At 41.9% G+C, this 123291-nt stretch overlaps 2 protein-coding genes across 9 annotated transcripts; both read left to right on the top strand.

Annotated features, from left to right (window-relative positions):
• Positions 1 to 27779: 27779 nt before the first annotated feature.
• On the top strand, positions 27780 to 107097 carry plch1 (phospholipase C, eta 1). 8 transcript variants are annotated; one of them, XM_034293548.1, is made up of 24 exons: positions 38724 to 39168; positions 60961 to 61107; positions 65729 to 65972; positions 66758 to 66887; positions 71539 to 71709; positions 72594 to 72687; positions 77999 to 78202; positions 78387 to 78507; positions 86147 to 86318; positions 89403 to 89510; positions 91190 to 91345; positions 92040 to 92102; positions 93810 to 93904; positions 95588 to 95685; positions 95910 to 96146; positions 96546 to 96653; positions 96897 to 97021; positions 97178 to 97262; positions 97829 to 97975; positions 99457 to 99536; positions 100124 to 100183; positions 100999 to 101527; positions 102909 to 102933; positions 103293 to 103383. In XM_034293548.1, exons 1-23 carry the CDS (start codon positions 38997 to 38999, stop codon positions 102914 to 102916), a joined length of 3354 nt encoding a protein of 1117 aa, XP_034149439.1. In that variant the 5' UTR covers positions 38724 to 38996; the 3' UTR covers positions 102917 to 102933; positions 103293 to 103383. The 8 variants fall into 8 exon arrangements, with proteins under 8 accessions (XP_019906054.2, XP_019906043.2, XP_034149439.1 ...); XM_034293543.1 differs by having other exon boundaries at positions 102906 to 102933; XM_020050495.3 differs by lacking the exons at positions 38724 to 39168; positions 102909 to 102933 and adding an exon at positions 27780 to 27822 and having other exon boundaries at positions 103293 to 107097.
• Positions 107098 to 108077: 980 nt separating this feature from the next.
• LOC105028725 (extracellular calcium-sensing receptor-like) lies at positions 108078 to 117365 on the top strand. Its single transcript, XM_010901657.3, has 11 exons — positions 108078 to 108319; positions 109512 to 109690; positions 111871 to 111971; positions 112718 to 112897; positions 113038 to 113438; positions 113514 to 113724; positions 113899 to 114108; positions 114319 to 114442; positions 115026 to 115219; positions 116197 to 116478; positions 116585 to 117365. The coding sequence occupies exons 1-11, from the start codon at positions 108078 to 108080 to the stop codon at positions 117005 to 117007; spliced, it is 2547 nt and encodes an 848-aa protein (XP_010899959.2). The 3' UTR covers positions 117008 to 117365.
• Positions 117366 to 123291: the final 5926 nt, after the last annotated feature.

Here is a 123291-nt window from a genome sequence, read left to right as displayed (position 1 = left end):
CACTGGGAGAGCTGGTGGCCACTGGGAGGCAGCGGGGGGAGCTGGCGGCCACTGGGAGGCAGCGGGGGGAGCTGGCGGCTGCGGCCCCTGGGCAGCGGGGGGAGCTGGAGGCGGCGGCGGCCCCTGGGCAACTGGAGGAGCTGGGCGGCGGCGGCCCCTGGGCAGCGGGAGGAGCTGGGCGGCGGCGGCCCCTGGGCAGCGGGAGGAGCTGGGCGGCGGCGGCCCCTGGGCAGCGGGAGGAGCTGGGCGGCGGCGGCCCCTGGGCAGCGGGAGGAGCAGGGCGGCGGCTGCAACTCTTGGGCAGCGGGAGGAGCTGGCTGGCGGCTGCAACTCTTGGGCAGTGGGAGGAGCTGGCTGGCGGCTGCAACTCTTGGGCAGCGGGAGGAGCTGGCTGGCGGCTGCAACTCTAGGGCAGCGGGAGGAGCTGGCCGCAACTCTTGGGCAGCGGGAGGAGCTGGCCGCAACCACTGGGCAGCGGGAGGAGCTGGCCGCAACCACTGGGCAGCGGGAGGAGCTGGCCGCAACCACTGGGCAGCGGGAGGAGCTGGCCGCAACCACTGGGCAGCGGGAGGAGCTGGCCGCAACCACTGGGCAGCGGGAGGAGCTGGCCGCAACCACTGGGCAGCGGGAGGAGCTGGCCGCAACCACTGGGCAGCGGGAGGACGACTGCGGAGCTGCAGCTGGGGGAGCAGGGTGCCGCGGGGTAGGCCTCAGGGCGGCAGCAGGCCGCAAAGCAGGAAGTGGAGCATGCCGAATGGCCAGGGGACTCCTCTTCCCATCCATCCAATGGCAGGTAGGAGGCTCGGGCTGCCGCTTCCTCCTACGGCCTCCTCTCCTACGTCCCGTCCTCTCCGCCTCCTGCATCTCCTGTAGGAGTCCCTTAAACATTTCCTCCTCCTGCCGTGTGATGGGCTTGACCTCTCCCCATTGGTCTACGCCCCATAGCCCCCCCAAAAAAAAGTTATTGGGGCGACCTCCATTCTTGCTCCCCTAGGGGTTCTTTCTCCACTCTCCCATAGTCCACCTCCTCACCGTCCGAGGAGAGGGTGTCAGATTCCCAATCGCTCTTCCAAGAATGCTCCCCTCTCTTCGGACGAATTGGAGGGGAGTAGCCAGAATAAGCGCAGAGACGCAGAGCTTCCTCCTCTGGCGTCTCTGGCTTCTCCCAAGGCCACAGGGAGTTATCCCTGTGACCATGGCAGGTTTTTCCTGTACGCCTGCGGGTTCCTTTTTGATCGATCATTCTGTAACGAGGTGGCGGTAGTGGAGGAACCAGGCGCAGGCGAATATACTCGATGTAGTTGAGGGTTAATGGAAAAACAAACACCGAGCACACAAATAAACTGAAGGAAAACAAAGGCGCTGAACAGTAAACGAAACCACTCACCGGTTACAAGCAGACAGCAACAATAATGATCAACATATATGGGGAGCAGAGGGGAAACATTTAAACACACACTAACAAGATGATTGGGACCTGGTGTGAGTAGTTGTAGACATGTGACACGAAGACAAGTCCGGGATTTGTTTGTGGAGTGATGGGAACTGGAGGTGTACGGGACGGTGGCACTGATCCTCACAGCACCGTGACAGTAGAAGCATTTTGGAAAAAGATCTTATGGTTTACCGTGTACTTAATGTTTTGTCTTTACTTAAAATAGTTAAGTAGTAGTCAAACATTTATTTGAGTATGCAGTTTATCTATGTTCTATTCATTCAAAATTATATAAATACTTTATTGTGCCATTAGCCTCAGTTAGGGCATTGTGGGTAATACATTTTTGGACCTTTTGATACTTTTACACAATACTTAATACATTTTTTAAATACAAAATACATTTATTTCTGAAATATTATTACGCAGTTTGTATTCCTATGAGATTTAATTGGCACAATGGAATTATATCATAACTCTATGGCAAATTCATGTTTTACAATAAAAACAGACAAGTATTTCTACAACTTATCCTCCCACTACTGTTAGAGGAAGGAGCTCTGTATATGCTAGATAAGCCTGTTATAGTGGGTAAAAGTGACAGATTTTTCATATGGAGCCAATCAAAAATGACTTTTCAACAAAATACATTCCGAATAAGGGCTAATAATTTTAATGTTATAGGTCATAACACACAAGTTAAGTGTTAGATTCTTATAAATGATCATTTTATAAGGTATGTGAAGTATTATCACCAGAATACTTCGAATTGGGTTACTCAAATGGTTTGTGGTAATGGATTTTTACAAATCAACTGAGCTCAACTTATGACTTTTTACGGTGCATCTATCAAATTATTTCTTGTTTGAATTTGGTTTTAAAGTGTTTAATCTCAAGACCTTGACAACCAAAGATTTGTTTCCATCCATACTGCTGGCCTCAAATAAACAAAAGATTAACTGGGTCTCTTTGATAGGATAATGTTGCAAGAAACATACACTCTCTTCCATCAGCATGGGGCCTATGGATACAACTGTGTCATCACTTTTTTACCAGGCATAACTGACCCCAATCCCAGCTCATCAGGGGTAGAATAAAAATACCCCAGAAAAGCAGCTCAGGGCAGAGGAAAAAGATTAAGAACGTGATTTTGTACAACTCGAAATCGAAGTTTTCAGAATGGGGGACAAAGAGGAATGTAGAGGCCGCCAAGACAAGTACCGCTAGCACCTATACCTTCTGAACTACCACTGTGAGGCCAGCTAGAGAGAGAGAAAAGCTGCCTCGCCATGGCACTGTCATCGCGTGTCCTTTCCCTGTGCTTTTCCCATGTTACAGTATGTTGAAACGTTACCACTGCTGGTCTGAAGCCTTGATGATAATCCCTTGGCTTTCACTTCCCTTTTAAAGAAACCAACCACAAATCCCTCTGTTACCCTTTCCCCAAAGCCGTGTGGATGTGCGTGTGCATATGGTTAGAGAGAGGGGGCTTGCTGTTGGATTGCCACAGCTATTGAAATGTGGGTGTTTTCTGGTCTCCCCCGCCGAGATTGCCATAGCAACACCAAATCCATTAGACAAAGCGTATGAAGAGGTGAAACCCTATTTGTCCCCCCAAAACACCACAGGAGGTGTTTAAGAGTATGTGTGCGTGAGGCAGAAGGGGGAGTTGAGGAGCTCATGAAAGGATTCTGTGCAGTTAACATGACTCAGGCATTAGAGCACTTGGTCACTCTTAAGTATGAAGAGGGTCCATAAATCAGGCAATAGCAGAGCAGTCTCAAACGGATTGACAAATTGTATAGAGAACTAAGAGATGCTGAAATGATACACATCAAACAATTACATTGTATCCTGTATTTTCTAGTGCCTGTGCCTCAAATCCTTATGTGATTTACTGTGTCCTCCCATGTGTTTGATAGAATCGGTTGACAAACCGTGCACTTGGGGTGACACTGTTAACCGTGTGTTGATGGGTTGTCCAGGAGGTTATGTGTGTCAGTCTGTGTTTTGACTACCGACAGTGAAAGGCAACGGTTTATCAACTGGTTCTAAAATGGTTCTTGTAAAGGGGGAACAACAGAGGCTGGGAGAGAGGCAGCAGGGGATTTTGGAGCAAGGGGGAGGGAGGAAAAATGGGTAGGTGTGAGTGAGTGTGGTGGGCTATCAGCCTGTATGTCTTTTGTTGTGTAACGTGCTAGCGATTGTGGCTGTATCTGTGGCTTCTCATTGGCTGTCTGGTTTAAATTGTAATTGCGCACTGGACACCGATGACTGGTGCTGGCAGACTTTGAACTGCTACAGGAGGAATTGTGGGAAGGAAACCACGGAAAGAATCACTCCGTCATCTTGTCCACATCTTAATGGTAGACTATTAAACAAGAAACGTTCTGAAATTAAAAGTATTTTTAAAAACATCAACACAATTAGATTATTTCAGTACGTTTTTTTACAAAGGAAATGCAGAAAAAACGTTTCCTTTGTAAATGAATAAATGATGGCCAAAATAAATAGATGGATTAATTTAATGGGAAAATATAAATAACTAATGAGTATGTGAGTGAGTTAGTCAAGAAGAGAGGAAAGGATGTCAAAAGGAAGGGGAATGGTAGGCCTATGCCTTGGCAGAAGATATCTTCTAAAAACCCGCTCCAAAGAAATCCGTTCCGAGTTTTTCTCGCTCCCGGGTCCCTATGTTGAATTCGAATATAATGGGGTCTCAGCTGGTGGCGGTACAGGCTCCTCCACTCTACTGAGGACAGTTGAACACTTTTGGAAAAAACACTACACGGGATATTTGTGTCATTTATGAAGAAAGTAACAACACAATGTATTGGTGAATATATTTTATTGGGAGTTGACTCCAGATAGAAGAAATAAAGTAAGTATTTGTTTTCTTTGTTAGACTAGCAGGTGCATTTTATGAAAAATCGATGTGGAATGATGTTGCATGTTGTGTTCTTGTGCGTTCAATTAAAATGCTTGGCTTTCTCTCAAACTAGTCAAACTAACTAGTGCAGATTGAGAATATTGCCTGTGCCATCGTAACCGAGATGCCTGATTGTTTCCAAAAGTAGCCTAAACTTGTTGACACCAATGCACCTGCCCTTATCTTCAAGTTAGGCTATTGCAGTTACATAAAACCATAGCAATGTATCTTTTAAATAGTCTTATAGACATACCTCCCCAATAATTAATAGGCTAACTGTCAAACAAAGGCATACAAACATTGAGAAGTTGCAGTTTAAAAATATTCTGCAATATACTATTTGTTACAGTTGTTTTTAAGCTCTATATTTTGATTACAATTTCATTTAAACTAAAGTTTATAGTGTTATAAGAAAGTCACAATCACGCATTATTTAAACCAGGATTACGTTGATTGAGGAAAACAAAGGCCTTTACACTCTGCCAGTAGCCGTCCCAAAAAGAAAAGCATGGTCCTTGGGGATTTTCGGAAAGAGGGAGTGTGTTGGTGTGTCTGGGCTGGGGGGTGCCTAGCCCTTCCCCTCAATCGCAATGTGGAGTAACCGCAATCACCAATAAGGCAAACCTTTGTTGGACCTAGCCTGGTAAAGCTCATTTGTAAACCGATAAAGCTGCGATAGCCCGCCTCCAATGGGTCAGCTACTTATTAGGCTATGCATTTATTTAACGAAAACAAACTTAAGTCTTTAGTTGTTAATCACTTAAACCGCAGTCCGCGTTAGTCTCAGGAATCATTCTCTTTACTTTCACTCTTAAGTTACTCGGTTGGTGCAGCCTCCAAATGTGTCACATGAGGAGTCATAATGAGCAGGGTCCAATAATAACAAAAAAACAAACAAGAAACACGGTAAAGCAGCGTAGCCCAGTTTCATATCCACTCGCAACCTGGAACAGCGCGGTGTACCCTGCACAGCTTATCAACGTGGTCTCAGGGGAATACGTAATATATTATACGTACATCTGTTACGCGATGTGGTATAACACTACTAAATATATCATTCCTAATGAATTTACGCAAATGTACGATGTGTTAGTAATGAAATCACAGTAGTAGTGTTTAGGTGTAGGTTATGGTAAAAACATTGCCCTTGGTTGGACTTGAACTTGTGACCATTGGGGTAAGGTAAAAGAAGATTCCTCCAAGTGTGGTACGGGTCAGATTTTTTTTCACCCACACCTGCTCACAAATCCTAATGACTGATTTGCAACAGCCAGACTACAGCCAGACTATATGGACAGTGTAATTCTGAAACATGCACCCAACCTTACACACAAAGTATTGAATATACTGTTGTAACATACAGTTAATGCATGCATTGCCCTATATGCTTACGTTCCAGATTAAATTATTTACTCTTTACATGTAGACCTTAGGCTTTATTACATAATATGTGTATATTTGTCATTTTATCTTAACTTCATATGCATGCCTGAGATAAATACAGTGCTCAAAAAAATAAGGGAACACAATCATCACAGTACAACACCAAGTCAGTTTAACTTCAGGGATATCTATGCTTCCTATCTGCCCAGTTAGCATAAGCGATTGTGAATCAATGTCAATTGTTTTGGTGCAAATGAATGTGGTAACATGTGCAGTGGAGAGGCAACAGCAAGACAACCTCCAGGGAATGGTTTTGCAGGTGGTGGCCACAGACAATTGCTCTCTCCTTATCCTTCCTGACTGATTCATCTCTAGTTTTGCATTTTGTTAGTGTCCTTGTCACTACTGGTAGCATGAGGCAGTACCTGCAGCCCATTCAGATTGCACAGATAGTGCAGCTCCTCCAGGATGGCACATCCATAGGTGCCGTCATAAGAAGGTTTGCTGTGGAGAGCTGGACAGGGCTGTATAAGGGCATCAACCCGGCAGCAGGACGAATATCTGCTCCTTTGTGCGAGGAGGGACAGGAAGAGCACTGCCAGAGCCCTACAAAATGACCTCCAGCATGCTACTGGTGTGAACAAACTGTCAGAAACAGACTCCATGAGGGTGGCATGAAGGCCCAACGTCCTCTAACGGGGTCTGTGCTCACAGCCCAGCACCATGCAGCTTGATTGGCATTCCCTATAGAACACCAGAGTTTGTCTTTGGCACCCTGTTCTCTTAAACAGATGAGAGCAAGTTCACACTGAGCACATGTGACAAATGTGAAAGAGTCTGGAGACACCATGATGAACATTTTGCTGCCTGCAACATCATCCAGCATGGTCTGGGGAGGCATATCCTTGGAGAGTCGCACAGACCTCCACATGCTAGCCAACGGTACCCTGACAGCTGTTAGGTACCAGGATGAAATCCTCAGACCCTTTGTCAGACCTTACGCTGGTGCAGTGGGCCATGGGTTCCTCCTGTTGCAGGACAATGCCTGGCCCCACGTTGTGAGAGTGTGTAGGCAGTTCCTGGATGACAAAGGCATTGATGCCATTGCCTAGCCCTCTTGTTCCCCAGACCTGAATCCAATTGAGAACCTCTGGGACATTATGTATCGGTGCATCCAATGCTGCCAAACAGAGTTACAGACTGTCCAGGAGCTCACTGATGCCCTGGTCTAGGTCTGGGAGGAGATCCCCCAGGTCACCATCTGCCATCTCATCAGGGGCATGCCCAGACATTGTTACGAGTGCATACAGGCATGTGAGGGCCATACACACTACTGAGTCACATTATGAGTTGCCGTGATGAAATTCACACAAGTTGGAACAGCCTGTGATTTCAATAGTTTTTTTTGATTTTCTGAGTTTCAATCCGGCCCTCAATCATTTGATGATTTTGGTTTCCATTGACCGTTGTTAAGTCATTTTGTTCTCAACAAATTAAACAATGTACAGTAAATATTTTGATCTTTAATATATTTCATTTATTGACACCCATTGTGTGATTTAAGTGTTTCCTTTATTTCTTTGAGCAGTGTAATAACAGGCTTAGCTCATGGCATAAATGACAAGTTGAAGGTAGACGTTAACGCACACCTTAGTTGACGAAATAAAATTAATGAAAAAGCTGCACACTCTAAACTTTTTTTTATAAGACCAACGTTTCGACAGACAAACTGTCTTCATCAGGGTACTAGGGTAAATGACAAGTTGGACAATAAACTATGTATTTTTGAAAAAGTTATACATTTAAATATAAATAGCTAAATATATAGCTTACCTAGTCTAATAGAATGACCTAAGACAGTATATCACAAATTATGTTTGGGTCTGTTGAGAAAGAATTAGCCTATGCTTTGTGATAAGTGAATGATACAGAGAGAACCAAGCATTATCGGTTTGGGGAATTTAAAGGGTAGGAAGTTGCATTGTTTTTAGATCAAGTTCTTCACACTGAGTGAAAAAGATGTGCATTCTGGCTTCTGAAATGTAGCCTACTTCGAGTGGCATAGTATTGCTTAGCTCTCTCAGTAGTAACAGATCATGACCAATAAAATTGTTGGGCCTTGCAATGTCATTTAATATTCAACCTGTCCACAACTTACCCAAACATATTTGATGACCCTAAAGAAGTCAGCACTTTTCCTTTCTGACGCATGAACAACCGTGTGTCATGTTGGTTATGAGTCATCCAGCGTATCACTACCATGCCCATCCACCATCCCAACCAATAATTGAGCTCACCACTGCCCCAAGCAGCCAGTCAGTACTCTAATATTACCTACAAATGTACATAAAATAATCTATGCATAACCCCTGAGACTATTCTGAGCATATACAGGGATTTAGATGTCCAAGTCCCCTTGCATGACTGTCAGGTTCTGTTGTGAACATACTCCACTCCTGGACATTCTTGGAAAAGCAGTTATCAAGTTGTATTGATGTATTTAGGCCTATTTATTCATACCAGCCATGATAATTAAGAACACGTTGCAATTTGTTGTTTAAATCTTAAGTGATGCTCTGTTTCTAATATAGGCACAGTTTTGCAGTTTTACTGACTGCGTACAGAAAATTGCAGATACACACAAACACGCTCAATCACTGTCATTGTCAGTGACATTTGTATCAGTGGGCAGCCCCCTACACACATCCACTCAAAGAAGGAAAATCCAACTAGCACAAAATGACCCTTGTAAATAAGTAAATAATCTTCTTGTTGTCACAAGGATCTGTTGCAAGAGTATGGTAATGTACGGGGGTAAATTGACTCCAGTGTTATGCAAGTGAACGAAGTACCTACTCAAAGAACTATCAGATTTGGGACGGGGTGGAAACTATTTTCTTTGTTGTCTCAGGGAGTCCTAATGAATAATTTAACATTTTCTCTCTAAGGAGTGGAGTAGAGGAATTTAGTTATTGTGGGAAATGGGAGGACTGGAATTTGAGGCAAAGCTCTGCAAGTTTCATTTGAACTACAAATGTTTTATTATAATTATATATATCTGGTCTGTGAGAGCCATAATTATTACTGGTTGGTAGGTGATCAAATACTTATGTCATGCAATAAAATGCTAATTAATTATTTAAAAATCATACAATGTGATTTTCTGGATTTTTTTAGATTCCGTCACTAACAGCTGAAGTGTACCTGTGATAAAAATTACAGACCTCTACATGCTTTGTAAGTAGGAAAACCTGCAAAATCGGCAGTGTATCAAATACTAGTTCTCCCCACTGTATATATACATTATGACCACTGACAGGTGAAGTAAATAACACTGATAATCTCATTGTCATGGCACCTGTCACAGTGGGTGGGATATATTAGGCGGCAAGTGAACATTCTGTCCACTAAGTTGATGTGTTAGAAGCAGGAAAGATGGGCAAGCGTAAGGATCTGAGTGACTTTGACAAGGGCCAAATTGTGATGGCTAGACGACTGTGTCAGAGCATCTCCAAAACTGCAGCCCTTGTGGAGTGTTCCAGGTCTGCATTGGTCAGTACCTATCAAAAGTGGTCCAAGGAAGGAAAAGCAGTGAACCGGTGACAGGGTTATGGGCGGCCAATGCTCACTGATGCACATGGGGAGTGAAGGCTGGCCCGTGTGGTCCGATCCAACAGACGAGCTACTGTAACTCAAATTGCTGAAAAAGTTAATGCTGGTAACTGATAGAAAGGTGTCAGAACATACAGTGCATTGCAGTTTGTTGCATATGGGTCTGCGTAGTCGCATATGGGCCACTGCCGAAAGCGCCTACAATGGGCATGTGAGCATCAGAACTGGACCATGGAGCAATGGAAGAAAATGGCCTGGTCTGCCATTCATGTGGATGTTACTTTGACATGTATCACCTAACTGAGCATTATTGCAGACCATGTGCACCCTTTCATGGCAACGGTATTCCCTGATGGCATTGGCCTCTTTCAGCAGGATAATGTGCCCTGCCACAATGCAAAAATGGTTCAGGGATGGTTTGAGGAACACAACAATGAGTTCAGGGTCTTGGCTTGGCCTCCAAATTCCCCAGATCTCAATCCAATCAAGCATCTGTTGGATGGAACAAACAGGTCCGATCAATGGAGGCCCAACCTTGCAACTTATAGGACTTAAAGCAGGGGTGTCAAACCGGTTCCACAGAGGGCCGAGTGTCTGCAGGTTTTTGGTTTTTCCCATAAATTGGTTCCCAGTTCAGACCTACACAACCAGGTGAGTGTAGAAACTAACCAATCAGTGACCTAATTAACCAATCAAGTACAAGGTGAGAGTGAAAACCTGCAGACACTCGGCCCTCCGTGGAACCGGTTTGACACCTGTGACTTAAAGGATCTTCTGCTAATGTCTTGACAGGTGGTCATAATGTTATGGCTGATCAATATATGTACAGCTCTGGAGAAAATTCAAAGATCACTGCACCTTTTTCTTTCTTTTCCACAAAAGTTGAAAAGGAAAGTTTTGAGTGAGGAACAGAAGCATTCAATTTGCAGTGGTCTTTTAATTTTAACCCTTCTGTTCCTCACTCAAAACCATCCTTTTCAACTTTTTTGTAAAGGAAAGAAAAAGGTGCAGTTGTCTCTTAATTTTTTCCGGAGCTGTATATATAAACTGCCTAGACTAGGCAAAGTGATGACTATCTTTACAGAGTGAACTACTTTGATGCAGTGTAACATACATATCATCTGATTAGCAGAAGGACTGCAGGATGTTGATAATTAGTATACCTGTCATATTCATGAGTCATTCTAATGAACAGGCAGCAGCACCCCCAGCATCTCTATCTCTCCCTCCTACGGTTATGGCTGGCGGTCAGTCACTGTGTGAAAATATTTAATAGCGACAACATTTCGGGAGAATGACCTTCATCAGTTTATTTTAGAAAACAGAATAAAACACCCTGTTCAATAGGTAGGTTGGCTAGGGGGGACCAGTTAGATCTCACTCTCACGACAGACGTCACTTATTGAATCAAGAGACATATAATCACATAATGGTCATATAAACGATAAAGGATGTGTATTACACTTGGCCAAAATTCCAAATAGTCATAATAACACATTTTTGTGAGTAAGATTCAACTGGTCAACCCTAGCCAACCTACCTATTGAAGATGGTCTTTTCTTCTGTTTTGTAAAATAACCTGACGAAGGTCCTTGTTCTACTTTAATCGACCCTAGGTCTTCTCAGACACACCGGTCAATCTGCAGGTGTGCAAAAAGTTTGGTTTCTTTACTCTTCTATTTATGCCAGCACTTTTGAGGAAGTTCTGGAATCCAAGCATTTCATTGCCATAATGCTTTTACTGTGTAATGGCAATCAAAACTTTCATTTTCTTAGGATTGATATGAATTAATGTGACTATTGTCACTTGTTTTTCTGTTGTGATGAAACTCCAGTTCATGAAAATGAAGGAAATATTTAACAAATCATATAAGCAGGGGAGCCTGTTGCCCTTAAAGCAACAGATAATAATTTGACAGGCAAATGTTATTTAAGATATTCTTGGTTACTAATAAACGTTTTTAAGGTGCAGTGTTATTTAAATATATTTTTGTAGTCATAACAGGCCTATAGTTAACTGTATTTATGTTGTTTTTACACTACAATTGTATTATTTGGATGTACAAGACTTGATGCCAGATTTGCGTCAGATAACCATTTTTATATATTGTAAAGGGGTGAAAATGTCACTTGTCGCATGCCACCTTCCGAGGTAACATGGGACACCTTTATGACCAATACTCCGAATGGCTACTGAGGTCTAAAGACGATGCAAATGTTATTTGCATATTATGTTATTGTTATTTTAAAGATATTGTGTTCACAGTTAATGTAGATTAGATGGGCCCTTAGCCATTGGTTGTTTTTTGCCAAAGTGGATTGTCGTGAGGCCAGAGCATAATTATTATATTTGTGTAATTATAGAAAGTAATTTGTACACTGAACATTTACCACAACTAAGCAATCTCAATATTTTTTTATACGTGGGAAGAGATTTCATAGATTAGACTACATTTTCAGAATATCTGCCCATTTTATAGTTTTTTCAGCTAAGGACTGAAGAGGTCATGGCCACAATGTCACCCTCAGATCGATTTCAAAGTTTGACCTCTCCCTCCCCCCTCTCCTCACCGCACCATCTCTCTCAACCTCCTTCTCTGTCTCCATCCTCATGTTACTTTCCCCAATGCTCTGCATTGTTTTCTGGTAGAAGTGAAGTGTAGCCGGTGCAGTCAAAGGTGAAAAGGGAGGGGCACATCCCTTAAGCATATCACAACTACAGTATCACAGTCAGAGAACAAGCAGCAGTGGGGGCCCTGACAACTTCATATGAACTTCACTGGAAACGTAAACCTCTATAACTGATAACAAATGGTGGGCAAACCAGTCCTTTCTCAGCGTGTATGTCTGCTGATAAGAAGGGACACCAGGAACATTCTGACTGGAGGGTTGAATGAGGTGGCGTTACAGAGCAGAGACAGGGCAGAGGCTGCTGCCCAGAACAGATGACGTGAATCTCCGCCCGCCCTGTCGCCAACAGGACTTTAGCGAAGGCTATGCTCCTCAGTGCTACCGAATAATAAATAATAGATGCGCTGGACTTCGACTTCAGGCTCCGTGACGGATATGTGTCAGAATTACTTCCAACTACAAGGGCTAAAATACTCCTTACCACCTAATCAAATATTCAGGGTGAGCGAGGGAGCAAGTGTGTGTGTGTGTGTGTGTGTGTGTGTGTGTGTGTGTGTATATATGCGTGTTTGCAGCTAGATGGGTGGTCTGCTGTGGCCCTGGGCGATGATTTCACCTGATAAGAGCCAGCAGGGATGGTGTATTACACCTGCTGTAAATGTGGGGTTCTCATCAGTATGACAGTGACGCGTCGACCGACTGAGGATAGAGGATATACAAACATGGACAGGATACGTTGAATGGATCCTCTCCGGGTGTGGCCTTTCACCTATTAAAAGATGACTTACCTAGTCAACGGTTATTCATTCATAATGTGTGTTAAGAGTTACTCCCGGAGGTGAAGCATAATTCCAGGGTGGGTTTTTCCAGACCGGTAGAATTCTGACAGGTGAAGGTGGTGACAGTTCTCCCTGAGGGCATGAGAGTGTTTGGCGCGTGTGTGACCGGGTATGTGAGAGTGTTTGGCGCGTGTGTGACCGGGTATGTGAGAGTGTTTGGCGCGTGTGTGACCGGGTATGTGAGAGTGTGTCAATGAGGGAGTGAGTAAGATCAAACATGTTTGGTGAGGGGACTTAAAGGGAAGTTCCCTTTATATTACTGGAGAGAGGGCCAAGATGTCATCCATAAATCATATGACTTCATTAGGCCTACTCCTGGGGTATATTTTATAGATACTGACTGAGACAGTCTGGTGGCAGTTCTGTGCGTCAGTTAAGACACACAAACACTCTACATACTTGGAATGACAGAGGCCCTCAAAGGGTGGTGCCATCATTTATTAAACAGTGTCTCTGTTGATTAATGTTGGCTTAAATTTTGTACAGTGCCTTCAGAAAGTATTGAGACCCCTTAATTTTTCCCACACTTTGTTGTGTTATATACTTATATATTCATCATTTATTAAAGTGTTTGCCATCAATATATACACAACGTTACAGTAACAAAGCAAAACGTATTTTAGAAATGTTTTTTAAGTATTCAGACCCTTAAACTCCCAATGAGATCAGATGCATCCTGTGTCCTTTGATTATCCCTGAGGTGTTTCTTGAACTTGAATGGAGTCCGTCTGTAGCAAATTCAATTTCTTGGACATGTTTTAGAATGGCATACCTGTCTAAAAAGGTCCCACACTTCAAAGTCAATGGCAGAGCAAAAACCAAGCCATGACATCCAAGGAACTCTGCAGACCTCTGTGTCAAATTGTGTCAAAGCTAAATCTAGGAAGGTTAGTCTCCACTGTAAAGGCGTGAGACAAAACTGTGCACATGCGCAAATGTTGTGTCTGACCATGTCAGACCAATGTCTTGCACCTCGTACATCTCAAACTCTGCATTGTTGCTCCTGACAGCATTATTTTGTTCAATCTGCCTTTAAAATAAAAGGATAAAATACTATATAAATATACTGTTCCAAAACATCAAGCCTATTTGCAATACTGCAGAAAAACATTAAAAGGGAATAAATGTTTCATAAAAAGAAAATGGTTGCAGATAAGCACAGGCAAAATCCTAGAAAATACCTGCTTCAGTCCAGTTCACTCCAGACAATGAGAGGAGAATTCAACTTCCAGCAGGACAGTAACAACACAGGCAAATCTACACTGGAGTTGCTTACCAAGAATGCAGTTAATGTTTCTGAGTGGCCAAATCTGAGGAATTTAGTACAAAACTTGACTATTGCAGCAACGATCCATTAACACTTTGATGGAGCTTGAAGAGTGTTTGAAGGTATAATGGAAAAATTGTTGGACAATCCAAATGTGCAAAGCTTTTAGAGACTTACATAAAAACCAATAATCAAACGTGTTTTTGGAGAGGCGACTTTACCTCTGGGGTGGCCTCTCAATGGGGGTTTGGGCGGAATAGGTACAGGTGGTCGTAGCGTTCAATTTGCAGTGGTCTCTTAATTTTAAGTCTTCTGTTCCTCATTCAAAACCTTCCTTTTCAACTTTTTTGGAAAGGAAAGAAAAAGGTGCAGTGGTCTCTTAATTGTTTCTGGAGTTGTATATTCATATAATTTTTTCCACTGATATTTACAGAAAAAAACTCACCACCTTGACATTAGAAAATATTTTTGGGGACTAGGAAATCCCAATAAAGCTTTCAATCACAATTTGTAATGGATAAAATATGTATATAGTCAAAAGTCGCTGACAACCATAGTTAAGGTAAATCTTATATGGGGGGGTTCTTTTGTATTTTTTATTTGAATGGGCATGTATGTGATATTTATGTGCACTCACTCAGGGGAGACAGCTCCCTTTATCTGCTTTCAATCTGATGGCAAATACCATTTAGAAACTCATGTAAACACGCGCACACACACACACACACACACACACACACACACACACACACACGCACACAGACACTTAACAAGGCTGGACTGAGGCCTGGCAAATACGATCAATCACTTTTTGAGTTATTGAGTTATCTCCAAAAACCACAGCTGGTGTTTCTGTTTTCGATGAGAGAAGAAGCTCTTCATTTTTCACTGTGTGGATCCACTGTGTGGATGTGTGAAACAGAGAGGGAAAGGGAGGTGAGTGACAGAGGAGGAAATGACACAGGGCAAAACATGGAATAGAAAAAAAATCTAGAGAAATGCAGTAGATGTCATTACAAAGAGAAATGATATCCAATAAGCTTTTAAAGAAAAATGAATGAACTCCTCAACAGATGGTATGATACCCCGTCAGTCACTGACCAGTGTAACCCTATGAAAGCTTATTGATGTTTCAAAGTGCTTATACTGCTTGCCAGTCACTGATTGACAGTTACAATGGATGTCCTGCTGCAGGCATTTTTCTAACTCTAAGCCACAAAAGATCTAAAGTAACCTCTTTCTGGGGCAAGGTTTGGGCCTGGTCAATTTCACTTGCAGTCAGTTCAATTCGAATTGGGCCTAATTCAAAATCATTGAAGAGATTTGGGATGTCAGCGTGCTTCTTGAATTAGCAGAAAGTAAAGGTTGGCCCACCCAGCCCTGCTGAGTTTAAACAGATGTCCGCCTTGCACCCATTCTCCAGCCCCATCATCCCTCTCTCCTTAGCCTCCCCCCACACACACCCACACACACACCCCTCTGTGTGGGCCCTGATGTTCCCTGCTTGAGTCAGTGTGCCTCATGCTATTTGTCATTTAGTTTGTGTCATTATTTTTATTAACGAGATATCTACAACACACACCGGCTTACACACACACACAAACACACTCCTCACATCCTATTACCCAAGAGGCTGTTAAACCCACATCGAACACTCCCCTTACTACCAGTTATGCTTTGCATGTAAAAATCCTTCTGGGGTGCTAATCTAATATGACATACAGTACATTAGATAGGAAATGCAAAACAAGTAAGGGCAACTTCATCCAATACGATATAAGAGGATGACACTTTCAGATATACACTACCCACATACTCACACATACTTACACTTCAACACACACACGCTTAACAGACAAACACATGCATGGATATTGATGCCACACACATGCATATTGATAGCACACACAAAAATGCACATTACATACACCAACCCAAATGTAACACACACATACATGCAGTAGACACACATCAAATATGTTGCTGCTACGCAGTTTATTATCTGTTCCCCATTGACCTTTCCCTATCTATATTAAACAGGTGACTTTAATGACCTTGTACCCCTACATACCATCCGGTTGCTGGTGCTTACTGTTTATTGCCTTATCTTTATTATGTCTTGTGTTTCCATTGTACATTATACACTGGGTAATTCAAATTCGAACCTGAGTGCTGATTGGCTGAACCTTGTGAGCTATAAGTCTATACATTTTGTGGTAAATGGACACTATTTAGTTTTTCTGATCAACACAAAAAAAGGTAAAAAATAAATTCTACAAATTGCTCTAATTTCGTTACAGTTATAAAAGTCAATATTTAGGAGAGACACTTTTGGCAGGACTTACAGCAAAGAGTCTATTTGAAAACATCTCTGCTTGCTTTGAACATCTGGACACAGCAATTTAAGCCAATTCTTCAATTCTTCTTTGTAAAATAACTCCATGAAGTTGGATGGGGACCTTTGGTGAACATAAATTTTCAACTCTTTCCACGCTTTCTCAATTTGATTGAGGTCTGGGATTTGACTTGGCTGCACTATTGCTTAGTGTTCAGATCATTGAATCGTCTTCTACTTGGTCTCAAAATTTCCAACATTCTTTCCGGCAAACTCCAGCTGAGATTGAATGTGAGTTTTCTTCCTTTAACCCAGGCAATTGTTGCAGTATACAGTGTCTCCTAGCTCAGCTGTGGAAAACTATAACTTCTTTAAAGTTGCCATAGGCCTCTTGGTGGTCTCCCCGACTAGTGCCCTTCCCACCTGGATGCACTCTGTTCTAAGCTTGGAGATGGTCTGTTCTATGCCTGGAGACGGTCTCTTCTACGCCTGGATACACTCTGTTCTAAGCCTGGAGACGGTCTCTTCTACGCCTGGATACACTCTGTTCTACGCCTGGAGACGGTCTCTTCTACGCCTGGATACACTCTGTTCTACGCCTGGAGACGGTCTGTTCTACGCCTGGATACACTCTGTTCTACGCCTGGAGACGGCCTCTTCTACGCCTGGATACACTCTGTTCTACGCCTGGAGACGGTCTCTTCTACGCCTGGAGACGGTCTCTTCTACGCCTGGAGACGGTCTCTTCTACGCCTGGATACACTCTGTTCTACGCCTGGAGACGGCCTCTTCTACGCCTGGATACACTCTGTTCTACGCCTGGAGAAGGCCTCTTCTACGCCTGGATACACTCTGTTCTACGCCTGGAGACGGTCTCTTCTACGCCTGGAGACGGTCTCTTCTACGCCTGGATAGACTCTGTTCTACGCCTGGAGACGGCCTCTTCTACGCCTGGATACACTCTGTTCTACGCCTGGAGAAGGCCTCTTCTACGCCTGGATACACTCTGTTCTACGCCTGGAGAAGGCCTCTTCTACGCCTGGATACACTCTGTTCTACGCCTGGAGACGGTCTCTTCTACGCCTGGATACACTGTTCTACGCCTGGAGACGGTCTCTTCTACGCCTGGAGACGGTCTCTTCTACGCCTGGAGACGGTCTCTTCTACGCCTGGAGACGGTCTCTTCTACGCCTGGAGACGGCCTGTTCTACGCCTGGAGACGGTCTCTGCTACGCCTGGATACACTCTGTTCTACGCCTGGAGACGGTCTGTTCTACGCCTGGATACACTCTGTTCTAAGCCTGGAGACGGTCTCTTCTACGCCTGGATACACTCTGTTCTACGCCTGGAGACGGCCTCTTCTACGCCTGGATACACTCTGTTCTACGCCTGGAGACGGTCTCTTCTACGCCTGGAGACGGTCTCTTCTACGCCTGGATGCACTCTGTTCTACGCCTGGAGACGGTCTCTTCTACGCCTGGAGACGGTCTCTTCTACGCCTGGAGACGGTCTCTTCTACGCCTGGATACACTCTGTTCTACGCCTGGAGACGGCCTCTTCTACGCCTGGATACACTCTGTTCTACGCCTGGAGACGGTCTCTTCTACGCCTCGAGACGGTCTCTTCTACGCCTGGAGACGGTCTCTTCTACGCCTGGATACACTCTGTTCTACGCCTGGAGACGGCCTCTTCTACGCCTGGATACACTCTGTTCTACGCCTGGAGAAGGCCTCTTCTATGCCTGGATACACTCTGTTCTACGCCTGGAGACGGTCTCTTCTACGCCTGGATACACTGTTCTACGCCTGGAGACGGTCTCTTCTACGCCTGGATGCACTCTGTTCTACGCCTGGAGACGGTCTCTTCTACGCCTGGAGACGGTCTCTTCTACGCCTGGAGACGGTCTCTTCTACGCCTGGAGACGGTCTCTTCTACGCCTGGAGACGGCCTCTTCTACGCCTGGATACACTCTGTTCTACGCCTGGAGACGGTCTCTTCTACGCCTGGAGACGGCCTCTTCTACGCCTGGATACACTCTGTTCTACGCCTGGAGACGGTCTCTTCTACGCCTGGAGACGGTCTGTTCTACGCCTGGAGACGGCCTCTTCTACGCCTGGATACACTCTGTTCTACGCCTGGAGACGGTCTCTTCTACGCCTGGAGACGGCCTCTTCTACGCCTGGATACACTCTGTTCTACGCCTGGAGACGGTCTGTTCTACGCCTGGAGACGGTCTGTTCTACGCCTGGATACACTCTGTTCTAAGCCTGGAGACGGTCTGTTCTATGCCTGGATACACTCTGTTCTACGCCTGGAGACGGCCTCTTCTACGCCTGGATACACTCTGTTCTACGCCTGGAGACGGTCTCTTCTACGCCTGGAGACGGTCTCTTCTACGCCTGGAGACGGTCTCTTCTACGCCTGGAGACGGTCTCTTCTACGCCTGGATACACTGTTCTACGCCTGGAGACGGTCTGTTCTATGCCTGGAGACTGTCTGTTCTACACAGATTCACAGTTGTGCCATATTCTCTAAACTTTTCAATGCCTTAGAAATGCTCTTATAACCTACCCCTAATTGGTACTTTTGAAGAACCATATTTTGGATTTGCTTTGGAATGTTCCTTTGTTTTTCGGAGTAGTTTTTGTTAGGAAATGTATTAACAAACTGTGAGACTTTTATCTTGCCGATCAGTGGCAAAAAACCCCATATTTAATCCATTTGGAAATCATGTTTTTAAAACAATCTTTTTTATTTAATCTGATGTAATTTCTAGCCTATGATTCCAGGGGGGGCAGAGAGTTTCATGTAATCATGGCTCTATTTAGCACTGTGTGCCTCCCTGCGTCTGTCCTGGATGTGGTGTCCATACATCATGTGTAACAGGCCCTGGCTGTTGTATGTCAGCCATGCACCACACCGCCTTGTTTGTTGTGCATCTTAAAAAATCGCCATCTTAGTACCTATACTGCTTATCCGTACTGCCATCCATTGTCTTTGTATTCATTTCAGTATGGTTGTATTCTCGGGCGTGTTGTTAGCGTTTTACGGTAAAGCCTGCACTCGGCGGATTCGGTGCATGGAGCGGGACTTTGACGTGACAAATACATTCTGACTGGAAGGGGTGCATTTTTTTACGAGGGGTAGGTTTTCACACTCCCCCGTTGGACAGGAAGAAGCAGATTGGGTTCCCTTGGGCGAGGGGCCCTCCCTTGTCAGAGTGGGTGGCTTGGGTTACAGAGAGGAGAGGAGAGGCATGCTCCCATTACCAGAGCATGACAACACATTCACGCCCATTACTTCCATGACCCTCTGGGCCTGGCCACATGGAACCCTACTAAGTGTGTACGGCAGATTCATATTCAGTTCCTTTATGAGAACTGCTATGCTATTTGTTGTTATAAAAGAGAGGGGAGTGAGAGCGGCAGGCAATATTTTCACTGTTTCAATATGCTCATACTCATGTTTCTTTCACATTCGATCACCTCTGGATCTTGCAGTTTTACAGTTCACATGGATGGATATTACGGTTTGGTATGGGCTATAATATTCAGTACATTACAATACACGGAATTGCAAGCAAACCCATGTTTTCAACTTAAAAACAACTCTTCTTCATTTTTCTTTTGATATGCAACCTGTAAAAGGTAAACGTGTCTGGGAGTAATTTTTTATATCCTCTCAGTGGAGTTCAGGGCCATGACCTGTCACCTCCGACCCCAGGCCAGACCATCCCTCATCTCATGCTACTTAAGAGTGGCTCCCTTATGTAGTGCCCCCATTCCTCATCATTTGTTTGCTTTTACTTTTTCACTTTTCTCAACACTCTGGGAAACAAATTTCATAAAAAACAAAGATCATAAAAACAACATTGTAGCATTTTTTCCAGGAGTCGCCCATAGAACCCGTTTTGTGTCCAGAGTCGGCCCACAGTCCGGCTGTTGACAATGGCTGCTCTAGTTTATTCCATGTCTCTCACCTTTTTTTCGGCTCTCTGTGCCCTGTTGCCTTTCCACTCTTTAGTTCGTTCCTTCACCTCCTCATCTTTCACATATCCCATTCTCCCTGTAACAGTCCCTATCCTCTCGCCTCCTTACCACTCGGTTTTGACATCACTCCTCTTAAGCCTTTCCTTTCTCCTCTCAACTTTCATCTTCTCCTTGTCTCTGTTCTCCCACCTGTTCCTCACCCCATACCTCTGTGATTTACACCCTCCTTCTGGAGAGTTCCGGAATGGCTCCTGTCAGGCTGGGGTGTCTGGTGTCAGCTGACCAGAAGGGAACCGCCAGTCTAGACCAGTCGTTCCAGACACCGATTCTTGAGTTTCACCAAGCATGCCTTTTGGTTGTTGTCCCGGACAAACCTACCGAATTTAACTCACGGGCGATTATTTGACAACCAGCCTCAGGAGGCGTGACAAGATTTTTAGGTACACTGTGAGACTAGTAAGGCCTTGTGAGACTAGTTGACAAGTAATTTAGATTTATGCGCTCACTGATGTATGTCACTTTGGATAGAAGTGTCTATTAAATTACTGCAAATTTTTTTTTAAATGTAAGTTGAATCAGGTGTTCCTGTATGAGGCTTCAATAAAACATTTTACTGTTGGGTCTTCCGTCATAGGGAACCACTGATCCAGATCAAGGTTCACAGGTTATACAGGTCCCTTATAGCTCAGTTGGTGGAGCACAACACTTGGAGTGGGTTTATTTCTCATTGTTTCAGGAGGTAAAAGTATGGAAATGTAGGAATATGTATGGAAATGTATGCACTCACTACCGTAAGTACCTGGATAAGAGCTTCTGCTAAATTGCATAAATGACTTGAGCATGACTTTTGAGCACGACATTTGAACCTCTGAGCCTGTGTTGTACAGATTACCCAAGGCTGGACAACACAAAGGGAGAGAACTGTCTGTTGGTCACTGATCAGCTGGATGTGCTTATAGTTACCATGTTTTGCATGAAATGTCACGTTTATGTTTCTAGACAATTGACCTGAACATTCATATTGTCTAATCTCAAATTGCACTTTTGTTGCATATTATCATATTAAGTTCAAATATAATTGTGTGATCTCAATCAAATGTGTGGAACACTATGAGTTGTTTTTTTCCATAAGGAAGAGCATTGCCACTTTGAATACACACTTAAAAAACATGTCAATGTGAAAAACTGATTAGCAACATTGCATGTCAGTTAAAAGTGCACTACATTGAATAATTGCATTTAGATACATATGAGGATAATATACAGATTCTATCCCCACACCCAAAACTGATTAGTGAATGCACTAGAGGATAAAACGAAAAATGGCTCTGCAAATTTCCAGTCCGACACACATTCATCTTAGTAGCGCTTTCAGTCAATCGACCTTCATCAGAGTGTGATGATAAATATGAAAACCGTACTGAAATAAATATTCTCACCTCGAGATTTCTATTTGGGGACTGCTTCAAAAACAGAACAGACACTTGGATATGTGACAGATAGATCCATTCCAACTCCATGATGGATCAAGCATCCAGTGCTTGTGCTGTCACATCTCCAGACAGACAGAGAACCTGCGGCAGAGACAGACACCCGTCCTCAGGGCCACGACACACCACATCAGTTGGGTGTGTTTGTGTGTGTTCTGAATACATTATTTTCTTTATGCTAGAGATGGACGGACCAGCAGTGGAGGGAGAAGAGATAGGAGAACCATACTATACCCAGGCTGGTCCTTTTCTCCACTTTCATCCTTCTGTCCTCCCTCCTCCTGTGCTTATATTCCCTTCCTCCTCCTCGTCTCCTTTGGTTTTCTCTTTCTCCTCTTTTCTTTTTTCCGGTTTTCTAATCCTGTCCATTTCCTCTTTCTCTCTGCTCTTCTCCCTCTTTGTTCACAGCTCATTCTGTCGTCTTGTCCTCTCATTTCTCCAGAATCCCTCCAATATCCCCACAATCTTTTCCCTCCCTCAGTCTGCCCTTGCACAAGGCATTTAAACCTAACGGCCCCAGGGTTGCTCTCAATAAAGGTTGACTTGTTGGCCGTGACCCCACTCTCAACTTGTAAAGTTGTGATCTAAAAAAACATGTGAAATATAATTATAAGCATGTTCCTTCCATATATTCCTCCTTTTCTTACTTCCTTATATCCATCTTTCCTACCCTTTGTCCTTCCTTGCTACCTTCCTGTTGTCTGTAGAGGGCTGGGATTGTAAACGGCTGTAAGGTATTAATTTAAGGGGTAGATGCTGGAAAGGACAAATAAGGGCATGATGAAAGCTCCTGTCATCAGGCTTGTGGAGACGGGTAGCATTTGACTTCTAAATCAGTGTCGTCAACAAAGCACTAACTCTGTCATGCCTGCAAGACACACATGCGCACACACACACACACACACACACACACGCACACACAAATTGTAGATGGGAAGGTACCATGTCATTAAATGAGAGTGATGGCTGTTACATTGGGACAATACAGACCCTGGGGTGTGTGTGTTTGTGTACTGGGGTGACTATCAATAAGTGCATACTCCAATCAAAGAGCAATCTGCTTTAATCTGGACCATCAGATGCTATTTGGATATGGCGGTGATTTTGTGTACCAGACCAACGTTTCATTAGGGAAATGACATAGTCGCTGAGTCAGACAGACACACTCCCACCCACACGCTACAAATCTTTCAAAATCACAAAACAATTTAAAGTTCTTTCACATAGCTGCTATGAACTTTTGTCCTAAAACGTTCCACTGTAGTTGCATTTTATTTTACTACATTCACACATGTGCATAAACACACACTTGATAAATATTAATAAATATACAAGATCCTTAAATCCTCTAAGGATGTTAAAAGGAAATACAGACTCAAGCAGAAACTATTATCAACCACTCATTTGCGACAACAATCCCAGACTTCAATGATAAATCCAGATGCATGGTTCCAACCAATGCCTCTATCCCAGAAAAGATCAAAACATTTAATGATCAATTCGAGGTGGACAACTGTGAGCAAATTTGGAAAGCGTCTTGCTGCTCTGGACAACAAGGTGCTCTTGAGAGGGACACTCTTGAAACAATAAACACTCACAAAGCTGCCGATCCAGATGGCATCCCCGGTCGCATCCGCAGAGTGTGTGTCAACCAGCTGGCCGTCTTCTTTACAAACATCTTCATCCTGTCCCAGACTCAGGATCCCACTTGCTAAATAGAGACCCGCATCAGCCTGGTGCCCAAGAAAACCAAGGTGACATGTATTATTGACTATCACTCAGACTCATTCATCTCTGTCTTCATGAACTGCTTTGAGAGCCTGTCTTGGCCCATATCAAATGCAGATTCCCAGTATCATTGGACCCACTCCAATTTGCCTGCTGGCACAACAGAACCACAGAGGATGCCATTTCCTATTCACGCAGCTGAAACATACCTGAAGAAGAGGAACACCTGTGATTGTTCTGTTAACTGACAGCCCTGTAATTTAGCATTTAACTATTTTTCCTTCCAAAGCCATCACAATGCTGTGAGCATTTGCTCTGGACACAACCCTGTGTGGTTGGAATCTAAACTTCCTGATATGTGGATTGGCAGTAACACCTATACACTGAATCATACACTGGGAACCCTAAGGGGTTTGTCCTTTTTCCTCTGCTTTACTCCTCGTTCAACAACTGCTTGGCTAGGTGTGCCACCAACTCCAAGTTTGTCAATGACACCATAGTTGTAGGCCTGATAACCACAACCTACAAATAAAGTAGGTAAATAAACTGGCATTAGGGTGCCAAGATAACCTTTTCTTCAGTGTCAGCAAAACTAAGGAGACAACTGTTGACTTGGAAGCAGAGTTCCTCTGTGTTTGAGTAGAGCCACCAGCCTACTCAACTGGGCTGCAGTAGAGAGTCAGCCGTTTGACGTTTCTCTGTTTGTGTAGCCAGGAGCCTTGTCAACAGGGTGCAACATCTACTCTTTTCTCTAAGGCAACCCAAGAAATGTGCTTGCCACCCTGGGGCCTATCCAGGAACAATCGCACCCCCATCAAACTGTCAATGGCATCAGTGCCTTTGTCATCCAGGAATTGGCTACACACTCTGGCCACATAAGGCCGGGCATTGCCCACTGCACCTGCGTAATGTCTGATGATGGGTTAGAGGATTTTTTCCTGGTACCTAACAGTAGTCATAGTACCGTTGGCTAGCATGTGGAGGTCTGTGTGACCCTCCCAGGATATTCCTTCCCAGACCATCACTGACCCAGCCCTAAACCGGTTATGCTGGATGATGTTGCAGGCAGCATAACGTTCACCAGATTCTTTCACATCTGTTACATGTGCACAGTGTGAGCCTGCTCTCATCTGTGAAGAGAACGGGGCGCCAGTGGCGGAACTACCAATTCTGGTGTTTGGGGAATGCCAATTGAGCTGCATGGTGCTAGGCTGTGAGCACAGGTCCTACTAGAGGACATTGGGCCCTCATGCCACTCTCGTGGAGTCTGTTTCTGACATTTTGGTCAGAAACATGCACACCAGTAGCCCGCTGGAGGTCATTTTGTAGGGCTCTGGTAGTGCTCCTCCTGTTCCTCCTCGCACAAAGGAGCAGAGGAGGAACAGCTGGATTGATGCCCTTCTGCCAGTCATGCTGCTGAATTGATGTCCTTCTACGGCGCTGTCCCGCACTCCTCGTGTAACGGCCCATCTCCTGGTATCTCCTCCATTCTCTTGAGATTGTACTGGGAGACACAGCAAATCTTCTTGCAACAGCACATATGGATGTGCCTTCCTGGTGGAGCTGGACTACCTGTGCAACCTGAATGGGCTGCACGTACCACCTCGTGCTACCAGTAGTGACAAGGACACTAGCAAAATGCAAAGCTAGAGAAGAATCAGTCAGGAAGGTTTAGGACAGAGCAATTGTCTGTGGCCATCACCTGAAAAAACATTCCCTTTTTTGGGGTTTTCTTGCTGTCGCCTCTCCAGTGTCCCTTTTGTCACTTTCATTTGCACCAAAACAGGTGACATTGATTCATAATCACTTATGCTTCCTAACTGGATGGATTGATATCCCTGAAGTTTAGTTATACTCTGATGATTACGTGTTCCCCTATTTTTCTGGAGCAGTGTATGTATATACAGTAACTCACGAAAGTGAGGACACCCCTCACATTTTTGTAAATATTTGATTATATCTGTTCATGTGACAACACTGAAGATATGACACTTTGCTACAATGTAAAGTAGTGAGTGTACAGCTTGTATAGCAGTGTACATTTGCTGTCCCCTCAAAATAACACAACCCACAGCCATTAATGTCTAAACCGATGGCAACAAAAGTGAGTACACCCCTCAGTGAAAATGTCCAAATTGGGCCTAATTGGGCATTTTCGTCTATTGTTTCGTACCACACGGGCCGGCCTTTGCTGCCCATGTGCATCAATGAGCCTTGGCCGCCCATGTCCCTGTCATCAGTTCGCTGCTTTTCCTTCCTTGGACCACTTTTGATAGGTACTGACCACTGCAGACCGGGAACACCCCACAAGGGATGCAGTTTTGGATGCTCTGACCCACTTGCTGCCTAATATATCCCACCCACTGACAGGTGCCATGATAACGAGATTATCAGTGTTATTCACTTCACTTTTCATTGGTCATAGTGCTATGGCTGATCGGTGTATACAGTTCTGGAAAGAATTAAGAGACTACTGCATCTTTTTCTTTCCTTTCCAAAAGAGTTGAAAGCTTAAAAAACACCACTTTTTTGGGAAGGAAAGAAAAAGATGCAGTGGTCTCTTAATTTTATCCAGAGCTGTATATATATTGTCATGGAATTTCTTGAACTGATGTATTCTTAATTATATATGTGTATAAAGAAGTTACTGATTAAAGTACTGAGTCCCCATGTTTAGATACAAAAAGGAATGTGGGAGAAGGGGATCTGGTATTTGTTTATAGTGGTTTCAGTGGATGATTGGGTCCCCGTCAATCTGTTTAAACCATTTGTGTATCTGTTCTTTGTCCAGATGGTGTGTGTCCCTTCTGAGTGGAAAAGGTTACCTACAGTGTCCTTAGGTCCTTGGGGTAAGGCGAGATGACAGCCTGCCCCTTTGGGTAAAACCTAGGTGTTGATGGAACCAAAGGGAATGTGTATATGTTGACATAGGAAAGCTGTGTAGCATCTTACCACACCCCTTTTCCTGTATAAGTACTGATGATTGTCCTGTATTCATTTAGAGACTCTCCATAGTTACTTCATCACTGTGTACTCTCTCTCTCCTTGGAAGTAATAAAGCTGTTGTTTGTGCAATAATTTTCCTCTGTCTTACCTACCATTTTCTTAAACTGTATGGACTTTTGAAACTGCCAACACAATATACAGTATATAGTGGACACCGTTCATGAGGCTTTATTTCCTCTTATGTCACTACTGATAAAATGATATTTTCTTTTAGGTTACACAAGTGATGGATACCTGAATCATATAAGCCACTTGAAATCAATACCAGCCAATGCCAGCCTAACATGAGAAATTCTGTGATGAATGCGGAAAATTCTGTTTCTTTTCTCCCTTTTACTCAGAAATACTTGCAGTGGTTTGAGTGTTAATTTTGTCAGTGTCTTTACAGATTTGCTTTTCAAGGGGTTTATTTAAAAGAAGTATATGCTACTGATGTATGTAGTGTACCAAGCTGTTGAAAGGTAAATGGAAAATACTTTAAAAAAAGGTAAGAATACTACTATGACATTTAAAGTAGTTGTGAACGCACCCCAGTGTACTGAATCACCATTTCACCAACCACCCCCCTAAAAGGAGAAATTTGGTAGGTTCCAGAACATTCTGCAAGGACAGCAACATCACAACAGTTACCTCCCATTCAACAGTTATGGTAGTGCATTGTGCTTGTTTCTGCAACTCAATGCACCTGTTTCTTCAACGTGACTTATAAGATCAGTAAGGCACCCCAGGTTTTGTGTTATAATGCCAATATACCATGGGTAATAGCTGTGTTCAGGTATTCCGGGACAAGCCATGTCTAAGAACAGCTCTTAGCCATGGTATATTAGTCATATACCACAACCCCTCCAGCCTTATTGCTTACTTATTCCACCAATCAGCATTCCTCAATTTTCAGCCAATCAGAATTTGGGCTTTGCACCAGCCAGTTTCTAATTAATACTAAGCCTTAGTTAATACAGAGGGGTGTAGGATATAGCCTGGATACTACATACCATGGGGGGGGGGGGGGGGGGGGGGGGGGGAGGAGAGAGAGAGAGAGAGAGAGAGAGAGAAAAATAAAGAAGTAGGTCAAATTATAAACCTTCTCCCTTCGCGGGAACTCATGTTCCCGCAAAAACTCCCCAGAGCCCCACCGTCTTGCGCGCTCTCCATTTCAGTCAGAAATAGTGAGATGAAAGGTAATATAATGTCTGTCAACATAAAAGTTTACGTTTTTAACTCCTGATTCCACAACAACAAAATTGTAAGGCTTCAGTGCAACTGTGACCGCGCTGTGGTCAATTTGCTTACATTGGAAACCTGAATTGTAGCTATGCTATTTTAAGTGCCTAACGAGGAAGTAGACTTTCTTAGTTTCTCTCCTGTTTTGCTGTAATCTTACTTTCATTGGCAGAGCCCACTCATCCTCTCGGCAGTCTATCGGGTAAATTTGTGAAGATAATCGGATTATCGCATTTTCCTCTCAGTGAGACTGGTGTGAGAATTGTCACACCTCCATCACCTTACATCTGTTTCTCTGCGCAGAGAGCAGGCTAAAGCTGAGACGTTGAGTGTGTGTGGTGAGGGAGAAAAGCGTGCCTTACGCAGCAGAGCCACCAGGTCTTGAGGAGCAATTAGAGTTCAGTACCGCAAAATAAAAAAGCGTTTCATTTGGACTATAGGAGAAACATGGGAACATAACGAGATTTCAGACATATCGACGATATTTAACGTTTTTCCCAAATAGGATAACCTGCTGAAGACTACCAATTCGTAAAGAATGTTATAAGTGGATGGAAGGACTCCGTGAGAGCACTACTCCAAAACAGCATCACTTGCCTTTCCCTGGAGAGGAAATAGCCTACCTATCCAAAGCTATGCAAAGACATAATCAATCTTAAATGGCAGAACTTGAAGTCTCCAAAAATATCAGTTTTGAGAGGGGTAAGGATTTTGCTGAATTTTGATTGTATGTTTCATGGTATCCTTGGTGGTAAGGGCGTATAATCCAGAAGCCTAAAACTGTGCGGTCTTTTGCGTGCTTCATTCATTGTCCTCATGAATGGTTTGATTCAGTACTGTTATTTTTATGGTGATATTCCTTGTATTTTGTTTTTGTTCCTGTGTCATTCATTCAATAAGAATTGTTTTATACGTAGCCTATGTGTTGAAAATAATTCACTATAATGGAGTGAGCACAATTTCACATCCCATATGTTTTTTCACTTTAATGGCCCTTTTTGCTTGTTTAGCTAGGATCCAGTGTAGCTTTGTATTTGACTCAGTCATTGAAGTATTTTTATATTGGCAGGAAATCTGTTTGTCTCGGTAGAACAGTATGGTACCTCAGTAGGGCGCACGCCCACTCCTCGCCTCTGTGGGTTGCACGCGGCGCAAGTGAGAGCGCAGGGAGGGAGCTATCCGTGGTGCTGCAGCGGAATGCCGAACTATTCATGGCTGACTGTCGCGAGGGGGCAGAAAATCCGCTTTTCCCGCCCTTATCTGACAAGAGTTGTATGTGCGCTTGTTGTTATACAGATAGCCTACACGTTCATGCTGCCAAAGTGAATCGAAAAGGTTGTGTAGGCAAACCATTATCAATTTTAATCCAATCCTCTCCAGTATTCGATTTGATTTCAAAAGGAAATGGAAAAAATCTCTCAGTGGGGGAACTTATTCGATTTCAAAAGCCTCAGAACATTGGTCCGTCGAACAATGCAACCCTCGGGGAAGATTTGTGCACTGGCCAAGAACATTGCGTGATGTGTAGGCTTATTGAAGAAAGACCACAACCTGATGTTCGTTTACAACATAAGCTTTTCAATATATTTCCCAAATAAGCCTATATGGAACAATAAAGTACCGATAGTGATACATAGGTTATTTATACGTGACTGTGCGTTCCTAGTTAGCGTCAAGTTATTTCGGGACTAGATTACCAGTAGCTGGTCAAAAGGATAAATGTGCTTGATTTTGATTCAGGCCCAGTATCTTTTAATTATACTTTCATGCAAGCCTTGGCTTTACTGACCTAATGTGGTTGACCCAAAGTATAGCTATAAAACGGGGGGGGGGGGGGTGGGGGGGTGCAGGATCTGGCCTTGACATGCGTTTTCAACGCCTGTTTTGCTGTATAGCTGTTATATGGCTAGTGGGTAACCATGGCCCAGATTGTTGAAGAATGTCTGCCTCTGCGCTGCTTCACAGGCTGTCAACAGATTGGTGCAACCCTGCTCCTAGACAGCAGCATTAGTGTCAAACTGTCGCGCCTCCTCCATGCTGTTTGTGTGTGTGTCTGCGTGCGTTTGACACACACACACACACACACACACACACACACACACACAGAGGGAGAGAGAGAGAGAGAGGGAGATGTACACTGTTGCTAATCCCCTCCACATGGAGGAAATGGATTTTTTCATCTCAAATGAGTTTTTCTTCCCGCCTTTACTTTCCCGATGATGATGAATCACAGCATGCAGGCTCTCTGTTTCTTTCTTTATAAATCTCTCTTTCCCCTTGTCTCTCTGTCACCCATTCCTCCAGGATGAAGTAGCCAATGGAGCTAAGTTCTTCACCGTAGCTTATATTGTCCTGTTCTATTAAATCTCCAAATAGTGTTCTCTCCATATCAATTGCGTTGGAGCTGGGCAAATATAGGAACCCTTAAATATCAAATGTATTCTCTCCAATATCAAACTCACTCCTATGTCCCGGCTCTTACCCTTTTCCCTCTTTCTCTTCCATCCTCCTCTCCCTTCTTTTCTCCTCCCTTCACCTTTCCAGTCTTCTAATCTAAGCCTGTTGTGTTAATGTTTATTGATTCCATGTGATATTGTGTTAGTTTCTTTAGCATGTATTTTTGCTGTGTGTGTCTACACACATACTGTATGTCCCCTTACAGTTACTTAAGTAAATCAACCCTTCTTAATTGAAGCCACCCAAGAGCCTGATCCAGTCAATCACAATCCTTTTACCAGTCTTTCCAGACAGAAATCTGTGCTAAAGTAACAGGCTGCTAAGGTCTTCTCTACTTCCTGTGAAGTCTGGGTAATCAGATGGTTAGCATGTAAGCCGGTCTCTGCTCCTAGAGGTATCTCCGTCTACACATATTCATCCATCTTTGGCAAGAGGGGAGAAAGGAAAGGCGTGCTCTGGGAGTATTGGAGTGCTACAGTAATTCACACAATTACAAACTCTCTTTCTGTCTGACTGTCTCTTTTTCCACCTCCCCCACCCCTCTTTCTTTGATGTGAAGGCTGGTATATTCCTCTTGGGGAGCTCCCTGTACCACATAGACTGGCGAATACATTAAGAGGCTGCGGTAGTGTCATGTTTATTTTTACTCTTGTGCCTCTCTTCATTCCCAGCCCTAGGGGGACCTGGGAATCCATTTGTTGCGCGACACTGAGGGACGCCATCAACAGTAGTAATTAGGCAATAGTGTGCGAAGATAAGTGTGCGTCTTGCTTTTTTTCTTTCTGTAAGATTTGTTGCTTTTCCCACCTGTCTCATAACCTCTGGCCTTCCGCTGCTCTGTTTGCTCTACTTAATTTCTTAACTGTTGAACACCTTTTCCCTTCTTTATCAATTTAACTTCTTTTTAACCTCCTTTTATTTTTTCATTTGCTCTTTGCATGTTGCTATATGTTTTCTGTCTGATTCTATTAAATCCATGGAGAGATGTATGGCTTTATGTGGCCCACGGGTTCCCTCCTTCACTGTTTCTTCAAATGTTGTTTGCGTTTTCTATGTTGTAACCCAATTGGGTAAGATCTGTTGGGGTATTGAGTACCATCAGCCAAGGGCATAGGTTTGTATAAAATTTTGGGGGGTTCAGGGTCAATGGATCCCAGGATTTTTCACTCTTTTCCAGTTGGGTCACATTGACCTGTCTGTAATATTAAGGGGTTCATGTCTGGGTACAAAACCGTGACTTTGTGGAGAACTACATTTGACCGTGTTCCAATGGTCCCTGATCAAAAGTAGAGTACTACATAGTGAACAGGGCGCTCTTTTGGATTAAGACCACGTCGATTTTTGCACTGAGCCTAAATGAATCAGAAAATGTCATGTCTTCGCTGTAGGCCTTTTCCGTCCGCCATGACAGAGACCGGGTTCATCATGTATTTAACCAGCCGTTAACAACCATCATAGGTCATGCTGCACAGCAGTGGACTAATTGAATTTCATAAGTCGATGAATTTCCTCTTGGAATTTGCGGTCCTGAACGGGAGAAGGGGAGAGATGAAGCATGAACGAGTGAGGATGAAGAAAAGGAGAGGGGTGGGTGGGAAAGGAAACCTCTCAAATGTTAGTGAGATAATAAGCCACAATGGAGAAAGTACATTAGAGAGAGATGGGTGAATGCTAAAGGATTCAAGAATGAGATTGAGTGGTTAAAAGTGCACAGTTCACATTGATTAAGGGGGTAGAGAGAGACAGCGAGGGAGAGAGAGAGATTGCGAGTTTGTTGTTCCTCTGTTGGTTATAACCTAGCACTTGCAATGCTTAGTGTTATAAGTTTGATTCCCACTGGTGCTCAGTAAAGAAGTATTGGACTACAGATTATTTTATGCTAAACATATGGGACAACTATATATATAAGTAATTCAATTGCTTGGACAAAACATTTTGTAATATATTTATATTCAAATAAAATAACAATGCTTTCCAGAAAGTATTGGCACCCAAAAGAATATATACAATTTTGCTAAATTAAGTTTTTACTTTTCAGCACATATGTCTTTGCATGGTATTCTGTTTCACTCGGGGAAAAAAAAATCAGTTACCAAGCAAGTAAATATGGAGAGATTTTTTATCAAAATGTTGTAAGCAAGTCACAAATATATACTATGAGTCTCAAATAAATAATACAACTTTCAAATAAAAACAATAGTCAACAAAAATGTTCATACAGTTTCACAAACATATTTAAACATGTTAAGATCCCAAAATAAATAATTTATTGTTAACAAAAACAAAGGATTATTATCAAATAAATGTAAGACAATTTTTTATACTCAAACATTTATGTGAATGTCACAGAATTTGTCATCTGCATTTAACAGATTTGTGACTTGTATTACATTTGTAAGAAAATTGTAAAGAAAATTCCCTGTGCTTTGGGTCATTGTGCTCTGCAAGATTAATCTTCACTCCAGTCTGAGATCCTATGCACTCTGCATCAGGTTTTCTTTAAGTATCTTGCAATATTTTGAGATATTCGTCCTCCATCAATTTTGACAATCTCCATAGCATGATGATGCCACATTCGCTTTGCCATAGAGGTGGTATAGATCATGCGATGAGCAGTACCTTATTTTCGGCAGATGTAGCACTTGGCATTCAGGCATAAAAGTTACATTTTTGACCAGATGCCTTTTCCTCCAGCTCTCAGAGTCTTTCTGGTTCAGGGTTGGGTAGGTTACTTTTTAAATGTAATCCATTTCAGTGACAAGTAACCTGTCCACATTTGTAATCAGTAATGTAACTTTTTGATTACTCAAACTCAAAGATTACTTTCATATTAAGAGGCATTGGAACAAATAGGAATAGCCTATAACTAACTGAACATCTTTTGTGGGATCAGTCAATGTTAGAGTTTACATAACGGAATTCACATTTTACCTTATGGGTTGTGTAGGCTACAGTGCCTTTGGAAATGGGTTTCTAAACCATTGCTTTTTACTTCAATATAATTGGGCTACATTTCTACAATACACGCTAAAGGTCTGTCAGATATTCAGTCATGACCATTAATCCAATACATTTTGATCTTCCAGAATCTGATTTTGTATCTGAACATTACCCAAAATCTAATGATGCTTAAGCCTGTTCTGTTATTTGTGTTTCATTCATGTTTTTAATTGCTTCAAAACATTGTTGAAAAGGTTATTGACATTGACATTGTTGTATATAAAAATGTTGATATCAGTAGCTTTTTGCGCATAAAGTAAATCTTCAGTACTCTGATGATTTGCTCCACATCCAACATTGTCAAAATGTTGCAGAAACCCCTGGCACGCAAATGCACTTTTGTAATCGTGAACATCTGCATAGAAATACGATTTACCCGCACAAATGTAACCTGCGATTATTATGGCCACCTGTGATGGATTTTCAAAACGTAAATGAAAGAAATATACTGTGATTATAAACCTGCACTCTCAGTTTAATTGACGTCAGCAGCCAATGACAACCAATGAACACAATTTTCAGAGATGTAAAGCAAGCAGAATCACATGGCCTACCTGTATGGACGGAGTTGATGTGGCCGCGTCAAATGCAAATAATCATTCTTTGGCAGAGTGCTTCCCAACACACCCTTTTCTCCTCAAATGACATGGTAAATTCCATGTTATCTTGAAGGCAGCACCATTTTATAGCTAACAACTAGTTGCCTAATCTATTAAACAATTCCTGTAAAAGTTATTCGGTGCAACTCATCCTGGCTGTGTTGTTCGGTGCATTTAACAAATTAACCTTGAAACTTGAAAAAAATATAACACCAGGTAGGCCTTGTTGCCTATCATTGTTGTAAGAATTATGCGTTGAGTAGATTACTAAATAACGTTTTACACGACTCTGCTAATATTATCGAAGATATACTCTGTTTTTACCAGCCATCCAACCAACCAAAACCGGAGTAATTTAAACTAGCGCTTCCTCCATCACTAAACAAGTTATGCGCGTCCACCTTTGGGCGCATGATGATCATACACACAACTGAGGCGCACAATTCATATTTTGGTTCAAATATGATATGTTTTAATAACATTAAATAATAAACTCAAACAAACAACGTGTCATAATTATTGCGCGCACCTATTATTTTTCAACTGAAGTAATCCAAAAGTAATCATAATCCGATTACATTATTTCTGTTGGTAAAATATGCATGTCATTTACTCATGATCCCAATGATCTCTTCCATCCCTTCCATGCATCTATGTTTAGGATTATATCTCTGTGAAGCCATAGATGCATCATTAATAATGGGGAAATTGTACACCGCAATAATATGTTTCTCATCACAGTGGCGTGTCCAGGATTTGACGTGGGGTGGCAAGAGCACAATATGGGGTGGCGCCATCTAATTTAGAAATAGGACAAAGTTCCATTTGCAGAAGATCTTAGTCGTATCTTTGTAACCACTTGAATGGCCAAATATTGATATTGTACTGGCTTTATATTAGCTCTATAGTTTGTAATACTTGTGAAATCTGTCACCATACCTAGAATGTAAAATATTATTAGCTAAATATGATTCATTAATCCTACATGAAATGTCATAGGTGATTTAAAATCTACATGAGATACAGTGTAAAATGTACCTACTTTGTAAATTCAAACATTGTTCAAACAATAATCACAATACAACAGACAATTAATCTGTACATATAAACATATATTTTTATATTACATCATTTGGATAGCCTACTATTGGCAAAAATGTGTTAAATTCACTTGCATAACTAAAAAGGCAAAGTAAGAAAATATAGATGGGCCAATACACAATTACCTATTAATTACCTTAACAATTAGCAGGTACTAATTCTAAATTAGCTCAAAATTAGCTTATTCAATATTTAATAAATTAAGTATTAAAGAACAGCAGGCTCACCCAATATCTGGAAGAAAGGTAAGCTTGCTTTACAAAAATAACACTCTCAGAAAATAAAGTCTAATTTATAAGCAGTTCAAAAAGGAGAACTTAAAACATGAGCCTATTCAATACACTATTCAACATGCAGCTCATGATAATTAATGGGTTTTGTGTATATAAATACAAGAAAACAGATTGGATTCAATATGTATGAAATACTAGCCAGCAACCTGAGCACCAAAAGAAATAACAAAAACAAATATATTATGTAAAATATCCTCCCCAGAACCACACAGAATCCTGCTCTGCATTTCCCTCCCTCACTTTTCTTAACAAAAACTGCTTTTCTCTTCATTCTGTGGCACACAAAACACAGGAAACCACAACACAATAAATACTTGATCATCAAATATATTGTAGCAAATACAATGAATGTGTTTTCATGTGAAATAAGTAGCCTGCGTTATCAGTTTAGCAATGATTGTTACCGCATGAGGACAGCTAGCTAATAAGGACAGCTAGCTTTTATGAAACGTGTATTGATATACAAATGCATATCTAGAGAATGGATGTCATCCTACTTTTCCTGCATCAGATTCAGCACTTCTGTATTACTCATCTGCGTCCAAGTCTGAATAATGATGAATAGACTCACTTCGTTCAACAGACAACACGTCCATGCATGAGCCAGATGAGCATCTGTCATGGTGCTTTTCCACTGCATGGTATCGGCTTCCATTCGCCTCTACTTGCTTTGGGAGCTTTTCCACCACATAGTAGCAGCTCGACTTGGCACTACATGCCTCGCCTTAGTTTGTTTTCCACGGTAGTTAGTACCCTGTACCCACCCAATGTGACATCACAGTAAAACTGCCGTGACGCCACCTCCAACGCGACACACAAGAACAATAATGGAGATATCGTACACCTGATACTGGTGAAAAGCCAGCATTTGCCAACTAACGTAAACTCTGCAGTGAACAGAAAAATCTCCATCAATGTTCTTTTAAATTGACAAGCTTTCAACGTAATGTGGCAAATCAAAAGTAAACAAAATCTGGATAAAATGGTCACAGATCCAGTTTGAAAAACTGTGAAAAAGTAGAATGGAATTATCACCCTGCCATATAAAAGAAGACGTAACTGCAATGTTCTGTTAGATTTAAGTGTATACACTTAATACATTGCAGACTGCAAAAATTGTTAGAAAGCTTGGTAGGCTGCTTCTGTTTGGCATGACATTATTACTTTGACCAGTGCAATGTTATTATATTTTATTTTCTGGTCCACTTTGGGGGTCAACATTTGTCAACTCTCAGCTGTCACTACCGCTGGGAGATTTTGTCTCAGAGTTTAGCTCCACCCACTGCCATTGAGATTCGCTGGCTGTCGTTGGAAATAAATGGGAGCGTGCCTCTTTGTTGCGCTAGTGAGCAGGCAGTGTGCATTTAGGGTTAGGCGGAATGTCATAAGCCTTTTGCTCAGAAATGTGTTGACACTCTACCATAAAGCCCTGATTGATAGTGTTGCAGAGATGATTGTACTTCTGGCGGATTCGGACATCTTTGAAGAGAATCTCTGTTAGAGTAACCATTGGGTTCTTGGCCAACTCCCTGAGCAATGACTTTCTTGACTAGTTATTTCGTTTAGGCTTTAGGGGGAGCTCTAGGAAGTCTTTGTAGTCCCAAACCATGGCTTGGTTTTTAGTTTGACATGCACTCTAAAATGTGGGACCATATATGCACAGTTGTGTGCCTTTCTAAATCATGTCCAGTCAATTTAATTTGCCCCAGGTGGACTCCAGTGAAGACCTTTCAAGGAAGGTCATGTTTAGAGTCAATATATCTGAGGTCAATCTGGAGTGTGATGGCAAAGGGTCTGAATACTTATGTAGATGAGAAAAAAAATATCTCCTTGCACGTAGTACATGAGGGTGGACTCAATGATATTAAAGATAGTGGTAGAGAACAAAATATTTGAATATGCAACCAGTCATAATCAAAACCACACAAACCCTAACATGCAAACTAACCTGGCCACCCTGTGTGTGTGAAAATTGCGCAATAAATTTACACATAGTGTGCACATGGTTCAATAACCTTATAAACTGCTTGCGTGAATCACCGCGCATCCACGCTGCCCGGTGCTCAAGTAGAACCTGGTTCTGGTTCTAACTTGATTCTACATGAGACACAAAACATGCTGCGAGACCCAGTCTCATTGGTTGATGCAAGAATTCTACCCAATATGGCTCACTGAAAGATGCAGATATTTAATATAAAAAAAACATTATTTTGAATGACTCCTGAGGGGTATACTACGAAGCGAGGTAACTAGCTTACCGCGGTTATTTCAGGAGTAACTTGGTGACGTCGAGTGTAACTTCCTGATTAACCCGTACTACGAAAGGTGAATACATTTTACCCCAGGTATGCTGTTATGGCAACCTACGCTGCATCTCTAAACTGCTCCGAGCAGGTTATCTTCATGGTTAACTCTGTTACCTGACATAAGCACCACCGTTCTTCCCACAAAAAGGCAGGCACATTTGGAAGACCCAATCGACATTGTCGCACAGATTGTGAGAGGCTTACTCTTAGGGGGAGGGTGTTTACAGGCTGTGTAACTCTAGTTTACCCCGATTATGTTTTCTAATAAAGATATCGATCCTCATCCGACGGAATTCTGTAAATGTATTTCAGGTTAAAAAAAAGCAGCAATGTTTATCTCCAAGTCAAATGTGCTAGGAACAGCAAGCAATCTCATTATGTGTGAATGTTTCATGTATGTTTTGACCTGTCCCTAATTGTATGGTTAATTAACATTGGATTTAGCCATTTTGCCTCAAATTAATCATCGTGTCTCGTGGGGATAGACACAATGAATTTGCGCTTGTTGATGCATGCGGAAGCACGTGTGCAGCCAGTTTAGTTTGCATGTAAGCCTCAACTCAGAAAACAACATGCATATCGGCGTATTGTCCCCCTCACTAACTTGTTTCCACTAAGCTCGAAACTGGGACCCATTCCATCCCAGTAACTGTTTCTCTGTGGGATTTAAAATGGATGCAAACGGCTTAAGGACTCCGCAGGCAAAAACAATGTGTTGTTTTCTCTGCAGTGTCAGTAGATGCACTATAATAATGACTGTTACATCATCGCTTACCTTAACCCGACTGAACTCCCAAGAGGGCCTGATTGACCCAGCCTAGCCTAGTGCACGCACCAGGGTGTATGGATACATCTGGCCTATTCCCCTGTGTGTCCATTTTAACTTTTCTACCCCCCACCCAAAAACAATAAAAAAAAACAAGGCATTAAGGGGTTCTTTCCTGTAAATCCCTGTGCGGAGCGGCATTTGAGCAGCCACGCGCACAGCTGCACATGTTCAAAGGCCTTCCGAGCTTCAGATTGGCGGTTGGGAGGGGTGAGGTTGGGGGTGGGGGGGTAGGGAGAGAGGGAGGACCCGGGATTGACAGATGGATGGCAGGGGGCTGCTGTGGCAGACGGCGTGAGAACGACTGATTTAGAGTTCACAGAGATAGAGAGAGAAACTGGAAGGATGTGACAGGGTCGGACGGATAGTTGTTGACTAGGTGACGCTCGACTGATTCTACCCACCGGACTGGCAATCTGGATGAGATCAAAAGTCTACGCCAGAGACAGTCCCATTTATTTTACGTCTCGGAGCCCAGTTTGTCTCCCCGCTCGTGGCTTTGCGAGTAACGACGTCGGACCCTCGGACCGCGTTCGTCCTCCGAGCTAAATGGACATGGAGGCGCTAGGTGGTCCAGTGGCTCCGTCAACCGTTTCCCGTAATCAGCGTAGGCGGTCAAACGGCTCGGCTGTCGTAACCGCTGGGACACTGCTGGCCCGCAGGGTCTACCATGTGGGCGGCTTCATGGCTGTGCCAACGACATGCCGAATGGCTCATATGGGTGAGTGACGGACGCATGTACCCGCTCGCACGGATGCCTTCAAGGCACATCCAGGTGCTTTGTGTATGACAAGTGTGGAGGAGTGTGTGTCACAAAGCGGTGTGTGGATGTGTGTCTTTGTTTGTGTCAGATATGTCCGGTATGTTCTCAGGGATAATGTGTAGGAGCAGAAGGTTTTAAAAGCCCTCAAATTTAAACTGGGACCTCAGAGCCAGTTCCACTGGTTTTTTATTGATCAGGAATATAAACCCACGACACCAGGTGGCGGGTCTATGGGGCAACCAGGACAGCAGGTATAACCTAGTGATTAAAAGGGTTTGAACAGTTTGCTAGATTAAATCCCAGGTAAAAGACTGTTTTGCGCTTGAGCAAGGCAGTTAACTCAATGTTTCAGGTTTGTTGTTAACAATGGCTGAATCCCCAGGCTGTTTCCCGACTATCAGAGGGTCCCTCAGTGAGAGCCGGATATGCTAAAAACAGATTTCATATTTAATTCCGTGCAGACCTTTCAAATAGGACAAATACAGTATAACAACCCACCTTAATATTACAGGTAGGTGCTTTAAATGATCAGATACAAGACAAAACCATAGGGTAAGATTTGAATACCTTTGGTATGTGGTGTTCCTCAGGTACAGAGCTTGACAGATGTCCATGCTTAGATCTAACGGAAGCATTCTGCTGCAGACATTGTAAGGGTTGCTGGTGTGGCTGTGCCTTCAGTGATTCACATCATTAATACTGTATGCAATGGATGTTGCTGAATATGGATATTTGTTGTAATGAATTAGATATGATTATGGAGAGGAGGATTTTCAATTGAGCTTAGTATTAGACAGCTATCGTGATCCTCATGTAATTTTTTAAATAATAATCATGCATTGATTCTCAACGTCTCAGTTGGATTTCAGTTCTGAATCACAAAAGCAATTGGTCCCAAGCTTGGAGATGACAACGGAGGTGAACAACATTTTGTATTTGGGCCAGGTGCATGCTTTCCGTTAAGTCCTTCCTGGCCTGTCATGTTCGGTCAGTACTAAGAGCGGGTGGGGGTGGGTGGGAGTGGGGGGGGCACAAAGAGCCCTCACTCACTTACTCTATTATACAGTGTTTGAATGCTAGCCTCGGTCTCGTGGACAACATAGCTTTGATCTGAACCCTCTGGTATATGCCGACATAGATGACACGCACTGCTCCTCTCTCTCTTTCTCTCTTTTTTTTTTATCTGGGCAGGGTCAGGAAAGGTGAAACGGTGAACCAAGGAAAACAGAGGATGTTTTATTTAGTGTTTCTTTATTTGTATTATTTTTGTCCACTCAAGTGGAGTTGTCAGTTTTTCCTTGGATGAATTAGTCAGTTGTTAATATTCCTCCCCCGCGTTCTCTTTCACTGAGGAGCTAGTAGTAACAGTGTATGAGTCATAAGGAAAGGGTCTGGGGGACAAGGATGTTTAGGCCCTGGGGTCTTAGGGCAAATAAAGGGAAAGTACATCCTGAGAGTAATATAGTGAAGAGGGAGAGGGGGGAGAGAGTGGGAGAGAGAGAGAGAGAGAGAGAGAGGGAGAGAGAGAGGATGTCATGCAGGTATAGTAACCTCATCACCAGCACTCTGACGGCCCAGCCATGACCTTTTAGTGGATTGTTGGGTGAAACTCAACATAATTGTTTTTGAACGCAAACCAGCAAATCCACACATTATCAAACTATACAGCAATACAGCATAGCTTTCCTTCAGCGACTTGGAGTTACCACAACAACAACTGGCCATTAATGGAGCCACATCAGGCAAGAAAACCTAATTTACTACATTTACTAAATATATAGATACCTGAATCACCTGTATTTGCCATGATTATTTTACTGAATGCAATGTCTTGCCAGTCCCGCTAGTGGTATGAAGCAAGCTAACCACCCATTTTCTTAATAAATGTACGTCAACTTTGTGTACATTTAGTGTATCCTGTCCCTATATTTCCTGCCAATATAGCAGTTTCCTTTGGAATGTATGTACATTTCAAATAAAAAAGGAAATAAGAGCATTGTAAGATGAGACTCATCATTTATCCTCAATATTGATCCCCCCTCCCTGAAAAAATATCACATTAACACCTAATTCTACGCAAAGCAATTAACTGCATTATTCTTTCAGTTCCTATTTATATTGTAATGGTCTGGGGTGGTCCAGTGTTCCAACCCGCTGCCTCTGATTTAGAATCCAACCTACTGCTCCTTCAGGAAAAACCCTCTCCTTTTCACTTTCAAATAATGGATGTAATACTAACAAGACACACCCAAATAAGCAACATAATATGGTAAATAGACTCCAAACTGTGGTTTAATTGTGACTGATGGGAATGATGCCATTAAGCCAGTGCCAACTAAAATGAGCGTGCTGAGAGACAGGGATGCATGCACATTCTTTCAGAGGTTCTGAAGTAGACAGTGACCGAATTCAGATGGGCCGTTCCTACAGTATTAATGTCTGCCTGTAGACAAGACAATGAAAGCTCTCACAATATTCTATGATGGCATTTTATCTAAAACAGGCTATAGCTGCAACACTGCAACACAGGGAGATTCTGAATGATACACATCGGGCTACAACCTATTTCAGTTATAAAGGCTCTCATCCACATCAACAGAGCTGCTGTAGAGCTTGCAGTTTTAAATTCCTTCACATAGCTGCGGTCTTGTCATTGACCCTCAACACCACCAATGTTTTCAAAAGGGCAAACAGCAACTATACTCCCTAAGGCGGCGCAATTTTGTTTTGGTATGCCGTCCTGAGTCCTCTCCAAATAATATTGCTGCACCCTCGACAGCGTCTTGACTGGCTGCACCACTGACCTGGTGTTATGGGATATACTCCACAACCTCCAGTGGTCATCTATTCGAAACGATGCTTGACAAAAGCCTGTATAATTTTTAAGTACACTATGCTGGTCGATTAGACGTGGACTGTATCAAAGCTGATAGGGTCTCAGACAGAAGATTCTTGAAGAAAGTTCTGCAAGCCTATAGACGGTTGAACCTGCCTGGCCACATACATACACTGACTCAGAGCATACTGTAAAAACAGTTGTTGGTATTGTGTTCTGTTGTTTATTTTATCATATTAACAATTTTAAAAAATCTATTCTAAATTGGGCATGTTTTGCAGTGCTAGCTTTTAGCCATTGCTTCCTTCGAAAACACACCTGCAAATTTGGTATTTGTCCCACACATTGGAACTAATGCTGCTTGTTATCTTACACAACCATTGTTTCATGATGGATCTTTTCCATTTATATATACATCTCTATTCAGAGTAACCTGACTGCTTGTTCTATGTTTAAGTCCATTGACGGATGACGGTCGAGATGTTTTTATCTTAGCTTCTCTTGATAATGACACATTTTGAAAAGTGGATTGATAACTTGATTCACAATGACAGCTTAGCTAACTAGTGTAGGTTTGAAAGTATGATGGTGACTTGACACAATCAGTCCGATCAAAGCTGGGGGACATATAACATGATAAAATTTTCCAATAAACTTTGAGCCCTCTTTGGCAACACTTCTCTATGACAGCACCCAAGGGGCTACCTCTGCTAGCGCTCCCAGTATGTGGGGTGATGACATAACAGCACCCTGAGCAAATCACACTCAACTAAATACATTGAGCAACACCTAAAAGTTATCCTCCAACAGCCCCTCCGTCACAGAAAGCATTAAGCATGGATGAAACAGCTGCACTCTGGAGCTGTGTTACTCAAATACAATAATACCAGTGGGAGAACACACGTTTTACCCAAGCAAAAATGCAATTGTTAGCTATACCTAACAATATTAAGTAATATTTGACACAAATGAATGACAGAATTACATCCAATACATGGGGCACAGCTCGATTTGCCACTGGGGAAAACGAGCCAAGGACCGTAATCAATCTGAATCAATATCAACTCTCTGCTGCGACTGTTTGAATCAAATATTCAGATGACTTTCTGTGTTACATATATCCCGCTGTTTTATTTTACCACATTAATAAACCAAACAGTTAGAACAAGAGGGATTAGCAGCCTGAGTAATCTTGAACTCAGCACTAAAACTTGAACTCAGGACCAAATCTGTCCTCCCCTGACGCTCACACCTGCGAATTTGAGATTTGTCCAACACACCAGAAGTAATGCTGCTCATTATCTCATGCAAACTGTTCTTTCATGCCAGATTCAATGTTCTGTTTATGTGTACGTAGTCTGTTTTCAAGAGGTTAGTACTTAACTGGAGTTAGTCAGCAGTTACCTCCAGAGTAACCTACCTCTCTTTGGCCTAAATAACATCTCGTCTTCCCGGCCACTGGGTGCTGCCCTGAACCAGGGACCAGGATGAGAGTCAAGACAGTTGAAGGAGGCACTTTCTGTAGCCTTGAAAGTGTTAATGGGGAGAGTTGGACTAGTAATGTGGGAGGAAAGGAAAGAGAGTCAGAAGACTTGCTACCACATTATAAAGTCTTGTGTTGACAGTCTGAGGACTTTTTGATAACCACCTGTTGTTTTAGAGGTTGAAAGAATAATGTGTACCTCTTTTCTGTCTCTCACTGTCTCTCCGTCGGCTTTCTCTGTCTTGCTCTCACTCCTTTTCCCCATTCGTTCTCACTCTGTGTCTTTCTCTATGTCTATCTCTCTCTTCTCTCTTTGTCTCTCTGTCTCGCTGACTCACTCATGGAGGGGACGCTTGTTAAGAACAGACTCTTACCACAGTGCCCTGGTATATTTTCCACTCTTTGTTAGGAAAATGACCATGCATAATTCAGTGATGGCAAACAGTGTTATCTGGCACCATGGCTAAGAGAAGATCTTGGCTTAAGTGTCTGGAAGATGTGTTATTACAAACACACAATTTTATGAATAGGATGTTTCCTATAATAAGATGTAAATCCACCTGACAACCAACGTCAGTTTTGGATAATGCCTGTACACATGCCTCACACTGACTGTAAGGAGAGTTGACAAGGCCCTCTGTAAGGAATCTTATGGTTTCCAGGTGTGATTGGCTGCATAGATGGCACTCATATTCCTATAACAGCTCCTTCACTACAAGAAAATCAGTGTGCCAATTTGTGTCTAAGACGAATGGATGGATGTGTCTGAGCTAACATTGGCAAAAGGATGAATGTACACTCACCTAAAGGATTATTAGGAACACCTGTTCAATTTCTCATTAATGCAATTATCTAATTAACCAATCACATGGCAGTTGCTTCAATGCATTTAGGGGTGTGGTCCTGGTCAAGACAATCTCCTGAACTCCAAACTGAATGTCAGAATGGGAAAGAAATGTGATTTAACCAATTATGAGCGTGGCATGGTTGTTGGTGCCAGACGGGCCGGTCTGAGTATTTCACAATCTGCTCAGTTACTGGGATTTTCAGGCACAACCATTTCTAGGTTTTGAAAAGGGAAAAACATCCAGTATGCGGCAGTCCTGTGGGCAAAAATGCCTTGTTGATGCTAGAGGTCAGAGGAGAATGGGCCGACTGATTCAAGCTGATAGAAGAGCAACTTTGACGGAAATAACCACTCGTTACCACCAAGGTATGCAGCAAAGCATTTGTGAAGCCACAACACGCACAACCTTGAGGCGGATGGGCTACAACAGCAGAAGACCCCACCGGGTACCACTCATCTCCACTACAAATAGGAAAAAGAGGCTGCAATTTGCACAAGCTCACCAGAATTGGACAGTTGAAGACTGGAAGAATGTTGCCTGGTCTGATGAGTCTTGATTTCTGTTGAGACATCCAGATGGTAGAGTCAGAATTTGGCGTAAACAGAATGAGAACATGGATCCATCATGCCTTGTTACCACTGTGCAGGCTGGTGGTGGTGGTGTAATGGTGTGGGGTATGTTTTCTTGGCACACTTTAGGCCCCTTGGTGCCAATTGGGCATTGTTTAAATGCCAAGGCCTACCTGAGCATTGTTTCTGACCATGTCCATCCCTTTATGACCACCATGTACCCATCCTCTGATGGCTACTTCCAGCAGGATAATGCACCATGTCACAAAGCTTGAATCATTTCAAATTGGTTTCTTGAACATGACAATGAGTTCACTGTACTGAAATGGCCCCCACAGTCACAAGATCTCAACCCAATAGAGCATCTTTGGGATGTGGTGGAACTGGAGCTTCGTGCCCTGGATGTGCATCCCACAAATCTCCATCAACTGCAAGATGCTATCCTATAAATATGGGCCAACATTTCTAAAGAATGCTTTCAGCACCTTGTTGAATCAATGCCATGTAAAATTAAAGCAGTTCTGAAGGCGAAAGGGGGTCAAACACAGTATTAGTATGGTGTTCCTAATAATCCTTTAGGTGAGTGTACATGTATCATTCATCTGTAAGGAATCTTATTATTATTTTATTTTTTTACTTCTGTTCCATTAATGCTGCAGGCTCTGATTGTCTCTTCAAACACTTCTGGTGATAAAAATAGAATGCTGCTACTTCATCTGGAAGCGATGTATCACAGGCCGTTTTTAACTGAGTATCCTTGCACACTGTGTATGTCTGCGTGCGTGCGTAGAGCTGTGTATGCAAGGGGTGGTTGTTCAGGTGTGTATAACTGCATGCTGGTAACAGTGCATTTGTTATGTAAGCTGGCAGCATTGAGGGAGCTGCATCACATCAGTTCTGTGCACTGACTGTGCCATGGGAGGCGAGTTACCCAGCGCGCTCCGGGCTCCGACTTCACTACGGTTCGATGAGTGTCGCACAAATACACCCTGAGGCAGCGTATTGAAGTTCCTGCAGAAAGCGTCTGTCCACACGTGTGTAAGAAGGGCACTGAGTCAGGTGTGTGTGTGTGGGAGGGGGGGGTGTATGGGGGTGGGGCGGATGACTGCTTGACAGTGGAAACGTTTCCCATATTTCACAGACGTTTGGCAGAAACTTACCCAGACACGTACACACATTTACATATCCAGAGCAAATTACTGTAGTGAGAGTGCATACATTTTCGTACTTGTTTGTATGGCCATACACCAAGTAAAAATCCAACTCATAACTCCAGCACCATGCTCTACACTCCAAAATATTTTTTGGGGGGCTTTACCCATAGGAAAACCTTTCATGGTTCCCGGGAGAACCATTTATGGTTTCAAGTAAAAACCCTTTTGGGTTTCATGTAGAATTCTCTGAGGAAACGGTTCTAAATGGAACCAAAATGAGTTCATCAAAGTGTTGTCTTACAGGGACAGATGAAGAACTGTTTTTACAATTGAACTTTACGAGAGAAATCCTTTGATTGATTTATGACTGGTGGAGCAGCGAGTGGCCTTTTGAGGACATATTCATCGTATTGCATAAGGTAGCTAGTAACAGTTAATTCACATGGGATGTGGGAGGGACGGTAAATCCTGAATCTTTGGCGAGGACTTCATTTATAATCTCCAAAACATTTCAAACACATTTTTTTGGGGTGTAAATTAACCTAATTTGTATTTAGAGATGCCATATTCTCTCCCATCCGTTACACCATCTATCAGATTTCTCCTGGATTAGAAAAGTAAAGAGAGAAATAAACTAAAAGATAAAGAAATAGAAAGTCAGAGAGAAAATGGAAGAGAAAGACAAAGAGAGCAATGAGAACCAGTACTAATTGGATTGAGGTCTTTGGTCCAGTCTTTTGTCTGAAGATATAGGATTCTTTCTCTTATTGTTTGTTTGTGGGTGGGTTTGTATTCGTCTTGAGAGCACTTTCTCTAACATGTCTCTTGTGAATGAAAGCTGAAGTTCATGCAGAAGCATCTCACTGTGTCCTTTTACCCTGTGACCAGTGCTTAGTCAACGAGAGCACACTTTAAATGTGTTTTATCTATCTGAAACACACACACAGGACATAGAACAAGATTCAAGTGTCATGACAGAGGTTTTGCCTGTCAGCTTAAGCCTTGTCTATATAAAGATCTGTAAAATCCCATCGACGTGTCTGGAATGAATGAAGATTAAAAAATGGGGAAAGAGCTGTATTTGGAGAATGTAATCAACTGTGGATTGCACGTGTGTGCGAGTGTGAGTATGTGTTTTGCCACCTTTTCCCTGGTTTCTAAATCCCATCCCTATTATTTCTGCTCCGCGACACACACACACACACACACACACACACACACTAACCACAACCTTCACCACCACTATAATCTCCCTTGAGACAATAGAAGAGTGGTACATAGGACCCAGTAATGGAATTATTTCATCCCAGAGTGGTTTAGTGGATTTGGACCTATCCCTCTCCCGACGTCATCCTTCTCCCAGTGGTTTTGTGAGGCTTTAAACGGAGCTCTGACACACTAGATCTAGGCCAGAAGATTGGACCACTACAGTGAGTGGTCTTGGATAAGCAAGCCTCTCTGTTTCCATGTCTCTGTTCTCTCTATAACTCTGAATCAATCACAAAATAAAGCTTTCTTTGATATGCAAGATGTTTGTGTGTGAAAGGGTATGCCCCCAGTTGGGATAACTCATCCTGCACTCTGAACACCTTGAATCTTAATTGCTAATAAAGGACTTTGACTAACATACAGCTCTGGAAAGAATTATGAGTCAACTGCACCTTTTTCTTTCCTTTCCAAAAAAGTTGAAAAGGAAGGTGTTGAGTGAGGAACAGAAGGGTTAGAATTAAGAGACCACTGCAAATTGAACGCTGTTCCTCACTCAAAACGTTCCTTTTCAACTTTTTTGGAAAGGAAAGAAAAAGGTGCAGTGGTCTCTTAATGTTTTCCAGAGCTGTATAACCCTGATGGCACTGGTAGTTTAAGACTTTTGAGTTGGTAGGGACAATTCATGATTTAGTTTTACTAACTTAATGTGTAATCATCTCACGGTCATTCCTTTTATTCGAGCGACAGTTGGCAGTTGAAACAAAGCTCCCCTCCCAACCCTTATTCAGTTAAAAGAAAATGGGGCTGGGGAAGTTATCTTCTCTCTAATTCAACTAGTGATGGAAGCGAGGACTGACAGTCTACAATATTAAAGTTACAGATATGTTCTAATCATCTCGCACAGCTGGCTGATCCCACAGGCTAACATTTAAACGCTACATGGATATCAGTCTGTTTGGGCTGTGATTCAAACCATTTGGGCAGGGGGGGGTTTCCAATGTCTGTTGAGAAAATGAAATTTGAATGTGATTGAATCGACCTTTGACTAATCAAACCTACACTTCACTTAGTACCAAAGTGCCATAATTCACAAGAACAAACAGTACAGTACATAGAGCAACAGCAATCAAACTTAGCAGCATCAACACTAAACTCCTCAGAAGAATCCTTTGTTGTTATTTCTGCACACTGGGAGCGTTGAGAGGGTGCTTCCTACTCGTCATCACCTAGTTCACACCCATAATTCATGAGAATGCATGATTGGTCCAGCTAGATGGTAGCTGGCACCACACTCAACAGGCGGTTACATGATGGTAAATGGAATGGGCCAAAAACATTTTTATTTTTAGAAATAAAAGGTATGGAGCTGAGAATCTTCTCTTCTGCTGCCGGCTAATTTTTATCCAATCAGTTTTAAAACCATTATACAATCAGAAAACATATTTTTCCTGAAATATCCATGTTCCTCTCAGAGAAAGGAGAAACAACGAGTTTGACTTGCTTAATAAACACCTGCAGGCATTGTTGCCAGATGCGGGAGGTTTCCTGAAAATTGGGTTATTTTTAATTACATTGTTCTGTAAACAATGGGGATGGGCAGATCAATGTGCAGATAGGGGTTATTTCAGAAAGCGGGTTTAGTGATAACTTAGAGTTAGTTGACTCGGAGATGATGGAAACTAACCCTGAGTTTATCCTACTCTTTAACTGAAACCTTCCATCTGAAGTTATCAGACATAGCGTGTCCTTTTCTCAAAGAGCCAGTTGATATCGAAGTACAAATAATCTCAGATGGGAGAGGGTGATCAGACACCGCTTGGATGTTTTATCATTGCCTGATAATTATCTGTTTGAGCATGACCTTTTTTCTGCATAACTGTCATTTATCTCAGGACCGGCTCCAAGATGAAAGGATTTTTTTTATCAATGGGGGTCATATCTAATTCATATAACATTTGCAATGTTTAAGGGGAAAGAAAATGGGCGTGGGCACAGATTCCACATGGGGGAGCAATGCCGGCTTTGTTCCCACATGGACCCAGGCCTGATTTATCTGAACAATATTCTCAGCCCTCATATCATTCCTATGACACATCATGGACATGCTCTCAGTTTTCTGTATAACATCAGTGATGCTGAGCCTTTTTCTGTCGGGCTGTCAGAGATGTGACTCTTGCACTGAAACGTTTACTGTACACTTGTAGTGTTCCCAAGTCACAGACCCACAAGACTCATCAAAGAGGAATTCCACAGAATTGGAGGCAATCCTTCTAAGTAGTAATCAGTTTATTTAGTATGAAGCTTTGAGACTTGAAGCTTTAATCAGTTAATATTTTAGGGTTTCCAGGTGTGATTGGCTCCATTGATGGCACTCATATTCCTATCACAGCTCCTTCAGTAAATTAAGGAAATTATGTGAACAGGAAGTCTTTCCACAGCATTGATGTGCAGGTAGGCCAACAAAGAATTATACCACTACAAGAAAATCAGTGTGCCAATTTGTGTCTAAGACGAATGGATGGGTGTGTCTGAGCTAACATTGGCAAAAGGATGAATGGACATGTATCATTCATTTGAATGACTAACCTCTTATGCACGCCATTGTTTCCTCAGAGGTGGTTGGGTCTGATGAGCTTCCTCCAGAGATGCTTTCGGCAATAGGTCACCCACTGTTTTGACTGAGGGAATCTCTACAGCCTCTGTGAGTGGTGGTGCGCCCCCACCTGTTTTGACTGAGGGCATCTCTACAGCCTCTGTGTGGTGGTGGTGCGCCCCCACCTGTTTTGACTGAGGGCATCTCTACAGCCTCTGTGTGGTGGTGGTGGGCCCCCACCTGTTTTGACATGAGGGCATCTCTACAGCCTCTGTGTGGTGGTGGTGCGCCCCCACCTGTTTTGACTGAGGGCATCTCTACAGCCTCTGTGTGGTGGTGGTGGGCCCCCACCTGTTTTGACTGAGGGCATCTCTACAGCCTCTGTTGGACCCCAACCTGTTTTTCAGCCCTCAGCCTTTTTTCTATGGGCTATAATGGGGGTCCAATATCATCTTGATCCGTAAGAACACATTTGGAGACTTGAATGCATAAAGGTATTCAGGTGTTACTTTCGAAAACACAATGTTAAATTCTGGAAGTGTTGAAATGGCTGAAAAGTCTACTTAAATATAACACATGTTGAAGGTAGCTACTGAAAACTGTTTAATATTGTAGGGGAGGCTAAACAACATTACAATTGCTTGTACTGAAATTACACTTTTCGTATATTTTTATTTTATCTTCAGTTACGGCCAAGTACGTTTTGTATCTGTTGGGTTGCACCTGCATACATATTACACCCCCACACACACATTATATAAATGTTTAATAAGTAAAACACTCAAGATGTAAAATCTTTTCAATTAATACAATTCTACCAGGCTAGCACACTAGTTATTTTGCTGCTGTTACTTTATTGCTTGTTTTCTTGATTATGTACTCAAAATCTTATGCATACATTAATATTTCTAACTCCACTTGGGAGAAGTAGTGGGTTGAAGCCCTTTTTCTCATGATGCCATGGTAATTCATGTTATCTGCGTTCCATTGATGAAGGCTTTTTATCTCCGCCTGCATGTGCTTTACTCAGGGTTAACTTAACTCAAAGTTGACTGAACTAATTGTTACCACCTGTTCTGAAACCATACATTCTAAGTTTGACAGCTCAGATTCAATCAAACCAGAGTTGTTGTTTAAACTCAGAGTATGTTAACCCTCCTTTCTGAAATACCCCCAGGATTGTATAGTAAAAATAACATTTGGGTGGGTTTTTGTAAAGTCCACGGGTGTTTGTGCGGTATACTGTGAATGAAATATGGCCTGCCTACAGGCTGACATTGGTATTAGAGGAACATCAACCCAGTACCACTCACTTTCTGTGTCAAAGTATTTAATATTTTAAGTTGGGCAAAATATGCAATGATCTGTTTGCTCAACTTGCCACATACAGTGCCATCGGAAAATATTCAGACCCCTTCACTTTCTGCAAATGTTTTTGTTATAGACTTGATTGATTACATTATGTTTTGCCATCTACAGTACACGTAATACTTCGTTATGACTTAGTAAAAATCTTTTTTGCAATTTTTGCAGAGTTACTGAAAATTAAAACTTAAATATCTTATGTTGATGTGTATTCAGACTCTTTGCCATAACACTAAAGCTCAGATACATCATGTGTCTTTTGATCATACTTGAGATGTCTCTAGAACTATATTTGAGTCCACCTGTAGTAAATTCACTTGATTGGAAATGATTTAGAAATGCACACAATATGTTCCCACACTTCACCACAGTGTGCTGCATCTTTAATTTTATCTAGTAATTTCGAGGTAGTTCTCATTATAACCAAATTACGGTTCAGGGATTCCGTACTTCACAGTGCATGTCAAAGCAAAATACGAAGATGTCTAAGGAACTCTCCGCATACATAGCAACTGTGCTATGGATCGAAAGTTCCCAGAAGCACAGTGGGCTTCATCATTGAGAAATGCAAGAAGTTTGGAACCACCAAGTCTCTTCCTAGACCTGGCTATTTCACCTCTGGTGGTCTCACAATTCCTGAGTAAAAGGCATATGACATGCTGTCTAAAGGAGCATGAGGAAAATATTCTCTTGTCTTATTAGATTAAAATCTAAGTACTAGGCCTGAATCCCAAGCAGTATGTTTGGCAAAATCAAGGTACTGCTCATCATATGGCTAATACCATCCCTATGGTGATGTATGGTGGTCGGAGCATCAAGCTATGGGTATGCTCCTCAGTGGCAGGGACTATGAGACTGGTCAGGATTAAGGAAAGGATGAACAGAGCAAAATATTGAGGAAAAAAAACTAAAAAGATCTGGGGAGCACATGAACTCGTCTTTTAGCACGACAATAACTTAAAACACACAGTCAAGACAAAGTTGGAGTGGCTTCAGGACAAGTCTGTGAGTATCTTAGAGTGGCCTAAGCAAAGCCCTGACTTAAACTCCACTGAACATCTGTGGGGATCACCCATGCTCCCCATCCAATCTCACAGCTTGAGAGGATTTACAATGAAGAGTGGGAGAAACTGCCTAAATTCAGATGTGAAAAGCTGTTCACTGCCAAAGGCTATCTATTTTAATCAATTATAAATGATATCTATAACACAACAAAATGCGTGTTTTTTTAGACTCTATACCACTCGTTACAGTGGCCTGGGTTCTGTCACTCAGATAATTCTTAAACCATAGGCAAGTATCCCGAGACAAACCCAGTTAGGTCAATTTCTTTAACATAATGGAATGATCGACAGTATCAAATGCCTTAGAGAGGTAAATAAACAGGGCCACGCAACATTCTTTTTCATCCAGTGCTTTAGTAATATCATTAACAACCAATGTAGAAGACGTAATTGTGCTGTGCCCAGGTCCAAAGCCAAAATGCACTCTTGAGCTAAGAACCATGATGTAGAAAGTAAACAACTCTATTGTAGCAATTGCGATTACGTCTGGGTAACCTGGAACTATAAAAAAAACTCAAATATTTCTAGTCTAGCGTTTGATTAGAAAAGAATGGTGCGGCCAAATAATATTTTATTAAGAAGAGGAGATTTTCTTGATTAAAATGATGACCCACTTATAGAAGTTCAAAAATATACATTTTGAGGTTTTTCCTAAATTGACCAGCATATCTCTCCATTGGAAATCAATAGGCAAAGCTCAGAGTTCCAAGGGAAAAAGGGTTTTGGCAGTAACACTGGATTACAGTGAAAGACGCAGTCCAAACATATTTTGTTATGAGATTGTCCTGATTAAAATGGTGTGTGACCTGAAATAAAAATATACATTTTGAGAGAGGTATGAATTACACAGGCAGGTCTGCACATCTAGCCTTTTTGCATTGGATAACAATGGGGCAGCAAAGTTTAGAAAAATCTATTGGAATTTCTGTATTTCAATGAATTTAAATGGAAAGTGTAAATAGCAGATCAGTAAAGATACATACATATGATATATGTATGATTTATTGTATGACTTCTTTGTCCTTACACTAGTATGTATAGCAGTAGTGGGATTTTTGTTTTTTGTTTTGATTCAGAACACATTCTGTTGGTGCCACGGGTCTCAATACAATTGATAGGAAGAGCCAGGGCAGAAAAAATAAGGCCTGTTTTTCCCCAATTTCTCTAATACTACAACACATAGCTTGGATATAAGGTCATATTAATATACTGACCTCCATGACAAATACAATGAACAAAATCTCATCAAGGAAAAATTATTCCTGCATTTTTCATCTGTCCAGTCTACTGTTCATCCATGTAGGCATGTCCTTGTTACAGTGAGGGAAAAAAATAATTTGATCCCCTGCTGATTTTGTACATTTGCCCAATGACAAAGAAATGATCCGCCTATCATTTTAATGGTAGGTTTATTTGAACAGTGAAAGACAGAATAACAACAAAAAAATCCAGAAAAATGCATGTAAAAATTTTATAAATTGATTTACATTTTAATAAGTGAAATAAGTATTTGATCCCCTCTTAATCAGAAAGATTTCTGGCTCCCAGGAGTCTTTTATACAAGTAACGAGCTGAGATTAGGATCACACTCTTAAAGGGAGTGCTCCTAATTCCAGCTTGTTACCTGTATAAAAGACACCTCTCCAAAGGTGCAATCAATCAATCAGATTCCAAACTCTCCACCATGGCCTAAGATTGTAAACCTACAAAAGGCTGGAATGGGCTACAAGACCATCGCTAAGCAGCTTGGTGAGAAGGTGACAACAGTTGGTGCGATTATTCGCTCCACTCAAGATCTTTGTGGAGTTGCAATGATCATGAGAATGGTGAAGAATCAGCCCAGAACTTCACGGGAGGATCTTGTCAATGATCTCAAGGCAGCTGGGACCATAGTCACCAAGAAAACAATTGGTAACAAACTACGCCGTGAAGGATTGCAGCACTGTGATGGTAATTTTATCGATCAGAACTCTTTAAGAAGGAAGTACAGAGACTAAATACTCTTGGCACAAATTAACAGTTTATTAATTATTTGCAAATAAGAGAGATGCGTCAACTGCTTACAAACATAATTGTCTGAGGAGTCTCTAACTCAATACATGCACAATCCGTATATATTACATAGAAAAAGGGATGTCGTAAGTTGTTGCCCATCTGCCTTGTCAATAAAACACATTCCCTCTGTTCTATCACGTCCTAGGTTTCAAACAAGTCACATGTTGTCCTCCCCCATCTGGTTAACTTTCTCAACCCTTGAGGGGAACATAAAGACAACCTACAGATAGGTAGATGATTAACCATATACTCTGCTGTGACCAATCAAGAATGCCCCCTAAGACAAACACCAGATCCCCCTATCCCCCTCTCTCAAAGAAGGACTGACACCCTTCTTTGTCTAGGCAAGAGGACATGGCCCAAATACCTAATAATCCTCTGATATTATACAGACATGTGTGTCACAATCAAAGTAAAGATGTACATACCAGCCAATGGAAAGACAGACATTTCACCTTAATTCAAAATGTCCATAACAGCACCCGCAAGGTCCCCCTGCTCAAGAAAGCATATGTGCAGGCCCGTCTAAAGTTTGCCAATGAACATCTGAATGATTCAGAGGAGAACTGGGTGAAAGTGTTGTGGTCAGATGAGACCAAAATCGAGCTCTTTGGCATCAACTCAACTCGCCATGTTTGGAGGAGGAGGGATGCTGCCCTATGACCCCAAGAACACCATCCCCACTGTCAAACATGGAGATGGAAACATGATGGTGTTTTTCTGCTAAGGGGACAGGACAACTTCACCGCATCAAAGAGACGATGGATAGGGCCATGTACCTCAAATCTTGGGTGAGAACCTCCTTCCCTCAGCCATGGCATGGAAAATGGGTCATGGATGGGTATTCCAACATGACAATGACCCAAAACACACGGCCAAGGGAACAAAGGAGTGGCTCAAGATGAAGCACATTATGGTCCTGGAGTGGCCTAGCCAGTCTCCAGATCTTAATTCCATAGAAAATCTGTGGAGGGAGCTGAATGTTCGAGTTGCCAAATGTCGAACCAGATCTTGGAGAAGATCTGCAAAGAGGAGTGGGACAAAATCCGTCCTGAGATGTGTTCAAACCTGGTGGCGAACTACAAGAAACGTCTGACCTCTGTGATTACCAACAAGGGTTTTGCCACCAAGTACTAAGTCATGTTTTGCAGAGGGGTCGAATACTTATTTCACTCATGAAAATGCAAATCAATTAATAACATTTTTGACATGGGTTTTTCTGGATTTCTTTGTTGTTATTCTGTCTCTCACTTTTCAAATAAATTATAGACTGATCATTTCTTTGTCAGTTGGCAAACATACAAAATCAGCTGGGGATCAAATACTTTTTTATATATATTGTAAATCCCCAATAATGTATTTATATCTTGATTGTGTGTCAACTGTTGTTGCTTGGTCTTTGGTTTTTCAGGCTGGGTTTCTCTAAAATAATTTTGTGACAATTGCTGATGTAAAAATAGCTGTATAAAATACATGTAATTGACTGATGTGAAAGTTTGGCCTTGAATAGATGGTGCTTTGAAACATGTTGCAAATTTCCAGTATAATTAACAAGTAATTATTTGCTTGTTCTTTCATGTTGGGTCTTAATAATAATTTCCAGTTGAATTAATACAATATATAATGAGTGTAGCAAACACATTACACACCAAATGATTTGACCTAAAAACACATTGCCTATCATTTTCAACAATGCTCATAGCATTTACAAAAATGCTCTATTGCAAAAATATTTATTTGTTTTATATATGTTTATGATTTGGATATGAATACCCTCAAATTTAAGCTGAGAAACTGCACATTAAGCCTGTATTCGTTATTTAACTGTAACTTGAGTAAACAGACAAAATTACAAAACTTGTGTCAATGTCCAATTATTTCTGGACCTTACTAACAGTTATTTTTCAACTAAATTAATACGGGGACAAACATAAAAAAGGACACATTCATATACTGTAGCAAGACAACGGATTTCACAAACAAAAAGTTCATTTGAGTTTATCTTTTGGACCTACAGAATAAAATAGCTAATTTGACAAGAACACACGCACAGGCCAATATATGTCTATTTTTATTTGGTGTCCATACTCCACTGATCTGTTCGGTGAAGCAAAAAAGCTACATGAAAATCACCTTATTAATAATGCTGTTACCAGACTCTAGGCTGTAGCGATTATACTTACCTTTTGACAAGGTAAGTACATAAGGTGGAGTTTTGGATCAGAGTACTATAGTAGCTAGCTTTTGTGGCCTTAGTTGGTGCAATGGTCTCAACTGTTGCCTCTGTCTGTCACATATGCTGCACCATGGGCTTGAGTCTGGCTTATAAAAAACTCTATATAAAAACTTTCTTCTATCTTTCTTTATCATGTTGCTACCATGTTTTGTTATCATCATGTGTAACAACCATGTTTTGTTGTTGTCATGCTGTGAAACTATGATGTTATGTTGCTACCATGTTTTGTTATCATCATATGTTGCTCCCATGTTTTGTTGTTGTCATACTGTGTAAACATGATGCTGTGTTGCTACCATGTTTTGTTATCATATTGTGTTGCTTCCATTCTGTTTTGTTATCATGCGGTGTAACTATAATATTGTGTTGCTATTATGTTTTGTTGTTATCATCATGTGTTGCTACAATGTTTTGTTGTTGTCATGCTGTGTCTATGATGTTTTTTTGCTGCCATATTTTGTTATCATCATGTGTTGCTACCATGTTTTGTTGTTGTCATGCTGTATAACAATGATTTTGGCTTTCTACCATGTTTTGTTATTATCATCATATGTTGCTACCATTTTGTTTTGTTGTCATGCTGTGTGTCTATGATGTTGTGTTGCTTCTATGTGGTGCTTCTGCCAGGGAGACTTGCTGTCATTGTGTTTCAGCAGGTTCTGTTGCTGCTATGTTGTTAGGTATTTCTTCATGTAATGTGGTGAACAGAAATATTCCAAAAATCTGGATTAGTGAGTTGGCAAGGTCTTTCAAAATAGAATTTGAGCTCCAAATTTCTGGTTCCATTGAGAGAGCTTGATGTATACAAAACAATAAAAACAAATGCTCAGAGATAAACCTGCAACCTACTTGGTTAACTTCAACATAGAATGTAGATGATTCCAAAATTATTAAATTGCTGTATTTCCTGATTATATTCTAGGTCAATCCAATTTTTAAAATTTGTTTTATATTTTATTGAACAGATCAAATTACGAGCAATACAATAATTGTAATCAACATTTTAAACTGCATTTATTTTTGTTAGAACAATTGGATAAACACACACACAAAATCCAGAGATCCATGTTCCCCTAACCTTGCTCTAAACCTCAGTCACCAAACCTTAAACATAACTAAATGCCTAAACCTTAAAGTAACATTTTGCCCTAACCCCTTCGCCGGAAATCACGTTTTTCCAAGTGGAGATTTACTATTTTTGTGCAGGCAATAACATATAGACTTACAGTAGATCTCACGCACACACACCAGGATGTAGGACATCACACTAAGTTCCCAATCATACAGAACAACATGAGCTCAACAAAGCCACTAGAATGTGGTAGTGTTGACTAAATAGGAGGGCAGGCGTTGCCATATCCTATGAAATATTGGTAGATTGTCACTCAGCATATATTCAACTCTATCTAAATGTCTTGTGTTTGCCAATTTGCTGAGCCAAATAATCTTTACAAAACATCAAGATTGCTTTTTTGCCTGAAAAGAAAGAAATCAGTTGTTATGAGTAATATTTTATTTCCTCTGTAAACTGCGACACTTTTTAGGGTTTGGATTGTTTCTTGTATTTCTACCAGTGATAGCTCTGCATTTAAGAAGTCACAATCCACTGGGCGACTACAATACTCTAGGAAGTTCTCTATATTTAATGCACTAAGGATCTGCTTTTGATGTATAAAGGGAATCATAAAACTGTCTGAATCTCTTATTAATGTTCTTGGGAGAGAGTAGATTCCCATTCTTCGATTTGATACTGTGGATCATAGTGTTGCTTTTGTATTTACGATGTGCTCTAGACATTAATGTTTGTGTTTTGTTTGGTGTAGAGAAAGGATTCACCAATTTTATAGCCAGTAGATGATGATCATTCTCCTCGAATAAGTTTGATTTGGATAATGTGGCTTTTTTACTCCATTGTATAACATTTCACAATTGTTCTTTTTGGTTTCTAACTGACTGCTAAATGCTACATCCCATTGGTACACCCTAAACTGGTAGCATAGCTTGGAACAATGTTAGTGGTTGTAGTAGAAGTTGTTTCTAGCTGTAGATTGGTAATGATGACATGAACATACAGTGGCTCTCAGTGCCACTGATCAATACAAAAAAAGTCCATAATATTAAGTAAAAATCTAATTAATCTGCAAATTGTTCTAAATTAATTATAAATATAAAACAAACTAATATTGATTGGCGAATTATTCACCTTTTTGCCACCTGAATGAGCGGTGTTGCAACCAGTTGTCTTTAGAAGTCATATGATTAGTTGAGTGCATTCCACCTCTATCCCATTAAGGTGTTTCACATGATTTCAGGTTAAATACACCTTTCTCTTGGAGGTCCCACAATTGGTTAGTATAATTCCTAACAAAAACTAAATAATGAAGGCGAAGGAACTTTCAAAGCAAATCTGGAATAAGGTTTCCATCAGTCAGGGTTTTCCAAAGCATTGAATATCCCTCAGAACACAGTCAAGTCCATTATTAAGCAATGGAAAGAATATGGCACAACAGTGAATCTGTCTATAACATGAATATGAATGGACCTCAATCCAATTGAGAATATGTGGGAAGAGTGTTCACATAAGATCTCGATCTGACTTCATTGAGCTTGAGCAATTGGCATTGTGCCATGTTGGTTCAATGACACTGCTGTTGTTTAGTTCAAGTTCCATTAACCTAATCTGCATATGTATGTTTTGGTTGTTACAACTTTTTTGTTTTAAAATTCTAAAACGTTTATTTAAAAAAGAGTCAATTGACATACGTACCTTTTGGAATGTTGCTGTTGTTTGTTGGATCGCTTGGCTAAATTATTCAAATGAGAAGAAATCCTTGACTCCCTTTTCTGGTGAAAGGGGAACAACAGTCACCCTACAGTGTCCTCGATAGTCACAACTTACAAACAAATCATGTGCTTAGAATACTCATAATATGAGTGACATCTGATTCAAGCCCATTGAAACAGATTGAGCAAGGTCCCTCCCCCTCCAAACGACCCACTGAACCTTTTTGTGATAGTAATAGCTGGTGATGTGTCTAACAAAGGGGAAGGTCTCTTTTAGACACTTTATTAATGGGCAGTGTTTTTGGGTACTTGGGCATTTGAATGAGGCAATCGTATGATTGTTGTTCCCATATAAAAGAAAGCAGGTGAGTGTGTCAAACCAGTTGGTTTGCCGTTGTGTTCTTACCATGTCTTTTGTGTCCTGTACATGACATTTTGTTCTTACAGTATGACCCAGTATGCCGACCCTCATTTACAAAGGAGACCCTTTGCCTGTTGCTGGGCTGTCTTTAACAAAACATCATTTGTTCTCAGTTGACATGCCTGGAAAATAAAATGAAAAAATCCACACAAATAATGTGAAGTTCCATGAAGAAAATGTGCAGCTCGCACCGATGTGACAAAATACCAAAAATAACTCTGACAGTATGTGGCAGTTCAGAGCCCTGGGGACTTTGCAGTCCGACTTCCCTAACAATACGATACTTTGATAATATGTCTTTCTGTTTGAAAATATAATTTTTTCCAAATGATTTTGCTCCATAGTTTGTTATACCTGAGTGGTTCATGCCATGTAAAGAGGAATAAACCGATTCCCTTTCAAACACCCTCAACCAACTCCAAACCTACTTCTCTAAAATATAGATACAACGGTACGTGTTGTGTACTTCTTAACCCTGTGGGGTGTGTGGCTGTGCTGAGACTGAATGGGTGTGCATTTCTGCAGAAGACTGGAATGTTGCATCATACTTCCACCATGACTAGGCAACGGTGTGCTTGAACCCCTCTGGTTCTCTCTCCTTCGCTCTGTCTCTGTGTCTCTCGCCCTGTCTTTCGCTCTGTAAATTCAATTTCAGTTCAATTTTAAGGACTTTATTTGCATGGGAAACATTTGTTCACATTGCCAAAGCAATTGGAAAAGAATAATACAAAGAAAGCTATGAATAAATAACACAAGGGAAACAGAAATAAAATGAACTAATTTACAATTTTAAGTAGATATTTCACTGGCATTACACTGTCTCGTTCTGTCTTCCTCCTCTCTGTATTTTTAGGTTTCTCCAACTGTCTTCTATTTCTCACTCCTCTACCCCGATCTTCTCTCAGTCCCTTTCTCCTCCTCTTTTCCCATATCTTTCTCTTCCCATTACCACTGCAGGACAAAGATGTCACCAGTTCCATAATTTTTCAGTCAAGCCCACCCTGAATGTGACCCGAATCAGCTGAGCGGTGGCATATCGGCCGTGTCAGAGCAATATTTTCCACTTGCCTTATAAAATCTTCACAGCAGGGCCCCTTGTCTAACCTTTCGCCTGTGTGTCTTTCTCTCTCCAGTGGAGCGATGTATGAGTGTGATGCAGTCCGGGACCCAGATGGTGAAGTTAAAGGCTGGCTCCAAGGGCCTGGTGAGACTCTTCTATCTGGACGAGCATCGCTCCTGTATCCGTTGGAGGCCCTCGCGCAAGAGCGAGAAGGCCAAGAGTGAGTATGCTCTCCCTCTTGTCTCCTGTGTCAAGTCCCCCAGAAGGCATGTCCCACCTTAACACCGGCTCTGCCACTAGGGGGCAAACAGTCAGGCCGTGTAGGACTTCATACAATCCTTTAACCAAGTACCAAGTACCAATTTGAAATCATGCTGTTTATCCATTATCCAGGCTATTGAAGCATGTGTGTCTGTGTGTTCTGGGTCTGACTTTGGGTCGAGTTTCAGAGACGGGCCGTGTTGTGACTAGTAGTTAATCTGTCGCGTGTCCTTTTGTTCTTCCCTTCTATAATATAGCTGTCCCTTTCTCTGTGTCTCTGCCACTGTCTCTCTCCCTCCCTCAGAAACGTTCACCATGTCTCTCTCTCTGAAACTTTCTCCCTCTCTCCCTCCCTCAGAAACGTTCTCCATCTCTCTCTCTCTGAAACTTTCTCCCTCTCTCTCCCTCCCTCAGAAACGTTCTCCATCTCTCTCTCGGAAACTTTCTCCCTCTCTCCCTCCCTCAGAAACATTTTCCCTCTCTCTCTCTGAAACTTTCTCCCTCTCTCTCCCTCCCTCAGAAACATTTTCCATCTCTCTCTCTGAAACTTTCTCCCTCTCTCTCCCTCCCTCAGAAACATTTTCCATCTCTCTCTCTCTGAAACTTTCTCCCTCTCTCTCCCTCCCTCAGAAACGTTCTCCATCTCTCTCTCGGGAACTTTCTCCCTCTCTCCCTCCCTCAGAAACGTTCTCCATCTCTTTCTCTGAAACTTTCTCCCTCTCCCTCCCTCAGAAACATTCTCCATCTCTCTTCCTTCTACTCTGCCTCTGTCCTATACACTCTCCCTCACTGACTCAGTCTTGCCCTCTGTTCCTCACATCTTGTCTCCCTTTTCACTTCTGGTACGCTCCCTTCCTCTTCTCTGTCTCTCCCTCGTCTGTCTCTCTCTTCTCTGTCTCTCCCTTGTCTGTCTTTCTCTCTCCCTCTGTCTTTCTTACTCTCATTCAGTCCAGGATGTCAGATGCGTTAACCTTACTGACATGGTGTTCTTGTTGTGGATTAAACTTTCGCAAAACCTTTACACACCCCCTGCCCGTCAACACACACACAGACACACACACATTCTTTCTATTTAAGCGGACTGTTTTCATCAGATAAGACTCTTAGGTCATTTCCATTAACATAATTAAAATTACTAAACAAATTTGTGGTTATTGTCTGGAGGTCTGTGGATATGTGTTTGTCATGAGTAGGTGTGACAGGCTATGTTGTTGTCTGCAGCACTGCTGCTGTGACGTCCGAGAAGCTGCTGGTCAGAGAATGTATTGCCCTACTAGAATAACACATTGAACACTTTGAACAGAGGTTAAAAGGAGGTTGCAAGGACATATTTCTGGTTGAAAAAACATTGAAGAGACGTGTTTCCAATTATTTTTCTCAGTGTTAGCATAATGTTTCCATCACTGATTAGATGATTGTGGCCGGGCGCGGACACAGGAATATAACTGAGAAGATGTGTCCTTTTCCAAACCTTTTTCTCAAAAGACATTGGGTGAGGAGCACGTTAAGTCCCTCTCCTCTGACCTTCTACTCCAATGTGTTTTTAGAAAGAGCTGAGGAGAGAGGATGTGTGTAGTCTAAGAAATGTAATTGAAATTCTACCTGAGAAAATTACCTGATATGGACAGAGGCTTTTCTTCTTTTGACCTCCCTTTATCCCCTCCTCCCAATTATGTGAAATAATACTTGTGCCTTCTACTTCCTCTCCTCACTAGCTTTTCCCCTAGTTTTGACTGCAAGCTACCCTCAACCATTACCAGTTCACAACCATATACCCCATTAAAAAGTACCATGGAGAAACCCCTTCTGAAGAAAAGTAGATTTTTCAGCTCTTTTCAATTTTCAGGAAGTTCTAGAGGAATTGCAGTGCTGCCTTAGCGTAAAGTAAGGTCAGAGAGGTGCTTGTCAGAAAGATGGGTGTACCTTAGAGCTGTATAGTGGCATACAAACTTAAAGATAATACATTATAATTATTTTTTACTGAAGTAGCATGGCAGAGGTGATAAACACTTTGCAGCTTGCGGGCTTTCTTCAGGTTCCACAATACAAATCACAGACAGGTGAACTTCATAAGAAAATTAAATGGAGTGGACAATATAGCCCAATAAACAAAGCAGAAACATGTCCAAGATAATGAAGCAGAAAGGAATCACAGAACTAAAAATAAATAATTATAATTGAAAATACAAACTATACTGTCACAAGTAAAATAACAAAGAGTAGATAGTGAGTGAATATGTACATGTATTTTTGCACCATTTAGTCAATGCAAAGCGTCCATATCCTGCTGGACATCATATGTTTTAAACATCACACCAGCTTATGGCCACCAAGAAGAAGAAACAATTCCACAGATTTTGCATGTAAATGATCAAAATGTAATTCAAATTAGTCAGACATATTGTATTCTAAATGAAACACCCCTGTTCATAATATTGTACTACTGTTACAGTATTTTTGTTTATGTGGAGTTGTTTGTTCTCATTCTCTGTGATTTATAGCTGGTGTGACTTTTCTGTTCAGTTTAGAACGTGAGAAGTTACATGGTGTGAAAATACCTGTTCTTATTAATTGATTTTGTGGCACATAATTTATCTTTTTTTGTTTCATTTTCTCTTTTTAGCTTCATTATTTTGGGCACTTTTCTATTTTGTTGATTGGTTTGTATTGTCCAGCATTGACTTTTATTGCTCCTGAGACGATACACAATTTTACATTTGTGTCATTAGAGGATGTTAGCTCCACTGAAAAATTATGTAACTGTATTTGTAATCTAAATATTTTGATGGCTTAAAATGTGCTCTGACTTAATTGAGATAAAACAAGAGGTACTTCTTGTTGGAACCAATGCAAAGGGAGAATCTGGATCCACTTTTTAATTGACAATCAGTGCCGGCTCTACCCTTTAGGGGGCACTAAGCTCCCCCTAGCAGTCGGGGGTCCTAATCAACTGTTTGTGTCGCTAATGCCTAGAACAGGCCCTTTTGACAATCACTGTAAACAAAACACCAGATGAAAAACCGTAGATTTTATTTTGGATTGTGGACTTGAAACATTAAATAAAATAAAAATGTGAATGCTTCATCACCTCAACAACAGATTTTCTCTTGATATGGAGAGATTAATCCATCCTTATATTACAGGAGTGCTTGAAAGTAATGGTCAACTGGTCTTCCCAAGAAAGCCCTTGGTCAACTACCAAACATACAAAATGCTGCAGCACAGGAACAGACCAGGAACAGACACATTATGCACATTTTAAAGTCTCTGCACTGGTTACCTATCGACTTGGCAAAGATCCCATTGGACCAATACATTGTCCATTTCCTGTTCATTATAATAAATTAACAATGGGAGTACGCCCAACATTTTTCATTATTTTATCTGTGGCTTTTAGAGTGGATTTGAAGTTTCTTCTTGTAGTTTTATATATCACTCCGAGATTGTACACCTCAATACAATCGGAAGTTATGTATCCAGTAGATCCTTCAATTCCTCTGGCATTGGCCTTTTAACTATCCCAAGGGTGAGTACTAACAGAAATGGAGAAGCAGCTTTTTACTTTTAAGCCTTCAGTTTTTGAAACACACTGCCTGAGGACCTAAGGGGGCCAAAACTGTGGGCATTTTCAAAATAAATCTTAAAACACATATTTTTGCTTATGCTTTTCTTCAGGGTGTTTTTAGTCTTTCTGTCTGCTTCATTGCTATTCTTAAGTTGTTAACCTATTATGTTAGTCCTACAGTATACATGTTTTTATTTACCCTTGTATTTGAAGCACATTGTGTTGCATCTGTGTATGAAACGTGCTATGTAAATAAAGCTTGATTTATTGAATGTGCCACTGGAATACAACAAAGCACTTGTCCCACAATGATCCCACGAACAGTACCAAGTCAATTTGCACAGCCAAATGCGAGATCTCCTGGAGCATTCTTCATATTCCGTGAGCGGGATTTGAACTCAATGACTCAGCTGTACTTCGTATCGGTGCCTTAACCGCTGCTCCATTCGGAAGCTCTAAACGTTTTTTTCTTTTGTTTGAGAAGGCAGATAAATGTGGTCAAACGTGGAGAAAGCCCGTCAGAGATTGCAAGCAAGGTTATATTCGTTTGTGTGTTGTTTTTGGCCAGAACATCCTGTACTGTGTATGTGTGTGCTATACACACACAGAACAGGACGAACTGGACTGGAGGCAGTTTCCCTCCAAAAAACAAAGACGGAATGAAAGAGCTTAGAATACACTCCAATCTCATTAGTGTGTGCATCTGTTTCTGTTGTTCTGTCTGCTTGTGGGATGCGACAGGGTTGTTTAGAGTTTGCATATGCCTGTTTGTTGCCCTATTTTGGTGCGATGTCTGGTGGTATCTCTTCTCCTCAATGAGGCATGCATTAAATATTTAGTGGTGTACACCATTGGTGCTTTAGAAGGTAACTTTATGTCTGCATTTTGATACCAAAAGAGCGAATTGTACACAATCCTTGCAGTTGTCCCGTTCATCCTGTGTCCCATTCATCCTGTGTCTCTAAAGTGTTTTTATTGTCTTCCTCTTCCATGTCCCACCCTCTTTCCCTCACAGTCACCATCGATTCGCTGTACAAGGTGACGGAGGGCCTTCAGTCAGACATCTTCCACCGGCACGCTGATGGAAGTTTTGACCCGGGCTGCTGTTTCACTGTTTACCACGGTAACCACATGGAGTCACTGGACTTGGTGACATCCAACCCTGAGGAGGCTCGCACGTGGGTGACGGGACTAAGCTACCTGATGGCTGGAATCAGCGACGAGGATTCACTGGCAAAACGTCAGCGCACACATGACCAATATCCTTGTAAGACTAAGAAACACGTATATGTACACACACACTTCTGCTGCCATTACCCAGTGTGTGTGCGTGCGTGTGTGTGTGTGTGTGTCCGTCCCCTTGTCCATCCTTGACGTCAACATTGTTCAGGCATAAAACTGTCTGGCTGGCCTACTTCTTTCGCATCTCTGGTCTCTTTTCATTCCTAAAGTGTTCTTTATTTCTTAATTTTTCTCTGTGCCTGCTACATGTGTGCGTGCCTTGGAGTCCTGTTTGGACTAGATTTGCCGACTGACAGGACATGGTGGTGTATGGTTTCAAAAAGCCTCTCAGCTTGAATAATCATTACTCGTTTTTCTTAAGTTAATTGCAACTCAAACAGTTTAGACTTCAGTCCACACTGCAGGAGCACTGATAGTGTCGTGGCTACTGTATGTTGCTGACAACGCCTACGCTCAGACCCTTCAACCCCTTAAGGCTGTTTCTCTGCCAACCTGTGTCTGTGTCATTCACAGTCCTCCACGACCCCATTTTTATTTATTTAGTCTTTGCTCAATCAAGTCTCACTAAAATGACAAAAGAAAGAAAAAGAAAGAAGAATTAAAGGAACGCCTGGATCAAGACAGACCAATAGGCATTATATCTTTGATCTATTGCTTGTCTTTTCAGATTAATTGTTTTGTGTTGTTGTCCTATACACGTCTCGGACAAATGGCACTGTATTTTGGTAGTCACTCGTGTTTTGCCTCTGAGTCATTGTCTCAGACGCATTCCCATCGCTGTGTCCTTAACCTGTGTGTGCATGTGGATGAAGCAAACGTTCGAGGAAGCTGATAAGAACGGGGATGGCCTGCTGAACATCGATGAAATCTACCAGCTACTGCACAAGATGAACGTCAACTTGCCCCGCAGGAAGGTCAAACAGATGTTCCAGGTCAGTCAGAGGTCAAAGGCCTGTTATCTTTAAGTACAACAAACAACATGTTTACATGCAGGTTCAGGCTCAACAATACCAGAGAAATGAATAAAAATACCTAATAATACCATAATAATAATAACATAATGACAATAATAACATAATAACAGGACACCAACAGAAGTACCAATACTAATGACAGTTTTTATAGATTTGTGCTTGTGTGTGGGTGAGTGCATGCCTGCTCAGTTAAGTGGAGTGTAAGTAGAGAGAAATTACAATTGAAGAATGAATCAGTCTAATTGCAGATATTAACTGTGACCCAGCCACTTAGTATGAGGTCCTAGGCTTTTGATACAGTCCATGTCTGACCAACGGTAATCAAATGAACAGAGCGTGGCTGGGTGTGCAGCATCACTTAACATTTTATAGGTATTTAAATAGGTATTTTATTTGATAGGTATCCCATTAATAGGGATTTGTTCCCACACTAGGCTGTCATGCAATTGGTCAGGATTCTCTCAATTGTGAGGTGATAGTATTCACACAGGGCCCAGAATTTAATGCTGAATTTTAGTCACATTAGTGAGTAGAGTCACTGCCCTGTGCTCTTGAAAACTTTTATGGTATTGATAAATCATTGACTGTGTGGAAAAAATTGTAAGAGTGTGGACTCTACCGCATTCCCATTGATGTGGTTTGGTGTGTTTTTCCTACTCTCCTTGGGACAATGGTGGTCTAATTGAAGCAAATGGGATCTCCGTAAACATGCCCTTCAGACGGTTGGAAAACACTTGAAGGACTCGACTGGAGTGCTTCTCCTTTTGAGAGTGTCCCTCGTGTCACCTTTGGGGGGAGGAGCAAGAGCTTTCCTGGTTCCTGTTGTTTTCTGCCTCAAAGAGAGGAAAGCCTAGGTTGAGCTTTTCTGAGAGGGAGGCCGCAGTTGTCATCATGCATCTAGATTTATCTTTGTAAAACATGTTTGCTTTTAGTCTTCACCATGTGTCTTAAGTCTAATTCAGGGACAAGATTAACTTAAATTGAATATCCTCAATATTCTTTGAGGAGAACTGGGTGGATGAATCTCTTTCTCAGCCTCTTATAGTCTATAGTCTCATAGCAATTTTCAATGTAGTCAGCATTCTGTTGTCCACCATCTTGCTGTCCTTACTGTTGATGGGTCCCTCCTGTGCTGTTGCTTCTAGGCAGGGATGAAAAACAGGGAGACGTCATCCAATTGGCTGAATGAGGGGTGGGAGATTGTTTTCTACACATTATGGGTACATGTGCACACATTATCTAAGTATTTTTATTTACCTTTTGTTGGGCATGTTGGTCATATTATGTCGAGATGTTTTGATGTTTGCTTGAAGAGTTAAGAGTTCAGAGTTCAATTCTCTCAGCAAGTGATGTGTACAGCGTTTTAGTGTGGCACTCCAAGTTGAGAGAACAGTAGTAGGCTATGGTTTAAACCTCAGTAAGCCAGGAATGAATGAGGACATCTGGCCCAACAGCCTTTGCTCTTAGCAGACATCATGGAGGGATGTGGATAAGTTATCGGTTGGAATTGGGAAGTATTTTCAGAAACCCGTGTTTCTTTGAGAACAAAAGCACTGAAATTCCTCAGGTTCTCAATGGCTGACAAGCGCTGTCTTGAAGAATGATACAATGACAATTTCTTTTTTTTTTCTGGCGTTGCTGGTCAAAGTCCGCTTCGACATTTTGCTCCTGGCAACACTTGCGTGTATGCCTACAGTAGCTGAAGTGTTAGAACGCATCCCAGTTCTGTCTTCTATAGCGAGTGACTAACATAAATATTCAATACTCATGCTGCTACCTGAAAACAAATTCCACCGGTACACCAACATCCAAACCTTTAGTGAATGTATTTCTTTCTCTTATGGATTTTTATAATGGAGTTAATTATGACTTGGTGGTGGTGTTTCAGAGGTCTGGTGGTTGGTGGTTTCAGAGGCCTGCAGTGGTTACATCCCTAAAGCCAAGCTTAGGTTCAGACGAATTGGGTGATGATGGAATTAACTGGTATTATGCATGGCTGAATGAACGAACGGGTACACACACGCACTCCTTCTAGATAGCTCTCTATTTTGCAAGACGAATGTTAACCCCTCATTTGGCACAATCGTTAGTTGAATTTAAGCTCCTTGCTTTGTTTCTGGTGTCAGTGAACCCAGTGATTTAATTAATATAGAGTGCCCAGCTAATTTGTATCCTAAGGAGACAGGAAGATGTACAGTATTGGGGAAAATGGGGAAGTGAGTAAAGGGAGATAGATAGATGTAAAAATGGGAGATGGCAAGAAGAAACTTTAAGGGATAGCTCAGGATTTTAGCAGTTTCTTCAAGCCCTGTAGCATATGATCTTGTTCTTTCTCTCTCCCTATCGCTTCTCCTCCAGAGACATATAAAGATACAATTTGTATGCATCGGTTTTATATTATGAGGGGATTTAAAAGTAGTTTGCGAGAGAATGCTAACTAGCTAAACACAAGGACCGCAAGCAAATGTCCCTTAATGACAAAATCCCTTTAAAGTCATCAGAGACATGGAGTGTTAGTGAGGCTGCAGAGGCTAAAGCGCGGAAGGAAAAATGGAGGGAACTGTAATAGGATTTCCAGGTCACGTTATCTTCGCTAAAAGTCTGTCTTATTGCACTGGCTACCTGGGGAAATGGAGGAAATCCAGTCTGATAGATGTACCTTTGGGATTACCTATATAATGCCTTGCCAGTTACATTAGAGGCAATGGTATGTGATTCAATTGACAAGGGCACCTTGGAGGACTGAAAGTGGGAACTGCCTGACGGCACTGTTGTTTCACTGTCCATTGTTTATATGGCGCCGCCAAGGAGTACAAGGATGGTTACAGAACACAGTTGCCCTTTCTATGCATTTCCTTATACAGGTGCTGGTCATAACATTAGAATATCATCAAAAAGTTGATTTATTTCAGTAATTCCATTCAAAAAGTGAAACTTGTATAATGTATACATTCATTCCACACAGACTGATATATATTTTGAGCGTTGATTTCTTTTAATTTTGATGATTATAACTGACAACTAATCTCAGAAAATTAGAATATTGTGAATAGGTTCAATATTGAAGACACCTGGTGCCACACTCTAATCAGCTAATTAACCCAAAACACCTGCAAAGGCCTTTAAATGGTCACTTAGTCTAGTTCTGTAGGCTACACAATCATGGGGAAGACTGCTGACTTGAGAGCTGTCCAAAAGATGACCATTGACACCTTGCACAAGGAGGGCAAGACACAAAAGGTCATTGCTAATGAGGCTGGCTGTTCACAGAGCTCTGTTTCCAAGCACATTAATAGAGAGGCGAAGGGAAGGAAAAGATGTGGTAGAAAAAAGTGTACAAGCAATAGGGATAACTGCACCCTGGAGAGGATTGTGAAACAAAACCCATTCAAAAATGTGAGGGACATTCACAAAGAGTGGACTGCAGCAGGAGTCAGTGCTTCAAGAACCACCACGCACAGATGTATGCAAGACATGGGTTTCAGCTGTTGCATTCCTTGTGACAAGCCACTCTTGAACAAGACACAGCGTCAGAAGCGTCTCGCCTGGGCTAAAGACAAAAAGGACTGCAGCTGAGTAGTCCAAATTTATGTTCTCTGATGAAAGTAAATTTTGCATTTCCTTTGGAAATCAAGATCCCAGAGTCTGGAGGAAGAGAGGAGAGGCACAGAATCCACGTTGCTTGAAGTCCAGTATAAAGTTTCCACAGTCAGTGATGGTTTGGGGTGCCATGTCATCTGCTGGTGTTGGTCCACAGTGTTTTCTGAGGTCCAAGGTCAACGCAGCCGTCTACCAGGAACTTTTAGAGCACTTCATGCTTCCTGCCGCTGACCAACTTTATGGAGATGCAGATTTAATTTTCCAACAGGACTTGGCACCTGCACACAGTGCCAAAGCTATCAGTACCTGGTTTAAGGACCATGGTATCCCTGTTCTTAATTGGCCAGCAAACACAATACCCCAAATCTATGGGGTATTGTGAAGAGGAAGTTGCGATACGCCAGACCCAACAATGCAGAAGAGCTGAAGGCCACTATCAGAGCAACCTGGGCTCTCATAACACCATAGCAGTGCCACAGACTGATCGACTCCATGCCACGCCGCATTGCTGCAGTAATTCAGGCAAAAGGAGCCCCAACTAAGTATTGAGTGCTGTACATGCTCATACTTTTCATGTTCATTCTTTTCAGTTGGCCAAAATTTCTAAAAAGAATTTTTTGTATTGGTCTTAAGTAATATTCAAGTTTTCTGAGATACTGAATTTAGGATTTTCATTAGTTGTCAGTTATAATCATCACAATTAAAAGAAATAAACGTTTGAAATATATCAGTCTGTGTGTAATGAATGAATATAATATATAAGTTTCACTTTTTGAATGGAATTACTAACATAAATCAACTTTTTGAAGATATTCAAATTTTATGACCAGCACCTGTAGTACCAGACCAGGTTGGGGGTCCATGGCTTTCATAAAAGTGCCTGCTGTTGAGCTAAGATTGAAAGATTGTTGTTTTCGAGTGTCAAGGAAGACATTTTGGACAGTTGGTTGGAGCGGATTAACCAAACACTCCAGTCTCTTACTTGTGATGTAATTTCCTTTTCCCACAGGAAGCGGACTCGGATGACCAGCAGGGCACGTTGACGTTTGAGGAGTTTAGTGTGTTCTATAAGATGATGTCACTGCGCCGGGACCTGTACCTGCTGCTAATGAGCTACAGCGACAAGAAGGATCATCTGATGGTTGACGAGCTCGCCCACTTCCTGTGCAATGAACAAAAGGTTGGGGTCACGGACGACACTAGATTATGCAGTTTTAGTGATCTACAGTACCTTGTTTTACTTTCACTTCCTGAGCTTCGGCCCCGGGAAACAGATTTAGGTTTGTTTATTCTGCTTTTCCTGTCTCCCGAATATCCTGGTGTGTTTCATGATGAAAGGTCTGGCTTTGTATGGGCCATCTCTGGGGCAGCCTCCTCAGCTCTTCATCACTGTCACATCACTGTCTTTTTCTCCGGCCAACTGTCCATTCTTCTGTGCCCATCTGTCTCTGTCTTTGTGTCTGTCTGTCCATCTGTCTTGTCTGTCTGTGTGTCTGTCTCCCTCTTTCCTGTTACATCCCCAGTGTAGAGAGGCTGTTTGTGTGTTTTGTGTCTTTTTCTCAGTGTGTTTGCGTGTCTTTCTGTATGTCTATCTGACTGTGTGTTTGTGTGTTGTTCTGTGTCTATGTGCTTGTCTCTCACGCGTTCTCTGCCCTGCTGTAGAATCCCCATTCAATAAAGTAGAAAAAGGCTTTGTTATGGCCAGAGTAATGGTTATCCAGCTGAGGCCCCGCAGTCCACCTTATTGCCTCAGTCTAGACACCAATACTCGGGGGGGGGGGGGGGTTGGGGAGGTGGGGGGGGGTTCTGTGTTTGTGTCTGTGTGTGTTTTAAAGAAGGAGTTTGGCTTTAGAGGACCGGCAGGTTATGGCTCTGTGTGACAAGCTGACAAGTCTGGGTTTCATGAGAGTCTCAGGAGTCTGATTTGATTGGCAGGCGGTTACTCTGATAGCCTCAAAGACGTGACATTGTGACAGTGTTTCTTTACCTCAAATCTTACTAGCCTCCTGTGTCTCCTCTCTTTATTGTGTGTGTGTGTGTGTGTGTGGCTCTATGTCTCCACAGATGGTGAATGTGACTACAGAGTACTGTCTGGATGTAATTGATAAGTTTGAGATGTCTGAAGAAAACAAACAGAAAGGCATCCTGGGAATTGAGGGTAAGCCCCCCCGTCACCCTCTCTCTAATGTAACTGGTTTTATTTTCCGCCTTATATCTCCTCTCTTCCTCTTTTTCTCTCTCTCATTCTCTCTCTCTCTTCCAATCTCTCTCTTTTCTTTCTCCACCCTTTCCCTTCATCTCTTTATTCCTTCCTTTCTCTCCCTTACTCTTTCTTTCTCCCTCCCTCTCTCTCTCGCTTACCCCCTGTTCCTGCTTCTCTTCCTCGCTCTTGTTTACTCTCTTGTTCTCTTTCTCCCATCTCTCTCTCCCTCTTGTTCACTTTCTAACAATCTCCCTTTGTTTTTCCCCTACCCACAAACACCTACCAAATTTAGAGCTCCGAGCCAAAACCTGTCTCAAAGCTGACGGAACTGATTGACCTCAAGCCAGGTGCTAGTGTGTGTGTGTGTGTGTGTGTGTGTGTATGTGTGTGTGTGTGTTTGCGTTTCTAAACCAGTCGTTAGTCACTGTGTGTCTGTGTGGGACACACTTCAGACAGCTAGGGAAGAGAAGGAGATTGGATATTTTGAGTAAGGAACAAAGGCATTGGGTGAGGAAAGAGATGACGGAAGAATATGGTGAGGGAATAATAGAGCGAGGGAGAGAGAGGTTACTTTAGAGCGGGAAGTTGGAGAAAGTATGAGAGAGAAAGACAGGGAGAAGCTGCAATACTGTAGACTACTTTATCATGAAGCTCAATCCAGAGTCTCTAAGATGATTTAGTCAGCCCATTAGCAGTGCTTTCAGACCCCAGCAAAATCACAACCTAACTGAACAGTACTACCAACCACCCACACCCAACAAATTCCCTGCTATTCAGCAATGCTATGGATGGAAGGAAGATACTGTAGAAACATACCAAAGATAAATTGGCTACAATCAAATCCATTCACTGCCAGACTACTTCCTAAATATATTGTTTGGCTGCAATAGCAAAGGTGCTAACTTAGCAGTACAATAACAGAATAGTCAGTTTTAATGTAATATCTATCAGCTCAAGATATTACATTGAAAAGAAATCAAATCCAAAAATACAAGTCCAATTTCAGCCCTCTAGTGTCTACAAGGGGAATAGCAGAAACAATGGGTTTGACAAGGAATGTAAAAACTTAATTTGGGGGAAATATTGAAAAAGTACACAATTAAAGGGGAATTTCACAATGGCTGAACTACTTAATATACTAATTACTAACATAAGCAATGTTACCAATGTGTGAGAGAAATACAACATCTCCTCAACACAGTGGAAAACAAGCAAATGTTAAGGCTCAAATAAACTGCAGTTTTAACAGCAGCAGCCCTATCTAAAAAGAGTAGACTATACTGCTAGCCACATATCTACATTGTAAATAACCACAGACATGGTCTTGAATAAGCAATGTGTTAATAAGTTACAGCTTTAAGAACAGTAACCATATCTAAAAAGAGTTGGATATACATTTTACAGTTCTGTAGAATACTAGATTAATCTTCGATATCTTCTTAACTTAGCCAACAGAGGCAGAAACTAGACACGCATCAATATAATTAATTAATTAATTTGCCATCTTGGTCCAGATTAAAATGTTGTAGGGCATTTGTGATTATTAAATACATTCTCCAGGATATATCATCAGCAGAAATCTCATGTTCAGACATATGGTTCAAAATCACCACTTAAGATCATTACTCCCCCCCCCCCCTTTAAATCATGATGACAAGCCATTGTGTTTCGTAATAGCTGGCTAGTTAGCTAGCAGTTGCCAGGCCACTGAGCAGTGTTGCCAGATGAGGGGGTTTCCCAAATTTTTTTTGCAATTTTTAATGACATTGTGTGGGCAAAAATGGGCTTGGGCGGGTCGATTTACAGATGATTGTATAAGTTTGGGTGTTTTTTTTTCTTCTGGAGTCTGCGAGTGATTGGCCGGTGTTTTCAAAACCTAGCGAGTGGAGGGGGACTGGACCAAAGCAGGAAGTACCACCTCATCAGTTGTGGTCTTTTTGAAAGCGGAAAACTGTTGACACCTTGTACATTTATAAACATATCTGCTGATAGGATAATCGCTGAAAAACATCAAATGGCTCTATCAATCAAAAAAATGTGCAACTACAAACAAATTGATTTATAGTGCGATCGGCGTAACATAGAGGCATTGCAAAATCAAAGAAAACCTAACAAAATAACATTTTTCGTATCTGTCTCACACTTCATTACACATTATGATAATATGATGTATTGCACAAAGCCATTTTGGTTTATACCCCTATGGCCATGCAAATCAGCTTCTTTAATCCTTGAATCTTTCTAATTATTTTTCTGTATTTAAAATTTGAGGGGCAGATGCTTAGTGTTTAATTCATTTATTGATTTAATCAATTGGGGAACATAAGACAAAATCAAAACCCTCCAAATGTTGATGGTACACTACACAATAAAAATCACAGACAACAATTGTCAACATTATCCTCAGCTCTGACATTTTCCACCATATTTGGAACCAAGATCTAATCACCCCAATCCACAAAAGACCCTATGAACCACTGGAGAATCTGCATTAATAGCAACCTTGGGAAAGGCCTGTGCACTATTATCAAGGCCAGACTCCAACATTTCCCCAGTAAAATCAATTCCCTGATCAAATGTCAACTTGGCTTCTAACTGAAATTCCACACAACAGACCGCATGTACACCTTGCACACCCTAATTAACAAACAAACAAAACAAAAGCAAGGTCTTCTCAAGTTTTGTGGATTTAAAAAAAGCTTTTGACTCATTTTGAAAGTGGGGGCTGCTGTACAAATGAATGGAAAGTGGTGTTGGGGGATAATATTTGTAAACAAACAAAAAGTTTGCAGTTGAAATTGGCAAGAAACACACTAATTTCTTCCCTCAGAGATTGGGGTGGGACAGATGCAGCTTTAACCCAGCTCTTATGGTACTCAGGTCTCCAAATCCAGGGAGATCTTATGGCACCTAGATATTCTGTCAGACCCATATGAAAAATAAATACATTTAAAATATATTTTTTAAAACATATTTAGGATATATTTAAAATTAACAGAAATTGGCCAGTTAATGTATTTAAGGAAATGTAATTAATACATTTAGAAATATATTAACAAATGCCTATGAAATGTATCAAAATATTTTGGAGATGCATTTGAAAATGTATCGGAAAACACATTAAATATATTGTACAATACATTTAGGAAATGTATTTTTGAATATATTTAAAAAAAAATAGCATTTGGCAGGCCTCAAATCCATAATGTTTGGCTTCTAAGTTGAGTGTGCTAACCACTATTCCAAACAGGGATATCTTTTTCAGAAGGGTGAGTTGTGGTCTTACCAAGGTTACTCCATTATGTTAGAAAATATTGGTGACTGCAAGATGAAATGCATTTTGTAAATGTATATTTGTAAATGTACATGTATTTCAACACCTAAAAGTGATGTCATCAATAGTTTTTTAAGTGTTGTTTGTATATTCACTGTGTGAAGAAACGCGTGCTGTTTGTTTAGAAAATCCAGACCTATTAATGGCTGTAATATAATATTCATTTAAGTAAAACACCCATCCCTGGGTTACACCTAATGACCTTTTCATCCAGCTATTTATTGTATAAGTGTTGGAATTAGAATTGGAGTGAAAACCTACCAGACAGCAGATCCCGCGGAAAAGGTTGAGCAACGCTGCTCTAGATGCAACATTTTTCTTTTGTATTCTCCAAGTAAAAACCCCAAACAATACATGTAGAGATTGTTTTGGACTATATCCACTTAATGTTCAGAATGGAGCTATTAAATATCACACTTACCTAAAGGGAAGCAATTCTTAAACCTTTCATTACAATACCGTCATCTACAGTGAAATGAACCCAAGACTGCTAGTTTTGGGGTTCTGATCAAATTTCCAAACACCCCTCAGAGCACCAGGAGAGCAACACAAGTAGTCATATTATGAGAAAAAATATTTAGTGCTATGTTGCCCTAAACAGTGACTATACAGTTAATTAAATTAAAGACAGAAAGTGAAAAAGAAAGACAAGCAAAACGATGGGTATGAAAAACAGGGAGATAAATCGAGATGGTAAGAGAGACATAGAGAGAGAAAGGACTAGAGAGTGAGAAATAACGAAAGCCTCAGAGTGTCTGACCGATGCAACAAATGTGTTGGCTGCATTCACGGCCCACTGAAGACAAATCTGCGTGCAAGTGGTCGAGCGTTACCGGATTGTGTCAGATGACCGTGTGTGTTTCGTTCAATTTGATTTGTCAGAATGACAGGCCGTCCTGTCATTCTGATGTCAACAGTATGCTAGTGATTGCACAGTATCTCGGTCATGTACTGTCTTTGTGTATGTGTGTTCAGGCGTTTGTGTAGAAGAGAGAGACTATGAGGAATTCCTGACTATGCATCACCACGGTGATGGCTGGCCCTGATCTCCCATGGTGGCCTCAAGGCCTTCCATTCTGACACCAATGAAAAACACTACATTAGTCAACGCCTGTCGTTTCGATCAGCCTTCGTTTCGATCAGCCTTGGTTTCTCCTCGCTGCAGGCTTTATCCTCTTTCTCCTTCATCATGTCCTGCTCCTCCCCGCGTCCTTCTCCTCGCACTCTTCGCAAACTTTTTTCCTCCTGCTTTGCCCCCCCCACCTCCTCCACCTCCAACCTCCCATGATCAAAGGCATGCCTCTCCGCGATTAACGCTCTCCTCATTTCCATCCCCTGAGAATTGAAAAAGCACTAGTTTGTGGAGAAATGCAGTCAGCAGTTTCTGTTTGCATTAAAGCGCTCTATTCTGGCAGTAAAACTCAGTTACTCTTGCTGCCCTGTGAAGCAAAACACATGCGCTTTCTCCAGATCACTGACCTGGAAAGCGTATAAAATCACTGAAAATGTTCTACACCCGGACACTGACATCTCTTCGTCGAACAAGTGCTGTTGCTTCCCAAAGACATTTTCTTTTTTTCCTGATTCTGTTCATGGAGCTGGAAGAACCTAAATATCTGGACATCACTGCTCATTCCACTCCAGTAAACCCTGAATGACACGATGTCTGAATAGCCACACAAAGTATAGGTATGAAAGTGTCCGAAGTTACCTTGGAAGGTGAAGAGATTTTTCCTACTTCGTTTACACTATAAAAAAGAAGCATCCCTAAGCAAATCTGTCAGTCTCGTTCATCTAAACATAAACCCTCTTAGTAAGATTGACCTGGATACAGCTTCTTTTTTTATAAATCTTTTTACCAGTTATCATTGTTTATCATTTGCATGTCTTTATTTATTTTCATTTGATTTATTTGTTTGTGTGTTTGTACAGGTTTCACCAGCTTCATGCGCAGCCCCATGTGTGATGTGTTCAACCCTGAACACCATGATGTGAACCAGGACATGGACCAGCCTCTGTGTAACTACTACATTGCGTCGTCGCACAACACGTACCTGACCGGAGATCAGCTGCTGTCCCACTCCAAGACCGACATGTACGCCTGGGTACTACAGGCCGGCTGTCGATGTGTGGAGGGTAAGGCAGCACACGTGCACGCACACACACGCTCACTCATTGACATGTATGCCCGGACAAACTCCTTAAACATGCCGCCTCCCATCCATCTCCCTCCCCTCTGTCTATCTCCTTTTTCCTTCTGTCTGCCCCCCCCCCGCCCCCCCCACCTTGTGTCTCTCTCTTCCTCCCTCTCTGTCTGTAGTGGACTGCTGGGATGGTCCTGATGGTGAACCTATGGTCCAGCACGGCTACACTCTCACCTCCAAAATCACGTTCAAGTCTGTCATTGAGACCATCGACAAATATGCCTTCATCAACAACCCGTAAGTACCCCATTTCCCTCCATTCTCATTATGCGCATGTGTATATTCACGCCCTGCGCAAAGATACTCCACTCCTCCACTGCGGTATTGATCTGAGAATTATCCGTCTGTTGTGTGTTTTTTCTGGTAATTTTCCAACGGTCCTGCAGGCTCGTTAGAGGGTGTGTTCAAACGGAGAGATTCCATACTGTGCTGGGATGGTGATCCCCAGACTCACAGGTCTGTTATGTCTCCATCTCTCTGGTAAAGAACCAATTAGAGCAGAAGTAGCTCTTCTCAAATGGTTTATTTCGAGAAACTCCTTATTTCAATATTATGTAATGTCTCTTTCAACTAGGTTTATTTAACAAAAATTATTTCAAATATTTATTTAAATAAAAAAAGGCATTGGGATTTGTCATCGTTAGAGGCAGAGAGATACCTGATTTGTCTGGCCTCTTCCTGAAACATTCTCTGAATTCAGTTCAAAGGGGCGTAATTTGCATGGGGAACATTTATTTACATTGCCAAAGCATGTGAACATTTTGAAAAATTATTACAAACAAAAGGGAAATAAACACTCAAATTCTAAGTAAACATTGAACACCTAAAAGTTGCAAAATGATTAAGACATTTCAAATATTAGCCATGTGTAGTGGTGTAAAGATATGTAAATTATTTAAGTACAAATGGCAAGTGGCATATTTTGCTCTGCTGGTTGACCTTTTCAAAAACTTTGCTGCTGTGCTCTAACCATTGCACATCAGGAAACAGATAAAAATGTTATGTTAGATTTATTTTCAAATAATTTGCAGGTCTATATAATCAGAGGGGAAAATGTCTCTCTCTTGTGGGTGTATGTTTGGCAGGAGGTGCAGCTCTGTTTATGGGCAGTACTGTATGGCTGGTCTTCTCATCTGTGGCGTACTTTTTTGGTAGCAAAGATATGCTCACTCAGTCAAGGTTTAATTTCAACTTGATAACAGTGGTCAGGTATTCTTCCATTGTGTAGGGCTGTTTCTGAGTCGATATTTGGTTTATACTTTCCAATATGAAGTCCTCGTTTTGTTTTCTAATGAATTGGTTAGGTCTAACTATGTTGCTCCCCCTGGAATCTGCTTGGTCTGTTTGAGTTGGCGAACAGAGCTCCAAGACCAGCTGGCTGCGAAGGCCCTTTTCCATATATATCTCTTTTGAGGGCTTTATAATTGAAATGTGTGTGAAGAGTTCTATTTCTTTGTTTGTTTGTTGAACGTAACAGCTATTTTCTAGTCTTGGTTCTGCAGAACATTTACTTGTTAAGAGTAGGGTTCAAGTTGCATCCCTGTCTCACATCTTGGCCCAGAGGGAAGAAATCTGTGTGTTTATTGACAATTTACCATGTGTTCCTGCTGTAAAGCTGTTTTTATTTATTTATTCAGGGAAAACACTGAGAACAGGTTCTCATTTACAAGTTTGCCCTGAGATACAATTTAAAAAAACTAAGAAAAGGAGAAAGAAAATACTAATTACTAACATTAACATATCTAACAATTAAATATTTATTACATTCAAATCTAATTATACAAATGTAAATATTAAATTGACTAGGATGAGTGCAACAGATCAAAATTCAGTACATATATCAACAACAGAAACTATCAGCAATATAAACTTGGTACATTCTTGAGCTTAATCCACCTAAGTGGGTTATAAAAACTTGAAAGCAGTTTTATCTAGCTCAGTGACCACCCTAGGTATATCATGTGTTAACTGGTGACTTATTCTTCTACTGAAATTTGTAGTTTAAGAGTGATTTCAGACAAGCTGGATGTTTCAGTATCGCACATACGGATTCAGACTCTGACTGAGATTCTTTTAGGCAACTAAGAAATTTGTAAAACTTATTAGAAAAGCAAAATCAGTTCATTATGTAAATCAGTTCATTATGTAACTATAAAATCAAAACAAATATTTGTAAAATGAAAAGTCTTGGATGAATCAAGGTCTCGATGTGCCTTTAACTTTGAGTTGTCAAGGCTGAGGAGGCTGGACACAGGCGCAGAGTAGAGGGAAGACATCCTCTTAATGTCTTGCATCCCAAACCTGGTTTAGCAACCATCTATTAACTGAAGGTGGGTGATATACAGCTACAATTGTTACAGTAGAATTCTGTCCCAGGCCAACTACAGACCTAAGACCCGAAACTCATATTGCCTTGGGGCAGTGAGAGACTGCAGTATAGGGAGTGATATTTCTTTTGGTAAAGATGTTGTTACTGCGAGCCTAACTCTCTCTGTAACCATCCAATGCCATCCAATGCAATTTCAGAATCAACTGTTTTCTTAGATAATGTTTCAGATGAAAATAATATGTTTTCATTCATTGGTGGGGCCCAGATCTTAACGGTCAAATTAGACAGCAAATGTATTTCATTTACACTGCCTTTGGAAAGTATTCAGACCCCTCCACTCTCTCCAATTTTTTTGGGTTATGGAATTTTTAATAAATGTTTTTGCTGTCAGGTTACACACATTATCCCATAATTTTAAAACTTATGTGTCGAATTATTGAAAAAGTAAACTTAATTCTGTTCTTTTTAGAAGTGCCATTAACAGCAATAACAGCTTTGAGTCTACTTGGGTATGCATCTATCAGCTTTTCACACCTGGATTTGGGCAGTTTCTCCCATTCTTCCTGGCAGATCCTCTCAAGCTCTGTCAGATTGGATGAAATTCATCAGTAGTGCAATCTTCAGGTCTCGCCACAGATGTTCAGTGGGGTTCAAGTCTGGGACATTCACTCAAGTACGCACACAGACTAGAACTGAAACCACTCCAGTGTTGTCTTGCCTGTGTGCTTCGGGTCGTTGTCGTGCTGAAGGAGATATCTTTGAAAAACATTCCATTCTTGTTGTATCTATTAAACATTGTTTTTAGGTCAACAATATATATTAAAAAGGGTGTTAATTAACTTAATTCATTGTTTTTTTAAATAGTTCTATAATGCCATCTGCACTCATATTTTTTTGCTTTTCAGTGATACATAGGTCTTTTCTTCTGCGATACTGAAACATCCATGTTTTTGTGTGGGTATGTATGAGTATCATTATTTTCATCTTCAGTCTGAACCTACACAATGATGTGTAACTACAGGTGTTGACAAGTGAATATCTGGTAAATAGTAAGGAGACAATTCCATAGTTACTGTAGAAGCTACCACTAACCATGCATTTTTAATAATGACATTGTCAGTTAAACTTTAAACACTAAGTATATTTTTACTCACATATATTTAACTATTTCAGATATCATAACAGTGCACAAGCAAACTATTTTCTGTCAATGTATCATCTTGTCTCACCAGTGTTGTGAGCGGGAGCGTGAGAAGATTTGATTAGTTTTTTACTGTTTGCTGTTATGTCGCCATAGACATCCTCGCCTGGTCTGTTTTCTTTAGTTCCCTGTCATGTATTCTTGAATGCATCAGGTATTCTTGAATGCATCAGGTTGGCATATATGCGAGTATGCAAGTCCTGGGTTGTAGTTAATGTTAAAACACACATCTCACATACTCACACATACACACATACGCTTGCACATTCACATATGCTCATGATTGAGCTAGAATGCATGCAAGGAAATAAACGCAGGAAAATACTGGAGTCTGCTGTTGACGATACTGGATTTCCCAGAGGTGGTTGTTCATGCATATTAGGGTCAAATCGGTTTCTCCTTTCATGGATTGGGATGACCTTAAATATTTGGAAGAAGCCAGAGATGAGTAGATCAGTTTGAAGCTTTTGAAAACTGTTTTGACTTTGTGGTTTGTCTATTTAATTTAGTTTATTTACCTTCAACACCACAGACCTATTGGATTTATATTTTGCCCTATATTGCATTTACATTGATTGGAGAACTTCAGTAACTGATTAAAGTTCATAAAATTTATTTGGTTTTGGTCTTGGCATTTTGTTATAGGGCACAAAAACGTTGGAGAACTGGTTTATCCAGACATCTGTATTTTGTATTGGCAGCTGTGTATGTTTTTTTGTTTAGCTTTTGCAAATTTTTTAAGAGTGGTTTATCTGACATGCTGTTCTTGCTTTTTCGTTGTGTGTGTTTTATACGATTTTAGTTTTTTACCACAGAGAAGGAATAGACCCTGTTTTTCTGGGTCAGTGTTTTTGGTTGGGTTAGTTCATTCGCTTCTTTCTTAGGCGTTTGCATTCTTCATGAAAACCTTTGTCAACTGTACATTTTCTTAGGTTTTCTGGTTGATATTTTTAGATTTGATAGGAATGCTGACGGGCATACATATTCATGCTTTCTCACGCATGCCTCGATTGAATATCGGTCTTTCCTAGGAGGCTATGCTTTTTTGCTGTGATCTGATATGGGTGTCAGTAGGCAGTGAGCTCTCTGAGAAACTCTGGGTTGACGTTGATGCTAAAAATAGTCTACAGTACTGCTGCCAAGGTATGAGCTAGGTGTATCTACCCTATACTAACTATGTACAGACCAAGAGTGTGACAGCTGCAGGATTTCTGACCTATTTTTGTTTGGTAGTTTTGTCATAGTTGTGTCTCTGCGGGCATATTGTGGAGGGAACGCTCTCACTTCCTGGTAGGTGTTTGTCCTCCTGTGTGTTGTGTCAGGTTCTTTTAGGTCGTCCCCAGGCTTTGAAATAGTTAATATGCCCCTCTTGGGTCGAGAAGCTGCCATCATTAATGTATGAGGTCTCTGTGGGGGAAATAAGCATCACACAGGAGGACATGTTTCTCTGTTGAGGTAATTTCCACGTTTACTTCTAGCAAGATGTACAATGTTCCTGTTTTGATGAATTTACTGTAATGGGGAAGGTCAGATCTACATTTTACATTAGAGTACTTTAGCTGACGCTCTTCATTATTGATATCATACATTGTAGTACATTTATTATTTCTAGTAGACAGATTTTTTTTACAGCAGGAAGGAGTGGGGGTGAATGAGACAATTGAAAGATAGAGATGATTCGTAGCCTTAATGGTATGTGAGGCGAATTGAAAGGACCAACCCTGCTTAGCTTCAGAGGCTGAACAGTGGGATGCAGAGTGCTACAGTGCCCCTCAAATGTATTCACCAACCTTAGGACTTTTCCATATTTTATTGTGTTACAACATGAAATTTAGATACTTTTTAGTTGTTTTCCTTTTGCCCATAAAGGCCTCTTTTGTGAAGCACCTGGGCTATTGTTGCAGTATGCACAGTGTCTCCTAGCTCAGCCATGGAATTCTGTAACTTCTTTAAAGTTGCCATAGATCTCTTGTTGGCCTCCCTGAGTAGTGCCTTTCTCTCATGGATGCAGTTTTTTTTAGGACGGCCTGTTCTAGACAGATTCACAGTTGTCTCATTCTCTCCATGTCTTAATAATGGACTTCACTTTGCTCCAGGGGACATTCGGGGCCTTTGATATGTTTCTATATCCTACTGCTGATTGGTCCCTTTGAAGAACCTCATTCCAGATTTGCTTTAATGTTCCATCGTCTTTGTGATGTAGTTTTTGTTAGGAATCATACTAACCAACTGTGGGACCTCCCTGAGATTGGTGTATTTAACCAGAAATCATGTAAAATACATGATTATAAAACACTCATAGCAAAGGGATTGAAAACTTTTACAGTTGATTATATTCATTTGTGTCTGTCTTCCGCTGTGTTTTTGTGTTCCACTGTGTTTCTGTCTTCCAGTGTTTTTGTCTTCCACCGTGTTTCTGTCTTCCACCATGTTTCTGTCTTCCACTGTTTTTCTGTCTTCCACTGTATTTCTGTCTTCCACTGTGTTTCTGTCTTTCACTGTGTTTTTGTCTTCCACTGTGTTTCTGTCTTACACTGTGTTTCTGTCTTCCACTGTGTTTCTGTGTTCCACTGTGTTTGTCTTCCACTGTGTTTGTCTTCCACTGTGTTTCTGTCTTCCACTGTGTTTCTGTGTTCCCCTGTGTTTGTCTTCCACTGTGTTTCTGTCTTCCACTGTGTTTCTGTCTTCCACTGTGTTTCTGTCTTCCACCGTGTTTCTGTGTTCCACTGTGTTTCTGTCTTCCAGTGTTTTTGTCTTCCACTGTGTTTCTGTCTTCCACTGTGTTTCTGTCTTCCACTGTGTTTCTGTCTTCCACCGTGTTTCTGTCTTCCACCGTGTTTCGGTCTTCCACCGTGTTTCGGTCTTCCACTGTGTTTCGGTCTTCCACCGTGTTTCGGTCTTCCACTGTATTTTTGTTTTCCACTGTATTTTTGTTTTCCACTCTTTCTCTGTGCTGCCTCTGTCCGCTCCTTTGTATACTTCTCAGTTGCAGCATCCCCCATTGCCTGTCTCATACTCTTTCCCATCTTCCGTCCCTGTCCCTGTTCCTGAAACACTCTTGACAAGCCATCCAGTCACAAATTCAGCTGGAGTTTGTTAACACCTCTCACACATGTACAGTTCATATGCCCTCACAGGCACACACAACCAACAGTTTTGCTTGGGAATGTCATTTATGTAACTGTGAACCTTTCAATTGCTCCATAACAGTGCAGCAGGAGGCAGCCAGGTAAATGAGCCGTTAATGTGTCATGGGGCATTAGAGACTGGAGGATGCCATCGCGTTGTTGTGCAATTAGCTGGCTAATTAGCCTTTTCTCAGAATGGCTGAGGACGCGTAATGGGTGGAATGGAGAGATTGTGACACTCTTTTATGAAATGATTGACGTGGCAATTTGCTATCCCTCACTCTTTCCCTCAGTTTCTCTTTATCTCTAATGCCACATGCTTCGATGAATGTGTACTACACGCAACTGGAGAAATGTCAGCGCCCACACGGTTACACTTGACGTTCAAGTCCAGCCCCTCGTTTACCATTACCCAGGCGATAGAGAACTGTATGAGTGAATGTCTCTCAGGATGTGTATACATTTAAGCAATGGTCTCACTGTATGTGTGTGTGTCTTTGTGCGTATTCTGGATGTTAAAAAAACATATGACATTTTAGCTGAAGCTGCTTTCTCGATACAAGACATTTCACTTCCTCCATGTGAACTTACACACAGTGGAAATAAGTATTGTGCACCATATCTTGCATTTCCTCCGGGCTATTCTGTATGAGATTGAGTCTGAGTCAGTGCTTTCGACACTTTTAGCAATGGCAAAGATGCAATCGCAGTTGTAGTTGTTTTTTTATATTTTGGTAGGATGTCAATTTTGGATAGTTTCTTGTGAAGAGCAATATACTTCCCAGCTGGCATCCATGCATCCAATTTTGTGATATCAAAGTCATATTAATGGCTTTGTCTCCTCTCAGTAGCTCCCAATTGGCTCGGGAGAGTCTGCGATTGGGATGTGTGTGTTCTGATTAATTCCCTGCCACGCCATGCTGCTTTATATTGCAGCGCTCGCTTAACCTGAAAGTCAGCCTGACCAATGTACCAGAGGAGAATCCTCCTCTAACAAGCTTGCAGGTTCCTAACTCACGTGGAGTCTTGAGAGTGCAGCATGACCCAAGGGGAAACCGTTTCCTAGGCCAAAATGCACAGCCTTTAATGAGACTCCCGCCAACGGCCAGTGTGGCGCAACCATAGCTAGAACCCAGGCTGCAGTGTCACACTACATTTAGCACCACTCGGACAATCCCTGAGATATCAATTCTCTATTATTTATCTCTCTATCTCCAGGTACCCAGTGATCCTGTCCATAGAGAACCACTGTAGCATCCAGCAGCAGAAGAAGATAGCCAAGCACCTGAGAGAAATCCTGGGGGACAAGCTCGATCTGGGAGATGCTCTCCACAGAGATTCCAAAGAGCTTCCCAGCCCTCAATGTCTACAGGGGAAGATCCTCATCAAGGTAGACATGCGCTTGCAGTACGCGCTTCTTTCCTAATCTCTCCCTGCAGCATTTCTTCACTCCGTCCACACCCCCCCCATTGGTTTTCTCCAGTGAGTATTTTGCAACAGAGACAAAGGGGTCCCACTGGGGAATGCTGAAAGAGCAGAGAACTGAAAGAGATGGAGGGGACCAACTGGGACTGTTTTTAATTGTTTCTCTGGAGATACTGTGTAAAGGAGAGATTCAGCCCCAAGTGCAGACTGTCCGAAAGTAAAGAACAATTGGAGAAATAAAAATAATATTCAAATCCTGTTCACTTTAAAACAATTACTTAATAAAACAATGAATAATTAAAATGTATTCTGCAGAGACTTTGTATTAGCAGCCGGCACATAGGGCTCATACGGATACCCAGTATAGAACAGCATCCAGACAGCAATGCAAATATTGTTTAGAAAAAACTCTCTAGATGAAAGGGAAAAAAAATATATATATAAAAAAAAAAAATAGGAAGAAACCTTGAGAGGTGCCCGGCTGTATCGGGTGCAAAGTCCTCCTCTTGCTGTGCTGGTGAAGATCTCCTCTTCCTTCAATGTGTCTTATCGGGTTTGGCTGGGAGCATGAGGTGGGAGTGGGGTGAGACTATGGTTGGAAAATGAGCGACTGTCAAAAAAATGTGTGAAATTAATGAGGAGAAGAAAGGGATGAAAGGATGAAAAGTAGGCCACCGTATTAGTCATGGTAGGAGGAAGAGAGGGATGAAATGTTGGGTATTCAGTCGAGGAGTGACAGGCTGTGGGGCACAGGCCAGTGTTCTACCAGTCACACACACACATTGGGATGGAGTAGGATAACCAGACCAGGGCCTGTAAAGAGTAGGCATGCATGGTAGGAAACCTATTTATTGCGCACATACACACACACACACTGATGACAGAATAGAAAACAGCGACCGACAGTGGCTTAACTTGATTTGAGTGAAAGGAAGAAAGTCTATCAGATTTATCAGCACAGTTCTTGACCAAACCACAGTGTCGTCCCAGTTTGGTTCTAGAGACGTCATAGCTGTGAAGTGGGCAAAGTATCTTCAAACACATTGGCTCCTGGCAAGACCATACTCTTACTAGGACAGTTCTTTTGGAAAGCTCAAGTGTATCGCCTGTTCATTTGTCTTTGTTGCTCTCTTGCAAGCAGTTGCTTTAAACAAGATCCCATCCAGCCACACACATACAACACTGTTTCCAAAAAAGTTAGAGACGTATGCAAATAAAAAGAGAATGCAGTGACGTGCAAATCATGTATCCCTGTATTTAATTGAAAATAGTACAAATTCAACATATCAAATGTTGAAACTGAGAAATGTTATAGTTTTTTGGAAAGATACATGCCCATTCTGAATTTGATGCCAGCAACACGTTTCAAAAAGGTTGGGACGGGCATGTTTACCACTGTGCTGCATCACCCCTTCTTTTACCAATTCTCTGTAATGGTTTGGGAACTGAGGACACCAATTGCTATAGTTTTGAAAGTGGAATGTTTTCCCATTCTTGCTTTATAAAGGATTTCAGCTGCTCAACAGTTCGGGGTCTCCTTTGTCGTATTTTTTGTCTCATAATGTGCCAGACGTTTTCAATGGGTGACAGGTCTGGCCTCCAGGCAGGCCAGTTTAGCTCCCGGACACTTTCTATGGAGCCATGCTGTTGTAATACATGCAGAATGTGATTTGGCATTGTCTTGCAATGTCTTGTCCCTGAAAAATACATTGTCTGGATAGTCACATACAGTATGTTGCTCCAAACCCTTTTACATATTTGTTCAGCATTAATGGTGCCCTCACAAATGTGCAAGTCACCCATGCCATGTGCGCTAATGCACATCTGTACCATCATGGATGCTGACTTTTGAACTGTTCCTCTAAAGAATAATATTTGTTTTTAATGCAGTGCCACCTGAGGGCCAAAGATTTGTTCTTGTCCCTTGTATACAGATATTTCTCTAAATTTTGATTTCTCTAAAATGTTGATTAATTTTACATTGAGAAATGTTATTCTTAAATTGTGGCACTATTTGCTTGCGCAGTCTTTCACAGAGCAGTGAACCCCTCCTGATGTTTAATTCTGAAAGACTCATCCTCTCTGGGATGCTCTTTTATACTCAACCATGTTACTGACCTGTTGCATAACACTTTTCCAGTCTTTTGTTGCCCCTGTCCCAATTATTTTGAAACATGTTGCTGGCATCAAATTTAAAGTGGGCATATATTTTTCAAGAAACAGTAACATTTCTCAGGTTCAATATAAGATATGTTGTCTTTGTATTAATTTCTATTGAATATAGAGTTTGTATGTTTTGCAAATCATTGCATTCTGTTTTTCATTATATTTTGCACAGCGTCCCAACTTTTTTGGGAACAGGGTTGTACGTGGTAACACCACGATGGTAGACAGCAGTCCACATTGTAAAAACAAAACATCACCCTTTGTATCCTGAGAGAAAAGGATCGCTCGTATCTCTAAACAGGAGGGTTCACTTTCACCCAGGTCTCACAAGGTGGAAAAGCAATATTGATGTTCTATAAAAAGCTTTCCTGCCTCTCACAACTACCTCTGTCTCCATCCTCCCCTAGAGATGCCGTTCTCCTTTTAACTACTGAGGGAAGAGCGGGAGGTGTGGGGGGCTGTATAAGAGGCGGAGAGAAAGAACAGCTTCGAAGGCCTCCACTGTCAACGCAGACGTGTCATAAAACGGGCTGCTCATTTGCTAGACGAACTAAGCGATGTGAAGAGAGATTGCCTGGCTGACGGCATGTGCTGTGTGTTTGGGAACTATATAACTCCTGGTTTAGCTGAGTCAGTTATAATGGAAGATGTGTGTAGGTGATATGATGGTGTTGGTTTTCTTTTCACTGTCCCACTTGTGTTTAGTATAATATAGAGCTTTTTCCTTTGTTCCTTCTTTCTATTGGTTCTTTCTTTCTGTCCTTCCTTACCTCCATGTCTCTATTTATTTTTCTCCCTCTCTCTTTCTTTCTCCCTCTTACTTCCTAATTCCTCTCTCTCTTTCCATCTCTCTTTCCAACATGTCTCCAATTTCTTTCACCAGGGAAAGCGACTTCCCCTGTACCTGGCCGCGGATGTTGAGGAGGGGGAGGTGTCAGATGACGACAGCGCTGATGAGATAGAGGACGACTTCAAACTGAAGAACAGCAGCGTAAGTTCCAGCTGGGTTGAAGCCTAAGTTCTAGCTGACACCCAACTGCTTTTATCCCTTTAGCACTCATGTACAGTTCAATAGTGGCCTGTGCAGTGTGAACGCCTGTTGTCACAGAAAGAAGTAGAGCAATAGGCTCCAAGAGACAGCATTGTGATGCCAGAAGTTCTGCACTAATTGGACCATAATGCTGAGGTATGATGGATGATTAACGATGATTAACTCGAGTTGCTTTTGGGAGCTGTTGGTTGTTAGTGAGCCTGTCACAATCTGAACTCAAGAGTTCTGGAATTAGAAGTCTGAATGAATGGTTTGTGGAATTGAAGAATCCAGTTCCTATCGTTAAGTTTATTGGCTTTTTTTTATACTGGTTATATCTCTGAGGAGTTACAAGCAGTTGAACTAAGAAGTTGTTAAGGCTTGTTTTTATCGGTTATCGACTGCATTATTACTTTTTGGATTAGATCCTGTTAACTCATAGTGTCTATAGAACATTTATGCATATACTATGTGAAGACCGCTATTTATTGTGTTGTCGTTCCACGTTATATTGGTTTCCATGTGCTGTAGGAGCTACACCTGATCTAGGATCAGCCAAGTCTCTCTAAATATTTATCTTGAAGATAAATTATTTAAAAGGGATTAGATTTTTTATTGACCTATTGTTTTTTTTAACAGATTGCTTTTCTTTTGTCCTTCTATAGCAGCAACTAGTTTTAGCAGCATACATTCTTTGTCACAGCGGATACACAATCTCATAATGAATCTTATTTTGTTTGTTGGAATACTTGGGAACAGATTTCATAAATGAAAGGTCATTAGCTGGAAATGTTTATCCTTTATTTTATGGGGAAAAAGATATGAAATCTGCTAAACTAGACCAGAGCCCAGACTGTTGGATCAACTAATCCATATTATTTTTAAACCCCAAAACAAAACACTGTCCCCTGTTTTTAGAGGTTTGGAGTAATGTACTGGGTAATATTGTCCCAGATCTGTTGTTGGAAGCAGTTGTAGCACAAGCTGAATTTAGCAAGGCGCTCACTTGGCAGCCTCAAGGGCAAGATCCTTGCAAATATAAATTTGCTCCCATTTGGCATTAGCTGTGAAGAAACCAGTGTCTGTTTTTGTGCGTATGTGTTCTTTTATTCAAAATCGTAGGCAGCAAAAATCAACAGCTCATCTCTTCTGTGAATGCTTCATTTACATTTGTGCAATTGCATCGTTTCAATTTGCTCTGGTACAGTGCGTCCATTTATTAGACGATTATCTTTCACAACAGTACAGCAGATTATATCAAACGAAAAGCCCAAATTAGTATGACATGCCGAAGAGTCCTACAAAACACATTTCCGGATATCCTTAATATCAACCACGTAGTTAACAAGTAGGGCTTCTTGGAAATGGCTGCATCGTCTATAACAACAATGCTAACAATCATGAATTGTATTTGTACAGCCCCTGTCTACTGAGGTACTCAAAGTGCTTTATGTAGGATCTCACCTCATCCACCAGATGTATGTCTGCCTGCCTGCCTGCCTGCCTGTATGCCTGTCTGCGCCGCAAGCCCTGCCAGGGCCACACTAATGACCTGGTGTGTTCCACCAGAGACAGATGGCTTCACAACCATGACTGACTCAACTGTCCGCCCTCCGTCTGTCTCGTCCCCCCCCCTCCAGAGTAATGGTCACCACCAGGTGGAGAGTCACATCAGGAAGAAACTGGACTCTCTTTTGAAGGAGTCTCAGATCGGGGACAAGGAGGACGGCGACAGCTTCAGCATCCGAGCCCTGCTGAGGGCAACGCACGGGGGCCTGCAGAGGAACCTACGGCCGGTGATGAAACACACACACACTCACTCATGCACACACACACAGGCACACATGCGCACACACATGCACACAGACACAAACGCACGCAGGTCTGTGCCTAAGGGTCTTTCACTGAAAAATACATTGTTATGGAGGAAGAAATAAAATCGTCGAATTTAATATTTAATTTCCCTTCCTGTTTTGGTTCTATTTATAGAAGAATATGTGTTTGAACATCAGTTTCAATGAAACATGTTTCCCACCGTGTGGGCCAAGAGCTAGGTAACTGTTACATTACAAAAATAAGGATAAGTATATAAACAAGAATGTGAATGAAAGTGATGATGTTTAAAATGTGTAAGTTGATATTTCATGTATACATTTGAAGTGGTGACTTCTGAGCCTCAGACACAGCAGGCTACCTACTGTAAGCACAAGCCGCTGTGTCCACGCTCACGCTTTATGCTGACTCAGCTTGAAGCTTGAATGAAGCTGTATATTCTTCTGAATGGAGAACTTATCAACTGGGAAGTAACTAAAGGAGACCACTCGGTGTGAGCGTCATTTCTTAAAACGAGTGATAACCGTTATGACAGCTGAATGACATCTCACACTCTGCCTCTATACAAAGTGCTAATGGGGTTGTAATACATGCACACACACAAACTGTCCCTAAGCTTCTCATCTTATTTAATTTGTGTTTATCTTTCCCCTGTAGAATCCCAAAGAGGGACTTAAAAAATCCCAAAGTCGCTCCTTTATCAGCAACCTCAAGCAAAAGGTGAGATCATCTGACCTTCCATTAATCTATTTTTCTTCCCAGATTGTCATATCCCTTTTGATTTATGTCAGATATCTTTGTCCACAATGTCCAGATTCGGACTACAAATCGATATTTTTTATTTTCTCTCTATCTAATATCTATGAGAGTTTCTACTCAGACAAACGAATCAATGTCGTAGTCTATGATGGCATTTCGATGTTGAACGTTAAAGTGTCAGGATATTGACGTGTAGACACTGGATCCGGTTTCACGGCTGAAGCTCTGGGCGACTAATTGATTTCAATGTGTCTGTCATCCTGCTACTTGCTGCTGCTTGTGTGTTTGTTACACGTGCATGCATTCTCATTCATTCAGGTAGTTTCCATTCATGTTTTGTTTTTCTCATTCAGGGACTGTCTGAAAGCTTTAATTACATTTCTGTTCATGCATGCGCGCCCGCACTAACTAAACAACACTCATTCGTACAGACATTTTAGATGTTATCATCAGTAAGCCACACTGAAAATGTTCCTGGAGTGTGCTGTATATTATGGCCAAAATTACTATTTCAGATGTTACTGTAATTCTGCGCATACAAAATACTGTATCGTATTGTATGTTATTGCGTCAAAAAAACATCGACCTCTAGTGGAAACATGGTATTGTTGTTCGGGTTCATTAACATAATAACATATATGGAAACATGGCTTGCTATAGGCTGCATTTGTTGCAGTGAGAAAGCTGAACCAATTGAACATCCACGTCACGTGGCTAATCTGCCACATTAAGTATAGAGGACACATTTGACTGCTGGAATTTTCTGAACCTTAAATTTTTGTGCCGTTAGTCATGCCATTTTGGTCTGTTATGCCCTGCAGTTTAGAAGCCTTTGTTTAAGCCTTTAGAAGTCCAAATGATACAAAACATCAGGCATTTATATAGTATGTGAATACATATTAACTGTCAACCTGCGTACAACAATTCTATGAAATGACCACAAAATACTGTGAAATAAATAAATACTCTTTCCTCAAAGGTTGACTTCAGTAATTCTATTGGTCATACATTCAGATAAATGTAGTTTTTTACAGTATATTAAAGTCAATTTTACGGTATTGCATGGAGTAATTACACAACACATGGTTTGATACTGTATTTATGTAACAGCATGTGTACTGTGATATGACATAAACTCCCTGTCCTGCTCCTCCTCCTGCTCCCCTTACTCCTCATCCCAACTTACTGCTCAACACGCCTCCTATTTCTCCTCCACCTGCCTAATATTCTTCCTCCCGCTTCATGTTTGACACTCAGGGGTGTGTATGTGTGTGTGTGTGTGTGTGTGTGTCTATTTTCTACTCCCTGCAGAGCAGCTTAAAGACTATAATTTCTGACACTATTATCCTCTTCTCCACTTCCACGTTAATAGATATGTGTTACAACTTCCTTTACCTTTAACCAGAACACACATGCACGCACACACACACACACACACACACACACACACACACACCACTGCTGGCAGCTTGGCTTTTGAGTGGGCAGAATCACATGCTCAATGAATGACTGTGTAGGCACTCTGCTGTGTTAACCACTTGTTATTGAGCACGAGGCTGGAATGGCCAATTCTAATGGGAACTATATGTGTGTTTTGACACATTGGTGTTCCCTGTGTGTGTGTGTGTGTGTGTCTGCGTGTGTGTCTGCATTTGTGTCCCCCCGCAGAGGCACTCAAAGTCCAAGCTGAAGAGCCAGAGCGCCGACGGAGATGAGGACGGACAGGAGACCTCCGGAAGAGAGGGGGGAGGACAGTTCAACAGGTCTGCTCTCATTGGCTCTTTCTGTCTTCACACTGGCCAATGCTAATGGCTGACTCCTCTTTTGAGAATATGCAGGGATAGGTTAGAAATAGTCTGTTAGTCTGAGGTGGTTCTTTTATTTTGTGAGCTCAAACCTTATACAGTATATTTTAAATGTATTTTGTGTATAAAGTGCCATCCATTATTATTGGGACATTGCTGCATTTTGTCTTTTTCTGGCACTGATTTAAAATCTCCAAATGTATTGACTCTTGCCGACAACAGCAGTTACATTTTCAATGAAGACAAATAAGTCACTTCCACTGGCAACCATACTTGTCCAACCCTCACCCCTGCATTTCACAGATGAGATGGTATGCAGTGGATCTTGGGTAGTTCATTTCCCTTTACCGGTGCTTTCGTTTTCTTTTTAATTGTTTCAATCTGTTGTTTTAGGTCTAAGGTTTCCTTTTAAGGATCATAAAGGGTTCCTTGACATTCCCTGACACCTCTTTGGACCTCATGTTGACAGACACCAATATGGAATGGCAAAAACAAAGCCTAGAATCAAGACTAGACATTGACAGCTCTCTTGTGCCTGCACCAATGATATGACAGGACATACCTGACTAACTACAAACACATGTCAAGCCAATTATCACAATACCTTTGGTTTCATGAAACAGGGTTACTATAAAATATATCTATAAAAATTCTAAATGAGTAAAAAAATATGTACATGAACACCCCCGAAAAAGGGGGTGTTCATATATGGAGACAAAATGAAGTAGAATTTTTTTTTACCGTGTAAATACTATATGAATGCAAGGAGTGACATTAACACATTTTGAGTGCATTCATGTGTTAGAAGTTCCCTAACCCCTTCTGACATGCCTTAAATGTCCTACAATGACCTGAGCCTGACTTAGAAGTGCCCTCAGCTTGAGGCACAAACTGAATCGTCACTTAGCTGAAAGGCTCCTCCTTAAGAGGAACACGCTGTACGAAACATATTGTCCTGTCATTCTAAGTCTCATCTTGGACTGGTTCTGTGTGTGTCTGTTTCTTCGTCCGTACTGTATGATATTTAAATTACATAATATATGTGTCTTGTAGAACAAACATGGTTGCGTAAATATGCTTCCGGTGTGCGTTTGTGGGTCTGCCTTCGTATCCCTTTGATCTGTCAAAGCGCATTTTGTGCCTGTGTGTGTCTGTGTGTGTGCCTGTGTGTGTCTGTGTGTGTGTCTGTGTGTGTGTTTGTGTGTGTGCCTGTGTCTGTGTGTGTGTTTGTTTGTGTGCCTGTGTCTGTGTGTGCCTGTGTCTGTGTGTGTGTCTGTGTGTGTCTGTGTGTGTGTTTGTGTGTGTGCCTGTGTCTGTGTGTGTGTCTGTGTGTGTGTGTGTGTGTGTGTGTCTGTGTGTGTGTGTGTCTGTGTGTGTGTTTGTGTGTGTGCCTGTGTCTGTGTGTGTGTCTGTGTGATCCCTCTCTGCATGTGTCCTGGTCTGAATTAGCTCCTTTATTTGATGCTCATTCTCGTGCTCCGTAAGCTGCCACTTTGATCGACACTCCCCTTTGTTTCGTGCTGTTGTCACTGTGTCTTTGAGATTGTGTGTGTGAGTGTCTGTCAGGCAATTGGTCCTCCTTTCTCTGTTCCATCCCTCTTCCCTCCCTTATCCGGTTTCTGCTATGCCGTCTTCTTGCAGGTGCGGGAGGAAGAGGAAGACGATGAAGCTCAGTAGAGATCTGTCCGACCTGGTGGTATTCACTAACTCGTTGGTCTCGCAGGAAGGACTAGACGAGGGTAAGGACACATACATGCACACATTTTATCTGTCTCTCTCTCTCTCTCTGCCTCTCTGTCTCTCTCTTTACTGAGCCCAATTTGGAAAAGGAACTTCTATCCCTTAGCAATTGCACACTTTTTCAACTTATCTCCGCTTTTCTCCCCACCCCACCGTTCTCTCTCTCTTTCTCTTCCACTCGATCCCTCCCTCCGTCCTCCCTCCCTCCCCTGTCGCTCTCCAGATCTCCCCTGCCCAGCCTCGTCCTCTCTCACACCTCCCTCTCTCTCCGTTCGGTCAGGTAACCCAGGGAACGTTCTGTCGTTCAGCGAGACCCGCGCCCAGCACTTGGTGAACCACCGAGCAGAGCGTTTCCTGGTCTTCAACCAGAGGCAGTTGTCCCGTATCTACCCCTCGGCCTATCGCATAGACTCGTCCAACTTCAACCCCCAGCTCTACTGGAACGTGGGCTGTCAGCTGGGTAAGGAGGAGCAACAAGTGGCCCGGCCCAGGTCATGTGTGTCCTCGAATGGGCCATATGCTCCACCTGGCCTCCCTAACCCAGCCCACATGGTGTATTATCGTCAGAGGGCTAACAGACAGTTTGCGTGTACCGTGCCAATGTATGGAACACTTTATTGGGTCAGGAAGATAAACCTACAGTGGATGAAATATTATATAAACCTACAGGAGGTCAGTTGTTAGGGCTTGATATGTTTCCGTTAGGGCAGGGAAAGTCAAGTCAGACGCTTGAAAGTGGAAATATTACCAAAAAGGCTTTTCGAAACCTTGAACTCACTAGAAGTTTGGGTTCACTGCCGTGCAGGAAATATCCTGTGGCGATCAAATAAGATCTAACAGCTGCTTGTTATTTCCTCAGTGGCCCTGAATTACCAGACAGAGGGCCGCATGATGCAGCTAAACAGGGCCAAGTTTATGGTGAATGGAGGTAGTGGCTACGTCCTCAAACCTCCGCCCATGTGTAAAGGTAATAACACATTCACACGACATACATGAAACTGTTTGTCATTTAGCACACGTTCTTATCCAGAGCGACGCACGAGGGCGATTTGGATTGACTGTCTTGCTCAAGGACAGACATATTACCTAGCTCCCCCTTGGATTCAATCAAGCCACTGTTCTGTCACTGGTCAGATGCTTTAACAGCTGGCCTATCTGCTGCCTAGCTTAGATACACAGACTGAACTGATTAGCTGTTTTCGTCGTCTAGGCTCGTTCAACCCGTTCTCTGACGATCCCCTACCAGCCTGCTCTAAGAAACAGCTGGTCCTGAAGATCATCAGCGGACAGCAGCTGCCCAAACCTCCAGACTCGATGCTGGGGGATCGCGGGGAGGTACACACACACACACACACACACATGCACAGACATGGACAATGTCTCTTCTTCTACCGTCATGACCGATCATGTGTTCTGGATTATTCATGTTGACACCCGTTTGTTTAGTGTTTCTAAGCTAATTTCTGCTGTAACTCTCTATCACACCACCAGATCATTGATCCATTTGTAGAGGTGGAGATCATCGGTCTACCAGTGGACTGCTGTAAGGAGCAGACACGAGTAGTGGATGACAACGGTAACTACACACACGCACACACACAGACACACACACACACAATTTCACATTCAGTCAAATTAGTAAATCTCACCCGTCTGCCATGTCACGGATCAGTGTCTCCACATCTAATGGTACTAACATCACTTTCAGAGTTCCTTAACCTTTCCCCGTTCTGCCCTCCAATTCCGCTCCCCCACGTCACGACCCTTCTCCCCTGGGCACTGATGTCTCAGCCCACAATTTACCCCATCAAGGTCCTGGCTTTTGCCCGAGGCTGACTGGGGACAGGCATTGTGACTGTGACTTGACCAGTTCCATTTGTCACCCAGCCCAGTCATCGTTTGTGAACATAGCTAGCTGCTGGGAAGCACCGGGGCCAAACAAGGCATACGTATTTGACCGGTGCAGTTTGTAGGTTATATAAAAAATTAAAAATCTGTAAAAGTTTGTTCGAGAACATGCCCTTCACTTCCACAGCACTAAGGCGTGAGTGTGTGTCTCTTAAGAGGTTTTACGGATAGTTTAACGAAGAGTGTTTAGAAAATTGTGTGTTTGTGTTTATTTCGAAACTGTGTGTTGTCCAGGTTTTAACCCGGTGTGGGAGGAGACCCTGTCGTTTACCCTTCACATGGCCGAGTTGGCTCTGGTGCGTTTCCTTGTCTGGGATCACGACCCTATTGGACGGGACTTTGTAGGCCAAAGGACTATAGCCTTCAGCAGCCTGATGCCAGGTTTGTGTGTTTGATTTACACAATAAGTCCAGCATGATGTTGTTGAATGTATGATGAACACTATTGGGGGGCCACAACTGTTGTACACATTTTGCCTTTTCAACTTTACAAATGGGTCAAATTATATTGGCAATTTTAGAACTGTAATGTATTTATATATATTTTTTGCCATTGTCCAGGGAATTGTTTAGAATTTCTACCAGCTAATTTCCTGCAATTCCACCCATCTTTCTAACAAAACTGATTAGGACCCTTTGGAGGTCAGGGCAGCCAGGTACGTGTCCGGCCCGCTAGGTCACAATTTAATCATAATCACAACAAGCTTGGAAAGCTGGCGAGACTATCTACAAATTAAAAAGTTGACTGACTTAATAAATACCTGGAAATGATTGACCTGAAACAAAAAATACTGATTCACAATCACATTGTGAACTTACAATTACTGACCAGATAAATAGCTTTAATATTTTGCCAGGTTACATAAGACTTATGCACAGTACTGTTTATATACAAAGTAAAGGACAAACCTGAAAAATTGAGTGAAGGAATATAACGAAGGCAGATGCTTCCATTCAGGTGTACTGCATGATACAATTAAGCAATTTACATCCTGTCACGCTCTGTGACAGGTATAAAGATTATGAACAGGCCCCGTTGACCTTGATTTTGAATCAAGATTGCAAGAGGATAGGATCTAAGTGACTATGAATGAGGGTTCAGTATTGGGTTCCTTCCAGGATAACAATGCCCCAATCCACAGGGCACAGGGGATCACTGAATGTTTCGAGGATTATGAAAATGATGTGCATCAACTAATCTCATCCCTATTGAAAGTCTATAGCAAATTTTGGACCAACGTGTTAGACAGCGCTTTCCACCAAATGTCTTGGAAGAATGTTGTACCACTCCTCCAGCAGAGGTCCAGAGACTCATAGAATCTATGCCTTGGTGCATTGAAGCTGTTCTAGCAGCCCATGGCCCAACACCTTACTGAGACACTTTATGTTGGTTTTTCCTTTAATTTGTCTTCTGTCTGTATACAGTATATATAGAAAATGCGGTACTGCCTACATAATAGTTGGCCATCTACAGTAAATCACCCTTATCAGTGCTTAGTGATCATGTCACTTTGTTTCATTTTCAAAACTTTGGCTCATCTAAATGCATGGGCTTTTCATGCACCAACTACTGTTGTGAGAGATGGCTTCCTTTTCATCATTTATTACTGGGCAAGTGCCAGTATATAGGTTACAATGGATTCTCTTGTGTGACACAGTGACCTGAGGCGTAAATGGTTATTCTTGTGCACACTCGCAAATGTCTGTCTCGTCTGTGATAGAGCTGTCCCTCATAATGCTCTGTCCCCCGGCAATGAGAGTAGAGACCAGAGAATTCAATTACCTTTCATATATTACCCTTCCCCTCTCTCCCTCCCTTTATCTGTTACTGTCTGTCCGTCCCTCTCTCTGCCCCCCCTACAGGTTATAGACATGTATACTTGGAGGGTTTGACTGAGGCGTCTATCTTCATTCATGTATCGGTTCATGACATCTATGGGAAGGTGGGTTCACTGAAGGACTGTCTATATTACGCCTAAAGAATATTCAGAGTAAAGCTTACTTCATTTTTCGATTGTTGATATCCTCCAGAATATCTATTTTATTGTAATCTGAACAATGCTCTGCTTCCAATCAGTATAATAATGCTGTTTTGCAAACACTCGTGGGAAAACAGAGGTCTTTGGCCATGCTTTCACTGGTGATGTGGCTGTTGTTAACAAGGTCACTGGCATTAAGAGGTTTTACCAGTACCAAGATATTTCAACCAGAATTGTTGTTGCAACTGCAAGGCTGACACATCTGCCAGTGGATCATATATAAATTACTGACCACAAGCACAACACAAGAAAATCACAAAAGAAATGGTCAGTTGACTACAGAATCAGCATGTTTGCTATTTCAGTTTCCGTACTTGAATTTCTTTGAAAATAGGAGTTTGAATTTAAGAGGGCAGTCCATATTTGCAGAATGAAGGATATCAAGTACCTGGAAAGATTCTGTACAGTTCGCTTTTTGTGGGGGGGGGGGGTCATTTGAATATACAGCATACAACTTTCACCAGCTAAGCTGCTACACTCTTCCTTTCCAGTGGAGCCCTCTAGTGCTGAACCCCAGCTTTACCATAATGCACTTTCTAGGAGCCAACAAGGTATCCTTGGGTAGACTGTGTGTGCTGCATGGCATCTGCACGACTGTCCAATGTTTCTTCTTTGTGTGCTGGAGTGTAAAAGGTTTCAGATCATTTGCGAATTGTAACACGTGATATTGATATTCAGATGTGACGTGTGGTGTGCTGTATTTTGTGTATTGTAGATATGTTTTCTTGTGGTGTGATTCTCTGTGCATTTTTGTTCGGTAATCGCTTGGTCAATTAGAGTAGAGCTTATGGCATTACTAACTGCACAACCAGTGGTAAAAATGTTGAATATGTGCAAGGATTCGAAGTGAGAGAATTACAGCTAGCATTTGGTTGCTACTGGGGTGGGAATAGTGCCATCAGTGGGCGTGTCCCGGGTATTAGTGTGGTTACTTTCGTCCGTTAGAAAATGTCAATAGCATTGGTTTGATTTCCTGGGTCATCTGTCCTTGCCACTTCCTCAAAACTTGTCAGAGAATGTCACAGGTGAGGTACTTCTGATCTCCACCAATAGGTTTTGAGAAGGAGGCTAGGAGGGAGGATGTGAAGAATCAAAGCTTTGACAAAGCTGTGTGGGAGGGGCTACAACACATCAGCGCTTTTCTTAATGGTATACAAGAAGTGTTGATTTGCTGAAACCGTTTTGTTTTGTGAAAAGTGAAGTGTGAAACTGTCTTTAATCTACATTGCGTCTCAGGCATGTTTGCAATGTGCTGGTAAAATGTTGATGTGGTTCTATGGCATGACAGTCCCATATTCCCCCTTAATTCTTACATGTAAAATAAAACAAACTGTTTTCTTCTGCCCTTTCTCTCTCCATCCCACAGAGTCGTCAGTTGCGAGGTTTCAGAGGCTTGTTCAACCGCTCCTCCAAATCATCCATAGAGACCAACTCTGGCCCGGCACCGAGAAAACGCTCCATCAGTGACCACCTCCTCCGACGCACTGCCAGCGCCCCGGCCAAGGGACGCAAGAAAACCAAGATGAAGCTCTCTGAGTCCTCCGCTTCCATTTCAGATCGCAAGGCCTCAGTGTCGGATCGGAAGGCCTCAGTGTCGGATCGGAAGGCCTCAGTGTCTGATCGCAATACATTGTTATCGGACCGCAAGGCCTCAATTTCAGACCGCAAAGACAGCTTGGGGGCCAGTGCGGTGACAGGGGGTGCGTCTTGTTCTGGGGGGGAGGGATCCCGAGACAGAGACAGGGATGTCTTACGGGCGGAAAGGCGGCTTCCAGCCCGCCCCACACTCACTCACAGAGCCATCTCCATGCCTCTTGAGAGGCTTCTGCAGGGACAGCTCTCCCTCTGCTCCCCCGACAAGGAGCAGCCTGACCTGGGTGCAGATACACTCGTCGGTGGGTAGCCTTCCTCCGGATACCTCAAATCATCAGTCAGGATAATATAACTCATTTGTTACTTAATAACAATAAAACGTAATCAACATATTATATTTTGCAGATGCTCTTATCCGGAGCAATTTAACACTAGAACCGCCAGACCTTTTTTACCCCCTATAACCGCCAGAGCTGAACGCGGTTTGGCGTCATTAGCATACGAATCGTCCCTATTGGCATACACATTCTCCTCCACAGTATCACCATCTAGACAGAGCATCAGTTCATCTACTGGGTCGTCATCAAACTATATAGAATATTCAAAAAAAAATGAAATACAGAATTTGTTTGTTTTAAACGGTTAATGAATTTGAAAATACAAGAATATGTTTGTATTGAAGGTTTCATCATACAAAAAAAACTACTAAAAAATAGAAAAAGAAGAGGTCCGAAATGAATAGGCAGTAAACCATATTACTGGGGATATCGGGTTGATTTCAACAGCAATGCATAGCTCTAGTCTCATAGATTAGTGGCATATAGGATATTTCTATAGGTGACATGGATACGTTAATCGAAAAAAGAGCTATTAGAAAAAGATAGAAAGTAGCCTATATCATTTGTATTATGTTTCAATAATAGTCTAATTAAGTTTTCATTCATCTGGGAGTATCGCGCATTCATACATTGATGTCATGCATTTAGTTAGGGGTGATAAGCGCCTGGGTACCACGCTAAATGGCGAGGGCTGTTGGCGGATTAAGTTGGAAACTTTTCTGTTTGTCAGTTTAGAATTCCGACAACGGAACAATGTATTATACACCTATTTAGGAAAAGTTATTTTAATTACAAACTCAAATGCCAATTGGCGTAGGCATTTGGCAGTTCTAGTGTTAAAGAATCAGTAAGGGTTAATTGTCTTGCTAAGGGACAGACATACGTATTTATCACTTTTCTGGCTGTGGGATTCAATCCAGCAACCTTTCAGTTACTGGTCAGATGCTCTAAATGCTAGGCTATGTGATACCCCACATGCACAAACTAACCAGCAGCTTCCTGGACTGTTTGAAGGTCATAGAATCATGGTGGCAATGTATTAGTACATTATGTAACCATAGGTTTACCTGAAGAGCACCAAGCCTTGTCTGGCGTCCTTTTTTTGTTGCTAAATGTGACACAATGCTTAGAGTTGAAGCTGTCATTGATTGTGTTGCGCTCTCATTGAAACCAGCATTGCTGTATGTCTTGTGAAAATAAACAGTTGCCATGTTTTAACCTTTTCCCGAAAGATAGCAAAACCCTGTTTCATGTAAACTGAAAAAATCAGGCAGTCTATTCTACTTCAGTACCTTAACTTGCCTTTTCTGTTCCTTCTTCAATCTGTCGTGCTTCTCTGTAGTAGAGAACTGACTAGGATGTCCCGGCAGGTAATCCAAACCCCGTTCTAAGGTTGCCTCATCCAAAAACATCCCAGTATTACATCATTATCCACAGATGTACTATTTGATAATCGGAATGTTCCTTTTTTTTGCCAAAATGAATCCCATTTGACCATCTCTTCCAGAGTTGATGTCCCCCCTTTCAAAACAATTGATGTTTATTCTGTTACCCGCACAAGCCTCATTTTCCAACCCCTTCCTCTCACAATCGTATTTGGTACATTCCATTCGTCTGTTTGTTGCTATTAGCTCATGTTGGACCGTTGTTGGTTGGCTCAATGTTCCACGTTCTGCAGCTGTGGAGCATTTGGACATTTACTGATGCTTTAAATTGTTTGTTTCTATAGGAAACCTGTTTGATCGGCCCAAGTCCCACTCTGTGGAGCTCCTCATCAAAACGTCCTCCTTCCACGGGCCCAGAGTGTCCACCCCTTCCACCAACCGTGAAAACACCCGGGAAAGGACCACAGAACTTGAACATACTGATAAGGCCGCCAATCTGGTCATTGGCCAAGGGGGAGGAAGTGGGGATGTTGAACAACCACAGGACACAGGCATCCCGCTCACTGAAGCTGAAGATATTTCCTCTACCGAAAAGACAATGTATCCAATAAGCAGCTCGACGGAGAGTGAAAGCAACTGTTTACAAGTACCAGAGGTGACATCACTCAGTAAAATAAACACCCCAGCACCTTGCTTCTCTTCTTCCGCTATCACCTCTTCTTTGCCCAGCATCTCCCCACACAACGATGACTACTCGAATCTGCAGAGTCCCATCTGTCTACAGGACAGTACCATCTCCCGACTCATCGATGCTGTATCCCTTGGCAACGACACCACCGGTGACTCCATCTCTGCTCTGATTGGCCGATTTGACCTTACCGCTGACCAGAAAGACCTCACGTCGACCTCTGACCTCCGCATTCTCAGTGCCGTGTCCTGTCTGTCGCATCCGGGTATCCAAGACTCTAGCACACCTTATAAGGTCACCTCAGACCTATATAAGGACATAAATTCCCTCACCTCCCCATGCAACGTAATGAACGGACATATCAGTTCTCAGGAGGCAAGACAGTCTCTTAACCACGTGAACCATGATCTACTTTCAACCCGGCAAAAAACATCTCTCTTAGAAGCCCCTACCCCCCTTCTTTTCTCCAGTCCTGAGACCACAGAGCTAGAGGAGGCCTACACCATCCTGGATGAGCAGGTCTTGTCTCCCGTCTCTGTGTATAACCTGAGAGAGCAGACCATCCGCAACATCCAGGCCGACTCCGAGGAGAGCACCCCGATGGGGAGCCTGGAGGCTTCCCCAGCGAAGGTGCCTTCTCGTCTGGATGCAGTGGCCAACGGCAGCTTGGTGGCCTCACGTGTGAGAGAGGACTGCAAGAGGGTAAATTATTGTACAGATTTAGGGTCAGGAGGGGAGTGGAGGGCGTTGAGGGATTACAGGAGTCCTACAGTCTACAACACGCCGTCTGACCGTTTCCTGCTGTGCCAGGATTTGGAAGGAAGCAGTCTCATGGAGGTGGAGATCAATGTCGACGAGGACCCCATGACCTCCGCCAGATACAACCACACCTGTGTTGCTACCAGCCTAACTAAATCCTATGCTGCTCTCCAAAGACAGTCCACCCAGAACCACATCCCTCCCCGGACTCAAATCCATCTCCAGTGTTCTTCCATGGTTCCACATGCCTCACACCAGTCCTCCCCCTACAAAATACTCCCCAACCCTAACCTCTTCCACCTCAACAGACACCACTCCACTGACAACAATCTGGAGTACTCTGAGAAGAAAAGAGACTTTCCCAGGGCCTACACCCACGCACAGAGTTATGATGGCTCCACCCCGAGCAGGGGCTCCCGAGGTGGGACAGGTGAAGGGCAGGATCAGGGTGACATGTCAGCATGTTTCCAAAATGGGTTCTCCTCCTCAGAGTGTGTGTCTGGTCTACGGTCTGATCCACTTCCAAGAGACAGAGGCCTGTACTCCCCCAGCTCAGACTGCGACACAGCCTATGGCAAGCTGGACTATGACTGCTTCACAACATCAATTGCCTCCGCCTCTCACTATGCCCAGTCACAAACCCAGCCCCAAATGCACGACCAAAGTCACCAGCCCCAATCTGTCCCGCCATCGCTACGCCTTGTAGACCCCACCCTTGTACCTCTGCTTCCTAATCCGAGACCCTCCATAGCCCCCAGCCCCTGTAAGTCCAAGTCTCTGGGCGACCTGACATCGGAGGACATCTCCTGTAACTTCCAGAGCAAATACAACATAATCAGCCGCAGCTTCATTAGCCCCTGTATTGGGGAGCGTAGGAGGGTGTGGGGTCTAGGGGGCATGTACGAAAGGCCGCAGCCTGCGGACCCCCTCACCGAGCAGCTCCGCAAACTGGTCACCTTAGAAGGGAATGACAGATATCGAGACAGACCCCAGCAACCCCAATCGTCCGATCAGCTACAGAGACCCCTCGAAACCAGTCCATCTATATCAGTCCACTCTCCCCTTTCAAACTTTGTCTCCAACCCCCAGGAGGACTCTCCCCCCCTCCTCTCCCGCCGCCTCTCCTCCCGGAGCCAGAGCCGTGTGCGCCACATTAACAACCGTGCCCGAGAAAGGCAGCAGGAGGCTCTGAAGCCCCGTGGTGTTGGTGCCCCCTCCAGCATGGGAGGGGTAGTGCTGCGTAATAAATCAGCAGCGGGCCAGAACCCGCCACCGAACAGACACTCCACAGGCTCTTACATAGCAGGCTACCTGGACCAACTTGAGGACAGGGGGCTCCCTGAGGGGGCATGTACCAAACTGAGGCATGGATACGGAGATCACCACAGTGATTGTTATCATGACGACTCTCTGTTGCCGACAGACTCCTGTACACCGTCAGAACCTGAGGTCTACTTCCTGCTTAGACTTTAAGCCCACTTACTGGTTATAGCCTTCAATTATGTAAAATGTACTTCCAGAAAAGAGCAAATCACGTTATGAACATAATGATTTTTACCTTTGGGCTGTCCAGTAATACTTCCAGATATGTAGTCCACTTCCTGGTTTGTTCTGACTGTCTTTCCACAAATGTAATGTAAATATGGTCCCTGATCCCCATTAAAAGTCCATGTCCTGACCAGGATGTTCTGTAAATGTAGTTCAGAACAGGCTAACACTACTTGCTTTTTGATTGTACCTGTTTTCTCTCCTGTCTGCTCCTGTAATTCTACTTCCTGTCTCACACTATCTCGATCTACTATGAAGCAAAAAATTTGGAAACTTTACAGATGTGTGTTACTCTGAAGGGAAGTGTTGTCTTTGTATCTTAATGTTAAATATTAGTATTATCAGAGGGCCACTTTTAAGGGATGGGATCTGTTTCATCAGAGATCTTACTCCAGTCTTCCTTCTCCTCTTCTATAAAGCCATACTAACTTGATTTACTGCTTGACTATTTGAACTTGTTTTTGAAGCAAAGGATAAATCTTGCGCTTGCTATTTTTGAGGACGTTGCATTTGATACTTTTACAATTTTAATTATGTATTTCATTTTTATGTGAAGAGGAGCATTGGTTAAACAGTAAATCAACTTGCTATGGCCTAATTGTTTTTTTGTACGTTTTTGTTGTTTGTACTGTACATATTGTTCTGCACATTTGTTTTTCAATTAAACTGTCCATTTATTTCAGTTGAGAAGCTGTTTTCTGCATGTTAAACGTTGGACATGTCAAGCATGACTATGCACCGATCTGTAGACGTTAAAGTGCGTTACTATCTTTGCACACAACAAGTAATAGTTGGATTGGGTGCAATACAATACATAGACTTGCTTGCTCGGACTTGCTTGCTCTCTAGCTTTCTAAAATTTTAAACACTCACATTATTTAAACTTTTGGAGTTTAAATGTTCTTATTTTTTTATAATTACTTTGATACAGATTGCAAAAAAGGTGTTTAATGTCTCAGTTGTTTATAATTTTTTTTTGGAGGAACGATTACAATAACAGTAACGGCACCTGGATAGTTTTGAGCTGAACAAAGCTGTGGTTGTTTTTTATTCTTCTTTTCAGCGTTAAAACCATCCACTTTACTTTGTATGGTGGCTCAGAAGACGACTGTGAGCATTTTCCTACCGATGCAATAAAATTCTATAACATTTGACTTGAACACAGTCGGTCTGTCTTTTTTTATGTCCTAGTTTCTATCTTGGTCCTTGTTACTGTTGTTTTTGTCTTCAACATCCTTTATTTTTCCCTATATCCCTCCATCCTACACTTTCATTCTTTTCTAGGTTTAACTATGTGACAGCCTTTGAGGTTTACAGCTGCCCTTGCCATGGCACAAACACACACACAGCTCCCTGTGTTGTTTTCGCCACTGGTTTGTGTGGATAATGGGCAGTAAATTGCTTGTGAAATTAGCAGTAATAATAACGAGGGATGGCGCACCTGTGGCCATGCAAATCCCGCCGACTGTTGTTTGAAGTTACATTCTCACTATCCCTATAATACGAGTTGGGGCGCTCCCATCGCCAATCCCTCCTCACCCCTCCACGGTTGTTCTGTACAAAACAAAAACATATTGTTTTGGAGATGTCCGCAACAGTCCTATTTGTTTGGATTCCTATTTCCTCCACATGCTAATTGTTTCGGTCTGAGCCATTATCTCTAACACTGACACTCGGGAGGGCTGCAATTTGGGGTCTCAGAGTGTCATCCTGTTTACTGTTCTCTATGAACCTATAAATACCCACCCCTACTCTGCACAAGGCCAGATCAGGGCATGCTGCTGTCGCTCTGTCAGCCAAATCTGGGACACAGGCTGGTAGGCTGATTTAACTGGTTAAGTTGGTCCATGCAAGGACGGAGAAACTTGGGGCCGATAAGTCGTGTCATTCATCTCGACAGGACGGAAGTCCTATATCTTTCCCACGCCAAACTGCACGTGACGACCAGGACGTTTTCTGTTAACAACCTTGGTATTTCTGTGACTCGCCTGCAATCTCTGTATGTTGGGTAGTAAAACCGGGTTACAGCATTGCATATTTTGACCGGTATTAGGAAACTGCACTGGCGGATGTTTCAATCTGGTTTTGTCGCTACCTGAATGTTTGTCTTGTCCAGAGGAGCTCACCTGTGCTAATGTCTCCCTGGCTCACCTGGCAGAGAGCAACCGTCCCCTTGGTACTGACCTGTCTCCTTAGGGACGCAGGGGTGGTTCAGGCGGCCGTGTGTTCTCGGTGGGACCATTCAGTTGAGCTGGATGACTACCATCTCTTCCAGGAAGGAGACGTGTTGATCGGGGGTCTCTTCCCCATCCATAACCTCCCTCCTGCTCCAGACCTAAGCTTCACGCGACCTCCTCATCTGCAGTCCTGTCTCAAGTAAGTGCCTTTGTTAAAGTTTTCGCACACTTTGCTTTTGCATTTAATTTTATATATAATGTATTATCTTTGTTTATGAATTTGATGTAGTTCTTTCACATCTTTTTGGAACAGCATTTCACTTCGTCAGGGCACTTCTTTCAATTGCAGTCTGGTTTTTCTAGACTTTTTCTAATTTTATGTTCACAAATCATTTGCAAAATAAGATACATTTCGTTATTTGTTTAGTCTATGTCAAAATCTTTGTCACATCTCAAAAATAATTAAATGTATGTGTTCTTCTGAGTATTTGTTCAAAGATTGACAGATTTTTCTGTAATCCATCCCTCTCTCTCTTGGGCCCAGGCTACAACAATTTAGCCTGCTTAAGCTGCCCTCCTCTCTCAATGTCATATTCAAAGTGGCTTAATTGAATTCCATCCATTTTGGAGTTAGTAACTTCCTATGACGTCACCCATGAATGGACTGTATGCACAAGTAAATAATAATTATAAAAGGTTGAATAACCAATCAAAACATGTGAAGTAAACATTGCACAAACAAATGTTTAAAAAAGTAAGAAAATATTAAATTATTTCAATTTTGCAGTGTTGAAACAATGTGTAAATGTATTTTTTTTAATAATTTTAATCATGATTGGCAAGGAAAAATAAACAGTTCATATTGTATATGTTTGCAATGTTGTTTATGTTTGCACTTGTTGTTCACTTCTCAAGGCATTGAGTGACAACTCTGTCATCACTTTGTGGGTCTGTGGGAAATATGTGCATACCTTTGACTTGACTTAGGCATTTTGCAGTAGATTCCACCTAATTTTGTGGACAGTGTGCCTTCTTAACAGAGGTCATGTATATGCTGGCCTCTTGATATCAATGTTTTACTTGGTCTGTTGTCAAGGTTTTGCTTAATTTTGGGTAATTCACAGTGGTCAGGTATTCTGCCAGTGTACTTTATGTTTTGTGCAAAGTACCACTCTAATTCTCTCTGTACCAATTATGCACATAAGTTCAAACCCATCAACTTGCTGTCATACATTGTGGTTATTCTATTGTTCATTAACTTGATTCTCTAGAATATCAACATGATTCATTTATTATAATTATTTATCCAATTGTTTTAATTCAATTACAAATGTTGTGTTTCTCTCTCCACTCTCTCGTGTTCCCCTTTCATCTCAACTCCCTGGTCTTAGTTTCCAGGGGGCGATGTTGAAGCATGCGTATGCCTTAGTGTTTGCCGTGGACGAGATAAACCGTAACCCCTTCCTGTTACCTGGGGTGAGGCTGGGCTACCGTATCCTGGACAGCTGTAGCCAGCATCCCTGGAGCCTACGAGGGGCACTAACTCTGGTTTCAGGGGGGAAACTCAGCTGTGACTCTACAGGTCTGGCTAACCTATCTGAAGCTCCACCTGGTCATGGTAAAAAAACAAACAAAAAGAAAACATTGAATTACTGCAATTTCTAACCTCAATTTTAATCATATTGTTTTATATATATTTGGGTTAATTTCTATTACCAATGGAGTGGAGAGTTTTTGCTTAAAGAGAAATGGGACAGATTGGAAATCCATGTTGGTGCACCAAAGGTAGCAGTTTGTAATTTTAACCACTGACATCATTTATATAGCACATTTCTTACAAAATGCATTTTAACGTGCTTTAACAGGTAAGAGTCAAAATAAAAGCAGTTAATAAATAATGCTTTGATAAAATGTATGAATTACAGTAAATATTTAAATGAGAAATAAAAAATAAAAGGTAAAAGCAAAGGGGATTAATGACTGAAAGAGGCTTCACCAAAGGGTTTGGTTCTGACCCTTGGGACAACCAAAAGGCCACTGCCAGATGATCTGTGGCAATGGCCAGGCGCTTCTCTAAAACCCAGTTCAGACAGGTATTCAGGTGCATGGCCATGTAGTGCTTTAAAAATGTTGTATTAAATTCTAGGAGTCACAGGCAGCTAATGTAGTCTTTAAAATAGATGTCCTCTATTTTTGGTATGGGTAAGAACATGTGCAGCTGCATTTTGAATTAATTGCAGTTTACCAATACTTTTGTGCGTATGGCCAGACAGTAGAGAGTTGCAATAGATGAGTCTGCTGGTGATAAATGGCATGAATCAGTCTCTCAGTGTTTGCCACGCAGGGAAACGGACAGACCTTTGCTATGTTCCTTAAATGGTAAAAAGCTGTTTTCATCACTTGTCTGATATGGGCCTCGAAGTTCAGGTCACAGTCTAATATTACACCCGTTTTTTTGCTTGATGGATTGAGTGTAGATTAAGATAAATTAAATGAGCAGTCAGTTCCTCTCTTTGGACTTTGGCACCAATAATCAAAACCTCTTTTTTGTCCTTGATTAATTCCCCCAAAATGTTGCCATCTATATGTAAATGTCTGAAATTAATTTAATTAACGTGTCAATGAGGTTAAGGTCATCAGGGGACTCAGAGATGTAAAGTTGTGTCATCAGTGTTAATTACTATTACTATAATTACTGTACTGTGCTGTGTGCGGAAATCAGACCGGAATTACTGGCACACAGATGATCATTCAGCTGTATTAAAACAAGCTGTACTTAAAAAGGGTAAGTTAGAGATTGGTCTGTAGTTGCTTAATGCTTCAAAGTCTAGTGCTTTTTTAAGTAGTGATTTTACTAAGGCAGTTTTAAGCGCAGTAGTGCCAGTAAAAAGAGAATAGTCGACAGTTGTTCGTATGTCCTCATCTACGCAGGTTTAAAACATTTTAGAAAAGGATGTGGGGATGGGCTCTAGAGAACAGGTAGATGACTTAAGTTTAGAAAGGATGTGGGGATAGGGTCTAGAGAACAGGTAGATTACTTAAGGTTAGAAAGGATGTGGGGATAGGGTCTAGAGAACAGGTAGATGACTTAAGGTTAAAAAGGATGTGGGGATAGGGTCTAGAGAACAGGTAGATGACTTAAGGTTAAAAAGGATGTGGGGATAGGGTCTAGAGAACAGGTAGATTACTTAAGGTTAGAAAGGATGTGGGGATAGGGTCTAGAGAACAGGTAGATGACTTAAGGTTAAAAAGGATGTGGGGATAGGGTCTAGAGAACAGGTAGATGACTTAAGGTTAAAAAGGATGTGGGGATAGGGTCTAGAGAACAGGTAGATGACTTAAGGTTTGAAAGGATGTGGGGATAGGGTCTAGAGAACAGGTAGATGACTTAAGGTTTGAAAGGATGTGGGGATAGGGTCTAGAGAACAGGTAGATTACTTAAGGTTTGAAAGGATGTGGGGATAGGGTCTAGAGAACAGGTAGATGACTTAAGGTTTGAAAGGATGTGGGGATAGGGTCTAGAGAACAGGTAGATGACTTAAGGTTTGAAAGGATGTGGGGATAGGGTCTAGAGAACAGGTAGATGACTTAAGGTTCAATACTACCTTATTTAGCGTCTCTATGTCACTGACATCACCTTACATACAAGCTGTTGTACTTCCATTCATACAGTTTTGATCATACAACCATGAATGTATATCGACATCATCATACTATGTGAACTGTATCCATGTATTCTCTCCTTTCCAGCACGAATATCTGGCCACCCTGTTTCCGTGGTTATTGGTGACTCGGCATCCACTTCAACTATAATTCTGACCAAGACCCTGGGCCCGTTTGGTGAGCCTGTGGTGGGTCTCTTTCCACACAACCTTCCTGGTACCTAGTTAGAAATACTGCCGTAATGCCCAAATTGTTCATATTTCAGCTGGTCTAGTATTTAGTATGTGAATGATTAATTTGATGTTTCAGTTTGTCGGTTTAAAAAGATGGCCATTTTACATTACAGAAGCTACTCTTTCAGGGGTACACATAGAACACAGGATGAGTACAGATGCAGATTCTTACCCTCACTTAGGGTCAGTGTAGGGTCAGTGTAGAGGAGGTGAGATTGCCCATTCTCACCATCTGGGGTCTGCCTGTCAGGAAGTCCAAGATTCAATTGCAACGGGAGGTGTTAAGTCCCAGGGTCCTGAGCTTAGGAACAAGCTTAGCGTGCTCAATAGTATTGAAAGCTGAGCTGTATTGTAGTCCACGAAGAGCATCCTCACGTATTTGTTGCCCTTTTCCAGGTGTGTGTCATCTGGGCAATGGCATCGTCCGTAAATCTTTTGAGGCGGTATGCAAATTGAAAGGTGTCAATGGTGTCAGGAAGGGTGGAGCAGATTAACCTTGACACATTTTAAAAATGCCTAGTTATTCCCGTGTAAGCTGTGTCTCTATTTACTATATTCATGCCCACACACTTGTAATCAAGATAACTAAAAGCTCAACAGTTAGAGTTTCCCTGGTAGTTGTTATCGGTATTTATGTTGGGTTATTTAAAAGTTTGAATCATTTAAATTGAGCCCTAAATTTTGTGTTGGGTGTTCCTCAGATCAGTTACCAGGCTAGCTGTGCATGTCTAAGTGACAGAAGGGCGTTTCCTAACTTCTTCAGAACCATTCCCAGTGATGTGTACCAGGCCCGCACCATGGCACGGCTCGCACAGCGTTTCGGATGGACCTGGGTTGGAGCTATCGTAGCCGATAACGACTATGGGCGCCAGGCTATACAGGTGATTATTTCATCTTAAAGTTAATTCCTTTTACTTATTGTTATTAATATGTTATTTTTGTTATAGTAGTAGATGAAATAAAAGACATTAACAAAAATCGAAAATGTTCATACTCTCAGTGCTTAACATCTGGTTCCCAGGTGTTTGAGGAGGAGATTCAAGGGACAGGGTTGTGCTTGGCATTCTTTGAGACACTCAGTCGGGAGAACCTGGAGATGGATGTGAAGCAAGCAGTGGATGTGGTCCAGGGCTCGACTGCCCGGGTGATCCTGGTCTTTCTGTGGTACACCGACACTGAAGCGTTACTCATGGAGCTGGTGAGGAGAAACGTGACTGACCGTCAGTTCCTGGCCAGTGAAGCTTGGAGCACCAGCGTGGACCTCCTACGAAACCCTGCCCTCTTTACTGTTGCTCTGGGCGTTTTGGGGGTGGCTATCCGCAGTGCGCCCATAAATGGCTTTGAGGCCTACCTACGAAGTCTCCACCCTTCTCGTCGTCCCAGAGATGCCCTGTTAAGGGAACTCTGGGAAACAGAGTTTGGGTGTAGCCTTGGAGCAGAACATGCAAATACTCAGAATACATCTCTCCTCCCATCTGCTCTTTTTCCAAACCCAAGCCTGGTTTCGTGCAATGGGGCCGAAACTCTGGAGGTGGTGGAGAGCTCCTTCACAGACACCTCCCAGCTGAGAGTGACCTATAATGTGTACCTGGCTGTGTATGCCGCAGCCCATGCCCTCCACAGCCTCCTGTCTTGCCCCAACAAAGACAGCCGTCCATGGGCCAAGAGCTCCACCTGCCCCCCTCCTAGTGACATCCGCCCAATGGAGGTATGCATTGTAAAACATTTAAATCTGGCTTTTTTTTTACTCCCACATTTGCATTTCCACTTTCCACCTATTTCCTGAAGAGATTGTTTAGATATTTAATGTAATGGTTAAGGAAATATTACTAAATTATTTCATAATAAACATTATTCTGAATGCATTTATGTCTCTTTCCAGCTGCTGCAGCACCTAAAACAGGTAAATTTCACTACCAGACTGGGCAAGATGTTCTACTTTACGGGTGCTGACATCCCTGCTGTCTACGACCTTGTGAACTGGCAGGCTACGCCCCAGGGGTTTCTGAAACTGGTCACGATTGGCCGAGTAGAGCCACCTAACCTATTCATTAACGAATCTGGGATCCAGTGGAATACAGAATTGAACACGGTAAGAAAGATGGGACATGAAATTATCTATTTTCTTTCCTTTTTTCTTTTTCTTTTTTATTAAGTTTTCTGCAGACATATAATGGGTGTTACAACAGATGTAGGATGCAACAAGGTGTCTGGAAATGATCTATTTTCATTAGATTTAAGTTGATGTTTGATTCTATCCCTGTCTGATTCAAGTCTCTGTATATGTGAATGGTGTTTTAAGGTGCCTGTGTCAGTGTGCAGTGAGAGTTGTCCTCCAGGGACCCGTGTGGCCAATAGAAAAGGGGAGCCTGTCTGCTGCTTCGACTGCATCCCCTGTGCTGAGGGGGAGTACAGTAACACCACAGGTCAGTAAAATGTGATTTGTCTTGGTAAAGCTTTTTTATATATATAAAGTGGACCAGGATTTGATTCATACCAGTGGATTAGCCTAGGCTTCTGGTGAAGGGTAGTGCAATTTTCCAGCACCGTCCGACTTTGGGGGTTTAATAATCAAATATGGCGACCTAACAATTCCTTTTTGGTGGCTCGGGTGCTTGTGATGCCAATTGATGTAGAAGGCACAGGTGTGCGTTCCTCGCACTGAGTAAAGATTCCAGTCTTGACTTCCTGGTGAAGTGGGCAGCATTAACCAGATGAAAATCAGATGCGCTTCAGAAGACATACCTCTCAACATCAAGGGTCCTGAGTCTGCTAGGTGTTGGGACAATGACCTTAGGCATGGCCTTAATCTCAAATTGGATAATGTGAATTTTTGGAGAGAAATGGGGTAAAAGTAAAATGAAATAAAAACAAAACAATGAAAAGTGCATTGTTAACAATTAGACATTTATTTCTTGACTTGATATCTCTTTAAGAATAGATTTTACCTTAATTGAGCCTTGTTAAGTGAATAGGCAGATTTGCTTTACATCCTGTTTTCTCTCCCAGGCTCTTTGCATTGTGAACACTGTCCCCTGGAATTCTGGTCTAACAACCATCGGAACGCCTGTGTGCCCCTTCAGCCTGAGTTCCTTTCCTTTGCCGACACCATGGTTGTCACCCTGACTGTTGTTGCTGTGTGTGGCGCCTTGGCAACAGCAGCTGTGTTTGTTCTCTTCGTGTACCACCGTCACACCCCTTTAGTAAGATCCATTTGTCAATCGGTACAAGATAATGCTCTTAGGGCTGGTTTTGCCAACAAAGATTTAGCCTAGTCCTGGACTAAAAAAACATTTTAGGTATCTCCATTCAGCTGGAATTATTAGTCCATGACTAGGCTTAATCTGTGTCTACCAAAGCTCACTATTTATTTGGTATCATGGGAACCCCTTGCAGCACAACTGATATTTGAAAGTGCAATGCCCAAGGGGCCAGAAGAATATCATTGCCTTTTAAATTTTAACGTTGACACTGTTGTTTCGCAGGCACTGTTTAATGAAGCTGCCAGTTGAGGACCTGTGAGGCGTCTGTTTCTAAAACTACATACTAATGTAATTGTCCTCTTGCTCAGTTGTTCACCGGGGCTTCCCACACCTCTTTCTATTCTGGTTAGAGCCAGTTTGCACTGTTCTGTGCATGGAGAAGCACAAAACATTGCATGAGACCTTCAGTTTCTTATAAATCTCTCGGATTAAGTAGCCTTCATTTCTCAGAACAATAATTGACTGAAGAGTTTTAGAAGTTTTGTTTTGTTTCTGCCCATTTTGAGCCTGAAAGCGAACCCACAAACGCTGATGAAGATACTGAACTAGTCCAAAGAAGGCCAGTATTATTGCTTCTTTAATCTGCACAACAGTTTTCACCTATGCCAACATAATTGCAAAAAGGGTTTTCTAATGACCAGTTAAAATTATAAACGTATTTTACCAAACACAATGTTCCATTGGAACACAGGTGTGATGGTTGATGATAATGGGCCTCTGTACATCTATTTAGATATTTCAATGAAAATCAGCTGTTTTCAGCTACTATAGTCATTTGCAATTCTAAGGTCTACACTGTATTTCTGATCAATTTGCTGTTACTTTAATGGGAAAAAAGTGCTTTTCTTTTTAAAACAAGGACAGTGACCCCAAACTTTTGAATGGTAATATAGGTCTGACCTTTCCTCTCATTCCAGGTGCGAGCCAACAACTCAGAGCTGAGCTTCTTGCTCCTTCTGTCACTCAAGCTCTGTTTCCTTTCCTCATTGATGTTCATTGGGCGTCCCTCAGTGTGGGCATGCCAAATCCGCCAGGTGGCATTTGGGGTCATCTTTGTGCTTTGCCTGTCCTGTCTCCTGGTCAAGACCATTGTGGTCCTGGCTGCATTCCACTCAGCCAGGCCTGGTGCTGGGCAGCTAATGAGGTTGTTTGGACCCAGTCAGCAGAGAGGGAGTGTCTTTTTATTCACTAGTGTTCAAGTGAGAGCTTAATGCTTCAAGTCACATCACCTCACTGTTTGATTGAACAAAACATGTTAATTTATACCATTACTTATTGTGTTTTTAATTGTGTCTGTAAACACAGTTGATTATCTGCGTCGTGTGGCTGTCCACAAGCCCGCCCATGCCTTACCATGACCTTGGTGTGAAGGGGTCGAAGGTCGTCCTGGAGTGTGCGGTGGGATCTGTGGCTGGCTTCTCTCTGGTCCTGGGCTACATTGGCCTGCTGGCTTCCCTCTGTCTGCTATTGGCCTTCCTGGCCAGGAAACTCCCAGACAACTTCAATGAGGCCAAGCTCATCACCTTCAGTATGCTGATATTCTGTGCTGTGTGGGTGGCCTTTGTCCCCGCCTATGTCAGCTCTCCTGGGAAGTATGCGGATGCTGTGGAGATATTTGCCATCTTAGCTTCCAGCTTCGGCCTACTGCTCTGCATCTTCATACCAAAATGCTTTATCATCCTGCTGAGGCCAGAGAGAAACACCAAGAAACACATGATGGCCAAATAAAATTAAGAACAAAAAATATGATGGGCAAGTAAAAAGAACAAAGAAAATGGGCAAAGAGAAAACCCCAAGAAACACAAGATGGACAAAGATAATATGCATTGTGTTTTAATCACACAATTTATGCACATGTACTTTTACATCTTATGTAAAAACAGTACAAATAAATCTACCCACAAACACTGGCAGCTACACACTGTTCAGACAATAAAAAAGCAAATGGCCTCCAACAAGCATGATTTCCTCACACAGTTGTGTTTCTGTATCAAATCAGTGAACAATGAGTCAGCAATTAAAATGTTGTCATATGAATCACTACATCCAGGCTCCTCTGTACAATCATCAAAATCCATTTCTCTCCCTTGAAAGCCACTTCCGAAAATAAAGCACAAACCAGCCAATTAAATTAGATACTGCTAATTAAAAATGCTACTCAGTCTTTACACACTATATGAGATATTTAATTCCCTTTTCCCATATGAGAAAGTTTATGGATATTTTAATTAAACATCTTTGTTAATGTATACGATTCAATAAAAACATTGAATCATCCTTTGAAGAAAAGGTTTTATTAAATGTTGAATTCCATTAAGGAATAATCACTTCAGGGCTGAATGACCGAGGAAGTAGAATCCTTTCATGAGAACAAGGATATATTGCAGTTTAATTCTACACAATGTGACAGATCTATTAAAACCCTTTGATGCAGAAAACAACTATTCAGAGTGGACCTCCATGTAACATTCATGAGTTACTAAACATTAACATATCTCTAGGACAACCATTGGTTGTGTTAAGGGCCCCTGGATGTCCTCATGATTTCTTCCCAGGGATGTCATTGCTATTATAAATTGATTTCACAAAGCAATTTGAGAAGTAATTAAGGTATGTGATGGCAACCCTGTAATATATGGTTTCCTAAATTAACCTTTAGGACTCGGGCCATCTGCTGTTTAATTATTTTAATATACACAATAATACCTATACTCTTTGATTGCTACTATATCTTTCATTTTCTTACACTTTCTCAGTACCCATTTGTGAAGTTTTTACTGCTCCTGCTTTAGAAGGACGGACCACTTTAGAAGGACGGATATGAATATTATAGCTGCTACTGTTTTTTGGAATAGTGATTCTTTTTATTTATTTTGTTAAATAACGAAAAGGGAAAAATATATAATTTGGGTTTGTGATGGGACTGTTGAACTAAACGCAGGAGGCAGGTTTTATTATTCACCAATTGATTTTTTAATTTACACCAAAAATGTATACCACACATACACTATAGCTCAGCTACTTCATGTACTAACTAGCAATGTTACATTTGTTACATAAAAGTAAAACCTCCTCTGCTTATACCATGCTAACAAGCAATGATATTAACACAAAATTACCAGTGGCAATAACTAGCCACCCACATTGGTGGTGCACGGAATCACATCGGGGGCTAAGGCTGGATAAGAGGGAGCTGCAGGACTCCCTGCACCCCTATTTCCCCCAGCTATGCACACACATACCAGTTGAATTAACTTTTTCCAATTATAATTTCATTTTGACAAGCATTTGTAAAAAAAAAACATTAAATCTAGTCATTAGTTCTATGAACAACACCTATGTTTGTTCTACTAAACACTGTTCAAAGACATTTCTGTTAAACTTCTAGTTTTAATGACAGCCATATCTGTGAAGACCAGATGTGTTTTACATAATGATCACTAGCCATGGATCTCAATAGTTCCTGTAGCTTCTTTTCAATCAACTACAAGGTGAGACTGAAAACCTGCAGACAATCAGCCCTCCATGGAACCGGTTTGACACCTGTGGCCTACAGTAATCCCAAAAAAGCAATATGTTAATTCCCACAGTCACTTTATAGCGATAGGCAAGGAATGAATCCATAGAATGAGCTTATGTATTAGTGAGAATAAAATATTTTGGGTATGGGGCTTTTTATGTCTATAACCATCATTCCCTGAAGGAAGGTATGAGATGCAAAACAAGGGGACCACCCATGCACATACATATCAAGAACCTGGTTCAATTTCCCCCTCCAACTTTTCAGTTTGTGTATCTCTGCAAATTGTATCTACTCTGTCCTTTTATAGCTGATGACAAGCTATAAACAGGGTGGACAAAAATTGGAAACACTACAAGGTAAAGGACTGTGTCTTTGAATTAACAAAATCACAAACCCAGCTTCGGAGGTCACATTAGATTGATTGCCAATTAGCAATAAGTATATGTCAGCTGTAAAATGTCTCTGACAATTAGAAGTTTGAGTTTTAAACCTACATGAGGCAACTATCAGAGTTGCAAAGAGGCCTGATAGTTGGTGCTGAATTAAAGATGCATCGTTCACAAAAACTATTCAAAGTGTAAAGGGAACAGTCTTATGACAGCATATGGCAAACTTGGAGAAATTGCATCGGTTAATAAGAACAGTGGTTGCAAGTCAAAGCTGCGCCACAGGGATAGACGGACATTTAACAGGATAGTTGCTCAATGCCTCAAAAGAACAGGCTTGAACATTACCATACCAACGGAATCAGCTCCTCTGTGACCCAGTATAAAACAAATACATTGTGAGCTTCACAAAGCTGGAATTTGGAAACCACTTCTATCCAAGGTCAATGCACAAAGAGGCATGACTTGGTGTAAGGAGACCTGAGCCATATTCGTAAAACATTTTATCTTACCAAACAGCACTAAATTCCTAAACAGCACTAAAGGTTCCTAGTTTCCTCTTAGTTTTTTTGGATTGCTTAAGCACGATTTTCAAAACAGGGCCCGTGTTTTCAAAACACTACACACAATAAGCACAACCACACACCTAGTTAGCAAAACACTACAGATCCTTTGCATAATTAAACACTCTTGTAAAAACTATACACTTCTGTTTAAAAACCACACTTTGTTACCATATGAAACACACACGTTTCACATTACTATACTCTGTTTGCACGAGTTACACTCTGCTGTGATAAACCTAAAGCACTTTTAGCACTTCTACTTCCCTATGATTCGAGTAGGCTACCATCAACAAAGTACAAATATAATGTAAATTCACCAAACACTACACAAGACCAATGTTGCAGACTGAAGAAACTCATTTATTTCTCAACACGCCCAAAATGTTGACATGGAGATTCATAATACTGTAACAAAATGTCACTTTACATATTGTACTGTAAGTTTACTGTAAAAAAAAAACTAAAACAAAAAAAACTAGACATTGTCTCTTCGCCTAGCTGGATCTGGCCAGAGAATTTCATCAACATCGCAGGCAATGTTGTCATTAGCAAGACACCTTGGAAAGAAACGTCTTGAATGACAAATCCATCCTTGCATTGCTGCTACCTCCATCTGGTCACAGGCCTCCTCCATGGCTTGGATGAGGGGTACCTCAGCCTGGAGACGGAGATCATATACCTTCCACCGCCATGCCGAGATACAATACCTATTTTCCAGTCGAAATGTTCTTATCACACTTGCCACTGTGTATGGGCTTAGATTTGGCTGTACTCGCAGTCCAGCCTCCCTCAGTGTCGGGCCGTGGTGGACAACGTGGTCAACCAGTGTTGCACGGATCTCATTTGTCAGATTCGGTCCTCTTTGAGCACCTTCTTGTCTTCCTCTTCCTCTACCTCCAGCATGACCTCCATCTCTTCCTCTTCCTCTGTTGATTCCTCTTCCTCCCCTTCCTCCTCCTCCTTGTCCTCCTTGTTCTCCTCGTTCTCCTCCTCGTCTTACTCTTTCTCTGACTCTTTCCATTGTGCTTGAAGACCGATGAACTCACCTGCTGCTTTTTATAGTGCTTATACACCTGATTGGTGTGTTTACAATTAAGCAAACAAGTGTTTGCACACCTGATGACTGTGACTCAATTGGTTGGACGGTGTGGTAATTTGACAGTCAGTGCTTTGGTATTGCAAGGAAGTGACTTCATGATAGATGTTTGTGTGTAATGTATGTTAAGTGTGTTTAGTGTTTTGCAAATCACTGTGTGTAGAGTTTTGCAACAAGTGTGAAGTTGACAATGTGCTTATAGTTGTGGCAAATATGGGCTGATGTTTTGCTTCTTGAGTGTAAGGTTTTGCTAATAGTCAACTTCTTTTAATTTTAGTGTGTAAGCAATCCAAAAAAACTGTAAAAACGATTCACAAAGCTGCTAAGACCAACTTTTACTAAGGAAGGGGTGGGGCTGACCCGTTGCTATGGCTGAAGTCCTGTTCCACGAACAAACCTATTTACTATCCCCACAGTGATTGGTTGATAGGGGAGGGGTCTCTGTCAGTGAATTCATCATAGCAATACTGTAGAAGGATTTGTCATGTTGCCATATTGAAATAATGATATTGAAATAAAAATGTAGGCCAAGCGTCATTGCTTAAACATGAAACCAAGAATAATATACTGACTAGTCAAGATATGTTCAGCTAATTGTAAGCCTCTTACATGTCTGACAGCTCGTAAAGAAATGCATGTACATCTTTTGATAGTCCAATAATTTGTGCAATTATGTATCCCATCTATAGCACTAACTACACTGGGTGGTTGAGCTATGGCCATGAAGTCGGCTTTGTTTCTGTGTAGCTGGTGAACATTATATGGGAACCAATTATTTTTTTGCACGATATGGGGTCTGGGAAGGGCATTTGTTTGAGGTAATATTCTACTGACAGATGGCTGAGATGTATGTAGTTCGTCTGTGCTGCCTAACTGCATTTTCCCTGTGGCCAAGTAGCATAGAGTTGTCACAACCTTGATCTCCAGTGTTGTATCTGTTGGTGGAGTGACAGCATATCTGACTTGCTCTACTATTTTCATAATACCCTCACGATTAAGGCGATTCCTTGTTAAAAGCTTAGTATCAATAAATGTTTCTAAAACGTCGCCCTGATTACAAGGCGGATTGCCTGTGCTGTGCGGAAAACCTCCCCCATGCCAGAATCTGACCCCCCATCGTGTGAAAGTGCACACTATTCTTCCTTGCCACGATTTGCTTGTGTCGTGGAAAAATGTATCTTCTTGCCAAAAAGGATGCAACAACTCAAAAAGATGTAATAACTCCGGCGTTTTTGGATTTAAATTAGACTTTTAATGAGCGACCATAAAAGCAGAGTTGACCTGCAGGAACAACTGTGTTGCCAACTCTGGACACCAACCATTAATATCCTCGTACTAAATTGGCTACCAGCCACCTAGGTGCCCTTAACCTTCTTTATATTGGAGCACAATCTTCTTCAGCACATAAAGGGCAATCCCCCCTTTTACATAATGAGCAATCATAAGGTTCTGGGTAATGATAATGTCCATCCGCGAATACTTGAGAGTATGCGATACATGGTTAGTCTACATGTCTCGTTTTAAACTTTTGGAGGTCATGAGATCCTGGTCCACACCTGCAGAGTACCTGGTTTGGGGGGCCCGTTGCTGTCACTGTCCTTGTCCATCTGGTCATACTTCTGACCTAGACCTAATTTTATATAGACTCTGGATTTAGCCCAGATACATTTATTAATTATTCCAATTGGACTCTTAAGATCTCACCCAACACAGCCAGAAGAGGACTGGACACCCCTCTGAGCCTGGGTCCTCTCTAGGTTTCTTCCTAAAATTCAGCCTTCTTAGGGAGTTTTTCTTAGCCACTGAAATTCAACACTACTGTTGTTTGCTCCTTGGGGTTTAAGGCTGGGTGTCTCTGTAAAGCACTTTGTGACAACTGCTGTTGTAAAAAGGGCTTTATAAATACATTTGATTGATTGATTGAACATCTCACAAGGCTGTTCTAACTGTCTAATAGGCACATTTAATTCTGGATGATTTTACCAAACCCTTATCTGACCAACCTCAATCCAAATTACTTCTCGAGTGAATGTCCACGCAGTCGGATATCTTACTAATTCTCTTCAGTCATTGATGTTTCGGATTATATTTCCCTTTCCCTCAATATGGTCACTTCAAATGTTATGATAGTGACATAACATTTGGGGCCAGACGCCCATATATCCTCAATGTATCTATCTTTCTTATCGGGCCTTGTCCTCTTTTCATTCTTCCTAACAGCCAAACCACCCATTCCTCACACATTCACTAATCATATACTTCAGGGCACCTTGCAGCCCTCAAATCAACCTTGGGCAAAATTCGGCCTTCTTAGGGAGTTTTTCCTAGCCACTGAAATTCAACACTACAGTTGTTTGCTCCTTGGGGTTTAAGTCTCTGTAAAAGCACTTTGTGACAACTGCTGTTGTAAAAAGGGCTTTATAAATAGATTTGTTTGTTTG

Source organism: Esox lucius, chromosome 1 (assembly GCF_011004845.1).
Source record: "Esox lucius isolate fEsoLuc1 chromosome 1, fEsoLuc1.pri, whole genome shotgun sequence".
NCBI classification, from domain to species: domain Eukaryota; kingdom Metazoa; phylum Chordata; class Actinopteri; order Esociformes; family Esocidae; genus Esox; species Esox lucius.
This window is presented reverse-complemented; position numbering and strand designations above follow the sequence as displayed.

Excerpts from the sequence above, each read along its gene's own strand:
- plch1 (XM_020050490.3), top strand. The coding sequence starts at position 38,997 with ATGGACATGGAGGCGCTAGGTGGTCCAGTGGCTCCGTCAACCGTTTCC. Across the intron at positions 89,511-91,189 it reads TCAAACTGAAGAACAGCAGC|AGTAATGGTCACCACCAGGT; the intron begins GTAAGTTCCAGC and ends CCCCCCCTCCAG. Across the intron at positions 91,346-92,039 it reads TGCAGAGGAACCTACGGCCG|AATCCCAAAGAGGGACTTAA; the intron begins GTGATGAAACAC and ends TTTCCCCTGTAG.
- LOC105028725 (XM_010901657.3), top strand. The coding sequence starts at position 108,078 with ATGTCTCCCTGGCTCACCTGGCAGAGAGCAACCGTCCCCTTGGTACTG. Across the intron at positions 109,691-111,870 it reads TTCAGGGGGGAAACTCAGCT|CACGAATATCTGGCCACCCT; the intron begins GTGACTCTACAG and ends TCTCCTTTCCAG. Across the intron at positions 112,898-113,037 it reads ATGGGCGCCAGGCTATACAG|GTGTTTGAGGAGGAGATTCA; the intron begins GTGATTATTTCA and ends TCTGGTTCCCAG.